Source organism: Rhizophagus irregularis, chromosome 10, assembly GCF_026210795.1.
Source record: "Rhizophagus irregularis chromosome 10, complete sequence".
NCBI lineage: Eukaryota > Fungi > Glomeromycota > Glomeromycetes > Glomerales > Glomeraceae > Rhizophagus > Rhizophagus irregularis.
The window spans coordinates 4,755,760-4,899,938 of record NC_089438.1 but is presented as its reverse complement, the minus strand read 5'-3'; the positions used below and the strand labels follow the sequence as shown (position 1 = coordinate 4,899,938).

General features: G+C 28.2%; 23 protein-coding genes across 23 annotated transcripts; 16 read left to right on the top strand and 7 right to left on the bottom strand.

The window, feature by feature from the left end:
- Positions 1-7,761: 7,761 nt before the first annotated feature.
- Positions 7,762-8,324, top strand: OCT59_002484 (uncharacterized protein; the record flags this gene model as incomplete). The annotated part of the gene is made up of 3 exons (XM_066144539.1): positions 7,762-7,855; positions 8,055-8,134; positions 8,211-8,324. The coding sequence occupies 3 exons, from the start codon at positions 7,762-7,764 to the stop codon at positions 8,322-8,324; spliced, it is 288 nt and encodes a 95-aa protein (XP_065995695.1).
- A 1,848-nt stretch (positions 8,325-10,172) lies between these two features.
- Positions 10,173-10,706, bottom strand: OCT59_002483 (uncharacterized protein). Its single transcript, XM_066144538.1, has one exon. The coding sequence runs from the start codon at positions 10,553-10,555 to the stop codon at positions 10,271-10,273; it is 285 nt and encodes a 94-aa protein (XP_065995694.1). The 5' UTR covers positions 10,556-10,706; the 3' UTR covers positions 10,173-10,270.
- An 8,066-nt stretch (positions 10,707-18,772) lies between these two features.
- On the top strand, positions 18,773-19,791 carry OCT59_002482 (uncharacterized protein; the record flags this gene model as incomplete). The annotated part of the gene is made up of 8 exons (XM_066144537.1): positions 18,773-18,779; positions 18,871-18,882; positions 18,968-19,009; positions 19,082-19,147; positions 19,398-19,427; positions 19,508-19,555; positions 19,622-19,690; positions 19,784-19,791. The coding sequence occupies 8 exons, from the start codon at positions 18,773-18,775 to the stop codon at positions 19,789-19,791; spliced, it is 282 nt and encodes a 93-aa protein (XP_065995693.1).
- A 9,518-nt stretch (positions 19,792-29,309) lies between these two features.
- Positions 29,310-29,709, top strand: OCT59_002481 (uncharacterized protein; the record flags this gene model as incomplete). The annotated part of the gene is made up of 3 exons (XM_066144536.1): positions 29,310-29,378; positions 29,459-29,598; positions 29,688-29,709. 3 exons carry the CDS (start codon positions 29,310-29,312, stop codon positions 29,707-29,709), a joined length of 231 nt encoding a protein of 76 aa, XP_065995692.1.
- A 7,516-nt stretch (positions 29,710-37,225) lies between these two features.
- On the top strand, positions 37,226-37,815 carry OCT59_002480 (uncharacterized protein; the record flags this gene model as incomplete). The annotated part of the gene is made up of 2 exons (XM_066144535.1): positions 37,226-37,474; positions 37,561-37,815. 2 exons carry the CDS (start codon positions 37,226-37,228, stop codon positions 37,813-37,815), a joined length of 504 nt encoding a protein of 167 aa, XP_065995691.1.
- A 2,316-nt stretch (positions 37,816-40,131) lies between these two features.
- Positions 40,132-42,100, top strand: OCT59_002479 (uncharacterized protein). Its single transcript, XM_025319127.2, has 2 exons — positions 40,132-41,258; positions 41,337-42,100. The coding sequence occupies exons 1-2, from the start codon at positions 40,188-40,190 to the stop codon at positions 41,898-41,900; spliced, it is 1,635 nt and encodes a 544-aa protein (XP_025174546.2). The 5' UTR covers positions 40,132-40,187; the 3' UTR covers positions 41,901-42,100.
- A 2,252-nt stretch (positions 42,101-44,352) lies between these two features.
- On the bottom strand, positions 44,353-45,749 carry OCT59_002478 (uncharacterized protein; the record flags this gene model as incomplete). The annotated part of the gene is made up of 5 exons (XM_066144534.1): positions 44,353-44,691; positions 44,813-44,884; positions 45,127-45,201; positions 45,410-45,445; positions 45,567-45,749. The coding sequence occupies 5 exons, from the start codon at positions 45,747-45,749 to the stop codon at positions 44,353-44,355; spliced, it is 705 nt and encodes a 234-aa protein (XP_065995690.1).
- A 12,739-nt stretch (positions 45,750-58,488) lies between these two features.
- On the top strand, positions 58,489-60,859 carry OCT59_002477 (uncharacterized protein; the record flags this gene model as incomplete). The annotated part of the gene is made up of 7 exons (XM_066144533.1): positions 58,489-59,164; positions 59,238-60,012; positions 60,302-60,367; positions 60,432-60,479; positions 60,553-60,621; positions 60,699-60,767; positions 60,852-60,859. The coding sequence occupies exons 1-7, from the start codon at positions 58,574-58,576 to the stop codon at positions 60,857-60,859; spliced, it is 1,626 nt and encodes a 541-aa protein (XP_065995689.1). The 5' UTR covers positions 58,489-58,573.
- A 7,948-nt stretch (positions 60,860-68,807) lies between these two features.
- OCT59_002476 (uncharacterized protein) lies at positions 68,808-71,283 on the top strand (the record flags this gene model as incomplete). The annotated part of the gene is made up of 8 exons (XM_066144532.1): positions 68,808-68,883; positions 68,943-69,142; positions 69,362-69,464; positions 69,546-69,578; positions 69,646-69,987; positions 70,060-70,125; positions 70,313-70,701; positions 70,768-71,283. 8 exons carry the CDS (start codon positions 68,808-68,810, stop codon positions 71,281-71,283), a joined length of 1,725 nt encoding a protein of 574 aa, XP_065995688.1.
- A 5,976-nt stretch (positions 71,284-77,259) lies between these two features.
- On the bottom strand, positions 77,260-77,575 carry OCT59_002475 (uncharacterized protein; the record flags this gene model as incomplete). Its single annotated transcript, XM_066144531.1, has 2 exons — positions 77,260-77,337; positions 77,411-77,575. 2 exons carry the CDS (start codon positions 77,573-77,575, stop codon positions 77,260-77,262), a joined length of 243 nt encoding a protein of 80 aa, XP_065995687.1.
- A 1,706-nt stretch (positions 77,576-79,281) lies between these two features.
- Positions 79,282-80,064, top strand: OCT59_002474 (uncharacterized protein; the record flags this gene model as incomplete). Its single annotated transcript, XM_025311155.2, has 1 exon — positions 79,282-80,064. One exon carries the CDS (start codon positions 79,282-79,284, stop codon positions 80,062-80,064), a length of 783 nt encoding a protein of 260 aa, XP_025174553.2.
- A 62-nt stretch (positions 80,065-80,126) lies between these two features.
- On the top strand, positions 80,127-80,552 carry OCT59_002473 (uncharacterized protein; the record flags this gene model as incomplete). Its single annotated transcript, XM_066144530.1, has 1 exon — positions 80,127-80,552. One exon carries the CDS (start codon positions 80,127-80,129, stop codon positions 80,550-80,552), a length of 426 nt encoding a protein of 141 aa, XP_065995686.1.
- A 98-nt stretch (positions 80,553-80,650) lies between these two features.
- Positions 80,651-81,211, top strand: OCT59_002472 (uncharacterized protein; the record flags this gene model as incomplete). Its single annotated transcript, XM_066144529.1, has 1 exon — positions 80,651-81,211. The coding sequence occupies one exon, from the start codon at positions 80,651-80,653 to the stop codon at positions 81,209-81,211; it is 561 nt and encodes a 186-aa protein (XP_065995685.1).
- Positions 81,212-84,302: 3,091 nt separating this feature from the next.
- Positions 84,303-85,621, top strand: OCT59_002471 (uncharacterized protein; the record flags this gene model as incomplete). The annotated part of the gene is made up of 2 exons (XM_066144528.1): positions 84,303-84,398; positions 84,773-85,621. 2 exons carry the CDS (start codon positions 84,303-84,305, stop codon positions 85,619-85,621), a joined length of 945 nt encoding a protein of 314 aa, XP_065995684.1.
- A 38-nt stretch (positions 85,622-85,659) lies between these two features.
- Positions 85,660-86,103, top strand: OCT59_002470 (uncharacterized protein; the record flags this gene model as incomplete). The annotated part of the gene is made up of 1 exon (XM_066144527.1): positions 85,660-86,103. The coding sequence occupies one exon, from the start codon at positions 85,660-85,662 to the stop codon at positions 86,101-86,103; it is 444 nt and encodes a 147-aa protein (XP_065995683.1).
- Positions 86,104-87,155: 1,052 nt separating this feature from the next.
- On the bottom strand, positions 87,156-87,815 carry OCT59_002469 (uncharacterized protein; the record flags this gene model as incomplete). The annotated part of the gene is made up of 2 exons (XM_066144526.1): positions 87,156-87,437; positions 87,573-87,815. 2 exons carry the CDS (start codon positions 87,813-87,815, stop codon positions 87,156-87,158), a joined length of 525 nt encoding a protein of 174 aa, XP_065995682.1.
- Positions 87,816-93,348: 5,533 nt separating this feature from the next.
- On the bottom strand, positions 93,349-94,067 carry OCT59_002468 (uncharacterized protein; the record flags this gene model as incomplete). The annotated part of the gene is made up of 3 exons (XM_066144525.1): positions 93,349-93,896; positions 93,977-93,986; positions 94,056-94,067. 3 exons carry the CDS (start codon positions 94,065-94,067, stop codon positions 93,349-93,351), a joined length of 570 nt encoding a protein of 189 aa, XP_065995681.1.
- Positions 94,068-94,269: 202 nt separating this feature from the next.
- OCT59_002467 (uncharacterized protein) lies at positions 94,270-94,536 on the bottom strand (the record flags this gene model as incomplete). The annotated part of the gene is made up of 1 exon (XM_066144524.1): positions 94,270-94,536. The coding sequence occupies one exon, from the start codon at positions 94,534-94,536 to the stop codon at positions 94,270-94,272; it is 267 nt and encodes an 88-aa protein (XP_065995680.1).
- A 16,800-nt stretch (positions 94,537-111,336) lies between these two features.
- OCT59_002466 (uncharacterized protein) lies at positions 111,337-112,179 on the top strand (the record flags this gene model as incomplete). Its single annotated transcript, XM_066144523.1, has 7 exons — positions 111,337-111,424; positions 111,517-111,528; positions 111,602-111,646; positions 111,718-111,783; positions 111,845-111,892; positions 111,965-112,024; positions 112,100-112,179. 7 exons carry the CDS (start codon positions 111,337-111,339, stop codon positions 112,177-112,179), a joined length of 399 nt encoding a protein of 132 aa, XP_065995679.1.
- An 8,499-nt stretch (positions 112,180-120,678) lies between these two features.
- Positions 120,679-121,617, top strand: OCT59_002465 (uncharacterized protein; the record flags this gene model as incomplete). Its single annotated transcript, XM_025321556.2, has 8 exons — positions 120,679-120,766; positions 120,857-120,868; positions 120,941-120,988; positions 121,061-121,126; positions 121,188-121,235; positions 121,311-121,379; positions 121,467-121,535; positions 121,610-121,617. 8 exons carry the CDS (start codon positions 120,679-120,681, stop codon positions 121,615-121,617), a joined length of 408 nt encoding a protein of 135 aa, XP_025168597.2.
- A 14,534-nt stretch (positions 121,618-136,151) lies between these two features.
- OCT59_002464 (uncharacterized protein) lies at positions 136,152-137,108 on the top strand (the record flags this gene model as incomplete). Its single annotated transcript, XM_025309571.2, has 1 exon — positions 136,152-137,108. The coding sequence occupies one exon, from the start codon at positions 136,152-136,154 to the stop codon at positions 137,106-137,108; it is 957 nt and encodes a 318-aa protein (XP_025168593.2).
- A 2,308-nt stretch (positions 137,109-139,416) lies between these two features.
- OCT59_002463 (uncharacterized protein) lies at positions 139,417-140,903 on the top strand (the record flags this gene model as incomplete). Its single annotated transcript, XM_066144522.1, has 5 exons — positions 139,417-139,995; positions 140,111-140,120; positions 140,203-140,298; positions 140,361-140,474; positions 140,557-140,903. The coding sequence occupies 5 exons, from the start codon at positions 139,417-139,419 to the stop codon at positions 140,901-140,903; spliced, it is 1,146 nt and encodes a 381-aa protein (XP_065995678.1).
- A 2,156-nt stretch (positions 140,904-143,059) lies between these two features.
- OCT59_002462 (uncharacterized protein) lies at positions 143,060-143,596 on the bottom strand (the record flags this gene model as incomplete). The annotated part of the gene is made up of 1 exon (XM_025332694.2): positions 143,060-143,596. One exon carries the CDS (start codon positions 143,594-143,596, stop codon positions 143,060-143,062), a length of 537 nt encoding a protein of 178 aa, XP_025168591.1.
- Between the last annotated feature and the right edge of the window lie 583 nt (positions 143,597-144,179).

The window sequence follows — 144,179 nt, the reverse complement described above, 5'->3', positions numbered from 1 at the left end:
AAAGAAAAAGCGAGAGTGGCTTACTGACAAAGATAAAGGTCAATTAATAGATTACATGACATCCTTATTCAACAACAGCCATTGCGTGAAAATTTCGCGTTATTTTTATCAGAGGGATCCAACTTTTATATAATGAGTTACTACACAGTATCCGTATAGAGAGTTAACGACCAATTTTAGGACTGGTTTGCGCCTTTTTGGATAATGCTCAATTTTGAATCAACTTATACAAAAATGTTGGACTTAGGAGCGTCAAATTTTATACATCACTTGGAAAGTTCATAAAAATACATCTGAAGTGGTGTTTAGGCATCTTCAACAGTATACAAACAAGATTGACTATAACGATATACCAGCTGCTTTAAAATATTCTCAACATCAAGACTTGCAACATGAAGCAGAAATTATACGATTTTTGAACGGGAGGAATATTCTAAACATCATCTAGCAAAACAAATAATTTTTTTATACTTTCTCTTAATCAACAAATTATTTTATTAAAAAAATTAAAAATAACTAAAACACAAGGAAGGAAAAGAATACAGGACACAGAAAGAGACGGAAGCAGAGGCAGAGGAAGGGGAAGAGGAAGAGGAAGAGGAGAATTAAACTACATCACGCATGATGCCAAGTCAATGATTATTTCACCAGTTTGTAAACGAATTAGAAATCAATTCTGGTCGCATCATGCTCTACAGCTCATTCACCTATTGAGGCGTATCATAATGTAAAGTTTATAAAACATTTTATTGGATACTGATAATGATTCACTTATCCTTGCTGACTGGGGAGCAGCAATCCGTAATCCTCCTGATGACCAGGTATCCTACGAAGGAACAATTTCATTTGCCTCACCGGACATTTTAAATAACAACCTGAACCAGTCTAAAGCAATCGATGATCTTCATTCCTTCGTACGATCAATGTACATTTTACATAATCGATTAAAGTTTCCAAAAATTAATCCTAATGATACTTTCGCATCAAAAGCTCAGGTTATCATTGAATTCTGGGATGACAGCGTGAATATTAAATTGGATGGTCCATTGTGGAAGGAGATGGTAAATGCAACGAACAATGGAAATTATGAAATACTGGAAAAATGTTATATTTTTAAATCATAATTATACATAGCTGATAGATGTAAGATAAAAAATAAAAATAAAAAATAAAATTGCAATTGCAACACGTTAGTATTATTAATGATCATGTGATTACAGTATAGCGATTCAGAAGTTTAACAGTTCCTGTTACCTAGTTATATTTCTAATTAACTATATATTTCTAATTAACTATATTATTATATTTAATAATTAACTAATTATCTAACTAATTACTGCATTTCTTAATAATATAGCAAATATAGAAGTACCCCAACAAAAGGTCAGATTGGAAATAAAAATAGTGTACCTATTCATTTATCATTAGCTTAGAAGGTCATTTTTTTGTCTGAAGCTAAACACATGTCTGGAAAGAATATCTTTTTTTTTGGATATATGGATCATCTTTAGCTTCTTCACACCATCTAGCCCATAATCCACTTTCATAAGTAGAAATATAGCTATATGACTCTATTGTTCGATCCTTGTGTATAAATTGTAGCACCTGACGCACTCTCTCCAAAAGTAGTAGTTCTCTAACTTTTGCTGTGCATACATAGCATGCCTTTATTTATAATGTGCTTTAGTATTTTCATTGATTGGATTTTAGTTTTCCGCTTTGTCTAAGTGGAGATACGTGATTTATACTGCTTCTCTAGGACAGTAGAGGTTTATGCTGGTTTTCCAATTTTTGCATAAATGTATAACTAAGTTATGATTCTTATATCCCCCCACTCCTCCAAACTGCTTCTCAAACCCGTTTAATTGGAATAAAGTACTGGATCTGCCTTGAGTACTGGTGGCTTATAGTACCTATTATCCTCCTTCGTAAGTAATTTCTCAAATATCGGGATGTATTCATGATAGTGGATAAGGCAGTTGGTCAAGCAGATGTGCATAGTGTGTGTTATATTGATTTGAAAAATTCCTGAGAGTGTGGAAATCCAAAAATTCTTGGAAGTACGTAATATTCAAGAAGTTCGGGTATTCCTCAAGTTCCTGACTCAAATTTCCTCTAAGAGTTTGGCCAAAGAAAATGCTAGGAGATTTCCTGGAAAATTTAAGGTGTATTCATAGTAGTAAGAATTTTTCCTGCCCCCACATATTTTTAATATCATGGTGTAGCTGACAAGTGACAACCTGTTTCTCATGCTCCTATCCAGATCTTGCAAAAAGTATCTCTATTATATTTAAGCAGCCATTCAAACAATATCTTTTCTCGTTCACTGATCGATCCCTATCATGCATCCTGTATCAATCCTCGCATGACAATTACTTACAGGACATCAATGAACCCTTTGCTACATTCTATAATAACTACGTTGAGGCTATTGACAATGCAATGACCAAGAATTTTGCATCATGTGCCTTGGGAGCACTACTTAAAGGTAAAGATGAGGATTTATTTTGAAGGACGTCAAAAAAGCGCTGATACTTTGGGCCTCAGAAGGAATGTTCTCTGACACATTAATTTTTTCTGTTATCTATAAGCTTCATGTTATAAAATAATTCTACCATTGTATTTATCTCACTGGCTTCGTTTTTTCAGACAATGAGTTGCGTTTCCGAGTTGTGAGATGTAACTATGGCTCATTTATTAGAGAAACAATATGCCTGATTGAAGCTCACTGTACAGAAAAAATTTGAATTTTGGAATTCCCAGAAGATTTGCCTTCTCGGGATTCTCATTTCATATGAAGCCAGAGAATAAATGTCTTCTCGTTTAAGAATTTTTTGTAAATAGATAATTTTTTCCTGGACACGAACGTAGTGAGTGGACAGGATTGAAGGATTATTTATTAACCTGTTACATCCTACCGGCCTACCGTGTACAAACCATGTTACAATCGTTGTATTATTAATAGCGCATAAGGAATAATGTATCACCCGTGCCTAGAATGCAATTAATGTTCAGTGATGATATTTATTCTGATGCATTACATATGCTCATACCATACATATATAAATTTTTATGCCCAAACTATGGGCGAAAATTTATTAATATTTATTTTTGAGAGCACAACGACAAAAAACTATATTACGGCCAAGAATTGCTACATAGGTTGTGACAAGCTGTCACAACGTTATATGACATGTGGCTGATAAACATTTTCTTATGAAACAAGCTTTGCCAATACATAATCAATATCATCCTGAGACATATCCGGTAGTGTTGATGCCGCGAAAGTCCGAAATTCACTAATTCACTTGATCTTATTAACCCCAATTCACTAAACAAATCATAAATCTTTTGGGGCGACTTACGGAGCTGACTGATTCGGGAATCTGATTCTTAACCTCATCATTAACTAAACCCTCTTTAAATCTATGATTGAAGAGATGAATAGAAGAATATCGTATAGAGAAAAGACAGGGATGGAAATAACGAAGAAACAACTTCTGGGCTGTTTTCATGCTAACATCAGCATCAACGACTTCTTTACACGGATTGAGGAAATCTATTGAGTTGTATTCGTCTTTTCATAAGTGAAAAGAGGACCAAATTGCAATGTTGATTCGCGATAGTTTTCAAAGTCGTATGACTCTGGTCGTTCCCCAAGGAAACGGTCTTAATAAGAAAAAAATTTGATCAAAGCTTGTATAATACAATAAATTAAACGCTATTACGACATATAAACATTTTTTATTATTCCGATACGCATCACATATCCACACCACCCGCATAACATACAGTATATTGTTAAAAACACAGGCTGAACAATAAATTTTTTCATTGAAATAAAAACAGGTATTTTCATTCCCACCAGCAAATTTTAAGTCTAAAACAATATAGAAAATAAGTAAATTGACAAATAAAATATCTATCCTAACGAGACTCTAATTTAATCAAAAAATATTAAAAAATCAAGATAAATTAGTTTTATGTTTTACTATCTTCTATGATTTTGGTTATCAGTTCTGGTCGTTTCCTTCTTCCTGTACTTTATGAACTCTCTCAAATGCACTGGTATTAACTCTACTATTGTGATGTTCAATGCCCTTTGGATCATTTATTCCAATTCATGTGTAAATTATTTAATATCATGTATTTATGCAAATTTTTTTAACGTATATATCTATTTGTGTAAATTTTACACAACTTTCTTCAGATACAAATTTTTTAAAATATTTTAACCTGTATTTTGATGCGCAGCTTATTTAAAATCATGTATTACGTGAATTTTTTAAAGTGTATAATACTGAAGCTACCTATTTATATAAATTTTACACAACTTTTTTAAATATAAATTTATTCAAAATATTTTAAGCTACATTTTCATGCGTAGAATATGCAAAATCATGTATTTTATGCAAATTTCTAAAGCGTATATTGTCCACTTTGTATAGAATTTATGAAACTTTTTAAGATACAAAATCAATGAAATATTTTTTTAAATTGTTTTTATGTGTAGATTACTTAAATCATATATTTAAGAAGTTATTTCAAGATATTAACTTTGAAATTACCTATTCATGAAAATTTTATGACACTTTTTAAGATACGCCTTATTAAATAACCATAAGTTATGCAAAATTGTATATTAATAGATTTTTACAAAGTATAAATTTCCATGGTTTACATATTTTCATATAACCTCCTGATGCTATAAAAATTATTAAAAATAATGAGTATAATTAAATCTCTTTACTAACGTTAATCTATTTATTACACCACTAAAAGATTTGTTGATCGATTTAAATATAAAAAAGGAAAGTCCGAATGTAAATCAATAAAAAATATATTACATAATTAAAAAATAATTAGCAAATCAGTACTAAATATAGAGGATCAGCCATCCGCTGGGCAAGACGCGACCATATAGTATTTTTCTTTTTTGTAAAAATTGTGGGATAGTGATTTTAAACTATCTTTAATAATAAAAGAAATAACTAAAACAATTGTAATTTATTATTATTATTGTATGGTTTTTTTTTAAAAATCTAAAATTTTTTTTCGTCATAAATTTAAGCTAAAATGATCATCAATTATTATACCATGAGATGTTTTATCAATATACAATTACTTTGCATAATCTTTATTAACTAAATTAAGCAATTAAAAAAAGTATATTATTCTCAAAATTCCAAACTAAAAAAAAAAATAGTATGAGTTCTTTTTTTAAAAAAATTTGTAATCCGATGCTTATTAATATTATAGAAAAATGATCAGCATAATCATGTATTTTATACGATTAAATATAAATCCTTTGCTATACTGACCATAAGATCAGATTAATTTTTCACTAAAAGAAAATGAATAAAAATAAATATTATTAAAAAATTTATGATATTTAAAAAATAAATGATTTTTTTATAGTCTTGTATAATTATCAATATTTGTTATAAATAATTAAAAGTACAATAGGATAGACTTTTTTTTTATTAAATATAAGCATAATTAGCATAATTATAATTGTATGAGATCTTTATTTTTAATTAGAATCATACTAAAATGATCAACATTAGTTATGAAAGATTTTTTCAATAATTTAAATTAAACAATTAAAAAAGAACACAATAAATAATTATTTCTTAAGAATTTTTTTAAAATTAATAATGAATAATTATCTAAGATTTTCTTCATTAAATAAAATAAAAGGTATAATTATAATTAATTCGAGATCTTTTTTTTTTGTTAGAAGTCACATGATCAACATACACAAATAATTATCAGTTTTTTATTAAATACAATTGCCCAAGACCTTTTTTTCGTACTAAAACGATCAACATACAATTTACGATTTTAAAATAATCTAAATCTATCTAATTAAAAAAATTTTGTCAAATTTAGATTACCCTGTATAAATAATTTGAATTGCGTAACATTGAAAAGTGAAGTCCTATCTATTTTAATATTTATCCATGTCATAATTAAGGAAATTTCTATGGTAAACAATCTTTAAACTAATGCATTTCCAGTTAATTAAATTTTAACGATTTTTTTTTTATTCTGATGGATTAATACTAACAAAATATACAGTAATTTTTCTTATTAATTGTATTTTATTTGCGGTCATTTCCGATATCTTAGTATCTTAGTTCACCACGACTAACCATTTCTAAAATATTATTTCAGTTTTTACCGTAATAACCGAAACTACCTTTTTTAGTCTTTTTTTTTATTAATTATTTTATTTCTCTTTTTTATTATTATTCTTTCTTTCAGTTAACCAAAATTTTTTCTTATTCCTTTTTTTTTATTTTTATTGGATTCTTTTAGAGGATTTTTTTTTAATCAAAATTTTGGAATTTTTTTTAACTCAAAAAATATTGTTTTATTTCTTTTTGATTGGTTTAAGACTATAATCAGATTAGAACTATGTTATAAAGCTTTTTCGATGTAATTAAATCTATAACAAATTTTTTGATAAATCTATATAACTAAAAAATTTGTGGATTAGCCATGCCATATAATTAAAACCCGTGACATGCCTCTGGTCAAGAACTATTCGATCCATGTGAACTAAGTTAATGAAATTTTACCTGAACTTTTTTTTTTGATTATTAATTTTTTTTTTGTCCGATTTTTTTTTTAAAAAAAGAAAACGCTTTTTAAATTTTCATTTTTTTTCACACTGAAAATTTTTTTTTTTATTAAATAATCAATCCTATTGTTTCGATCTTTTAAGAACTGATTTTTTTTATATTATTTTTTTTCAATTTTTTTTAGACCGTATTGTTATTTTATTTTATTTTTTTTTTGAACCAAATTATTGTCCTTTTTTTCAGAATTTTTTTCGGTACTTATTTTTTTTCGAATTCCTTTTTTTAAACCAATTTTTTTATTTAATTTTTTTTTCCTTTTCTTTCAATTTTTTATTATTATTAAATAAAGAAATAAAATATTATATTAAATATATTTACAAAATTATTATTTTTTTTAAAAAAATCAATATGACATGTAGGAAAATTGACCGACGTTGATAGAAAGATGATTAAGATTTTTTCAATTAAATTAAACGCTGGATAAATAGTTTTGATTTTCAAATTCATAAAAATTAAAAAAAATTGAAATTTTTACAAATATTTTATAATTAATTAATTGAAGAAATTGTTAATTTAATAATAGATTATTATAACCAAATCCATATCCGAAATTCTCTAAATATTGAAGTTTTTTCGAAAATACTTCTAAAAATCAATCAATTTTATTGATAATTATTTTTTTACAATTCCTTAATTAATCTGAATTTCATTCTACACTCAAATGTCAAATCATGCATTATTATAAATATAATTTATATCATTAATTCATATATTTTGTTATTTTTTGTTAACTAATTATTACCATATTAATAAACAAAAAACTACTATAACCATCTTTAATTTACTTAGTATTACATTATAATACTAAATTTTTTTATTTAAACAAACTTATTGGTCCCAGTGCGAAGCAACAGGTGACTGCTAGTCATTAAAAAAAAAATACAATATAATGATGATAAATAATTAAATTATATATTAAACAAAAATTTTCTGATTTAATATATATATCTAAACCATTTCATTTCATACCGCTTTAGAATTTTTTTTTTTAAGAAAGAAAAAAAAATATGCCATCAGCAGTATCTGTATTATGTCAAGTCAAATCCATGATAAACTATATGATTTCACCAAAACATTCATTTTATAAATACAAAATTTGACATTTCTTAATACAATGTATAATATTATTCATAACAATAAATGTTCAGTTACAACTCCTGCTTCTAATTTCAAGTTATTATCTCACATTAAACAGTTTAGAACGCCCCGTCAGGGACTAAGGCAACTTGTTTAATTATTAAAATTAGTTGAAAATTCAAGTATATTTAACGCTATTTTTTTATACAAGATGAATTACCGTGTCTTTTTTGTGATCAGCCTTTACCTAATTTTCTACCAAAAAAATTACTTGAATATTTGAAGACATTACGGAGAAAAGGTATAAATAATCTTAGTTTCGTGAATTAGCATTATCCATTTATAATGAACTTGGACATCGGAAAGCAAGTACACCTATGATATTAATGGGACGAAGCGATGAATTGAGGGTAAATTTTAATTAATAATAGTTTCTTTTGTTTACCTATTGGTTTATCAGCTTCTTATATTTTACTAATTTTATAGCCTGGATATTACGGTCCAAAAGATGAAATAGCCATTGCAGCAATTTTAACAAAATTTTTTTTAAAAACAAATGCTTTAACATTTGAAAAAAGCAAGCCCCTAAAAGACAGTTGATTATTTGCATGAAGTACTAGGTTCCGGAAGCAATTATACGGTTAATAATAATTCAGGATTATAATGGAAAATTGTCATTAAAAGAAGCAAGAGATATTATGAAAAACAGTTCAGATTTTGGCGCATACATGTATAATGACTAAATATTCTTAATAAAAAAATTTTTTATTAGAAAATTATATAGTGTGTCAAGTAAAAAGTAAAAAAAATTTCTTTATACACTAAAAATTCAATTTAATAAAGCACCAAAAATTACAAAAATTACTTTGAAAAATACATATCGCGAAATTTGAGTTGAGATAAATGTTACGCTAAAATAATTGATTTCTGTCCAATCAAAATTCTGGTGGACGATAAGGATGCTCGAATTTTACATATATTTACTATAATATGGGACCGACGTTTGGTGTGATTATAAAAGGGGTATTTTATTATATAAAAAAATCTGGACTAAAAAAATGTGTGCCTTAAGGAGGGAGTTCTCATATAGGAGGTGCCTATAAAGGGGAGTTGGACTGTACTAAAAAAATTCTAACATAAACGGCTTGACTAAATTTACAAGCAATTTTCCCAAACATTCTTTTTTGCAATTAATACTGACAATGACGATTTAAAATGTTGAACAGATACCATTATAACAATGGCCAAAACTATGACAATCTACATCACTAGTGCAATTACAAAACCAGTGTGGATAAAATGTTTTCAAACATTTACTATTTCTTTCAGTATTGCAATTATCGTCACTATGACACCCAAAAATACATGTTCTATATTTTGCCCATTGCCTAGGATTATTTGAACAAACATATCCCGGATATTTCGAACAATCGGAATCAAGTTGACAGGAGGCACTATAAAATGGGTCTTTGCACTTGCATTGAGATGCCACGTAATCGAAATTAAGCGTAAGGAGAACAATAAAAATAATAATCAAAAAGAAATGATTCATTTTGTCAAAAAAATGTCAACAAATTCGCTTATTAAGAACAACTTGATGTTTATTTATAATGATTGAGAGTAGTAGTATAAGCTGGTCGTATGATTATATCCTAACATACGATCCATCTGAATCTATGAAAGCATTTTCCCATGGGTATTATAAATGGCTTATGAAATAACAAAAATTATGAATATTTAAGCAACTCGGCCCATATTCCCACAAAAGTGACGTTCTGAATCGGCTAAATTAGAAAGTCATAAGTTTTTCCGTGTGAAATTTGAGAGAGTAGTAGTATAAGCTGGTCGTATGATTAGATAGATCCTAACATACGATCCATCGATTAATATTACTTTCCTAATGCGCAATAGTTTATTTCTGAATCTATGAAAGAATTTTCCCATGGGTATTATAAATGGCTTATGAAATAACAAAAACTATGAATATTTAAGCAACTCGGCCACAAAAGTGACGTTCTGAATTGGCTAAATTAGAAAGTCTTAAGTTTTTTCGTGTGAAATTTGAGAAATGGTTTTATTCATGTGAAATTTACCTATCATTGTGACGAAATAAATCACGTGATTTCTTAAAGGAAACGTGATTATTAAAATTTTTATAATTGTTCCGCCACAATGCATGTAGGCATGTGCGACAGAATAAACTGTATAGGTGATATTCTGCAAATCATCTTGACCGTTTGTGGGCAAATCTTACCACACCACCCCTCGGATGCGCAAAAATTACCTTCTTGACCCGGTCAAAATATGCATGACAAAAATATTTTTTTCTTGACCTGAAATATGATAAAAAATTATGTGATAAGTAGCACAGTATTAGTGATAATTAATAGACATTTCCGAAACAATTTTTATTTTAAAAATTTTTTTTTATTTTTTTTTATTTTTGTTGTATATTGGAAAAAACCTATTTAACAGACTTTATTAATTTTATTAAACATTTAAAGGCTCTACTATTCTTTAAACATAATAGTAAAGTCTACTTTCTTCTAACTTGAGAAATTCAAAGTACTGGACGCAGTTATACTGCTATTATGAGATGTGGCAAATGAGCTAGAATTAAAAAGGTATGCAGGTGAAAGAGAATATGGGTTTTGATCAGGTGGACAATTGTTTGACGGTACCGTAGAATTTGAATAGTACGGTACGGTACTAGGAAATGAAATTGGTAAATTTGTAGGAGATAATATATAAGAAGAATCAATGGAGGTTTGTATTGATTGTAAAACGGATGGTAAAGGATGAATATAGTCATTTCGTGAATAAGATTGCATGATTGTTGATTGAGTGTCTTGAAGGGGTAATGTAGTTAAAGGTTCATATGGATTTTTGATATTTTTAACGTTTTCCTAAATTAAGTTTCATTAGAAAGAACCGTATTTGTAATTAATTACTTTAATAAATTTATAATACCTTTGCATCCCGAATATTTTTTCTAATTCTTTTTGTGCTTCTTGCTATATTAATAAACTACTAGAAATGAAACGTTAGAAACGTTTTTTTAAACTCAAACAAATAAGAAAAGTCCCTCTTCCTTATTTACCTTTAAAAGTCTGGCATGTACAAAAATCCCAGCATCCCTGGAAAAAAAAATAAAAATGAAACGTCAGAAAAGTTTCTTTAAAGTCAAACAAATAAAAAAAACCCTTCTCTTCCTGATTTACCTTTAAAGTCCGTATATACAAAAAATCTGGAAACCCTAGAAAAAAAAATAAAAAATGAAACGTTAGAAACGTTTCTTTAAAGTCAAACAAATAAAAAAAACCCACCTCCTTCTAATTTACCTTTAAAGTCCGGTATGTACAAGAAATCCAGAAACCTTAGAAAAAAAAAATAAGAAATAAACCGTCAGAAATATTTCTTTGAAACCAAATAAGAAAAAAAATATACTCACTATTCCAGTCCGTCGAAACCTAAAAAAAGAATAAAAAAAAAAGATTGTCTTGTGCCTTAATAAAATTTGTTTTTAAAATTTAATTGGTATTGTACCACATAGATTTTGGTAGTACATGTACTTTTCTACGACTTACGCTTTGGACAAATTAATTACAATCAGCCCTCGATATAACGAAGTAGGCGTCCAGGCTGATCGGGCCTTCATTATGAGAAAATTCGTTAATGCTATAACGAATTATTCGGTATAGAGGAAAAATTTGGTATAATGCAGTAAAAATGTAAAATAGAGGAAAATCAAAACATTTGTAGAACGGCATAAAAGTGGTAAAATTGCTTATTTGAGAAAAATTCCATAAAACCAGCATCAAACTGCCCTTTATATTAAAATTAATTTATAAGTTTTTCTTCTTTCAACGTTATACTGCATTTATTAGTAAATTCGGTGTAACAAATTTTTTTCATATGATAAAATGCGTATATTCATTATATTGTGAAATTCGTTATATTAAAATTCTCTATAGAAAGGCGGACTGTATTTATTTTAAAGTGTTTTAATATTTATATTTATATTTATTTGCTTGATTTAACATTTAAATTTATTTATTTAATCTAATATTAAATATATAATGTTTATAGTTTTTATCGATATGTTAAATAAATTATCACTTTCAAAAGTTGTGAATTATACTAATGAATAGTGATCAAAATAAGTTAATAATTAAATTCAAGATATATATTGTGAATGGAAGATCGGTACTTTATAAAATGTAATAAATTAAAATGATCGTATAGGCGCATGCGACAAAAATAAACACGTATTTGGTTCCCATTGTGGAGCAGTGTTTCCAGTATCATGCGATGCTTGCAGTGTTCATTTTTTACGGATTTAGATTTCATTTGCACTGTGATTGTGTAGCAGTTTTTCCAGTACCATGCGATGCTTACAGTGTTTATTTGTTTATAGATTTAGAAATCATCATATTGATTTCATTCATCGTTGAGGTATTCAGTTCGATTCTTAGTGTAAGTAAAAAAATAAATAAATAAAATGTAATTAATAGTGAGGTATTCAGTTCGACTCTTAGTGTAAGTAAAAAAAATATTAAAATTTAAAATGTAGAAAATATCAGAAAAATACACAAGTAAAGAAAAATTAGGAAAAAAATCAAGAGGAAAATTTTACTGTTTTAAAAGGTAATTACATTATTTTTTACTATTAAAAAAAAATCATTTTTAAAAATACACTATTTTATAACAATTTAAAAATTTCTCTAAATTTTTCATACTCATATATCGTCGTGAGTGGTGTAGATTTGCGTAGTTTTTTTCACATCGTGTATTATTTGTAGACCTACGCTTATTTTATCCTTCTGATGAGGATAATATCAGTATAATATCTTTAATTATTAAATATTAAATTTTTGTTAATATTAGTTTTATACTTATTGTTATTTTTTCTGATATTTTATTAAATATACAGTGTATAAAATACTCATGTAAGTAAATATAGTAGGTAGATAATAATTAAGAAAAATGTATTCTTTTATTTAAAATTTATTTATGATTTATGTCTTGCTTTTGAATTTTTTTTGAGGAAAATTTATAATTTTTTATTGTATGAAGCGATTGAAATACTAACGCAATCATATCGCTATAAGTTCCACAAATTAAACTAGGTGAATTACAATATAGAACGACTTCTTACAGCAAATTGTCGTACAGTATCTTTAACGTAACATTTTCGATCAAATTGTTCAATAATTTGAAAACATAAACGAGAAGAGTGCCGTTTGCTGAAACCTATCGATTTTGAAAAATATGGTAGAAACATTTTTAAAATATGATCACCATATTGCATACGTATTTCTGTTATAACTCGATAACAGCAATATGTTAAGCATATGTCAAAAATACAAAATAAAAATATGTCTAGAATATGTTAAACATCAATCAAAAATATAATGAAAATATGTAATAGGAATGTTTTTATTATATATCAAAAATATGTTGGAAATATAATAAATCAATTTATTAAAATAATCAAAAATTTATTTACATATATACAATATATAGCGCAAATGTTTCTCTCATCTATCAAAAAATTTAAAATACTATATAATTCTTAATAATATTATTATCATATCAATACCACATTATAATAAAATATAACATCGATTTATGCATTCCTACAATTGTGTATGAAAAATAAATATGGAATGTGATCAACAAATCACCGTAGTAATTCTTTAGATTTCTGTAAAATAAAAATAAAATAAAATATTATTAATAAAAAAAATTGCTAAATAAATTAAGTTTCTAAAATCAAAACTTACTATCCAATCCACCAAAGAACCAGAAATCCGTTTCCTATAAAAAAGAGAGGAAAAGTATATTAATATTTCCTTTAAAAAATTTAATTTTGAAATAATTTAATTTCAAAATTTCAAAACTCATCATCCAATCCATTCATAAATCGGAAATTCATCCTATAAATAAAAGAAAAAAAATGTTAATCAAAATTTTTTATCGTTTTAAAATTTTTTTCCCAAAAACTTACCTTCAACCTACTAATTTCACACAACCTGAACAACACAAAAACCAGTTATCATACTGAAAATCCTGATAATTAAGTCAAAGGAAAACTACAAAATAAAAGAAGATATTACTGTAATTAAACATCTTTTCACAAGGGTTCTGAAGACAGGAGTCCTAAAAAAGAAATAAAAAAGGTTAATAAAAACTTTTTTTAATTAATTTTCAATAATATTTTTTCGATACTCACTTGGGAATCTGGTGTCCACATCAGAGTTGATTTTCCTACAAAAATTAAACATGAATAAATTTAAAAAAACTACTTTTTGAGCTCCAGATTCTTTTTTAGAAACTTATCTGGGATTTGGTTTCTAATTCAGAGCCGATTTCCTACAAAAATGAAAAAAAAAGTTAAAAAACTTTTTTTTTAAAGTTTCAAATTTCTGTCTTTCAAAACTTACCTATCCTACACGTCCAGACTTGACTAAAAATATGAAAAACCAAGGCTGATTTCTCACTGAGATCCTATGTGTCCAGGCTGTCTAAAAAAAGAAAAAAAAAAGAAATTAATTATCATTTTTAGACGAAATAAAGAAATTTTAAAAAAAAGTAATATACTCACCAAAATCCCATGAAAAGTCGCCTAAAAGAGAAAAGAAACAAAATGTTAATAATTATTATATTAAAGAGATAGGCCAAAAACATTCCTTCTTACCAAAATCCTTGTCAAAGAATATCTAATTTACATCCGTCTAAAAAAAAAGAAAAAAGTAGGGGAAAGGGAAGTACGAGAGAAAAATAAGGAGAAAATGAAAAGGGGGAAAGGGGGATTATAAAAGAGAGAGAAGGGGGGAGAATGAGAAAGGAAAGTTTACCGAAAAAAAGTTTATGCTGAAAAAAAGTTTAAACTTTTTTTTTAAACTTTAGACTTTTTTTAAAGTTTAAAAAAAATGATATTGTTGTTAATATTAAATCACGTGATATGCGTAATACTTAATTCAAATATAAAATATGGACCATTTTCTGATAAAAGATTTATTTGATATTTTTTTTTTAGTAGTAAAATGTAATACTTTATTAAAAAAAATAAAGTAAAACTGGAATTAGAAAATAATCCTTTTTTAATAGAAAAAATAACATGATAATATAACAATAATACATGGGAGTACAAAACTAAAAACAATAGAAGTGCGCGTCATCAGGAAATTTTTACAGGTGATATATAGCGATATATATCACTTTATCGATATAAAATACTGATAATTAACGAAATATGATAATTAACGAAATATGATAATTAACATTATTTATTTTTCAGATTATTGTCAATAAATATTACTAATGTTAAATATCTTATAGAATTCATCGATAAATATATATTTTTCCAGTTATTTATCAATGATAATCATAATACTTAATTATCGATTTATTTAGTACGATAAAATGTGATAATTATCGATAAAGTGATAATTATCGATATTTATACCTTAAAAAAATTAATCAATCATGTATAAATTTGCGTTATGTAACATAATATTATAATTTAAAAGTTACGAAGCTATTTAACAATCACGTGTATCATATCATGTGACACAACTTTTCGTTGATTATTTTTTTAAACCTTTTTTTTTAAAGTTTAATTAAACATTACTTTCGCCCTTTCCCATTCACATCCTTCTACTCTTCTTTTTCCTTCCCCCTCTCATCTGTCTTTCTTTCACACTTTCCCTTTTACCACTTCACCCTTTTTATGCTTTCCTTTTCTTTTTTTTTCATTTTCACATTTCGTTTCATTTCATTTTTTCCGTTTTTTTCATTGGCAGTTTGATCATTTTACCGTTAAAACTTAAGCTTTTTTTAGTTTAAGCTTAAATTTTTTTTCGTAAAATTTCCCTTTTTCCTTTTCTTTTTATTTTTTTTCCCTTTCTCTTTCTTTCATTTTTTCCCTTTCCCCCTTTTTTCGTTTTTTTCCCTTCCCTTTCTTTCCTTTTTTTCCCATATCCTTCTCTTTTTCGTCTTCCTTTCTCTTTGCTCTTTCTCTCTTTCTCCCTTTCCTTTTTTCTAGGTGTTCTTCGGTCTCTTTAGATGTGACATTCTGCCTTAGACTCGCCATTTTGGTATAAAGACTTGATTTTTTTTTTATTTTAATTTTTTTTATTAATTTTAACGAACTTTACTAATAGTTCTTTTTTTTTATTTTGTAGGTGGTCAGTTCTTTGGATTTTGAGGGGAGGGTATTAATATTTTTTTAAAAAAAATAACGAAACGATCATTAATGTTTTGTTATTTTCTTTTTTTTTATTTAAAGAAAATACCATATTTTACTTATGAACTTTCATTAAAAACATATCTACATCAAAATATTGAAAAACTCTATGGTAAAATCCTCCAAAGTTTTTTTTTCTGGTCTAAAATTTTTTACCAGTGATAGAGTTCTTAGTACTATACTTTTATTAGCGATGCAAACATTTGGATTTATTAGTATAAATAGACTTGAGGTTAGAGGTCATAAGCTATCCCACCAGCTGGCAAAGTGTATGAAATTTCTTTTAATTCATAAAGAAAGCCTTGCTAAAGTCATCTTTAGTGTAGGTCTAGTAATACATTGCCTTAATTGAAGCGAGGCTACGAAGTTTATAATTCCTAAATGTATAAAAGTCACAAATTTTGTTATTATACATTTTTGCTATATATCAAAAATTAAAAAAATTGGTGCATTAACATTCTTTTTGCTTCTATATCGTTGAGTTGAAGTGAAAGGATAAAAAGGATAAAATCTATAGTTAATTTTTTTTTATTAAAAATAAAAAAATAGTTGTATTATTTAAATTAAAAAAAATTAAGGTTTCATACTGCCTTCATATAGCCAATATAAAGTAGTGATGTAGTAACTGGACAGTCGGGAAGAAAAAAATGCCATTTGCGATCGACCTTATAGTCACATGATAGTCACATGGAAGCAGTTATTCATATAACAACAATATATTCAAAATATATTATTCATATATCAACAATATATTCAAAATATATTATTCGTATATCAACATACAACAGTATTCAAAATATGTTATTCATATATCAGCAGCATATTTGAAATATATTAACAACATATTCAAAATATTCACTATATCATTAGTTTAAGTACATGCTTTAACATACTTTGAAAATATTGTAAAATTATTTTATTCATATTACAAAAATATTTACTACACTATATTAGTTTAAATTTAAATTTCAACATATATTAAAATATTATAACATTATTTTATTAATATTACAAACATATTGCATATATTAAAATATATAGAACATATATATACCATCTGTTAGTAATATGTAGTGATTATGTCTGACATATTTTGTGAAAACCAGAGGTTTCTGTAAAGTGATTCTTTTAAATTTAAGTAACTGGACCTTTGAAATGCATTTTCTTTGTATTTGCGTTCCACAAGGCTAACAAACATATTATTGGATGGTCATTGTAGTACATTTTAGTCTTTGTGTAATGGTTTATATGATTTAACTTTATTAAGTTAGAAATACGGAGTTTAAAGGTTACAAACTCATTTATATGTTTCAATAAATACGGAATTTAAAGGAGTTAAATGTTTCAAACTCATTTTGTATATTTCATTATGTCTTATGTCAATAATCAATCAGTTAATGCCGCAATAAATAAAACATACGCTTTAACAAATTATAAAATTCACAACGATATGCATAAACAACATAAATTTCAAAAACAAATAATTCTTGATGATAAATCACTTAAAGAAAATGAAAAATCTGAAGCAATAAGAATGTTAACTAAAACTTATGACAAGGGAAAGATTGTTTATAATGAAGGAACAAAAAGAATCTGTGAAAATTGTAATCAAGAATGTTTAGCTACATTATTTTGTGAACATTGTGTTCAAAATTATTTAAAAGAAAAATTTTCAAATTGGACGTCTGGAAATAATGATATTGATAAGTTAATACAAGAATGTCAAATGAAAATAATTGCGCCAGATAGTATAGCAGAATGGATTCCATACAATAATTTGCAAAATATTAAATATTTTACAAAAGGTGGATTTTCAGAAATTTATACAGCAGAGTGGATTGATGGGGCATATAGTGAATGGGATTCTAAAAAAAAAAAATTAAAAAGATTTGGAGAAACTGGAATAGTACAAACAGTAATACTTAAAAATTTAGAAAATGTTGAAAGTGCAAATCAAAGTTGGTTTGAAGAGGTTCGTAATTTAATAGATTTAATAAGTTAATTATTTAAATATTTTTTAAATTTTTAAACATAATTTTTATAGGCTAAATCACATTTAACTATAAGCAATAAATGGGCAGATATTGTCCAATGTTTTGGTTTAACACAAAATCCATCAAATGGAAATTATATGCTAGTAATGAATAAAATGGATATAGATTTAAGAAAATATTTAGAACAAAATCATAATCAACTTGCATGGAAAGAAAAAATTCAAATTGTTATTTTTATAATTTTAGCACTTTCTAGAATTCATAGAGAGAATGCAATTCATAGAGATTTGCATTCTGGAAATATATTATATAAAAAGGATGAAAGATTTTATATTAGTGACCTTGGATTTTGTGGACCTGCAGATAAGCCATTAAAAAGTATATATGGAAATCTTCCTTATATAGCACCCGAGGTTATTATTGGAAAAGAGCAGACTTTTAAATCTGATATTTATAGTATTGCAATGCTTATGTGGGAAATTTCATCTGGACAACCACCATTCATTAATTATGAACATGATTATTATCTTGCAATGAATATTGTTAATGGCATAAGACCTAAAATTGTACCAGGTACTCCTTTAGAATATAAAAATTTAATGAAACAATGTTGGGATGCTGACCCATTAAAAAGACCTGATATTGATACACTTTTGACAAAATTAAGTGAAATTAATTTGATTCATGAATCAAGTGAATTATTAACCCAATTAGAAAAATTGGACATAAGTAACTTAAAAAATTACACTAGTAGTAGCAGTAAAATACATCAATTTGAGAATCTTTCTGAACCAAGAAATGCAATGGAAGGTACTATTTATTATTATATTATTTATTAATTAATTATTTTAATGTACATTATTTATAATTAATAGTATTAAATATAAATAAATAACAATAGAGGAACAAGAAGGTACTATAATTTAGACAAGTTTTTATTTTGAATTTATTTATTTATTTATAAGGATTAATGATAAATTAATTTTGATTCTTTTTAGCATTTCACAGTAAACTATATGACTTTAATATTCCTGATAATAGTAAGTATTATAAGATTTTATTAAATATACCAATGATATAATATTTACTGTAATTGATCAATTTTTCTTTAGTTAATGATTTTGATAAACCAAATAATCAAGAAAGTAGTACTTTGAACATTGCTAATATTTTTCAAGGTATTTAATTTATTTTCTCACTATGAAAAATACTTAAAATGTACTTAAAATATAAAAATTTTTAAAATATACTTAAAATTGCAATTTTAAATATAATTTAAATGTGAATTTTTTAATGTAAAAAATTTATATTTAAAGTATACTTAAAATTGCAATTAAGTGTATTTTAAAATTTTTATATTTTTAAGTAAATTTTTTTCATAGGGTCTATAGTAAATAAATACTTAATTAAACTTAATTTACTTATTAGTTAAAAATGAAGAAACATTTAAAAAGAATGGTAAGTAAATAATTGAATATTTTAATTTAAACTGTATAATATTAAGCATAATTTTTTAAATGTTCAAAATGATTATAAAGAAGAAATAATGCAAAAGCAAATCAAGAGAGACCATGTTAATTTTGATGGTATGTATAACTATTTAAATTTTTTAGTAAAATCTATGTTTATATTAAATTTTAATGTATTTATAGATGAAAATGAAATACACAATGATCCAAATCTTCATCCAGAAGAACAAGATGAATTGGAACTTCCAGATAGTAAAATTTTTTTTTTAATAATGTTAAAAATTTTATCTGCCTTTTGACCTTAAATTAATAATTTTTATTGTTACAATTATTTTTTTTTTTTAGATATTTAGTAAATCATCAAGTTATTTAAACACTAAGATTAGAGTAGTAATATGAAATATATTTTAATATTCTTAGTTTGTAATTTAAATAACTTTAACTTATAATAAATTATTATTGATATAGTACAATATGGGACAAATTGGCGTCTGATCAGATGCTAATAAGCTTCCTTATTAGTGAGCTCTAATAAGATGGCAGTTGGAAGGGCCAGAAATTTATGGCAATCAAAAGTCCACCATACTTTACAGCAGGTAGTAGCTTTATACTGTAGATGTGACATCCGCATAATGCGCATAATGTAATTCTGGCCAAAATTGTAATTTCAGTAAAAATGATGGCTTAATTTCGGCTAGCAATAGTAATCAGCATTATGCGCATTATAAACTGGAATTTTTAAAATCTTCCCATTTCTAGCCGCAGGCTACCCTTGTGCTGATGGTTTCAATCTGTTGATTACAGAGTTGATCCGCCGCTTCTTATAGCAGGTACCATAGTAGACAATGGGTACCGCCATAGTAAACAACGGGTATCTGCCAAAGTAAACGGCAGGTACCTGCTACTTATTGAGGTAATATTGACCTATATGGAAAAATTATAATTAATTTTGGCCAAATCTTTTAAAATTTTTCCATATTTGTCAATGAAAACTCAGATAAAAATGCACCAAAATTTAATTATTAGGGGACTTGTTTTTCCATAACAGGCATTAGTGAATACCTGCTGCTGTAATTAATAGCGGGTACTTGCCGTTTCTTATAACGGGTACCTTCATAACATATAATGTATACAGTGTCAGCTTACGTATTAAACGCGATAGGTTACCCTGAAATTGCATGCTAAACCGACAGAACGGAGGTAACCTGCCGTAAAAATAATGTGTACACGATACAGTCGATACATTCATTATACCTAGGCAACTCACCAGAAAATTTAAAATCAAAACTTCCAATTGATTATAGTGATTTAACGTGCATACGCTGTATGATGGCTTTCCATAGAAATTATATCATTTAATTTCAAGCTTAAGAAGTTTAAACCCCTCCGTTATTATTTATGTTAGAAAATATATAATTTTGAATACTTTATTAATTACTAAAATGGAATGTTGTTACAGGAAATTACATCATCTTTGGCCCATCAACATGCAGACTATTAAGATAATCAGATGCAATATCAGCATTAAATAGAAGCTAAATTATGTTATTAATATTCAATACTATAAAGTATTTTTATGAATTTCTATATAATGAATATTGAGTGACGGATGAGTATCACTATTATCTCAACTGATATTTTTTTTTGATTTTAATAAAAAAAAAAAAGATTTTTTTTATTACTGAAATATAAATCTTTTTTAAAGATAATATCTTATTCAAATCCTAAGATTTGCAATTTTAGTACCTTTTTGATGATTATTATCAATTTTCCTTGAATTATTGAGACATAATTCTAATAAGGTTTCTAATGATCATAAGTATTTACTAGATGTAGCTGAATTTTCAAATGATGGAATTGCGTTTGAACTTGGAAACTTGCTGAGCGATAGCTAACTTTCCTTAGATAAAGTAATTTTTCAAGATCGAATATATTTATTATACCTTCAGTATCCACAAGACAAGCACTGCAGATGATATTTTTTTTGTTAGACCCTAGGACATACTATAAGTCGATATTTTATTAAAACAATACTTAGTTTTATTTAAAGCATTGTGCAATACTGCCTAACTAAAAAAAATAGATAAATGATAATGAAAATAACTATATATGACGTCAACTGAATTATATGTAAATCGGTATGTCAGGTTTTAACAATTTCTTTAATCAATCAACTTACTAGAACATTATTTTATAGAAGGAAAGGAAATAAGTATAATGTTTTTACTCGACAACAAAAATAATACAATAAATTATGATTATGGAATCCAATTTTAATAATATAATACATTTTTAAATTTGTTAATTCAGCCTATGATCAACTCGGGCGTATTACTTTGTAATAAATATTTAAAAATAACGACCAAAACGGGCTTTATATTTGATCGGATCTGTATATATCGGAAAATGAATGCATAACAGACAGTATATCATATCCTATGAGTGCTATCCATATAAAACATATACCGTATTTTGCGGTAAGTGAGCACCCCCCGAAAATAAGCACCCCTGGCTAGAATTATGAGGATCTTGGCCGGCATCAAGTGCAAAAAAGGGTGCTTATATACTGCAAAATACGGTACATTTTTTTATTCGTTATTATTTATCACGCACTGATTTACGATTAAAGTAAATTTATAAATTATGTAGTTGTCCAAATATAAATTATAAAAAACAGAGCAAATCCAATGATAATAATAAAACATCCTTTATGAAAACAGTACAAATAAGTTCATTAAATAATTTTGTTTAATTAACAGAATCAGCAATCTGCAAAGAAGGTAGAGGAGAGGATCTAAAAGTAAGACTAACAACCAAATGGATCGGATTCTATTGGATAAAATCTATCTTATAGCTTTTCTTACTGGTTTCACGAAAAGAATAAAAAATTTTCGCATAATATATAAATTATTATTAAATAACCTATTATTGGGCAATAAAGATTTATATTGTTTGTAGCCTAGGTTTCGGATTGGTGCCACATCAACACTAATAAATTCGGTAGAATATATAACAGAAACAAAATCAATTCAACCACGCTTAAATTAGGACCCGATAATGCCGTTAGATCCCTCTTTTTTTTAGGTGGCATTATGTAATTCTGGCCATTAAGAGTCGCGTAGGATCTCTTGTTACTTATTTACAGAATATATTAATTATTTTTTACTTTTTGTTACACGAATACATATAAGGCAAAGTAAGTCCGAGACGAACATTAAAAAAAAAATTTTTTATCAAATAATAACCATAACTTGTTAAAATTCAATAAATATGATTTTTGATAATAATGATTTAATATTTTAATGAAATTTTTTCTTTCAAAATTTTTTGCAGAAATTGGAAATACTAAATTATTAAATATTTTAAAAAAATATTTATTAAATTGATTAATATTGACTTTTTATAAATATTTCTAAGGCATACCACTTTCTAATATAAACATACATCAAAAATTACTATGAAGGTGAGAAAGGGGTTTTGTTTACTCCTATTTTATGTTTAATAATGCAAAATTAGGTTTTTATTCAACTCATTGATGAATTTTAATATAAAATGCTGTGTCATACAAATGTATCCTTTTGAAGTTAGTTCCTTAACAACGCTCTATCCGCAGAATCACGTTTTTTGATCATCGTCGGTTAAATCAACACCAATTATCTAATTCACATGTCCATCATCGGTAACAAAATAATCCGTTATTTAGGATTTACCCCCTTAAAGAATTTTATTATTTGAATGATCGAACGTCCCTTTTTTGATTTAAGTTCCGATTTTTCTACTATCATTGTAAGTACCAAATAAAATTAATAAATGAAAGCAATTCAAGAAGAAAATAAAACTGCATTATATTTAGATGATTTAATTCTGAATTTTTGATTTATAAATAATTTTACATTAACCATCATGATAAAATAATTATAGAGCCCCGAAATATATGAATAGAGGCCAGTAGACCGAGTATAGTATCTAATATTTTGACCGGAATTATTCACAAAAGGCGAGATCTACATAATTATTTTGCCCATTCTACCATTCTACGCAGACGCAGTTATGTATATTTCGGATCCTGTGATTATTCGATCCCGATGCAATGCAAGAACCCTCAGTATGTTTATAATACTAACTATATTTACCGGTTTTCGTGTTTCCGCTATCAGCCTATTGTAGGTTAAAAAACCGGCTTACTTAAACCTATTTAAGCGAAACTCGGTTAAATTCTATCCATAATACTTGTGAACGGAAAAATTTTTTCTTATTATTGATTAAAAAATGGATATAAATATCACTTTTTCAAGTTCAAAAAAAAAAATTAAAAAATTTTTCATTTTATACATTACCAAGCAAAAGAAAATAATATTAAAATATGATTTCGAAATTATTCGAAAATATCGATTACCTCTCATTGATAGGTGTCGCATTAATAATTTATGTGACATATTATTATTATAAATATTTTAATCGTATCAATCCTTTACCTGGTCCTCTTCCATTCCCATTATTTGGAAATTTACCTCAATTATATATTTGTCATGGTGGAAATCTTAAAAAATTTTTCGAATCTAGTCATAAGAAATATGGTGATTTATTCGAGTTCAATTTTGATTTACGAACTATAGCTCTAAATCGAGTAGAACATATTGAAAAACTTTTATTAGCTTCATCAAAAAATCCATATATTAAGACGATTTCTAGTAATAATACTGAAGGATTTCATGAATTAGGAATAATGGGAAAAGGACTATTTTTAAATCAAGATTATAAATCATGGAGATATAACCGTCATTTTTTTACACAAGCTATTTTATCACCAAAATTTTCTAATGAAGCTGTTCATTTAGCAAATAAACTCTTTAATGAATTGGAGAGTTACTGGGATAAATTATATCTTAAAGAAGGAGTTATCAAAGAAAATAGGAAAAAAATGGATATTTCTCCATGGTTTAATCAATTTACAAATGATATGATTATCACATTATTAACTGGTGAAAGATCTTATACAATGGCTGGATATTTTAATGAACTTAGTGATGATGAAAAAGCTGAACGCCCATCTGCATTAGTTGATGAGACCGTAAAATTTGTTCATGCAATTCGTAAACATCTTATGGGTTTATTAATATTTCAATTCGTCTCTCCTTTTTTAAGACATTATTTTCCATATTTTAAGAATAAATCAGATGATTTTATTCGAAACATGAAATTTATGAATCAAAGAATAGATGCAATTATCAAAAGACGTAGACAAGAAATTGAAAATACTCCATTAGATAAACCTTTACAAAACGACATGTTGACATCGATAATTACTGCAAATACACCTCGCGATATTAATTATAATAAAATTGGTGATAAAGAAGTTATGAGGCCTATGACTGATCCCGAACTTCGTGGTATTATATTCGATGGAATAGTTGCTGGAACTGATTCAGTGAGTGAATTTAATACTTTCAATATACAATTAATTTTTTGATCATGAATATTATTTTAATGTATTATTTTTTTCTTCAATAGACCGCGAATACTATTTCATTCATTATCTATTATCTTGCACATTATCCAGATGTTAAAAAGAAAATGTTGAACGAAATTGATAGAATTTTTCAAGATGATAAAACGCGTCCAATTACTGAAAATGATATCCATAATTTAAAGTACTGTGAAGCGATTGTAAAAGAGGTATCTCGCATTTTCTCAGTCGTGAATTCACTTCCAAGATGTCTTGAAAACCCTGATGAAATAGGAGGTTATCAATGGCAAGCTGAAACAATAATCAGAATTAATATTGATGCTATTCACCACAATGAAGAATATTGGGAAGAGCCTGATAAATTTAATCCTGATAGATGGATGGTTGAAGAGTTTGAACCAAAGAAAAATTCATTTATTATGTTTGGAGGAGGATTAAGAGTCTGTCCAGGAAGAAAGTTAGCAATGATTAAATTGGTTGGCTTAATGGCTTTATTATTTAGAAAATATGAAATTGATTTGGTAGATAAGGAAGCTCCTTTAAAAACTGAATCTGGTATTTTAACTGCTTGTACTGAATTATTAGTTGAAATTAAATTAAGAAATTAATATTTTCGTGAGTATTTAAAGGATATGCAATATTTTTAATCATGTTAAGTATTTTAAATAAAAAATCTTTTTAACGCGTATGAATTGTGGTCGTCAAAATAGCTGTGTTATTGGCATAATAAAATTGATTACCAAAATCGTTTTAGAATCATAACTTAAGAAGTGAAATAATTGCGACTCTCGACTCAAAAGTCGATTCTCATTTTGCCATTTTCTAACCTATTTATTGAAATTTTAAAAAAATTATAATTTTTACATTTGAATTTTTTTTTTTATCCGGATTCCTTCTCTTTTTTAAAATGATTACTAAAAGTAATCATAAGTTTGATTATATTACTTTTCACAGTGAAAAGAAAGTTAAAAAGCAAGATATTAAAAGTTAAATAAATTTACATAATATAAAAATTAAAAATTAGTAAAAAAAATATATATATATTTGACCTTTTCTATTTAAAATCACTTATCTCAATAAATTGCATCAATAAATTCGTTTGAAATCATTATTTATTTATTTCTGGTATTTTGATAAAATATTTTTCTGAAATATTATATAAACCTAAAAATATACTAATAATTATAAATTTCGAAACATACTGTAAATGAAATATTACAAAAAATTTATCTCGATCGATCGCATGTCCTTTTCCATGTATATTTTTTTTAAAAAAAAAGTTATATATAAACCTTTATAAAATTTTTAAGCCAAGGCACGACACTCAATTTTAAAATTAATACAAATAATTACAAACTAAAATAGATAAACTGGTTCCAATATCTATCATAGAGACAGATGATCCCAACCTAGTCCTAAAAAGGTTTATATTTTTACACCATTAAAAGTTTCGTTGATCGATTTTGAATACGAAAATGGGAGAGTAAATTAAAGACAATGGAAAATGGATTACACAATTAGTAAATCAATGCCAAACATGAAGGATTAGCATCCTAAAAGGTCGAAGACAAAATTTTACGTGTATGTTATACGTGCTCGCCGAACAGGAGGCCATTCATATATATAGAATTTTGCAAAAATTGTGAAAAGTGATTTTAAGCTACAGTAACTTTAAAAAGTTATCGCCGTTTTCAAATTAGTGCGACCCCCCGCGTGTCACCCCCTAAGGAAATCGATTTCCAAAAATTTGCGAAAACCCGGAATTTTCCTGAATAACTACGTAGGAAAGGGTCAATAAAAAAGTGTTTACGTTACACAAAGTTTTATCACTCACTTATAAGCAAAATATTTGAATAATTGAAAATTTCCTCCAGAAATCACTAGCAATCGGACCTTTTCTACAAAGTTATTCAGAAAAATTCCGGGTTTTCCACATTTGCGAAAACCGATTTCCTTAGGGGGGGTGACATGCAGGGGGTCGCACTAATTTGAAAACAGCGATAATTAAAAAAGGCTTTTAGCATATAAGAAAAACAATTGAAAATTTTATTATGTATTTTTTTTTTAATTAATATTAAAAGATTATCTAAGATTGAATACTTTTTGTAACCATTAAACTTGCATAAATTTTATTTTAATTTTTATATTAATAAGACATACAGTACTTTACATATTTTTATGTTTATGATTTGAGTTTCGCAAAACGTAGACTCGTTATCTGTTATTATAATAATGATTTTTGGTATTATAAATTAATGGGAAAAAATACAGTAAAAAAAAATTTCGGTAAAGCATAAAAACTCCGGAAATTAACCGGAGCATGTGAAACTCCTTCGGTCTTTCCCATTTTAAGAAAGAACCATGAATTGTTAAAAGGCATTTTTATGATATTCTAGAAATTCTGCAGCGTCACGACCGGAAAAATCTCGGAATTATAAAATTTTACCGGATTTAGAAAATCCGGGTAAATTATAATAGATTTTCCACGCTGCTTAAGAACTCAATTATAACGCAAAGGGACAAATCCGCACATAAAATAAAGTTCGAATAAGATTTTTAGCATAAAAAAAGTGTGTTCTAGGACCTTGTACTACATTATATACATTACCAAGTGTTTTTTTTGAAATTCCTTTTGTGTTTCCTGACATGATCGACATCATTTTGAAATGGCAAAATGGCAATAATTGTCAAAATACCAATCTTCTGATCATCTGTAGAACCATTTTCTTGATTTTTTTGACTAACGCATCAATTATCGTATCTTAATAATTTCACATGTTCATTACATATGAAAGCATCGGTAACAAAAATAGTTATTACTAACCCGTTATTTAGGATCTATCCCTTTAAGAAATTTTATTATCTGAATAATAGAACGTTCCTTTTTTTGATTTGTATTCCGATTTTTTCTATTTTATCAGGTTATGATCATGATCCTTTATTATATATATATATATGAAAAAGTCTTTTTACCGATGTATCATAGTTACATCATTGCGTCTACAAATATATAATAGTTGTGCAGATTAAATACCAAATAAAGTTAATACTGCATTATATTTGTAATAACTTAATTCTGAATTTTTTGACATAAATAATAATTTATTAATTATTGAATGAAATAAATGAATATGATCCTCATTGTACGTACACCATACTAGCTATATTTACGCACCATACCATATATACAACAACATATTTAGTTAGCGATGAATTTGAAGTTTAATTTTCGTCCATTATCAGTCTTTAGTAGGTTAATAAACTGGTTGACTCTCATTTAAGCCTACTAATTAAGCGAGGGAGCGGAAATTGGATATAAATATGATTCACATTATCAATGATTGTAAAAAAAATTTGAATTTTTTTTCTTTATATGCTACCAAGCAAAAGAAAATAATAGTAAATATGATTTCGAAATTATTCGAAAATATTGATTACCTTTCATTGATAGTTGTCGCATTAATAACTTATGTGACATATTATTATTATAAGTACTTTAATCGTATAAATCCTTTGCCTAGTCCTTTTCCATTCCCATTATTTGGAAATTTACCTCAATTATATATTTGGCATGGTGGACATTTTAAAAAGTTTTTAGAATCTAATCATAAGAAATATGGTGATTTATTTGAGTTCAATCTTAACACACGAACTATAACTCTAGGTCGAGTAGATCATATTGAAAAACTTTTATTAGCTTCATCAAAAAATCCATATATTAAGACAATTTCTGATAATGATACTAAAGGATTTCATGAATTAGAAATGATGGGAAAAGGACTATTTTTTAATCAAGATTATAAATCATGGAGATATAACCGTCATTTTTTTACACAAGCTATTTTATCACCAAAATTTTCTAATGAAGCTGTTCATTTAGCAAATAAACTTTTTAATGAATTGGAGAGTTATTGGGATAAATTATATCTTAAGGAAGGGGTTACTAAAGAAAATAGAAAAAAAATTAATATTTCTCCATGGTTTAATCAATTTACAAATGATATGGTCATCGCATTATTAACTGGTGAAAGATCTTATACAATGGCTGGGTGTTTCAATGAACTTAGTGATAATGAAAAGGCTGAACGTCCATCTGCATTAGTAGATGAAACCGTAAAATTTGTTCATGCATTACGTAAACATCTTATAGGTATAATAATGTTTCAAATAGTCTCTCCTTTTTTAAGACATTATTTTCCATATTTTAAGAATAAATCAGATGATTATATTCAAAACATGAAATTTGTAAATCAAAGAATAGATGCAATTATCAAAAGACGTAGACAAGAAATTGAAAATACACCATTAGATAAACCTTTACAAAACGACATGTTGACATCGATAATTACTGCAAATACACCTCGTGATATTAATTATACCAATAAAATTGATAATAAAGAAGTTATGAGACCTATGACTGATCCTGAAATTCGTGGGATTATATCTGATGGAATAATTGCTGGAACTGATTCCGTGAGTGAATTTAGTACTTTCAATATATAATTAATTTTTGATAATTAATATTATTTAACGCTTTATTCTTTTTTCAACAGACTGCGAATACTATTTCATTCATTGTCTATTACCTTGCACACTATCCAGATGTTAAAAAGAAAATGTTGAACGAAATTGATAGAATTTTTCAAGATGATAAAACTCGTCCAATTACCGAAAATGATATTCATAATTTAAAGTATTGTGAAGCGATTATAAAAGAAGTATCTCGCATTTTCTCAATCGTAAATTCACTTCCAAGATGTCTTGAAACCCCTAATGAAATAGGAGGTTATCAATGGCCAACTGAAACAATGATTAGAATTAATATTGATGCTATTCATCATAATGAAGAATATTGGGAAGAACCAAATAAATTTAATCCTGATAGATGGATGGTTGAAGGGTTTGAACCAAAGAAAAATTCATTTATTATGTTTGGAGGAGGATTAAGAGTCTGTCCGGGAAGAAAGTTAGCAATGATTGAATTAGTTTGTTTAATGGCTTTATTATTTAGAAAATATGAAATTGATTTAATAGATAAGGAAGCTCCTTTGAAAACTGAATCTGGTGTTATAACTGTTTGTGCTGAATTGTTTGTTGAAATTAAATTAAGAAATTAATATTTTCGTAAGTATTTCGCAAGATTTAATAATTACTATGTAAATTGTTAAATTAGTACTTTAAATAAAAAAAATCTTTTTATGTATGAATTTGACATTTATCAATTTTTTTTTTTTGATTTTGTAAGACCTGAGTAATTTGGACTCAGGGTACCCAAATTCTTATAACGTTTTACCGATAGCAAAAAAAATTTTTAGCTCGATTTTCCGCTAAAATTGTAATCTAGGTTTATGGTGCATAAAATCGATTATGAAATCGCATAATTTAAGAAATGAAATAATCGCGATTGACCAATTCTAAAATAGGATTCCATTTTCTGGCCTAATGAAAAAAAAATATTATATTAATATCTGAATTTTTTTTTTATTTCCGGATTCCGGGTCAATTATTAATATGTATTTAAAGATTATTAAAAGTGATCATGAGTTTGATTATGTCATTTTTCATAGTGAAAAAGAATATTAAAAAGCAAGATATTAATGTTAAAAACTAATGTTAAAGCAAAATAAATTTACATGATATAAAAAGACTTTGTATTAAAATTATCCAATAAATTGCGTCAATAAATTTGTTTGAATTTACTAATTAAAATAATTTATTGAGAATGTCAAAATGTCACCAGTGGTGATTATCACCGCTGGTGATTTTCACTAGTCCGATTTTATAAATTTAAAAGATTAAATATTAACTACACATATTAAACAGTTATTCTATATGTAAATTTACAAGAAGGAGAGATTTGTCTAAGGTCAAAAAGGCTGTTTTCAGATAATTTTCGCGAAAAATGCAAATTTTGATTTTTTTTTTCACTTTATTAAAAGTTTTTTTTTTTGATAAAAATTTCAAAATTTTGTCATGGTTAATATCAAATTAACATATTTTTTTTGACAACATTATAATGATAGAAAACAAGTCCTCCATTTTCCCTATTTTATTTATTTGTACCTTGTAACGCAAAGGTTATTATTTTTAAGTATAAAATAAAAAATAAAGTAATAGTTGTTTATTTTTATATACGTACACCATGAAGTACCCATAAAAAAATTTTAATGAAAATTTTTTTTAACAAATGAATTTAAGACATGTAATGTAAAAAAAAAAATTTAATTAATTCCGAAAAAAGGTAATGAATAAGCCCCTATGACTAATTTAAAAAAATCTTAGCCACAGTAAAATCGTTTATTAAGGAAATATTAAGGAAATAAATTGGCGAAAAAAATCATAATTTAATAATACTAATAAATAAATAATTTAAATTAATTAAATAAAAATAATAAATATAAAAATATAAAAAAATAAAAATAATAATACTGAATGAAACAAAAAATTTTGTGAAGAATACTAATAAATAAAATTGTTAAGAAAAAATAAAAAAATTTTTTTTTTCTTTACGAAAAATGAAATTTATTACGTGTCTATGTGTCAAACGATTACGTGTTCAAAAAGTAATTTATTTAACATATTTAATAATCGATAAGCCTGCAATGACTAATTTTAGCAAACAAAGTATAATTGTTCATTACCTTCTTAGGAAATATTGAGGCTTAATGATATGGAAAGCCGTCCTTGACAAAAGGTTGATATCCAGACATCATGTTGGATAATGTCTAGACATCATGTTTGATATATGTAGAATAATGTTTGTACATCATTCAACATGATGCTCAAGCATCAACCTATGGCACGCCGGACTGGACAGATGTTTAAACGTAAAAGCTAAATCATTTGACGTTTAAGGTTAACTGCGAAATTCAAATGATTTGCTGTACCGACAAACTGTTTGACTTTATAGTTAAATTCTTTGCCAATACTGTCAAACAGTTTGGCGATATGAAAATAATTTTCCATATTTGGTTAAAATTCAAATGGTGCAATTTAAGTAATAATTTTCTTTTTAAAAGTCTCGTGAAATCCTATTTCCTTTATAGGAAATTTGTTTATAGATTTGCAAATACTTTGGAATTAATGGCAAATGCTTTGGGAATTAATGACAAATGCTTTGGAATTAATGACAAATGGTTTATATTTAACGCCAAATGCTTTGTACTCCAAAGTCAAATGATATGGTGTTAACGTCAAATGATTTAGCTTTTACGTTAAACATCTGTCCAGCCTGGCGTGCCATATCAACCGACATGATGTCTTAGACATCATGTTACCAAATATAGTAAATTTTATTTTGTGTAACTCATAAATATACTATATTTGGTAATTTGATCAGCATGATGTCTAGACATCATGTCGGTTGATGTCTTTCACATCATGTTAAATATATGGAAAGCCATCCTTGACAAAAGGTTGATGTCCAAACATCATGAAATATAATGTTTAGACATCATGATGGTATGTCTAGACATCATGTTTGATATATGTAGGATGATGTTTGTACATTATTTAACATGATGTGAAAGACATCAACCGACATGATGTCTAGATATCATGCTGATCAAATTACCAAATATAGGGGTCGTCTAAAGCGGGGGCAAATCACATGATATGATTTCGGGATTAGCCGGAAGTTTCCCATGATTTCTCAAAAATAACAAACGATTATTGGTTTAATTGGTATCAACATTACAACATCGCGCATTTTACTCATTTTCTAAGTAAAAAAAACTTTTCACTTTATTATGTCTTTTCCATTAACTGTTACTCCTGTGTTTTCAGCTCCCGCTCCTTTAATTATAACGTCAACATCAAATCTCACACCAAACGAAAAGCAGGATCTTCTTTTTGATGTAGACCGTACTTTAGAAATCCCAATGGAGGTTTTTAATGATGAGTGGTGGCCGTTAGTTTCAAATATTTGGATGAAATGGGACTCGTATGAATATGTAAATGGTGATATTTGGAAAACTTTCGCCTGTCGTTTTATGAAGCACCACGAATCAAGTACCTGAGAAAAAGAAAATGTTCCAAACGAAAAACGCCGAATAACCAAGACATGACCACCTGACGTATGTTCTGCGATGATTAAAGTTTTATGGATAGCTTCTTCAGAGGTAGTTCAAGTAGAGCGATATAAAAACTCCCCCAACCATACACATTCTTTATCAGAAGTCGATAGGCTGAAATGGCCAAAAGTCATTAGAAGTTTAGTTGAAATAGAAGCGGCCAAAAATTATCCTCCTCCAGCTATCACATCTGCCGTCAAAGAATACGTGACGTTAGAATTAGATCTTGGTGAATATGCGCGCGAGCTGAAGCGCAAAGAAGTAATGAACATTAAATACAAAATTCGTGGGCCTACGGAAACCCGTTTTATTGGGAATTCGAACTTAAAATCAGACATTTTGGAATCTGTTTCTTTTTTAACAGAACAGGGGTATCTTGTTGAAAATTTCTGCGTCTCCCAACGATCTACTAAAGGTACCGTGTTTGCGCACCCAGAGCAACTAAAGAAACTTGAACGCCATAGATGGTTGACACTTATAGATTCAACACATAAGACCAACCGGTACGACTGGCGTCTATTTACTCTTTACGTTCGTGACACTTTCGGATGTTGGAATGTAGGCACCCATTTTTTCGTAAGCAATGAGGATGCAGATACAGTTGCAGAAGCTTTAACAATAATCCGCAATAAGTATTGTCATTGGTCCCCCGTTACATACTTGCGGATCATAGTAACATCGAAGCTAAGAGCATTAAAAAGACATTTCTTGGCATAGATGCTGGTGAACAAGAGTGCCAAGTCCTCCTTTGTATTGTTCATGTCATGAGAACGTGGATGCAAAAAATTAATGAAAAAAAAACTCGAGACACCATGATCGTGGCGATGCATAAAAGAACAAAGATTGGATGTGAAAATCTTGTTCAGGATGCTATTAATCATTGTTCCGTTCCTTATATACAAAATTACATTAAAAGAAATTATACGAAAAATACGGAGAAATGGGGCTTATGGGCTCGTCAACATTCCCCCCTGCTTTTACAGGTCACATCAACGAATTTGTTAGAATCTTTCCATAGCGAATTAAAGAAAATAACGTCTTCATTACACGGTTTGATTGGTACATGACGATTTTTCTTTGTTATTTCACCTGCATGCCAACTCAAACTTTTTATATTTTAGGTGCCGTTCACAACATTGTCAATATCGATTACAAAAAAAGATCTGAAGCCGAAATTGCATCCTTTGATTTTCGTATCAAGAAAATATCCGTGTATGGTGTTGACGATGATATTCTCGAAGAAATCAAAAAATTCCCCTTTCCGTTTCAACAATTAATCATTAAAGAGGCCTGTGCTGTGATGAATAGACTTGAAAAAGGAAAAGGTGTTCCAGGTCTGGCTTCTCTCGATTGTCACTGCTTGTTTCACCATCAATATTTATTACCGTGTAAACACATTTTTCACGAACACATGTACGGCAATAAGTTGTTAACTTCTGACGTATGGCAAATGTTTCGTGAAATTTTTGAAGAAAGCAGATTTGAAGTGTATAAAAGTCGAGAGTCGTTTATAGAATATATTCAAACGGAGTAACAGAAAAGAGCTGAAGATCAAAGAATTGCTGTGGGTGAATTAACCGAAAGAATGCATGACAGGTATTGGCGTGTTGAAGAGACAGGTGATGCCGAGAGGACGCAATCTTTCATTTCTATGTTAGAAGCTACTGTGAATCCGATTATCTCGCATTTTGATGATAATTCAAACGAAAAAACGTAGAATTATATATTAACATTTAGTATTCGGGTTATATTAAAATTGTATAGGCTTAGCCTCGATTAAAATTATTTTGAATTTTAATATGTAAATATTAAAAAAAAATTACATTTTAAATTTTTAAATTTAAATAAAACAATAAATATGGGCGGGTTTTATTAATTTTTTTTTTTGTTTATGAAACCTTATCTGTTATAATTTTATAATTTTTTTTACTGATTTACTGATTTATTGATATTTTTAATATTTTTTACTTCGTTAGTACGTATCTTTTTGTTCAATAATCGTTTGTTATTTTCCGAGAAATCACGTGATACTTCCGGCTAATCCCGAAATCGTATCACGTGATTTGCCCCGCTTTAGACGACCCCCAAATATAGTATATTTATGAGTTACACAAAATAAAATTTACTATATTTAGTAACATGATGTCTAAGACATCATGTCGGTTGATGCTTGAGCATCATGTTGAATGATGTACAAACATTATTCTACATATATCAAACATGATGTCTAGACATTATCCAACATGATGTCTGGATATCAACCTTTTGTCAAGGACAGCTTTCCATATAAATAATGTACAAACATCATCCTACATATATCAAACATGATGTCTAGACATACCATCATGATGTCTAAATATTATATTTCATGATGTTTGGACATTAACCTTTTGTCAAGGACGGCTTTCCATATAATGAGTTGCATGATCAAGATAGATTTTAAGATCATTAAAAAAAAAATTTTTTTTTTCGATCTACATATACGTTTAAGGAATAATTTGATTGAAATCTTAATTAATCATAAAATAATAAAATAAATAATTATGTTAAAATGAATGAAAAAAAATTTTTTCTTCCCACATGAAGTGAAACAAAAATTATTTTTTCGAAACTTAAATTACACTATGGAGCCTCCGGCTTTTTGTTTAATGATAAACTTTTTCCCATATGAAGTGAAATAAAAAATATTTTTCGAAAGTTAAATTAAATATACATTATTGAGCCTCCGGGTTTTTGATTAATATTGAGTATTCCCTATAAAAAAATCGGGATACGTTTTTTATAAAGTTTTTATACGATTTTTTTTCCTTAGAAATAACGTATCATAATAGGATACGGAAAAATGCACAATTCCGTATCACTAAAAACATGGTTTGGATACGGAATTTGCACGGAATTCATATGGAATTTACATGATTTGATCACTGATTTTATCACGAAATTTATACGATTTGGTCACTGAATTTACTATTTGTATTACAGTTTACTATAATATATTTATATAAATCTAATTTTACTTTATTAAATTAAATAAAAAATAAAAAATAAACAAAATACAAATACATTATGAAAATTCCCTCCTTATTAAAACCACCTATTGCAACCAAAATTACCTATAAGTTCAGGTTCATTTGGAGTCAAACAACCTAAAAAAAACAAAAAAAAGAAACATAAGAACGTCTAACTTAATTGGAAACAAAAACCCCCTTCATATAGTATCTGCAATCGTAATCGTCCAAGTCACCAAAGGTCAGCATTCCTACAAAAAAAGAAAGAGAACTCCAGAATGTCTGACCTATATAAATGAAAAGAATTATGAAGCATCTGATGAAAAAGAAACCAAAACAACAAAATAAATCCAAAACTGACCTACAAGAAAAGAAGACTCTGAAGCAACAAAACTGAAACAACCTACAAAGAGAAAAGAATCTGAACCCAACTTACAAAAAAAAAAAAAGAAAATTTGAACTGACCTAAAAAAAGAAAAAAATCCTAAACAATCCTACAAAAGGAAAGGACTCCCAAACTGATCTACAAAAAAGAAAAAAGAAACTGAATCTTCTCACAAAAAAAAATCTGCTGGCCTATGAAATAAATAAAAAAGAAAGAAAGGGAAATAAAGAATAAAATCAAAAAAAATTTTTTTTTTTAAAGGAGAGTGATGAAAAAAAATTTTTAAAGTGAGGTACGAAAAAAAAAATTTTTTTTTAAAAGGGGGGTGACGAAAGAAGAAGAAAAATTTAGAAAAAATAACAAAAATAAGGCAAGAGAAAAGAGAAGGAAGGGAAAGACAGAAAGGAAGATCGGAAGATCAAACTCATCAAAGTAAGGGTTTATATAAAAAACAAAAAACGTATCATAACAAAACAATAAACAATCACGTGATCTCGTGTTATGATACGAGATTTTTGTAAAATTATTTTCTAAAAATATTAAGTTTAAAAATTCCGTATACATTCCGTATGATTAATTTTTTCCGTATACATTAGTTTTTTTAAAAAATGTTCAAAAATGAATTGCTTATTAAATATACGGAATTTGTATACGGAAACTATAGAAACGTACATAAAATGTATACAAAACGTATCCTTTCCGTATACATATTTCTTATAGGGATTGGGTATTAAAGAATTTGGAAGTTGGCTGTGGAAATAGTGAAAGAATTAAAATATATATATGTATGGGATGAGTACGTTTGTGAGATAAAAAAAAAATATACTCTTTAATTACTCTTAAACAAAAAAGAATATGCCCGCAAAAATCTCTACAATGTGTTACATTCATGAATTCACTGAACGCCTTACTCAGGAGTTTACAGTAAAGGAAATTACGGCCGTTGCAAGATTGAATGATGATGATCCGACAAAGATTGTATATTTGAGAGTAAAGGCCTTCATTCCGGTAGATCAAAATATTCCATGTCAGATCAAAGATTTTAATAAAGGCCAAGTGATTTTCTTAAAAGGAAAGTTCATTGCTTGCGCCAGTTGGTATAGTGTATGTATTGGTTTGCGCGTGTACTTTTGAAGTTAATAAAAATTAGTTAAATTTTTTTTTTATTATAAATCATAAACATATCAAAGGTTAATGCAACGTCTGTTAAGTTGATAGATAATATGGGATTCGATGATATGCCTGCGATCGGGTTTAATTTCATGATTATGGGACTAACCACCAAGACGATAAGAAATGTTAATAATCAATCGATTATTGAATTCTATGTAGAGGAAAACTTGGGTGATCGGGAACTGAGAGAATTTTGGGTTGAGGTTCGTCATAATGCGAACCTCAGATATCTTGCGAATAACTGCTTTGATTATGGGTACGTTAACCTATGAGATGCCGGTGTTAGACGAAACTAGTGGGGAAAAGACATCTCCGGGAAAGCACATATTAACATACTTTTCATTATTCTATACTTTTTATCTCCCATTATTTTCTATTACATCTTTTCATTTTCCATTATCTCTTTTCTCTCCTGTTTAATTCCCATCATTTCTTTTTGTCTCTCATCGTTCCTTTTCGTCTCCCATCACTCCTCTTCATCTTCCCATCACTTCTTTTCGTTTCCCATCATGCCTCTTTATCTTCTCATCACTCCTTTTCGTATCCCATCACTGGGGTGAGAATCACTTAATTAACAATAGAAGTATAAACAAATTAGTTATAGATATTACATAAATGTGAGAGAGCAAAGAAATAACTCGATGCTAGAACTCGCATTAAATGGCCTAGGATCCGCATACTCCCTTTCTCTTTGATAGCATCATATATTTCTCTATCTACCTTTAATCATTTTCTTATTATATCTGAAAAAATAATAAAAAAATTTTACAAATTGTATGCATAAGTGAATAAAAAACCAAGATTGTTACATCACCCAGAATGTCCATAATGAAACTGGTTCAATGACAACACACTAAGACAGACATATCGAGGTAGATGTGTCATTCTTAGGTTTTACATGCCTCGAACACTACTTTTTTTTCGAACTTGCATATTGATTCAGCAACGAGACTAAAGCATATCTTTTGAAATTTGATATATAACCATCTCAAGCACAATACACAAAAGCAGACATATCGAGGTAGACATGTCATCTTCAGGTTTTATATGTGTCAAGACGCTACAAATCCGAATGTTGAGCTATATTATTTTGGTGAAAAAAGACTTTGAAAGCCACGGATTATTACGATGGGAATTTTCTTGCGAAAGGAAAGGTGTAGGTAAACACAAAGGTTGTTAAACGTAAAACATAACCATATTATTTATTATTTGTTATGTTCAGACTCTAGGGCATTTTTGGAAAGAGCGTTCTGAAAAAGGGGAGTATTTTTTTTTTTTTTTTTTAGAGAAAACTGATGGTATATATATATGTTGAGAGTATATATATACTTGTAAAAGTAAAAAATCGCGACTCATGACTTGTGAGTAAAAAATGATTATATCTCATGCATGTGATTCTGCAATTGATGATGTGCGGAGCTTGTATATTGCGCCTATCAATATGTTAAAGGCTAATGTTAAAGCTAAATAAATTTACACAATATAAAAAGACTTTATGTTAAAAATTGCTCAATTTACTAATTAAATAATTTATTTATTTCCGGTATTTTGATAAAATTTCTGAAATATTATAAATTTCAAAACATATATGAAATATTACAATAAATTTATCTCGATTGCATATTCTTTGTTTCATATTTTTTTAAAATTTTAAAAAGGTTTTTATATATATTTTTAAGCTAAGATACTTTAATATACAGTATATATAATTTTTTTTGCTAAGATTGCGTTTCAATTTTATTGGTAATACGAATAATTACAAACTAAAAATAAAAACTTGCTCCCCTAGAAAACTAGACAGACGAGCAGTCACGAGCTCAACCTTGCCTAAAAAGGTTGATTTTTTTACGCCACTATATATTTTAGAGAGATTCTGACCGGAGTAAAAATCAATTTTAACGCAAAGGGACAAACCCACAGATACGTATCATATAACAGTTTGAATAAGATTTTTAGCATAATATTAAAAAGTGTGTTCAAGAACCTTGTATTAATATACATTACAATTATTTGTTTCTTCAGTTATTGTGTTTTCCTACATGATCGACAATTGCCAAGTGCAATCTTCCATAATCTACGGAACACCCTTTTCTTGAAAATCGTCGGGTTAAATCAAAAGATTTGATTTTTTTGACTAACGCATCAATTAATATTTCGCACGTTCATTATATATGAAACTAATGAAAGCATCGGTAACTTTAAATAGTTTTTACTGATCCGTTATTTAGGATTTAAAGAATTTTATAATTGAACGTTCCTTTTTTTGATTTGCGTTCCGATTTTTCTGTTATGAATTATGATCGTCCCTTTGTTATATAAGAGAAAGTCTTTTTTATTGATGTATCATAGTTACATCATTGCGTCAACAAATATATAATAATTGTGCCGATTAAATACCAAACAAAGTTAATATTTCATTATTTGGAATAATTTAATTCTGGAATTTGATAAATAAATTTATTAGGAATATGACCCTCTACAATACTAGCTATATTTACTGCACCATACCATATATACAACGACATATTTAGTTAGCGATGAAACATTTTAAAACCACTAATTAAGCGAGGCTTCTTCAAGTGTAAAAAAATTTTTTGAATTTTTTCTTTTTATACTACAAAGCAAAAGAAAATAATAGTAAAATATGATTTCGAAATTATTTGAAAATACTATTGATTACCTTTCGTTAATAGTTGTCGTATTAATAATTTATGTGACATATTATTATTATAAGTACTTTAATCGTATAAATCCTTTACCTGGTCCTTTTCCATTCCCATTCTTTGAAAATTTACCTCAATTATATTTTCGACATGGTGGAAATCTTAAAAAATTTTTCGAATCTAATCATAAGAAATATGGTGATTTATTCGAGTTCAATTTTAATACACGAACTATAGCTCTAGGTCGAATAGAACATATTGAAAAACTTTTATTAGCTTCATCAAAAAATCCATTTATTAAGACAATTTCTTATAATGATAGTAAAGGATTTCATGAATTAGAATTGATGGGAAAAGGACTATTTTTAAATCAAGATTATAAATCATGGAAATATAACCGTCATTTTTTTACACAAGTTATTTTATCACCAAAATTTTCTAATGAAGCTGTTCATTTAGCAAATAAACTTTTTAATGAATTGGAGAGTTATTGGAATAAATTATATCTTAAAGAAGGAGTTATCAATGAAAATAGAAATAAAATGGATGTTTCTACATGGTTTAATCAATTTACAAATGATATGATTATCACATTATTAACTGGTGAAAGATCTTATACAATGGCTGGATATTTTAATGAAGTTAGTGATGATGAAAAGGCTGAACGTCCGTCTGCATTAGTTGATGAGACTGTAACATTTGTTCGTGCAATTCGTGAACATCTTTTGGGTATATTAGTGTTTCAATTCGTCTCTCCTTTTTTAAGACATTATTTTCCATATTTTAAGAATAAATCAGATTATTATATTCAAAACATGAAATTTATGAATCAAAGAATGGATGCAATTATCAAAAGACGTAGAGAAGAAATTGAAAATACTCCATTAGATAAACCTTTACAAAACGACATGTTGACATCGATAATTACTGCAAATACACCTCGTGATATCAATTATACTAATAAAATTGATGATAAAGAAGTTTTGAGACCTATGACTGATCCTGAAATTCGTGGTATTATATTTGATGGAATAATTGCTGGAACTGATACTGTGAGTATATTTTTAAGTATTTGACAAAATTTTTGGTTTTGAATATTATTATAACCGTTTTATTCTTTCCTTCAATAGACTGCGAATACTATTTCATTCATTATCTATTATCTTGCACGTTATCCAGATGTTAAAAAGAAAATGTTGAACGAAATTGATAGAACTTTTCAAGATGATAAAACTCGTCCAATTACTGAAAATGATATCCATAATTTAAAGTATTGTGAAGCGATTGTAAAAGAAGTATCTCGCATTTTCACAATCGTAAATACACTTCAAAGATGTCTTGATAACAATAATGAAATAGGAGGTTATCAATGGCCAGCTGAAACAATGTTTAGAATTAATATTGATGCTATTCATCATAATGAAGAATATTGGGAAGAACCAAATAAATTTAATCCTGATAGATGGATGGTTGAAGGTTTTGAACCAAAGAAAAATTCATTTATTATGTTTGGAGGAGGATTAAGAGTCTGTCCGGGAAGGAAGTTGGCAATGATTGAATTATTTTGTTTAATGGCATTATTATTTAGAAAATATGAAATTGATTTAATAGATAAGGAAGCTCCTTTAAAAACTGAATCTGGTGTTTTAACTGTTTGTACTGAATTATTTGTTGAAATTAAATTAAGAAATTAATATTTTCGTAAGGATACGCAATATTTAATAATTACCGTATATTGCGGTGTAAGCCCCCCGAAAATAAGCACCCTGGCCAGAATTATGGCGATTTTGGCCAGAATTATTAGGATCTTGGCCGGAATTAAGTGCATAAATGGTGCTTATATACGGTATGTAAATTGTTATAGTACTTTAAATAAAAACTTTTTATATATGTATAAATTTGACATTTGTTAAAATTTTTTGTTGATCTGATTAGTTTGGGCTCTGAATCTCAAATTCTTATAACGTTTTGCTGATAGCAAAAAATTTTTTTAGGTTCGATTTTCCGCTAAAATTGTAATCGTCAAAATTGCTGATCACAAGTAATTTGCATAAAATCGCTTTACTAATAAAATTATCGCGGTTAATGATTCTGATTCTAAAATCGATTCTCATTTAGGAATTGATTCCATTTTCTAGCCTAATGAAAATTTTTATCAATTATATTAATATTTGAATTTTTTTTTATATGAATAAAGAAAAGTTAAATAAATTTATACGATATAAAAAGACTTTGTATTAAAAATTACTTAGTATCCAAATAAATTGCATCGTTTGAATTTATTATTTATTTATTTCCGGTATTTTGATAAAATTTCTTTCATATTTTTTTAAAAATCTTAAAAAAGTTTTTTTAGGCCACACAAATTCGAATTTTCGGTTCACTTCACCCGGCCGGGTCACTTTTTCAAATTTCAATAGAAAAAAGTTTATATATAAAAAGTTTATCACGTGATCAGGACGTAATTTTATTGGCGGGTAAGTTTATTATGCGGCTGAGAACTTCTAGAGCGAAAATAAATTCCTCCCTTTTAAAAGTCAACCAATCAAATGTCACGATTTTATATATAAACTTTTTTTACTAATAAACAATAAACCCCGGGTCCCCGGGTCGATTTTAAATTTCAATGTTACGTGAACCGAAAAATTGAATTTGTGTGGCCTTATATATATATTTTTTAATTAAGGTTATGTATACAGTATTTATATAATTTTTTTTTGCTAAGATTGCGTTTCAATTTTATTGAAGTAATAAACATACAATTAATTACAAACTAAAAAATATAAACTTGACTCCCTAGACAGACAAACCCAATCTTGCCTAAAATAAGATTTGTTGATCAATTTGAATACGAGTCTAAATTAAAGACAATGAAAAAACATGATTAAAATGGAGACAAAATTTACATGTACGTATACATACTTTTCATAAAAAATAAAAATGCTGTACGCCTCGATACTTGATCTGAAGACCCACCCCTGCCACTCGCCGAACAGGAGTTCATATAGAATTATTTGCTTTGTGAGAAGTAATTTTAAGCTAACTTAATTTAAAAAAAAATTAAAAAATAAAAAAAGGTTACTTTTAGAATATGAGAAATTGAAAACTTTTTATTATTTATGTATTTTTTTTTTATTAATAAAAATTATCTAAAGTTTTTTCATTGGAAGTTATAATCATAGATCGTATGTTTTGTACGATCAAATTTAATTTCTTCGCCAAAAAAAAATAAAAAAAATTTGATTATGTTTAGGGAGTATATGATCTCGATTTATTTTTGCTAAAGAAAGCATTATCTAAATGATGGATTTTCATTGACGCCAAATAAAAAGGGCTAGATAGAGTATTACATGATTCAAGTATTAGTGATTGTGTAGAAAATGCATTTTTGAAGATATATTTCTTTTGTTGGAGAAATTGATTCTGAGATGGCAACAATTACATATTTGGAACCAACAAAGGAAAATAAATTTTAGAATACGTCATATGTCTAGATTCCCGTGATGATCTACCATTTGATGAAGCAAAATTCCGTCAAGCAAATTTTTTATTCATTTTCACATACAAAAATTACCACGTGATTATTTTGCGCTAAACCAACCAAATTAAGCAAAGTGAAATAATTATTTTAATATTTCATTTTGTTTCAATTTAACTAAACTAAAAAAGAAACAAACTTCCTTTAAAATTAGTAATCTGCAAACATTAAAATGAACTACCTAAATTAAGTAAAATTAAAATTATATTTTTTTTATTCCAATTTAACTAAACTAAAAAAATCTTATTTAAAAAATATTAGTCATAATACGATCAGCACAACAAAATTTAATTTCGATCTCTCGGCCGCCAATTGGCTTTCGTTGTTGTAATGGAGGGAGAGTTAATTCATCTTTGGTCTCAGCCTTGAAGCAAGAGCAATCCAATGATCTTCATCAAATCTTTAGACTTAACCTCATAACCCCATCTGCCCATCCATTATAATATATTTTTCTTTGCTCTAAGTTGATAATTGTTGTGAAGTTTTATTATCGAGATGTGCATGTTAATTCCATAGTGGCTATGGTTCATAGAGAAATAAAACTAGTCTTAAACTAAATGATGGATAATGACGTGCATACCTTTATATAATTTCACCAAGTCAATATTTCAATCAGTTATGTTTTTGTTAAAGGCATTTCCTACAACTTCGAGAAATCCAACTTGATATTTCTTTCCATCTATTATCATGTTGATCATGCCGTCATGTTTCATTCCGAGTTTTGACCGCTCATTAATATCCCCCTTAGTATCATTCCTTTGCACTTTTTGTATTTCGTTCTCAATTTCTCCAGTTTCAAGCCACATAGAACGTTCAGTCATTTCAAATGCCCCTGCAAGCAAAAGATTTACAATTTCTAAGCGATAGCGAAGTTCAGAGGCATCTTTAGCACTTCTGTAACGTAGAAATTGTCGAGTCCTTATATGAAAAAATAAATTATAGCATAGCTATACAACAGTACAGAAAAAAACTTGTTATGAAAAACCTACAAATCAATGAACATCAAATTAATTCATCATCACGCTTGAGAATGACTATCAAAATGGCCTATTATTTTACGGTACATACTGTAACTACAAGTTGTTTTGTTTTGGATACATTCCATCTTTCTTCGATTGTTTTTTGGAGATTAGCTTCAATCTAATTAATTGTTATAAGTCTGCAATTTATTTAATCCAAAACTATATTACCTTTCCCCATTCATTCTCCAATGTTCTTATTGTATTGTAAAAGTTCTTTTGTGTACGGAAATTGTCTATCGAAGAGGGAAACAACCCTATATGTAGTAGCTAAAAGATTCTCCAAATTTTCATTGATTCAATGATTCATTCTTGAAAACCATTAATTATAAGTCTATATTTGATACTAATAATATAAATTACCTCAGATACAAAATCTTTAAGTGAATTTAGAATGTTATTGGATAATGCCCTCAATTTCGCTGTTTCCTTTGTTACCTTCGTTATTGATATCCAAGTCATTAAAAATTTCTGCATCATCATTATTAGACTGAACCCGCGCCTTATCTGTTTTGATTTTTGCCGGTTCGTCCCTAAGCCAATGAAAATATAAACAATATACTATCCATGAAGGTAAAATCAATAAATACAGTATAAACTCAGCGAAAAATATTAGGCCATTTCATGAATCAATAAAATAACTTACCTCATTCTGACTTTTAGCTTTAAGTCTTTCATCTAACTGACTATGAAAGTAAACATGTGCTTGAAGTTTTGTTTTTTTTTACTTTTTTCTATTATTCGAAGATGTTTGCTTTGTAAGTACTGCACCAGTTCCTTAAACTTAAATAAAAAAAATTTACATCAGCTTTTCGGCTTCGTTTCTTATCCTCATAGCCCTCCCAGTCGTCCCTATATTCATTATCCTTCCATTTCCTTTTTAAATCCAATAATTTTTTTGAATGTGGATCGACTTGTAATGCTTCATTTAGTTGTAAAATATAATCATTACAGCCAGATAATTTTTGGCAGTGATGGTATCGCATAAAGAAGTTTGTCGGTCGAGGACTCTCATCATCTATTAAGAATTTTTTTGCTCTTCACGAACCTTGTGTGATCTCATTTTTGTAACGCGTCCTTATTGTAATGTAACTATTGTAAAATTGTGTAAGTTGTGTAAGTTGTAACGCGTTTTTCATTGTAAACGTGCTTCTTAAAAAAGATATTAGTATGATCTGATTTTGCTGATTTTGATTGTACCACAAATCAAACAAATTAACGATAATCTTTTTTCCATTAAAACATAGCTAGTTTACTCGGCAGAAAAAACTGCTTGTAGAGGTTCCCTTGCTAGGTATTAGGCTGAGGTCGGGAAAAGAGTTAGCTTATTCACCTGGATAATAGGGACGTTACTACTATACTAATGACTGAGGTCGACCAGATGGATACGTTCAACGCTGGCTATTCTTATGTTCTGTTCAGACTGTACTCATAATAAAAGGTCCTAAATGTACATGCCTTCACAGGAAGTATTTGCTGTTTGCTATCTTAGTTCCTAATTATTTAAGATTTTAACGAAGTATCATTTGTCTCACTCTTGCAATCAAAATTATTTAGTAAACCTAATTTGTGAAACTTTATTAATATTTCAGAACGTTAGTGAAGCTACAAAGTGAAGATTAGTAGACAGAAAAGCGAATGAAATGTATGATGCTATCAAAGAGGGAGGGAGTACACGGATCCTATGCCATTTAATGCGAGTCCCAGCATCAATTTGTTTCTTTGGGCTTTTCTGGACTATTGCTATTAAATTATTTCGCTAATATATACAGTATGCCTATCTACTTTGCTAACTATAAGATTCAAAAAATCAAATTTTTTTTTAATTTGTTATTTAAAGAGTATAGTTTGATTATAAAATTTCATAATAATTTCTTCATTGATAGTTTGCATGTGATTTCAATAATTTAAATTTGTATAGTTATTTATTATTTATAACGTAATTATTATCTTTTGTTATTTCTAATTTAAAATATGTCCTCACATGGAACTATTTGGAGCTCCTGTTATGACTAAGTTAACTTGTTGTTAATACGACACATTTAAAATAACAAAAGTTTTCGTCCATCATAACGAGCTTTATTTTGATGTTTGCATTGTATCTGTATACATCAAAAAAATCCTATGAGTACGAATTTTAACAGAGATAGAAAGTTATATGATCATTTAAATAAAAAAAAATAGGGCGGTTCCGTGTATCTTTTATGAAATCAGTATAAATGTGCTCGTTAAATCGTTAAATAATTAACAAAATAAATAGGACGATTATAACCTGCAAATTAATTTTTTATGAGTAGAATCGAAGAATAAGCTGACAACCAAATGGGTCAAAATCCATTAAGTGAAATTTATCTTATAGCATTTCTTACTGTTTACAATTTTTAAGAATAAAATGATTAAAAATATGCAAAAAATGGGAGTTTCTTAACATTAATATAAAAGTACAATAATTTAATTAATTTATGCGACTAGCCAATCGTAACGCGGGTCCAGCTACAGTATATTAAAGTTTCATTTGTGACAATGATCAAATAGCCAAATATCAACATTAAAATTAATTACAGCTATAAAAAATTTCTCATCCTTATTTTTACCAATTCCTTTAAAAATTGATAAAATTATATATATTTTGGAAAAAACAAAATTAGAATTCTAAGTAACTTATAGAAATTATATTCGTACAATTGATTCAAATCCAATCATATCGGCGGATTGTATTAACGTATATAAGGCGCAGTAAAAACCGGGTCGAACATTAAAAAAAAAAAATTTTATCAAATCATAACTTAATAATACTTGTTTTAAGCTAAAATTCAATAAATATGATTTTTGGTAATAATGATTTAATATTTGTAATGAGATTTTTCCTTCTGCAATAACTTTAAAATATTTTTGCAGAAATTCGTATAACGACGCTCACGATCATTTTAAGAATAATAAGTTCCTATATATTGTACAATTAAATAATTAAAGGTTAATTAAATATTTTAAAAATATGAAAAATATATATCAATATATTTTATTGACTCTTTGAACATATAAATACTGTACTTATAATCATTAAAACTTGCATAAATTTTTATTTTAATTTTTATTTTATTAAGACATATTCACTTTCTAATAATACACATTAAAAATTACTATGGTGGTGAGAAATGGATTTTTTACGCCTATTTTATTATTATGTTTAATAATTTGAGTTTCGCTCGTTATTGATGTAATTTTGAGTAAACGTATTTTGACTATTTTCTAAAAACAACGGGGGAAAAACAAAATTTCGGAATTTTTTTAACCGGATCATATGAACAGAATTGAAACTCTTTAGGTCTTTCCCATTTTAAGTAAAGAAAATTATGAATTATATGTAAGATACCAACTGAGTCACGACCGGAAAAATTCGGAATTATAAAATTTTTTACCGGATTTAGTAAAATCCGGATAAATTTTGAAATTCTTCCTTACATGATCGACATTTTGTTGACAAATGCCAATCTTCCGATCATCTGCAGAATCTCTTTTTGAAAATCGTCGGCTAAATCAAAAGCTTATTTGATTTATTTTGACTAACACATCAATTATCGTATACTTATCGTTACGAAAATATCGGAAACTTTTATTATTTTTACTAATCCGTTATTTATTATTTATCTTTTAAAGAATTTTATTATCTGAATAGTCGAACATTTTTTTGTTTGATTTGCGTTCTGAATTTTACATTAATAATCCCGATGCAATACAATGACAATAAATGATTGTATGTATACAATACTAGCTATGTTTACTGCTTCACATCAACATATTTAGTTAGTTCTTTAGGTACAATAAGCTTTTGAGCTTTGTTTTCATGTTCCACTATAAGTCTTTTGTAGGTTAACAAACCAGATCGTAATATTGAATTAACCGGGTCCTGATCATTTTAAACCTGATTAAGCGAAAACTCGGTTAAATTCCATCTATTATACTTGGGGAACGGAAAAATGTGTTTCTTTAATTATTTATTGATAAAAAAATTGGATATAAATATCGCTTTTTCAAGTCCAAGAAAAATTAAAATTTTTTTCTTTTATACATTACCAAACAAAAGAAAATAATTTTAAAATATGATTTCGAAATTATTCGAAAATATTGATTACCTTTCATTGATAATTGTTGCATTAATAATTTATGTGACATATTATTATTATAAATACTCTAATCGCATCAATCCTTTACCTGGTCCATTTCCATTTCCATTATTTGGGAATTTACCTCAATTATATATTTGGCATGGTGGAAATCTTAAAAATTTTTTCGAATCTAATCATAAGAAATATGGTGATTTATTCGAGTTCAATTTTTATACACGAGCTATAGCTCTAAATCGAGTAGAACATGTTGAAAAACTTTTTTTAGCTTCATCAAAAAATCCATATATTAAGACATTTTCTGATAATGATAGTAAAGGATTTCATGAGTTAGGAATAATGGGAAAAGGACTATTTTTAACTCAAGATTATAAATCATGGAGATATTACCGTCATTTTTTTACACAAGCTATTTTATCACCAAAATTTTCTAATGAAGCTTTTTATTGGACAAATAAACTTTTTAATGAAATGGAGAGTTATTGGGATAAATTATATCTTAAAGAAGGAGTTATCAATGAAAATAGAAAAAAAATGGATATTTCTCCATGGTTTAATCAATTTACAAATGATATGATTATTACATTATTAACTGGTGAAAGGTCTTATACAATGGCCGGATATTTTAATGAACTTAGTGATGATGAAAAAGCTGAACGTCCGTCTGCATTAGTTGATGAGACCGTAAAATTTGTTCATGCAATTCGTAAACATTTTATGGGTATATTAATGTTTCAATTCGTCTCTCCTTTTTTAAGACATTATTTTCCATATTTTAAGAATAAATCAGATGATATTATTCAAAACATCGAATTTATAAATCAAAGAATGGATGCAATTATCAAAAGACGTAGACAAGAAATTGAAAATACTCCATTGGATAAACCTTTACCAAACGACATGTTGACATCGATAATTACTGCAAATACACCTCGTGATATTAATTATAATAAAATTAATGATAAAGAAGTTATGAGACCTATGACTGATCCCGAGCTTCGTGGTATCATATTTGATGGAATAATTGCTGGAACTGATTCAGTGAGTGAATTTTAAGTCTTTAAATATATAATTAATTTTTTTTGACTATGAATATTATTTTAAAGTTTTATTCTTTTCTTCAATAGACTGCGAATACTATTTCATTCATCATCTATTACCTTGCACATTATCCAGATGTTAAAAAGAAAATGTTGAAAGAAATTGATAGAAATTTTCAAGATGATAAAACTCGCCCAATTACTGAAAATGATATTCATAATTTAAAGTATTGTGAAGCGATTGTAAAAGAAGTATCTCGCATTTTCTCAGTCGTAAATTCACTTCCAAGATGTCTTGGAAAACCTGATGAAATAGGAGGTTACCAATGGCCAGCCGAAACAATGTTTAGAATTAATATTGATGCTATTCATCACAATGAAGAATATTGGGAAGAACCTGATAAATTTAATCCTGATAGATGGGTGGTTGAAGGGTTTGAATCAAAGAAAAATTCATTTATTATGTTTGGAGGCGGATTAAGAATCTGTCCGGGAAGAAAGTTAGCAATGTTTGAATTAGTTGGTTTAATGGCTTTATTATTTAGAAAATATGAAATCGATTTGGTAGATAAGGAAGCTCCTTTAAAAACTGAATCTAGTGCTATAACAGCTTGTACTGAATTATTAGTTGAAGTTAAATTAAGAAAATAATATTTTCGTAAGTATTTAAAGGATATGCAATATTTTTCAATTATATTTATTAAGTATTTTCGTAAGTTATATGCAATATTTCTATTATATTAAGCTTTTTTTTTTCGTAAGTATTTAAAGAATATACATCATGCAATATTTCTATTTTATTAAAGGATATGTATTATTTTCAATTATATTATGCAGTATTTTTAAATAAAAAAAAATCTTTTTAACTCGTACATATATATGATTTTGATAACATTTGTCAAAAAATAATATATTTTCTTTTTGATTTTGTAAGACCTGATTCATGTGATTTATAGTATCATTGAGTTTTTAAAAGATGAGCCCCTTATGTTGTGCGAAGAGGTTTGAATATAAAAAGTGCCATGTAAAGAATTAGTAAAGATATTTGATGATATAGAGCGGGCACAGATTTATATATTAGAAGAGGGTGAAAATTATTAATGTTTGTGTTATTGAATTAAAGAATCAAGGAATGTGGTGCTAATAACGGATCAGAGGTTCTTATGGACTAAGAAAAACTTTATCTTCCATCATCATGATTTAATTATTTTATCTTCTGCTGATTCAATACTAGTTCTTCGCATAGTATGGTAAAAGAAAAAATATATGTAGTATAGTACGTAATTTTCAAAAATTTTTTTTTTTTTGTATTTGCTCATTTAATTCAGAAAACACGAAATTGTGAATGAAAATGTAAATCCTTTTTGGTATTAAATAGGCACGAATTTAGTTAAAACTTAAAAAAAAGTATCTCCACACGAAAACATAAAAACAGTCACATGATAATTGGCCAATCAAAATACGTTATTTATTATATATAACGCGCCATGTTTTCATTATTTTTTTTGTTAAATTTTCAGTAGACATAATAACCGAAGCAAATAAAAGTTTACATTATCGCTTAATTGAAATGCTAATCATTAATTGTTTTGTATGTATTTATTTAAATATTTCAACATAAAAAAAAATGAAATTTAAATAATTAAAAAAAAAACTAATGGTTATTACTGTTGTGCCCCAAATCTCAATATGCCCCAAATTGGCGATAATCATCGATGATTACTATATGTGAAAAGTAATGCTTTGAAAATTCTTAAGGTATTATAAAGATGGGCCGATAATTTAGGCCGATCATTGATTTGGGGCAATCGTCAACTTGGGGCACAACATTACCATATTGAAAATCTTGGGTTTGATAAAACGCATTAACGTTTAAACAACACAAGTATAAAATCGGTAAGAGTTGACCTAACAAAAAAAAGAAGACTCTGAAGCAACAAAACTGAAACAACCTACAAAAAGAAAAGAATCTGAACTCAACTTACAAAAAAAAAGAAAATTTGAGCTGACCTAAAAAAAGAAAAAAATCCTAACCATACTACAAAAAGAAAAGGACTCTCAAACTGATCTACAAAAAAGAAAAAGAAATTCTCAAAAAAAAATCTGCTGGACTATGAAAAAAAGGGATAATATAAATAAAAAAGAAAGGGAAGTGAGTAGAGAATAAAAGAATAAATCAAAAAAATATTTTTCTTTAAAAAGAGGGGTGAAGAAGTTAGGAAAGTTAAAAAAATTTTTTTTAAAAAAAGGGAGAACGTTTTTTTATAAAGAGGAAATAGAAAGAAGAAATTTTTTTAAAAAAAGGAAAGGGTAGTGAGTGGGGAATAAAAGAATAAAGTCAAAAAAAAAATTTTTTTTAAAGGAGTGATGAAAAAAATATTTTTTTTAAAGGAGAGTGACGGAAAAAAATTCTTTTTAAAGGAGGTGACGAAGAAAGAAAATTTTTTAAAGTAAAAAAAACAAAATAACAAAAGACAAAAAATAACAAAAATAACAAAAATAAGACGAGAGAAAGGAAAGACATCAAAGTAAGGGTTTATTTATTTATTTATTTATTTTAAGGTAAGCCAGGAGAGTACATTGATAATTTGGTAGTCTTAACAAACTAGAAAACTATAAAAATACACAATGCAGCATCGTCGCCCAATAAATCAAGCCCTGACTAGAATTAAAAGAAAAACTACTTTATAACCCAACCGAAATAAAGTAGGAGAAACAATTAAAAAGAAAACTAATTAACCCGTATTTTTCTTTCAGCAATAGCTGCCACCTGTAAATACTGTCATAGGTGGAATGGTTCACACTATTTGAAATTGTTAGTAAAAAAGAAGGAACTAAACTATATATATATAGTATGTAGAATAAAAGAACCCAAATAGACATATCATGTCTTAAAAATAAAAAAAAGATCAATATTAGCGGGTAAAAAACAATTTTTTTTAGGAGAACATATAGAGTCACCAACATTATCATGCATAATGAACGAGTTTAGAACGTCTTTTTTTTGGACGAAGTTCCAAGCGTTTAGTATCATCGGAAGTCTCTCCCATATCATCGGGTACAAGTTCTACATTGGAGTCTCACCAAATCGGGCGGAAAGATTTCTTGGGACGATATACCGTCTTAAAATTAGCCGGGAATTTGCAAAGTAAGGGTTTATTTTTTTTTATTTTTATTTTTAAAATATAGACTCGACTGGGGTCGAACGCTAAATAGGAATAAACATGGTCTAAAAGATCAATGAATTCTAAGCTAGTGTTATACCCAACCTCTCGGGAGAAGCCCGAAGGGGTCGTCTTGCCCATTATTCAACCAAACAAACAGGCATAACCGGAGTTCAGACAAAACCAGTAAAAAAAGAACAAAAAAAAAGAAAATGGAACCTAAACCTAAGGGAGAGGAACGTTACAAAAGGGTTAGTTCAAATATATCACTGGAATCCGTATTTTTCTTTTGTCATAATGACACCACACGTAAATACTGTCAGGTGTGGAATGATGCATTTTTAAAGGTCCGGTGTTGTTGAACTCAATCAAGTGAGTTAATCATATGATGGCGTAGGTGGAAATTCCACGACGGAAGGTCCTTCGCTAGCCGAAAAGTAAGTAATGTCGCTCATGGTTGTGTGCGAGTCATTATCCGGAGGAGGTGTACGCCGGAAAAAGAGGTTCGGATCATTAAAAATATGTTGATCAGTCTTTTTGATGTGGTAAGAAACGTTAGGAGGTGGTTGTATAGAATTCATCGTGACGTATTTGTCATGATGTTGACGGTATAACTCAACCGCTTTGGAATAACCATAATCATATTGAGGGATCGAACTGACATTATAGCGTCGTCTAATATTGTAGTCGAACAAGTTGATATTATACGTATCGTAATAATATGTTCGCTGGTCTCCAATGAAACCGGCAGGTAAAGGAGGTAATTGTTTCTTGAGACGGTTACGTTTTTTAGTACGACGGATCCAATTCTTGATCCTTTGGCGTGTGCGTAGTAGGGCATAGTGCATATGACCATTAGGTGAATTTTTGAATATGTCAGAACGTTGTATAGGTGAAGGTCCTTTGTAACGGTGTGGGAGATGATGAATGGTTTTAAAAACCATTTGTCCAGGGGAGTTTGGAAGTAAATGAGGTGTGATAGTCCGATTGGAGCGATTTTGTTTAAGTGTAGACATAGTAAGTCTATTCCATCGTGCCTGCTGTTGAGGTGAACGAACCGCATCAAAACGTAACGTGCGGTATTGTTTGTAATATGGTCGAACCATTTTATTATGAACGCTAGGTAAAGTTAATTCATCTGAGCGATATCGTTTAAATTGAACGATGTAGCTAATGCCGAGGCGATTAGAGTGAATTGCTTTGTGATGTCTTTTATTCTTGTTATGCCGGTTTACCGTAAGTCCAAACTGTTCAGCATAGAATCTAGGTTCTACTGGATGACGAGTTGTAGTGTGTGAAACTTGTCGGATGTGTTTGAGATGAGTTCCACAACGCCATCGATTATTTGATTGTACGAAGGCGGGAGGGTGGAAACATAGTGAACCCGTATATTCACCAGGTTCGAAATGTAATGTGCCGCAAGGGAAATAAAAACCCAAATAGATCACGTGATGGCCGCAGCTGAACCGGATAAATGTTTTAGTTTTCCTTTCATTATTATCGGTCGATTCTAGTCGATTGCGTAATGCAAGGAGTTTTTCTTTTAGTAAATGGCGTAAACGGCTGAAATATTTGTTCACAGCATCCTTGTGAAATTGTCGATTTAGAGAAAAAACGAACGTGAGGTAGATTCCTAAAATGTAATTTAAATTTGGTTTATTAGATGTAGATCGAAATGTGTGACGATGATTTTTTGATAATTCAATATCATTGGTGTAAATCAGGTATTTGTTAATTTCCGTAAGAGGAAGATCGGCTTTTTCAGACAACCGAAGAAGGTAATATCGTCCTTTCTTAGTATTGTACAGGGTTCCACTGCCACGAGTATCACATGACAGGTAAGGCGAAAGCTTGGAAATTCTCATGGAAACGTCAAAGATTTTTTTTTGAGGTTTGTAAAGACGTAAAATAGCCTGCGAAATAGGCGGAGGGGTAGTAGAGTCGGGTGGAGAGTCCATAGGCCGAGCTTGAGAGGACTTTGTGAGTTTATGTCAGATGAAAAGTGGTACTTCATAAAAAGACCGGGAAAAAAAATTTGTTCCAACTTTTTATCACGCAGAACGACAGGGCAAGGAAAATGGACAAGTGACTCGAGAGAAGTAAATAAAAAAGTAATAATAAACTATATGTGAAGGTGTTGAGAGGTAGGAAAACTCTAACGAAACTAAACGGAGGCAAACGTTTTTGTAAAATTTAAAAAAATAAACGTACGACGTTGTCATAAATTTTGTTCCGAATATTGTGGAAAAGAGTTTTTTTTCTCAGTAAGGGTTTATATAAAAACAAAAAACGTATCATAACAGAATAATAACAATCACGTGATCACGTGTTATGATACGGAATGATTGTAAATTATCCTAAAAATATTAAGTTTAAAAATTCCGTATACATTCCGCATGATTAATTTTTTCCGTATACATTTCGTATACATTAGTTTTTTAAAAAAATGTTCAAAAATGAATTGCTTATTAAATATATGGAATTTGTATATGGAATCTATAGAAACGTACATAAAATGTATACAAAACGTATCTTTTTCGTACACAGATTTCTTATAGGGATAGATAGTCACTGTTTATTTTTTTATAGTAATACGCACCTGTTACACCATTTAAAAAATCAATTTAGAATAGTGTGAATCATTCCATACCCTAACAGTATTTAGTATTTACGTATGGTGGCCTTCTGGTCGAAAGAATTATTTTATTCTTCCTAGCCTTAGTCTTTTTTTAATCCTCCTTTGTTCGTTTTAATTGGCCTAGCGATTTATTTTCCTAGTGTTAGCTCATTTCTTTACGAAGGGTGAACTCCTTATGGGTGTATAGTTTTAACTTACTCTAGTTAATCTTGTTTTACAGTATTGTATTTTATTCCTCTAGGGTTAGTCATTGTGTCATCTTTCTTAAATAAAGTAAAATAAAATAAATAAATATAAATTAATAACTTTATTTACTATTTTTCACTATATAAAATGATTCTTCAAAATATTTAGATAATCATAATAAATACTTTTATTTTCATTTTCGACCTAATTTTGCATATAATGCTGGCCAAAACCATCATAGTGTCAGTCAAGGACTATAATTATGGCCATAGACTTTTTTTTCATTGTATACATGATTTCTTTCATTTTTTTTTCTATACTACTAGTACATTAATCATCTGGATTCCGGACCAAACTAGTTCGTACATTTTTTCGTACATTTAATTAAATTATTGTTTTACGCAATAATCCTTTTAATTATAAAACTTAAAGACTGAAGGTGTATATCATTAAGAAATATTTAGATGAGTATAAATAAAAATAAAAATTTGATCGTGAATACACATTACACAAATATACTAATATGATCGTCAGAAATTTCTGGAATAAATAATACTAATTTTTTTATTTTATAAAATTTAAAATTATTGGATAAACCTGTTTTGCTTATTTATTGGTGAAAGGCAATTTCAATATATACGATATACGAATAGTTTCTGAGAAAATTAAAAATTAGGGTTTGTTCATCCCATAATACTCGTGGTACCTGATTCCTTTAATAGTTTTTTTTAAAAAAATTTAAATTTTAATATTGTGAATTGTAAACATTTTAATAGAAATAAGGGTAATATTACATTATATAACTTTATTGAACTTAAATATTTTAAAATGCCACATTTCAGAAAAAAAGATTCTCATTCTAGCTTTTTTAAAAAAAAAGATGACGATGATAATTATAAAGATATGGCCAAGAAATTATTATTAAATAGGAAAGAATAAAGTAGATCGAATGGAACCTCAAGTTAAAATTTATTGTATTGGTGAAAAATAGAATAAAAGAAAAATATATTAATAGCATAAATAAAAAAATCTGTTGAATTGAATTTTGACATCTTTAAAATAATTTATTTACAAAATTTTTTCTCTTAATACAATTATATCGCTTAGAGAAGGACCTCAAAATATAAGTCAGGTTCAGACAAAATAATTTTATTATTAGTTGTATGCATTTTTTTGGTGATAATTTCAGTCAGTATCTAAAAAAGGTAATAAAATTTCCGCCCGCATCACCTAAAAGGAAAGATTTACATGATTTTTATTTTTGATACTACTTAAGCTACAAATTTAATATTTTTTGTAACGTATCAAATTTAACTGAACGTCTGAACAAATTTTTGGATATCTAGATAGGAAGTCTCATTTGGATAAATAAATAGGTTGATAAAAAATATCTTGTTGGACTCAAAAAAATATTTTTTAACCATTTAAAATCGCAATAATATATCGTAAAAAAGATATACTCGTTGTTAAAATTATCACTTAGTTTGATATTTAATAAAACATAAGGCTCATTCTCAAAATGAAATCAAATCATAAGGAAATCCACTATAAAAATGCTGGATCTTAATTAAATATAAAAACAATTAACGCCTGTCACACAATCTAGGATTTACAGGTACAATTATAGACAAATAAAAAGAATGGATGATTACTTTTTTAATATAAATCTAGTTACAGTAATACAAACACAATGAAAAATTTTAAATTACAAAAAAAAATTCTTTCCCCTCGATCGCTTAACCAAAATTTTATGGTCAAAAAAAAAAAAAAAATGACAAAAGTCATATGAAAATATTACAAATTTTATTATTTCAAGTCTTTCTTTATCAAAACTAAAGTTTTATCATTTCATTTTTTTCATTATATGTTATATATGTATATCTTTTGAATTTTTTTTTTTGGAATTAGAGAAATATTGACCAAAGATGATTTACGCAAATAGTTGAAATATACGATAAAAAGTTCAAGCTTCTATTTCGATAAAAGTTAACAAGAATGTTGAATGTCAGTATGATAGTACTCTATTCAACTTTTTATGGAGTAAAGAAGACGGTTAGATGACTTGATGAAGAAGATGGCTGCGGGTGGTGAAGTAAGGATGATACTCACATGATGACCATGTGTTGATGATTGATTAAATAGATAGCGGAACCACCTGCAGATCAAGGATGATAAGAACGGGAAAATAATTTAATTTTAAAATATTCTAAAAATTCTATTATCAAGTGGGAAAATTTTTATTTGTAACTGCAGTACAAGGATGGTAATACTTATAAATTTTTGAAATTATAAAACAAAAAGCATTGGGAATTTTAAATTAGTATGTGGCATATGCAGCAATACTTTATTATTAGTCTTTTACGTCTATGTAGTTGAGAAGTGTGGTATTAGTATAGCTTCTTGATGATTTTCATTAAAGAGAAAAATGATTTTAAATTATCTAATTAGTAATTTTTTTTTTCTTTTGTACAACATGTACGTTTGATTTGCGTAAGTTTAGGTAGTACAATGATGTTTGCTTTATGTAACATTCATTTTGGTTATACATTACTATTTTAATCCTGTATAACTTCGGAGTTAAAACGCCGGTTTCATCCTTTTCTTTTTTTTAATAAATATATTTATAAAAGAATTAAAAACCTTATAACGTATTTCATTATGTCATTGGGTGAAAATAAATTAATTAATAATGCAATTAATAGATCATATGCATTAATAGATTACAATATTTATGATGATATACACAAAAGAAATGAATTCCAAAAACAAACAATTCTTGATGATAAATCACTTACGGAAAATGAAAAATCTGAAGCAATAAAATTACTAACTAAAAATTATGATCTTAATAAACTTCTTTTTAATTCAGGAACAAAAAGAATTTGTGAAAATTGTAACCAAAAATGTTTAGCTACAACATATTGTGACATTTGTGTTCGAAATTATTTAAAAGCAAATTTTTCAAATTGGACATCTGGAAATGATATTATTGATAATTTAATACAAGAATGTCAAATGAAAACAATTGTCCCTTATCTAATACCAGAATGGATTCCATATAATAATCTACAAAATATTGAATACCTAACAAAAGGTGGATTTTCAGAAATTTATATAGCAGGCTGGATTGATGGGTGTTTTATTGAATGGGATTCTAAAGAACAACAATTAAAAAGATTTGGAATACATGATGTAGTACTTAAAAGATTAGAAAATGTTGAAAATGCAAACCAAAGTTGGATTGAAGAGGTTTGTAATTTAAATACTAAAAAAGTTAACAAATAAATTTTTGTTTAAAATTTTTTAATGGTTTATTTTATAGGCTAAATCACATTTAAATATAAGCAATAAATGGAATCAAATTGTCCAATGTTATGGATTAACACAAGATCCATCAAATGGAAATTATATGCTTGTAATGAATAAACTGGATACAGATTTAAGAAAATATTTACAACAAAATCATAATCAACTTACATGGAAAGAAAGAATTCAAATTATTACTGATATAACTGCTGCGCTTAGTAGAATTCATGAAGAAAATGCAATTCATAGAGATTTGCATTCTGGAAATATATTATTTAGTAAGGGTAGATTTGATATAAGTGATCTTGGATTTTGTGGACCTGCAGATAAACCATTAAATAGCATATATGGAAATCTTCCTTATATAGCACCTGAGGTTATTATTGGAAGAGAACAGACTTTTAAATCTGATATTTATAGTATTGCAATGCTTATGTGGGAAATTTCATCTGGACAACCACCATTTAATAATTATGAACATGATTATGATCTTGCAATGAATATTGTTAATGGTATAAGACCTAAAATTGTACCAGGAACTCCTTTAGAATATAAAAATTTAATGAAACAATGTTGGAATGCTGATCCCTCAAAAAGACCTGATATAAATGCACTTTGGAAAACAATAGCTGAAATTAATTTATTATATCAAAGTAAATCAAATGAATCATTAACTCAATCAGAAGAAAATAATAATTTTGAAATGGAAAATCATACCAGCAGTGGCAAGCTATTTACAAGTAAACTTCATCAATTTGATAATCTTCCTGAACCAAGAAATGCAACAGAAGGTATTTATTGATTTATTATTAACCTTTTTGTTAATTGCTTAAAGAGTGTATTAATATATTTAATTAATAGTGTTTATTTTTTTTATTTAAATAATAATAGAAGAACAAAAAGGTATAAATTAGATAAAATATTAATCTATACAAATTAATGATGATATGGTTATTTTTTTTTATAGCATTTCATAGTAACAAATCATATGATTTTCATATCCCTAATAATAGTAAGTGCAATTACATTTAAATATTATGTAACGAGCCATTATTTATAGATTTATTTTGCTTTTTTTAGTTGATGATTTTAATAAATCAAATAGTAAGAAAAATAGTACTTCAAAAACAAGTACCATATTTAAAGGTAATTATATATTTTATTTTGAAATAATCAAATGAATGAATAACTTATATTGATGATTATTTAGTTAGCAGCAAAAAGTTATCCAATATATTTAAAAGAAGCTCAAAAAATGGCAAGTAAAATAATTTAAAGTATGTTAATTTTATTATTAATTTTATTAATGTTAAATGTGATTTATTATTTAGATGATTATAAGGTTGAAATCGTTGAATCAATGCGAAAGCGAATAAAGAAACTTCATATTGATGATAATGGTATGATAAAACAATTATTTAAATTCTTGAAATAATTATTTTATTTGATTTTTTAATTTTTAATTTACATTTGATAGATGAAGATGAAGCACATAACAATCCAAATCTTCATTCAGAAGAACAAGATGAATTGGAACTTCCTGACGGTAAGAATTATTTTTTAAAATGTTTAAAATTTGCCTTTTAAATTACCGAATTTAACGTAAAATTTTTTTTTTTCATTATTTTAGGTATTTAGATACAGAAGAATTATATAAATTAGATAAAATTATTACACTTGATTTTTTTTTCTTATCGTAAATTATTTAAACACTATGACTTGATGAGATTTTCTTCAAGATTCTTAGTTTGTAATTTAAATAATTTATTTTTTTTTTATTTTTATTTATTTTTTATCTTCATATTATTTATACTATTATTATATTACTAAAATATCATCATATGTAAACTTAACAGTTACTAACGCGTTTTTATTAAATAAATTTTAAAGTATATCATTACTAAATTTAAATTTTGTAATGTTTCATGTATGGTAAATATGATTAATACAAAGAAATATATATAAATATAGCACATAAATAATACATTAGAATAACGGCGATCGTTAATATGAATGAATTGTTGCAAACTGGCCGATATTACCAGAATTATCATAATTCCGATAATTCTGGATTCAAACCACATGTTTACTATACCCGCATCTTCACGCTCTCACCAACCAACATATATTTATTCTACATTTAAAAGTAAAAGAGTTTAAAATTAAATTAAATTCTATTTATAATTTTTTTTACAAATAATTATTTTATAATAAATATTCACTACCTCTTGTAAAATTTATAAAATTACTCTTTTATTCTTATTTTTTAACGGTTTAATAAATGAAAATAAGTACAACGTATGATAATGTATATCATAATAACTAGAGTCATACCCTAGGGCCGGTGACCGGCCCTTACTAAGAGTAGGATATATACCATAAATTTTAACACTTATTTGCAGAAACAATAATATTGGTAATAAATACAGTATATAATTTAATTTTTATTTGAAATAAATAAATAATTTATTTTATTTTTTTTTTCATCTAAAAAAATTTAATTTACTGTTTTTTTGCATTTTGATTTAATAATCTTGTAATTGGCTTGAATTTTTAATTTATAAAAAACATTTAACAATTTTTTTTAAAAATTTTTTTCGTTTCTACTTTCTAACCAAAATAAAATAATTCAATAAAATTTATTTCACATGATTAAAACTTAATATTGTAGGATATTTCAAATCAAATTTGGACGATTCTATGTCCACATATTATGTTTTTAATAAATCAATTCATGTAATATATAATTTTTTTTATAAATCAATTCATGGAATATATATTTTAATAAGAAAATTCATATAATTTTTCTTTAATAATTAAATTCATATAATGTTTTTAATAATTAAGTTTGTATTATATTTTTAATATAATTTTTTACTAATAAATATTTTTTTAATAAATAAATTTAATAAATTCGGATATATAATTTTTCTTAATAAATCAATTCATGTAATATATATTTTAATAAGTAAATTCATATAACTTTTTTTTGATAATTAAATTCATATAATGTTTTTTAATAATTACTAAATTTGTATCATATATTGCTTTTTAAATAAATAAACTCGTATAATGTTTTTTAATAAATAATTTTTTTTTTAATATATAATGCTTTTGTTCTTTAATAAATAAATTTATATAATGTTTTTTTTTAATAAATAAATTTATATAATGTTTTTTTTTAAAATAAATTTGTATAATATTTTTTTAATAAATAAATTTAATAAATTCGGGTAGAAAAAATGTTAATTTACACGGGGTGTTCATACATGTGTCACGTGACTTTATTAAAAAGTTATGTAAAAAAAAATTTTTAATAAAAAAGAAATATGCAATATGTGTATTTTTGTCTGTTCTGCAAGTTTACTTAAAACGTCAAAGTTGATTTTGAATGTCAATTTTGATTTATTTAACAAATTCTTAATTTTTTTCCTGTTTTCGTTAAATTTAATTCTGGCCAACATTTAATGATCAGCATAGAAAATTTACTTTTTTGGAAATCCGTGTTTGAACACCCCGTGTACAAATAGAAATTGCCATTCGGGTATATGTATTTTTTTTAACAAAATAAAATTCGGATATATTAATAAAATTTGGATATATATATATATATTTTAATAAAATTCAAATATATTTATTTTTAATTCGGATATATATATTTGGGTAACATTATTTGGCGACCTGTCGCCATGGCGACTCTATCACATGACTTAATAAAATTTTAATTGGCTGATTCATTTTTGATCAGTTAATTTTTAAAGAATATTTTATTTACAGTAAAATTTTATTTGTTAAATACAATATTAATTGCCGATCCACGAATGAATCGGACCTAGTGATCGGCAAAATCAAATCTCCACTTCCAAAAAAAGTAAAGTCGGTCAATTTTTAGCCAAACCAATTAAATTTTTTTTTTAAAAAAAACTTAGAGATTAAATCTATTTTGTAAAAATATAAATTTAAGTATTTCAAAACTCAAAATTTTGCAAATTGCTTTTAAATATCATCAATTAGCGAAATTTTAGTAAAAATTATTTATCATTTTTTTTTCTAATAAAAGTACTAGCAAGAAGTCTCAAAATTCACACATATATACTTTGGACATATATTAATAGAATATTAAAAAAAAATGATATAATAAATGTAAAAATATTTCCTATTTTAAGGTTAACTAACAATAATCCATTTTCCCATTTTTAATGCCTATATGAAACTTTTATAAATCAATCTTTAGGAATTTAAAAATGGTAATTTTATCTTAAAATATTAGTTCTAAACATATTTAAAGCATTTATTTTCAAATTATTAAGTGAAAAAAATTTTCGGTTTTGTGTCGATGGTTACACAAATTACGATTTGAAGAAATTTAAAGTTTATTGGTGAAAGTTTGACTTTTTTAAGAGTTATTTTTGATACTTTAATAAAATAAAGCAAATGTCAAAGTTTTTTCATTAAAAATTTCAATTTATTCGATTAAAAATTGGTGGATATTCCTATATTGGAAATGCAGATTTAAGGGGTGGTCCGATTGGTACATGGATTACGAATTAAAACTATAAAATTATACACTTAGTGGATTATATTTTATTGATTAGAGAAATAAAAACTAACAATAATGGTAAATACTAGTGATAAAAAAAAAAAGAAAAATTACAATGATAAAATGAAAAAAATGCTAATAAATAAGCAAAAAAAGGAAATAGAAGATATAACGTTAATAATTATGAAAGAAAAAAGGAAACAAAAAGAAATGACGTGGGATGAAAAGAAAAGAAATGAAAAAAAGTGTAAAAAGGATAATAATGACAAAAGAAAGTGTAATAAGATGATAAGGATGAAAGGGAAGTGAAAGGGAAATGTAAAAGAAGTGAAAAGGGTGTTAGAAGATGAAAAGAAAGTGAGAAAGATGATAGTGAACGAAAATGAAGTGAGAAAGAAGTAAAAAGGATGATAGGAGATGAAAAGGAAGTGAGAAAGATGATAATGAACGAAAATGAAGTGAGAAAGAAGTAAAAAGGATGATAGGAGATGAAAAGGAAGTGAGAAAGATGATAGTGAACGAAAATGAAGTGAGAAGGAAGTAAAAGGGTGTTAGAAGATGAAAAGAAAGTGAAAAAGATAATAGTGAACGAAAATGAAGTGAGAAGGAAGTAAAAAGGATGATAGGAGATGAAAAGGAAGTGAGAAAGAATGAAGTGAGAAGGAAGTAAAAGGGTGATAGGAGATGAAAAGGAAGTGAGAAAGATGATGGTGATCGAAAATGAAGTAGGAAGGGAGTAAAAAAGGATGATAGAAGACGAAAAAGAAGTGAGAAAGATGATGGTGAACAAAAATGAAGTGAAAAGAAAGTAAAAAGGATGATAGGAGATAAAAAAGAAGTAAGAAAGATGATGGTAAACAAACGGGAAGTGAGAAGGAAGTGTAAAGGGTGATAGGAAAAGAAAAGAAAGCGAAAATAATAATGAAAAATAAAAGAAATAAAAGGATGATGGAGAATAAAAAAGAAGTAAAAAGGAGAAAGAAATAAAATAATAAAGGGTAAAAAAGAAGTGAAAAGAACGATAGAAAGACGAAAAAAAGTGAAGAAAAAATAATCAAAAACACCACCCATAAAAAAAGGAACAAAGAAATGACTGGTTAGTATTATTTCAAATAAAATGAAAAAGTAATAAAAACAGAAAGATATAAAAAGTAATAAAGAAAGACATACATTAAATAAAAAGAAGCCATCCCATTATCTAAAGAAAAAAATAAAGTTAGCGTTAATAATAAAGTAAAGAGTCATTAAATACAATAAAATAACGAAAAAAAACAAAAAAAATTGCCTTAAAAAAAAGTCATTTTCAAGCCGAAATAGCACTGCAATAAAAAAAAAGGAAAAAAAAATTATCGTTATCTAATAAACAAATAAACATTTATCAGATGACACGATGATCATGTTTGTGTAGCCAATAAAAAATATAAATTTATTACATAATCAGGGTTACCGGGTCGCCAATTACATTTTCCCTATTTTTTTTTTATATATATATATTTTGACCTTCAATTCCTATTATAATCACAAAAATTAGCCTCCTGAACAATGTATACGAATAATAAATATTTCCGTGATGTTAATATATAGTTAACTCTTAGATATTTGGCCAGTCAATTCATAATTCCTTGATGTCAATATATGGTTATCTCTTGGATTTTGATCATGCTGCAGATCATGATCAATTTTTTTTTTTTATATAAACAACCATTGTTCGTAATATTGAACTCAATATCAACTCAATATCAATATCAATATCAATATCAATATCAATATCAATATCAATTCAATTTCAATTCAATTTCAATTCAATATCAATATCAATATCAATATCAATATCAATAATATAAAAAACGTACCCTATACTTAGCGCATAAGAGCTAACCAAATTAGTAAAATTTTCCTTCCTTTCCAGGATAGTACAATTAGCAGAACAACCAATCACAAGGAATATCACTATTAAAATGAAGATCACCTGATATCATTAACTATATAGCGTGATCTGTATATGGTGTCAAATATCGTTTTTATAGTTGAAACTTTCTCTTTCATCGTTGAAACATCTTTTTTAGTGTCGATGTTTTTCGTATTTCAGGATATATTTAGTTTGCTATTTCTTCATTATTTAAATATTTAGCCTTGTTGCACTATTTACATAATAAGTAGAATACGTCAGCAGTTATTCCCAAAATAGGTGAGGATATCAAGCGCCAACTATAAATGGATATATGTTATTTTTAGTTCCGAGGGATCCTTATCTTCCGTTATCCCGTTTTGTTATACAACTCGGAATCTCACTAAAACGGAAAAAATATATGTCTTGTGCGCAGAAATAACTATCTGGTTCTAACCAAATCCCTATTTGATCCACAATAACAATTCACAAATAAGTAAGATGTTGCCGTGAAAGTCAGGGGCACAGTTGCACATGTAACTGTTACACATGTAGATGCGGCTATATATTTCTTCCATGATCGACAGAAAAATTATCCTTCGAATATTATTCCAAAGACTCTAAACTTCTTCGACTATGAGATACGTTAGTTTATCTAGCTTGAAACAATAGTAATTCAGTGTTTGTTCGGAAATAGTCATTTGTTGTTTGAATTTCTTGGATCTATTACAACTTGATCAGCATGTTATATTTGAGATAAACGAAGATGTAGAATTGGTTTTCAATATTGCAGTTATAATACAAAAAAGGTTAATACTAGTATTTCGCACTTGTTACAGTTCAAACAAATTAGTAGAATTGGATGAAATTACAAACAACATTTATAATTTCCACGATATATATAACATTCGACCCTTGCAGTATACTATATTTTGTTGGAAACTTATTTACTCTTGCACATATTCATGATTGTTAGAACATAGTACAGATTATCTCGAAACCGGTGCTGATATGGAAAAGGTAATACCCCCGTATGATTTAGCATATTACAGTTGTATAATTTCTTAATGGTAAAGACGAATAATTGTTTAGTAAATGTATTCGATAAAAAAATAGGGACAATTATTAATTCGATAACTTAGTAAATGACAAGCGGATATGGTTTTTTTAGTGAACGAAACACGGCATACGTATTTCTTTAAGGAAAAAATTTTTAAGATGTTTGGGGAAATACTGGTGAGATATTATAATGATATTATAATGATATTATAATAGTAGAGATACTGATAACAAAATGTGTTCTTCGTTTTATATTTCCCATTACGTCAAACCTGTCTCATATATTTGGATGTGATATGTGAAACTAATAGTAAATTAAAAAGAACGGCAAATGTGGTATTTAAAAAATACGAATCTGTCTATTAACCAAAAATGACCTGCTGGTATGTAAATAAGATCAACAGAGCTAATAATAGAAAATACAAATGTTTCTATTAACGAAAAAAGATCTGCTAACGAAAAAAGATGATAATAAAAAATACCAATCTTCTATTGAATAAAAAAGACCTGCTAATTTTTAAATTAGAAGAGTTGGTATTAAAAAAAATAGCAAAAGTTGGTATTTAAAAAATACCAATCTGTCTATATCGGCGCGCCATATTTTTAAAAATTTATTTGGCACTAATAGATAGAGATTTGATAATTAAAATCGATAGTATGGCAGTATACTATCATATACAAATCATTGATAAATCATTTTTAATAAATAAAATGTCAATTGATGCTACTGCACCACAATAAATAGGTTCGATTCGATAATCGATTAAATCGACTCTGATTCGATTTTCGATTGATTCGATTTTTGTAGAATCGATTCCAATCCCTACATCTGATGCGCAGAAAATCCGCTATAGAATTAGTTCCTAGAGAAATCCTTTACATCCAGATTTATGTTGTTATCGAGGATCTTAAAAAAAAATAAAACAACATTACGCAGTAGTTTAAAGATCCGATTTTGGTCAACAAAGTTAGTTCAATGAATCTCAGCTGAAGTTAATTCGACCAATGAATCTGAAAATTCATCTTTAAGCTTTTCCGATTCTTCTGGTTCTTCTGGTAAGATAAATTCTTGATAATCAATGCTTTATGGGGTAGGGGTCTAGGGGGTTTGAATAACATTTTTTTGATTGCAGGATCGAGCCAAAAATTCGCAAATATCATTTCTGTAATCCGAGAACAGTTTTTGGGCATCTTTGATAGGATTAAGGGTGCAAATAATTACTCTTTAGATCAGATGTATGCTGTTGTATCGGTTGATATTCTTAGATTTGAGATGGGAGTAATTGGAAAAGATACGATAAAGGGTTTTACCGTGTGAAAATCATATTAAAAGTGAAAACTTTAGAAAAAATAGATGCTTAGAAAGACAACGCTAAGTAGCGGGGAAGGAACTGTCGTTCACGCTTAGCAAGAGGTTTAGAGCCGGCAGGCATTTATGCTTTATTTCTCTCTTGAAACCCTGCTTTATCATTTATTTTGCTTAGCTGGCCGGCCCTTTCTCATGAAAATAATAATAAGTGTTTTTCGATTGATTTTTGAACTCGAGTGTATGCTACGTTTTTAATGTGTAATATGTATGTTTTGTGTGTGTGCAAATTCATCCGTGTGGCGTGCATCGTTAATGTGCGTCGGTAAATAATAAAGCCCATTTTCAGGTGCGGCAGCTTATTTCGTTTTTCGTGTTAATAATGGGTTGGACTGAAAAAACCTACTATCGGACTTTAAGGTGGCAGGGATTTACTGAACAGATAAACAGGTAGCTTAATTTTCTACTTCAGGCGCGTATAAGCTTATTTTCGGTGATAGGGAGTTACTAAACAGATAAACAGATAGCTTAATTCCTACTATCGGACTTTCAGGCGCGTATAAGCTTACAGATAGCTTAATTCCTACTATCGGACTTTCATGCGCGTATAAGCTTACAGATAGCTTAATTCCTATTATCGGACTTTCATGCGCGTATAAGCTTATTTTTGGTGATAGGGATTTACTAAACAGATAAACAGATAGCTTAATAACTAAAATAAATATAAATAGCTCCATTGCTTCTTCATTTTATTTTCCAAAAAAAAAGAGAAAATTTCAAATCTACTAACAACATGAGTGCGGACAGTAATTCTATAGAATTAGCGAAATCACGATTATCAACCGAAAAGTACTACCCTGGCCAAGAAGGTAAGTTTTGTAAATAGTATTTCATAACCTCCTACTTCTTGCTAACTTTCAATTTTTAGCCCTTATATCCTATCTAAGGAAGAAAAGCGATAAAGCTTCATATCGTGGGTTCTTGGACCTACATTATGATGACATTGTTTCATCATCATCATCTTCTTCAATGAGTTGTAATGAACTTGATAGGTACTGGGCTTTACATTTTCTTGAAGTCTCTGAGGAACTTTTGGATCAAAATGCATTTGGAGCATTAAAGGAAAAGGTGCATTCTTGCAAAGGAAGGATAACTCCTAGTTCACTTTCATATTAAAAAGTCTGACTCAGGAGAATTACCGGGTTTGTTTGCTTGGTATCCAACCAAGTCTTCAATTCGGGCACCCTAACTTTGTTGTTAGTAAAGGTCTGTTGATTCTGGAGGAGGAATCAACTATGTACCTTCCTTTATAAAAAGTATGCACTAAAATTACTGTCTCCACAACAGGTAAAGTTGGAACGTACCGAACGATGGTCGAAAACATATTGGGGGAATGTCGTTGAAGACATTAGAAAACGAGATAAAGAAAATCGGGTACTCGCACACACTGGTAAGTCATATTTTACCTGTATTTCTGTATTTTATTTGTTAATAAATACAATATGTTTACTTGTACTTTAATAACAATTAGAGCCCAATAGAAAACGGAAGGCCACAGAAGAGCGTAAGATTAAAATGATTTTTTATAGTATGACAATATCAGCATTCTTACTAATCTTTATCATCATCAGCTCCGGCAGTCATAACGATTTGGTGTCTCATTAATGAAGACCCTCTTGAGGCAGCCTTTCCTGTAGACATTTTAGATAGCAAGACCATTGGACATCTTAAAGATGCCATTAGAAATAAAATTAATGCCCCCGACACTGTAAAAGCAAAAAACCTCGAAATATGGAAAGTTAATGTTCCATTTGAGGAAGCTGAGGGAAATGTTATCACACTTGATAACATTGAAGTTAAGAGGAAATTGATAATTCCTGCAACAAAAATTTGCAGTGGCTTTGATAACATTGCCGAGACTAATATTAATTTTATTATAAAATTGCCTGCTGCTACCAAACCTGCTACCACCGGTAAGTACTATTAGTTATAGAATAAACAGTACAATGAACGAGATAAAATACAGTATAACAAATTTAAAATAGAAGATTACGTTTCGCCAAAGTTGGAATCTAACGATGTTGTCTCCAAGCGCCAAAGGTTGCTTCAAGGTTAGTTTATATGAAATGTTCATTTCCGTTTGTATCTCTCATAATTTATTATTTACACATATTACAGAGAAAGACGAAAATATTAAAGAGATATGTGAGATGTCTTGCCCATAAACTTCCGCGTGCCCAGGAAACTGGGTAAAGTGTAATAAAAACCCGTTAAAAATATATAATCTACGACCTCCAGAATGTAGTGGGCCACCGGTATCCCTTTTCCATCCTGTATTCGGTCAGTTTCTCATCGATTATCGCAACCATAGCTTAAGTATTCCGGCTGAGCGATATATGCAGGTTCAAGATTTTTGCAACCGAGCGGGACAAATCTATAAAAATGAAGGTTTCCGACAAAAAGCACTCCGACCATTCTTTACATCATTATTTGATGGGATCCAACCAATATCTATTGTTACTAATAATGGTTCCATCGATGACGATGTGCTACTAACTGATAATGTAGTGCTCGGAGAGAAAGCTGTCCCAATTTTATGGGAGTACAAAAACGAAATCGGTGCAGGAGGGAAAGATCCCTCAATCCAAGGAGGGTGCGGATATGCAAAATATTGGGCTCAATCACAGGTGCGTTTCTTTTTGTAACACATTAATAATGCCATACATTTATTCATGTCTAATTTTCACGAACAGACCATTAAGATTCGCAATAGTTCTTGTTGCCCATCTATTATTCTTGCCATTGCGGGGCCTTGGATTTGCGTTCTTGGGGCTGTATATCTCGAAAAGCCCGTAGTTGAACCACTTACCGATTTCATTCTAATGTTGGATCATCCCGAAGATGATGGAAAAAGGATAGATGAGCTTACAATTTTTTTCGAATCTTTACGCCTTGCTTTTAGAACATTGAATAACTATTACAAAAACTTGAGAGAGTTAGATGAAACCGATGCTGAAAAAATCCAAAGGTTTTTTCCTTACCGTAATCAATACCAAGTTGACGGGGATGAGATCAAGTTTACATATCTTTATAAACTTGCCGAAGAACCGACGAACTTGACATGGAAAGCGGAAACTGTTAATAGAAAAATTGTCATTGTCAAGTTCACAAAGAAATCGAATCATGGCCTGGATGAAAATACTCTTCTTTATGCTGACGATGAATCTTTCAAAGGTTGGCGGATGGTTATTTCGGAGTTTAAGGCATGAAACGGAAAGTGTTGAGAAGGATTACGGTATTGACATTGCATCCACACAATATTACTTCCTACGATAACATGATTGTTATATTAGTTTCTGTTACAAGGCGTTAAATCTCGAAAACGATCGGATTCTCAAAAACTTATTTCGCACGAAGCTTGCATTCTGGCCAACTCCCTATTAGTAAATATCCTCCTTTTAGCATCGGTAACAACAATAATCGTATCTTATAGCCCAATCCATTAGCCTTTTCTTACGACTTCCGGGAAGCTCATATTCTGGACAAACAAGAAGCAATACGAACGAAATAAATTCACGTCATGTTGCTTCATTTGCACTAATGATGTGAATGCAGGTCTTATTTTTTATGATATAGATTAACATTTCATCTAACATTTGATCAATATTTTACGCCAATCAGGAATTTAAAATATTATGGTCTCTATCGATCCTGGTGATGGTGTCGTTCTTGTTGTAAAACAATCGTACATGGAATCGATTAGAACTTCCCTGATGCTTGTAATGCAAAACTAATGGAGTGATGTAGATGCACTGGCTTATTTATTGTTACCCTTAGAAAATAACTAGCTTCTATGATGGCGCATTATCCTGGCTGGGCGTTGGACTTTTTGTCGTTTGTATCCCAGCAACATATAACTCTTTAATCATTTGCGTCATCCTCTTTATGTTCCCAAAACATAACAATGATGACGTATTGTTCCCTTTGAAGGAATATTATTCAGTTATTTACCTTGTTGTAGCGTTGTTTTGCCGTTAAATTCTTGGTCATAAATGATGTACAATGTACAATACGCTACTCGTGAGGACTACTCGCCTTAACATTCCTCTACTAAACATTTCCACATCAATAGGCACATATCTCTATGATTGTTATTCATGGACATTATTCTTTCTTTTTTCCGCATCCTCCCACCTTTGTCCTTTTAAAGTAATGCGATTTTTTTTAAAAAATGGAAGACTACTTGGATTCCACTGTAAGATCCAACGTTGTTCCTGAGAAATACTTCCATACACCCGGTTTTGTCCCTTCGTCTCACTGCTCATCTATTGGCTAACAAACTACTTTGCAGAAACCTTGAATTTTTGAAAGGTATTGTTACCACCGATTTGTGTAGTTCGGGAGGGCAGTAACAGAAATATATACGGGTTAATTTATAGAATTTGACTAACAATAGGCAGTAATCGGCAATAAATCGTGAGGAAATGGGTAGGGTTTATCAACAATTAGCAATAGATTTATAAACAATGTATATTTATTGAATGTATAACAATCGGAAATAAAATTGACAATAAAAACAATAACGAAATGTATAAAATTGGAGTGATCGGCGGGTTCTTTATTAACAATTACAAAAGAATTTCCTAATATTACTGCCTCTGCCGGCGCTCTGTAATATTCCCAAGGTTCTATCTAAGTGTTAATAATCGAAAAATCACTTCTCCGAAACCTCAGCGGAATTTCTTCCCTTAAATATTATTCAAAATTTAGGACGATTAGTGCTTTGGCCAACTCGCCCGTTATTCAAATCGTCCAAAGTACAACTCGTTTTCCGGTCAAATCGTCCATTGTACGAATCGCCCATCACAGCCATAATTGATTCCCACCAAGCCATACGCCACATTTCCTATAAACTATATATATAAATTGTATAAATAAACTATATAAATAAAATAAACTATACTATATAAATAAACTATATCAAATAAAAATAAAATAAACTAAATATAAATAAATAAATAAATAAATAAAATATACTATAAAAAAATAAATCATATAAGAATAACTATATAAAAAATTCCCGTGACAGTATCGTTACATTATTACTAAAACATACGTAAGATAAATTTAGGGTAACGTGACGATCCTTTTTTTTTAACGAATTGTTCTGACGTTAATCCAGTATCACAACGAGATTTCACATGACATTTTGGCTGCATCAAAACGATTCTTTTTATAATATTGTTAATTCATTGAAAATATACATAGAAAAAGCGTATTATAGGTATTGTCACAGTATTTTAAAAATATCAAAAAAATATCTTAAAAAACTTATTGTAAATATTAATATTCTCGTTTAATATTTATGTATTAATTAATAACTAATGTTTTTTAAATATGTACCTTAATATAATTAATATAATTAACATTAAAATAAATTTCGGAGAAGCCTCTATTTATAGTATATCATGTGATATCCAGTTTGATCTTTAATATAAACTCATTTTCACTCGCTTTTTTTCTTTCTTTAAAATAAACTTTTTTTAACTTTTTTAACTTCCCTCTCACTCTCTTTTTTCTTTTTAATAATAATAAACTTTTTTAACTCTTTTAACTCCCTTTTCAATCGCTTTTTTCTTTTTAAAAATAAACTTTCATTAACTTTTTTTAAACCTCTTTCACTCGTTCAAAAAAATATTTTTTTTTAACTCACTTTTCCTTTCTGTTATTCCTATTTCCCTTCCTTTCCTTCTTTCATATTTTGTTTGAAAAAAGAGTTGAAAAGTACCCACAAAAAAAAATTAAATTCTATAATGAAATATTATAAAATTTTGATTTTTTTTCCTTTAGGCGGCTCCTGGACGTAAGTTTTCAAAAAAAAATTTTTTTCTTAAATTTATTTTAACGAAATATTACTAACAATTCTTTTTTTTTTTTCTTTTTTAGATTGTTCCTCAGGTCTCTTTTGGCATGCAAGATTTCATTCTCAGTAGGTTTTTTTTTCTCTATTTTAATTTATTTATTCTAACGAAACATGAAATATTTTAAATTTATCTTTTTTTTCATTTTTTTAGATGGGCTTGGATGCACGAAAGAGGAAATTGGAACTATATTTTTTCGAATTTAATTCTTTTAATGAAATATTTCATTTTTTAGACAACTGAAGGATCACTTTGAATATAAATTTCGGTAAATAAAACAAAGATTTTTTTCAACGAACTCTACAAAATTTCGATTTTCCTTTTCTAGGAAACTTTTCGGTGTGAGATGAGATTTTGATGGAAAGAGTTTTTTAAATGATTTTTTTATGGAATATTTTGCTACCTCTGTTTTTTTAGGATATTGACTATGAGGTACCTTTCTAAGCTTAGGAATATTGTTGAGCATCGTGAAGTTGATTTAGGCCAAACTAACTTGTTAATTAGATAAAGACATCGTTCAAAGATCAAGACCAAGTATCTTTCGATAAATCAATGGATGATGATTGGACTCTGGACACGTGAGATTCTGGTTGAAATAATTGATTTTTTTTATTATATATACTAGGTCCCAGCTTATTTTAGTGTTTAGACGAACAATTACTGAGATATCAGATATGTATTAATTTCATAAAGATCATAGAAATTTCAAACTTTTTTTTTGTAAGTTTGGATGGTTTGGAAAAGAAAAAGTTTCATCATGAAACTTTACTTTTTTATTTATTTATTTTTTTTTAAAAAAAAAACATTTTGTTATGTTCCTCTAATTTCTTTTTGCAGATTCAGTTGACTACTGGATGATGAATTTTTAATTAATTTTTTTTTTTTGGACTTCAGAAGGTATTTCAATGAAAAATTTTTTATAATTTTTTTTTATTTGGCAGGTTAACTTTTATTTACTTTTTTTTTTAGGAAATCAATTCTAACGTGGACTCATTTAAAAAAAACACTTTTATATTATCGTTATATTTTTATTTTCGTAGGAATGCAGCTACATCAAGTAAGTATCGAAATAAAATTGAAACTTTTATTAAAAAAAATGTAAGAACTTCAGTTCCAAGTTCTCTGAAAACAAAATTCAAAACATTTATTTAAAAAACGGTTTCAGCATTTTTGTATTAACTTTTTTTATCTTTTTGTAGGAACCTCAGCTCCGATGGTGATACCAAGTTCGCCATCATGATATCATGTGATAATAGAATATTAATAACCGCCGCAGTTCAATTTGCTAGTATAACTGATCTTTTTTCACTTTTTTCACCTGTCCTTTTACTTCCCTTTTACTTCCTCGTCCTTTCTCTTCCTTTTGTTCTTTTATTCGTCCATCTTCCACCATTTCCTTTCATGTGTGTATGTACTTTTAATTTATATTATTTGGATATTTTGGTGCTCTTCCGTAATATGAATTAATTGTAAGTCATAATATCTCAAAAATGATGGTAGTGTGGGTATATATTGGATTTTCTTTTTCAACAAACTTTAAGAGAAATATTAGTTAATTAAGACAGCTCTTCAGCTCTTTGGACGCAGGATTTTGTTTTATTTTATTTTTTATCTATCTTTCAAAGAACAGTTACTTCTTTCTCTTTTTTTTAGACGATTGACTCTCAAAACATGTGGGAAATTCGGTAGGAATGGCAAAATTTTTAAAATTTTTTCTTTTAATGAAACTTTTAATAAACTGTTTCATTTTCTTATTTTTTAGACGTCAGATCTTTCTTTGGATGAGTAAGTTATCAATCCCTTTTTTGGGTCATATATCGAACTGCCTGTTTCTTTTTTTTTAAATGGAACGCGTGGAATTCTGGTAAGATTTATTTTTATTTTCTTTTTTTTTTATTTTAATAACTAATTTTAATGGTTGTCTTTTCTTTGTAGATGGTTTGGTTATTCAGATATTGAATGCATGGAAACTTGATGAGGAGAATTAAATTTTGATGTTAAAAATTCGAAAACTTTAAACAAAAAAAATGTTATTACCAATTTTTTGGACCATAAGTGATGAAGTCTGGTAAGATTATCTAAGGTATTGAAAAGCTTTTCTTTGGCACTATTTTTGTAGGAAACCATCTCTGACTTGGTACTCTCTGTGAGTTTTAGAAAGATATTTAAAACTTTTTGTTTCTAATGCTTTTTTTTTTTTAGAATCCAGCCCAGTTTCTAAATAATAATTCAAAATTTTACAATACGTTTTATCCTTATTTTATATAGATCTCGGGCCTATATTTTAGTTGATGGTAAATTTAGAAATTTTTTTTTTTTTTTGTAAATTTAGTTTTTGAAATAATTTTTTAATACTTTTTATCGGACAGGTTCCCTACCATCAGAATTTCCCTTTTTAAAGTTGATATGACGAATTTATAATAATTTATAGATAGATTCAGATGTGTAAAATTTTATCCAATTGTATTATCAATTATTTTTTAGGTATGACGATTAGAACAATTTATAGGCGGATAGAATAGTTTTACACTAAACTTTTGAGTAGAATTAAGTACAATGGTATAATTTGTAATATAATATAAATATTTAATAAATTATAAATTTTCAGTAAAAAATTGTTAATATATCGTTTTGATATTTATGCGACATTGTAAATATACTGTATTAAATCCTAATGTGATATCTTCAGGATTCGTATAATAATGTAATAATAACATTGTAACGATAACTGTGATGCGCCATTATTTTTACCGTTACTTAATGGTAACTGTCTCATGTAGGAATATAAACGATTACAATATTGGTGTTTTAACGATATCTTATCAATATCATATTGACATCGGAAAAAATTTTATAGTTTCTGCAAAGTACTCGGTAAGGTCTTTTGGCGCTCGTGTTCATGGCATTCAACGGTCAGTTATTGACCCAGGCCAGAGCATTGATACTTATGTCGATTCTCTTAGGGGAAAAATGGGTCTGGGTAAGGCTAAAACTCTACGACGCTTTTTCGACAAGCACTTTCTGACTTAACTTTGTATAAAGACATAACAACCAGCGAGATAAGTTAATCTAAATTTCCTCGTGTGATCATTCGAGTTGAGTCCCTGCACCGCATTCTTATTCTTTCTAAGAACAAGCCTATTGATTTTCTTATCATCGATGAAGTCGAGTCTACCCTCGTCCAACTAATTTAGTAGTGACTTCAGTTCTGCGTTTGCTACATTCAGATGGATGCTTCAGATGGCAAGACATGGTCTGCATGGACGCCAATTTAGGTGTGCGCACCTTCAATACTTTACAACGTATGCGAGGGGGCCTATACATTTATACTGGAATTGCTTCTCGCGTGCACCCAGTGAGAAATTCTTTACTACTGCCCTTAACGACTGGATAGATTCTCTTCTAAAAGCCGTCAACAATGTCCAGAATGTAGTTGTTCCTATGAACTGTCTTAAAGACGCAAAGGTGTAAGTACCTTGGTAAGAAGATAGAATTGTACAGCAGCGAGACCCTCCCCTCGAAGAAAAAGAAGAAGAAACACTTTAGTGACGTTCTCTCCTACTGGAAGGAACTCGATATCCTTATCTACATTCCCACTATCTCTGTTAGAGGTTAGTTTCGAATTTGACCACTTTGACATCGTTTTCGCCTGTTTTAGTGACAATTCATGCGATGATGTTAGTAAGGGTCCCTCAAGGAAACATTTTGTTTGTTTCAGGCTGATGAATGAATGTCACTCCCTCCTCGTTACTACTTACATGACAAGCGCGCTGGACTTGGTCAGACAGATCTTACAATGATGAAGAAACGAAAATACACCTACTTACGATAGTCTATTTGTATCGGAAACATAAACACTCGTCTGAACATCATTCCATGGTAGTGTTATGGTTTATCAAATATTTAGTCGATTACGACGACTTCAAAAAACGGAATGTTGATCTTTGCCTGAATAATCTTGAAGATATTTAAGGAGATATTAATTAATAACATATTCCGATTTCTTTGAAATAAGTAAATACACATTTCCCGTACACAGATGGATCAACAAAGACCCCCTTGACTGTTAAGAATCTTCTCTTGAAACAAGTCAATGGTTATCTTGAGTTATAATTTCGTAAGACAATCCTGCTGCGCAATACTGTTATTTTTCTCCCTCTTCATTTTTTGTAATCAAACTAATACAGATAATAAATCAAGTTTTTAAAAATGAATGAACTACCCTAAGAACAAAGATTTAGTATAAAAAATAGACTAACCCGTATTACTCACAGCAGAACTAATTTTGATCATTAAAATCACGTAACTCTGATTGTTTCCCAAGGAAACTGTTTTTCGAAAAAAATCGCAGTCCATGCTAGTTTAGCTCAAATTACTATGTTCTTTATAGCATATACAGTATATGGAAATCTTTGTTATCGATAACAGTTGAACAGGTGTAAATTATGCTTTATCGTTGGATCTTCGGAGTGAAGTAGTCAAGACATATACAAAAAATAACTTAGGGAACGAAGAAAATTTAGAGATGCACAGTACTTTTATGGTACTACACTTCGTTATATGACAGAATAATTTTATTTTTTTCCACCCGTGATAACGTAAAGCTGGCACGAAACTTGATCTACTGTTCTGAATAATTCCTGTAACAGGTAACACGCCTATCTCTGCACTCGATTTTTGTTATTAATCTTGTCGATTTCTGTCTTTACCTTATAACATTATCGATCATAGGAATCAGCCCGAAGGGCACATGATTTTGTCGTTAGTTATCTACCAAGGCAAAATTAGTTACAACCCAGTCTCAAAAGTCATGTGAGAGACCGTGGCTCAGTTCACAATCTAATTACGTGTTACTACGCCACATAACCGCAGAATCTTTTGTGTCACATGTCATGTGACGCTCTACACAGATGTTCAGAGTGTCACATGATATTTCTGCGGTAAATTAACAAGTAATCCGCATATTGACCGAGTTATTTTGGTATACTACATAGGCATTTTATCTTAATACCGAAGATAAGCATTAATTTTGGTAATCATTTCTGTCTCTCTAACCCAGTAAATTAATAATCGTTTATGAAAAGTTAGGTGCGATGGCATGTAAAAAAGGAATCTATTATACTACTATGTGGGACATTCCACATACTTGTTGTCATAATATCTTCGGACTTAAACTAGAGTTAAGAAATTTCCTAGCGGTTACAATTTCGTATGGCAGTCTACTCTATCAACATATACATGTACGACCTCATAGGGTGATTGTTTGAACGAAATATTGGCTCCTTAACACTAGTGTATGACAGATATACCATAATTGAATTATGGCACATATATTATTTACTCGCTATGATCATTACCCTTTTCTGTTTAATTGAAGGAAACCTTCCTGCTGACAATTATGCCTTTCCGATAGACATTAGCCAGGAGCTGTCGGTTGGCGTACTTAAACAAAAAATCAGAGAAAGTAAACCAAACGATCTCGCTAATATCGATTTTAATAATATTACATTATGGCAAGTAGACCTTCCGGATGACAATGATGATGTGATTCATGAATTCCGTAGTCACAAAAGCACTAAAAAAATGAGAGCAACACGAAAAATAGGATTCTATTGGCCTGAAACACCATCTGAACAAGTCATCCATGTTATAATAGAACTCCCACGGGTTCCATCTCATACTTCTATTGATGATGAACTTACAACGAATTTCAGAAGACTTAATATTGCAATGGGTAAAGAACTAACTACTGAAGATACTTCGTATGAGGGAGCTGATGCGTTTGCCTTTATTTCCGAAGAACGGCTTGGATTTATAGATCAAGCTTTGACGAGAGGACGTGTCGTTCTTTTACGTAGCCCGCCATCTTCTGGGAAAACTACACTAGCATATATACTGAAAAAGTATCGGCAAAATCTTAACCCTGAAGAGGAAGTAATTGCTATTTCTATGCTTTTGTTGGAACGTCCTGAAGTATCCTTATCAGATCCCGATTTGTTTGATCAGTACTGGATCCAACAAACTGGGAAATCTTGGAGAGAATGTATTAGCAGCATTAAACCAATTACTATTTTAATAGACGAGGCCCAAATGATATACCATATGCAAAATTCTTCTGGAATACCATAAAAGCGATAATGAATTCCTCTCGTGCATCCAACAATGCCCCAGTTCGTATTTTACTTTTAAGTATGTATGGTATGCCAAAACCTTTGGACGGTATTTCTACCCCCATAACATTTTCAGTAACACTAGGTTTGGACCATTTGCGTCTAAGCCGAGCTGAGTATTCAGTGCTTCTAGAAAAATTTATCACCGCAACACAACGTGAGATGCATTTCGAAATAGAGGGAAACATAAAAAATGTAATGTACAATATGTCTAGAGGTCACGCTGGGATTATGAGGGGGACTTTGAACCGAGTGAAAGAACAATATCGGAATGGAGTGCAAACTACTCCTGAGTTATTAAAATATTTCATATCAGCTGATTTCCGAAATTTCTTAACAAGTACACGATCATTCATTTGGCTGCGTGATTGGAATCCATCAAACAAAGAAAGTCGTTTCCTGCGTAATGCACTAAATAGGTGTGATAAAACTCAACGTTTTACGTAGACATGGACATTCCGAACGCTTCTCCCATCGTTAATAAATATATTCATTCCGGTCTTATCGTCCAAACTAAAAACAGGTTTCAATTTACCGCTCCGCTGATGCGAAGTGTACTAGGCATTTATCTGTATAGTGTTCCTTACGACAAACGTTACCACTTATTGGATGACGGTTCTTTCGAAGAATTCTTATTACGTAGCCTAGAAAGGATGAGGTCTTCCGTTTTAAAGAGTTCTTTAAGCAAAGCTTCTGACAAATTTGACTCTCGTTTAGTCGAGCAGATGTGGCAAAATGAATGGTATAGGTCCGCTAACACAGTATTACCTGATGATGTAACAATTAGTTCAAACGTCGGAGGCTTGTATGGAACTAATGCGTACCTAGATTTCTATGTAAATGGAGAATTGCAGTGGGGGGTAGAAATTCTGAGAGAGGGAACTGACATGTCAGAACATGCGGCTCGTTTTGGACCGAATGGTAGGTATAACACAATTCCTTTTAATGAGATAGCCGTTATTGATTTTCGGTATATAACAAAAAAACTGATAAACCCACTAAAGCATTTTTGGCACGTATTTTACACAGATGACTACACCAAGTTTATCGTGATGAGATTAGGGAAGCCCGACGAACATTTAGTTCTTCGTGGCGATTTAGATTAGTCCGAGAAGCAGTGTAAATTCGGATCCTTAATCGGCGTGTCCTACTTAGAGAGTACGAAGTAGATATTATCCTTCATTTGGAGAAAACTTTGAAGATTTTGGTATATCTTTGTCTATTATTCATCTAAGGCGATAGAATTTTTTTATGGTTAAAGAATGGATATGAAAAAACAAGAAAGTCCCAGTAAGGATGTTTTATTGACATAAAATATTTGTTGTCGATAACTATCAATTATACGTTGCGAATAAGGCATGATTGAACGAAAAGGTGGTCATTGTATACAAAAAATCTTTAGTCTATTATAACCTTCAAAAAAGTGCTCTTCGAGCGGTCTTTGACTGATTTCCGAGGAACAAGACTGTGAACTAAGTCCCCATTTTTTGTTTAGAACACAATCAAATCAGTATAACTGTGCTACTGCAGAATATATTTTCACTACCAGTCACGTGACACTCTACACAAATGTTCAGTATGTCAACATGATATTTCTGCGGTAACAATAATGGAAATTGACATTAATCAATACATATTTACTGTTATCTTGTATTAATGCAGAAGATAAGTATATTTTTTTTGTAGGCACTGTTACCTCTACACTCTTCCACAGCAGCCGGAAATTGAATATATACTGTTATGATGCCACTTTGACAATGATGTATAAAAGTATTCTTAGAAGAATAGCACCCTGTTTGTCAATATCCCGTTATCCACTAATATCTTGTTCCGCAGTCAATATTCCATATCCCTGCACATGACACCCTGAACAATTGGAGTAGGGGATCCTTAACGTGTACCCCGGGTATACGATATTATCCTGTTCCCCTTTTGTCTTAAATATGATTGGCTCAATAATCATAGCCACAAACCTTGTGCAACTTTGTCTTAGAAAATATTTTGTTTCGTGAAAAAAAAACAAGAGTGAAAAAATTTAATTTCACATACAGCAAGAAAGAAAAAATTTGTTTAACACTTAATATGTTATATTTCAGTCTTTTCAGTTTATAATTTTATTTATTTTATTTGTTCTTTATTAAATTTTACTAATAAACAAACAAATGTTCATGTACACGGTAAATTTCATTACAAAAAGCGTTGGTTAACTCTATAAATACTAACTCTAACATAATATATGAATACTTTTATATCCATTAAACAACTTTTTTTATTCAACAAAAATTAGTTTATTTAACCAAAGTGTTTAAATTACGTGACAAAGTATCTGCATATATAAAATATTACAAAAAAATAAGTAGTTTACGAATATTCAAACTAACTTTGATGAAAATTAATATTTGAATAGTCTCATACCTGCAGAATAACTTTACTTAACCTTTAAGAACGTGTTCGCTTTGAATAAGCTGTTGTAGTTATATTATAAAGTTAAAGAAATAAACGCGGCACTAATTTTTATAGCAAAAACTCTTATAAAACTCCAGTACTAAAATAGCTTAATAAAAATTAATAATTACATTACTTCATACCTTTATACATCTCAAAAATTTTACTTAGAAAGAGGATAAAAGGAAAAAGGAAGAAAGAAGAAAGAAAATGTGTATAGTTTATTTGATCATCGAAGCATAAACAAATAAATCAGTGTGTGACGTAAGAGGGGAAACAGGATAAGTAGCGTATACCTCCTGGAACACGTTAAGATTTCCCATTGGAGTATATATTATTGAGCACATGACATAGGACCCTTAGGTATCGATGTCACGTGTCCAATCTCAAGGTATTTATCAATAAAAGTGTCTCATTCCTCCAACAATTATGTATTACAGAGTCCTACCTGAATAAATTATTGCCGATCTGTCATCACGAGTACTGGAAAAGTTTTTGTTAATTCTTCTTTTAAACACCCATTCTCTATCGATTTATGTAATAACATTCAGCAAAACAGTTGTATTATTTATCTTAGTGGCGTACTAAGTATTTATCCACAGAGTATTCCATCAAAGTTACGAAATTAAGTAATCGTATTTACCACATTGATTATCATAATTTGCTACTAGCGTCGTTATTGATTCCTATCTATTATTGTTATTTTCATGTATTTGATTATATTACTTGTGACATTCAACATTAACACATTATGACAAAATTTGGTACGATTGATAAAGTTTCTTAGTGGTTTCACAAAAAATGAGATGTTTCTATGGTAAGTAACTAATAACAAGATTCGATGAAACCAGTTCGCATAATTCGATTACTGTTTATTTGTAACGGAAGGTAATAAGGTACACTTGTGGAGATTGGTAATCAATAAAATTAATCGACGAACTGGTTCACATAGGTTTTATCAAAATTGTGAATAAAATTCACGATTTTAATCACGTGACTTTCACAGAAATTTCGGCTACCTATAGTGACATATAAACGAATGGAATAATGGAGTCCGAATTACTAATAGCCTGATAACAATTATTAGTACATAAATATCTTTAATCCTGTCTTTAACACAAATGAAGTACTAGAATAAGGTTACGTTGATAACAAACAATTTTCTTACATTCCGAAGAGATTTCTTTAGGTACGTATATTTATTATTTCAGACATTTTCTTTTGCCATACTAGCCGTTTCAATACTGTTGTGGATTCCTGTCCATCGTTATCTTTACCAATTATTCTTTACTGTTCTTTCCCTCTTTGTTCACAAAAAAATTGTAATAACATTAGGAACATAGGTTTCTACTTCGTACCCAAAGGGTGGGGCAACTGGCACATTATTGGAGAATTAATGACATGGTAGAAGGTATTATATATTACTGCAATTATAGGAGTCTTGCTAGGAGCACATTACAAACTAGTTAATAATAATTTAACAAACGTTTTTTGTTACTTTTATGGTAATTATTACGTGTTATATGATATTTCCGCATACATAATTAGTAAAGAAATGGAATACGAATATCAATGGGACACATTGATTAACTTCTATCCAGTGAGACCCTGACACTATAAATAGAGAGATGTTAATTTCACAGGTAGAATACACGCATTTTCTTTTTTTCCTTCTCTCTGTCATCGCAATTTTTTCACCCTTTTGAAGTAATGCGATTTTTTAGGATAATACTTTTCGATCACAAAAGCTACATGGATATCCCTAAGAACAGTACAGCTAATAGTTACATTCCCATTTCAATGGAGCAGCATAAACCGTCTCCCAATGCTCCCAGCAATTCTAGGCAAGTACTTTTGTCTACACGTGTCTGAGGCATCCAAGACAAAGTATCGATCCTAAACATACTGTTGACACGTCTGTCAGTTATTTTATTCCAGAAGAGAATAAAAATATCTACTCTCAGGACTCTATGCGAAATTATGAGCTTGTCCACACTTTGCTGATCAGGGGTCACATGGGCCTAGGCAAAACTAAGACTCTTTGACGTTATCTTGACAACTATTTCCCATGCAACACTGGAAAAAATCCCGTTATTCGATTTGTCACTTTTAGACAAACCTTTACCCAGTCTCTCTAACAATTGTTCCCCGATTTTACTTCGTACAAAGACATTTCCACCTGTGAGATCAATCAGACCAAGTTCTCTTGTGTTATTGTACAGGTTGAGTCTCTACACCAGATTTCTATTCCTTCCAATTACGAGCCTATTGATTTGCTTGTTATTGATGAAGTCGAGTCTACTCTCGCTCAGTTCAGTAGTGGACTCCATAAACACTTCAGTTCAGCGTTTGCTGCTTTTAGGTGGATGCTACAAACAGCACGGCATGTGATCTGTATGGATGCCAACCTGGACCTTCACACTCACAACACCTTACAGCTGATGAGAGGTAAGCCTATGCATCTGCACTGGAACCAGTTTTCTCTCGCACGAGACGACCAGTTCTTTTTTACTACTATTTTCGGTGACTGGATAGGATCTATTTTGAAGGCCCTCAGCAGTGGGCAAAAAATAGTTATTCCCATGAATTGTCTTAAGGATGCCAAGGCTATCGAAGAATTACTACGCAGTCGGTTCTCTGGTAAAAAAATAGAGCTATATAGCAATGAGACCCTCCCTTCGAAAAAGAAAGAACACTTTGGTGACATCCACACCTACTGGAGCGAACTTGATGTCCTTATTTATACTCCCACTGTCTCTGCTGATATTAGTTTTGAATCCGTACACTTCGATGCTATTTTCGCCTGTTTCACCGACAATTCCTGCGACGTTGAGACTTGTCGTCAGATGTTAGCACGGGTTCGTAACCTTAGTACTCGTGAACACTTTATTTGTTTTAGGCTGGTAAATACGTGTCATTCTCTGCCTGTCACCACCGATGCGATTTCTCAGCAGTTGCATGATAAACGCACTGGACTGTATCAGACCGTTTCTGATGTGGCATTACAGTTTGAGCATACCGTGAATGGGGGATTCATTTCTACAAGTCTGATTATTTCCATCTATGGCTAGAGAACGAGCGTGTTAAGAACTTGTCAAAAAATGATTTCATGTATAGATTCGTGGACCTTGTTGCTTATACTGGGGCTAGAGTAAATGTGTTGCCCACACATGATCCTGATGATGTCAAAGCCCACCAAACCTCTTTCCGGATGATTAAGACTGACCTGGAAAATGCCCATTGTGAGGCTGTGGCCTCGTCTCCAAAAATAACTGATGTCCATGCCTTCGACATCTATGAACGGCTTGAAAATGAAGAGGACGTGACTGTTCAGGAAAAGAATTCCTTCAAAAAATTCAACTTACTTAACTTCTATGACTTCGGAGAAGAAATTTCTCCAGAGTTCGTCAAAAACTATTCCAAACCAGCTGTCAAACAAGTTTTTACTAACCTGGAGAATATAACCCGTGGAAAAACAGTAGACGAGGCACTCCTAAAAATGCGAGATCATGAGCTTAAGAGGTACACAGATATACTGGGGATGGAATGGTGATGCTTCTTCCTCAGATACCGTTAGCAATGCTAAGGAAGGACATGACCTGGTGAATGAGCGAAAAACATATGCATACCAGTCCCATTGTCTTGCTATTGGACTCCTACGTAGGTGCGGTTTTCAATGTATATGAGACAAAAATAGTATCCAAGATGACCTGCTGGAAAAGAATATACGTGAGTCGCTGCCCGCCATTAAGAAACACATGGACAAGTTCTTGTACGAGTTTGAGGTAAGAAAGGTAAATGTGGATTCCCTTAGTAGAGAAAAAGACAGGGGACTATTCATCAAGAGGAGTCTGACTTTCATAAACTCTATCCTACGCAAGATGTATGGGATTCAGATAAGGAAGTCGAGAAGGAAGGGGATAACCTCCAGTTACACTATCACTTAGAACTCTATCGGCAAACTATTTGCATTCTCGGAAAGAGATAATCCCGTCTATGAATGGGAATCTGATATCCTTATTATTTCCTGTGGTCTAGAAAAGATCCCACTGCGTCAGAACTAGAGGGTACTAAGTAGACTAATACTTTATGATGCGTCTTTTCTTCAACGTCTCCAGATGACCACAGTAATACATAATAATATAGCTCGTGGTACTTGTTTGCGTCTCCGACTGAAAGTAAATTCTGTCCTAAGATAACGCTCATTGAGCAAAGCTATCAACAGTCTGTTATGCTAGTGTCACTAGTCGAAATAAGGCAAATCGGCTAAAAATCAGATATCCGATTTTAGGTCAAATTATGGCTGAAATATGTCCGATTTTTACAAAAAAATATATTCCGATTGTTATCCGATTGACTGCCAATCAGATGTACTTCGGAACTTAAATCGGACATAAATCAGAACTAAATCATACTAAATTCGTACAGTCAATCAGATGTACTTCGGAACTTAAATTGGACATAAATCAGAACTAAATCATACTAAATTCAGAAAATTATTATATATAGAAAATTCGATTTAAATTTATTATCGTTATATATTAATTATCAGAAATAATACATGAAAAAAAAAAATTTAAAATAAATGTAATCGATAGTCCCGCTTCATTCAGCTAAATCATCACCGGCTGCACTTTTTTGACTATCGATTAACACCTCTTCCGTTTCTTCACCATAGTCTTCATCTTCGTCAAAACCACTTCTACTATCGATTTCCGTATCATATATAAAATCCTCTTGCTCGACATATGACCATTGTGGAGCATCTTCAGGGTGCATTCGGTCAAAGTGTTGAACTTCATCATCATACTGGCAAGGTCGTTGTAATTTTGCCATTTGAATATCTGCCGAATGTGAGTCGATGACGTTTTGAAGTAAATTTTTTAGCTAAAAAAGACAATATAAATATAATAAATACAAAATAAAGAAAGGAACGAGAGTGATAAATCGAAGTATAAATATCAAAGAATAAATATCGAAGTATAATAAATATCGAAGTATAATAAATATCGAAGTATAAACCTCTTGTGATCGCCAAGAATAATCATAGACGCATACGATCGTCTTATCTGGATTCTCTTCATCTGACTCACTGATTTCTGGCGAGTGGTAAGATCGATTTGCCAACATTTTTAATAATTGGCGTTTTTCATAACCAATTATTCTTTTGTCACTTTTCCTATAAAGATCCTTTGCAGCCTTAATTCGACGCAATTTTTTCTTAAATGATAAATATATAAGAAAATTAGCATAAATCATTAACATGATGATAAAGGAAAAAATTCGACAATTTTACATTTTGTACGCGACTGTTGTTGTGAACTCTGCGACTGTCCTCGTCACTTTTTCCACTTTTTTTCAGTTGTGTTTGTGATCTTCGCGACTTATGGAGGACGCTCAACCTAAAGATGGTCATCGGTCCTAGAAGACCGCGGTCCTACGGTCCTACACCATAAAAAGACGGACCGGTCCGTCTTAGTTAAGGTTGCTTGCCGAAACTAGAGGGTTTCGGCAGAATGGCGTACGCGAAACTGCTGAAACTAGTTTCGCGAAATCATCAAGAAATGCCGAAACTGCGAAACCTATCAAAATCGCGAAACTGCCGTAACTTGCCGAAACTGTTTCGGCATTTCGGCAATACTTTCTATATGATTTAATTAGAGTTTCGGCATTTAAACAATTTATAAGAATAAAGATTAAAGACAATATGATTTTTTGTATGTAAATATTTATTTTATAATATTTAATATTAAACTAATAAAATACACGATTAAAAATATAATAAAAATTAAAATTTAATAATATCTTTATCTTCTATGTGGGGACCTGCTTCTACCTCTTCTTCTATCTCTACTTCTGTCCCGTCTTCTATCTCTACTTCTATCTCGTCTTCTATCTCTACTTCTTGATCTACTTCTTGATCGAGACCTAGATCGCGACCTTCTTCTTTCCCTTCGCAATCTATATTCATATCGACGTCGATCATGCGCAGCATGCTGCCGTCGATACTCTCATCTAAACAGATCTAAAATCCAATAAAAATATTAATGAATTGAATGAATTGCCTAAATAAAATTAATTTAAAATAATAATTAATAATAATTACCGGTTTGTAACCAGAATTCATCGTTCATATCAGCAAAACACGCTCTATCGAAACTATTTGGGCTTATAATAGGAATGTCGTCATCATTATTATTTATTATCCTACTGAGGTTTTCATAACCTCGTTTGAGGGCATTCCATTTTGTTTGGCATTGCCTGGGTGTCGCTGCAAATCCCGTTGCAACGAACACCCTATTTGCTATTATTGTCCATGCATTTACATGATGACGGTTTGCAATTCTTTTGAATTGCTGATGTAAGTTTTTCCGCTTCGCGATTAATTGCCTAGCTGCATTAATCGTCCATTGGAATACTGGTGGTGGCGGTGGGACAAAAGGTACTAATGCTGCCATTTTTTATTTTTATGATTTTTTCGTAACTTGAAATTTGAAAATTAAATACAATTTGAAAATTAAAATACAATTTGGTTTTGAATTGCGAAAAAAAAATTCAAATTTCATAATATTTATAATAATTTTAAAATTCGTTATAATGTTTAAAACATGAACTGATGAACATAATAACATTCTACATAATTAAAGTATTTGTAACAAAATAAACACAGTTTTGATTCTAATGTAATAAATTTAATTAACGCAGTTCTAAATTTTTTTTTGTAACGCAGTTCTTAAAATTTATTGATCTAATGTAATAAATTTAATTAACGAAGTCCTTAAAACTTATTGATTCTAATATAATATGCTTATCCTTATTCCTTAATTAAATTGCACTATTTTTAAAATATAATATGCTTATCCTTATTCCTTAATTAAATTGCACTATTTTTAAAATATAATATGCTTATCCTTATTCCTTAATTAAATTGCAATGTTTTAAAATATAATATAAAATTACAATTGCCTGCATTGCCTGCATAATTATATGTTAACTGGACTTTGATCGCGAATATTTTGCCCTGCATAATTACATCATTTATTTCCTAAATAGTATCATTATTTAAATTACATGATATTAGAATTAATTCTCATTGGATTAACTATTGTAATTATTTCTCATTATTATTATTCCTCATTATCATCATAATTATCGTCATTATTATCACCGTCATCCATACCTAATACATCATCTATATCATAATCATAGTCACCTTCTCCGGGTCTCTTGTTATTACCACTATCATCAACTTCATCATCTTCCGCATTATTTTCATCTGAATCATCCAATATATCTCTTGGAATATCGCCGATTTCACTAGTAATTGAATCATGCGATAAATTAACAAATTGATCAATCCATAGACTTTCGATTACTACACGGCAATTGTCTTCGGGTATTGTTTCGCCGCTTGTAGTTAATCTCTGAGTAGAAGCTTGCTCCTCATTATATTCCTCATCGTCATCTTCTGCAAAAGCTTCTGCAATACGTATATTGATCTCATCATCACTAAGACGAGTATTCTTTTTTTGATCAATTCCATAAAATCCAAGTTCAGTTTTTGAATTGGATTTCCAATACAAAATTAATTTGCACATGGATTCTAGTTTATCCACATTAAGATTTAAGCGACGTTTATGAAATAGCCATCCTAAAGTCGAAAATCCACGTTCGCAAGTTGCTGAGTTAGGACATATTGCAAATAGATAACTTGCAATTCTTGGCAGGACATCTGGTTCTGGTTCGGTATTAATATATTTCCACCAATTCACGGGATTATCTTTAGCAAAACCGATATCTAGGTCAAATGGCTCTTGCTCATTAATATATTTCTGTATTTGATCACATAAAGTTTCAGCTTCGTAACGGTCGAAACCTAAATTTTTCCCGATTGAAGCTGCACATTTGATAATTCTCATGAGGGCGCATTTTTTAAGTGGCGTGTTTCTAAATCTGGGATCCATAAAAAAACAAGTAATATACTTATCATCATCGAATTCATCAAATCTTTCATTTATTACTTTGATACAATGACTTCGGAATGCAGGATTTAATGATTTGGGTAACTTTTTTAATGTAGCTGCAAGTCTTGCCAAGCTCAGGAAACAATCTGCAAGTGTAGCTCTTCTCGATTCTAATGAAAGTACCGCTTTTCTTAGAGGATCCAGAACAAATCCAAGAACTCGTAAATTTGAAAAAAAAATTCTCGATTGAATAATCAGTTTTATTTTATCATTTGTTAGCACTTTATCGTGATCGCTGGCCATTTCTTCTAGTGCTGATTCCAAATTTATTACTGAATTTACGGATTCACTAGCAGTAGTCCAGCGTGTCTTGCAATATAATTTTAATCCTCCTCCACTAATTCCTTTTTCTTTAATTATTTGAGCAAGTTTTGCATTAGCCTGATGAGAACTTCTAAAAAAGGTTGTCAAAATATTAACACGTTTTAATAAACGTTCCCCAAACTTCTCCTTGACGATGTCGCATGCAATTAAATTGATAGAATGTGCAACGCATCGCACATTCTCAATCTTTGGATGATTCTCATGTATAATTTTTCGTGCATTACGAACATTGGCCGCATTATCGGAAACTACAACACATATTCGATCTTCTCCAATACCTTCTATAACCTTTTCAATTACCGTAACTAGATATTCTGCAGTGTGCGAATTTTCAGACAAATCAGAAAGTTGATAAAGATATTCTTTACGCGACGGAGTCATTACAATGAAGTTCCAAATTGAACGATGTGTACCAGACGTCCAACCATCAAAGGCTAAATTATAAATTAATATTATATAGTAAGTAAGATTAAATAAAAATGACGTATGATAGCCTATTTAATTTAACAAACCTAACGTTAAATTCGTTTCCTTTTCAAGCTCAGAATTAACTTTGAAGTTCACTTGAGCTAATTCACGTTCAAGTAGTTGATTTACTAATACTTCCCTTGTTGGTGTATTGTACCCGGCATTAAGCTCTTTTATAAAATTGATGAAAAAGGGATGTTCCACTACTCTAAACGCAATTCCGCACGCAATAAAAAATTTAACTAATGCACGATTAATTCGTGTACATCTTTGTTCGTTAAGCTCTGTTGAATCATGGTAATCATCCATGTTACTTTGACCTTCAGAGTATTTTCTTTTTTTGGATGACTTGGACTTATCTTGCCGTTCCATTACTTTAGTCATATACCTTCTAACAACTGCTGCTGGCGCATCTGGACAATGGTTTGAAAGATGCTCTTCGAGCTTTGAAACTTCACCGCGTGACCATGTATTCTTACAGTACTTGCAGGAGGCGGCAAATTTGCCAGAACCAACAGCTTCTCCTTTATTAATATCTTCCCAAATGCTATTAGGTGGCCGACCTCCTCTATTTTTCATTTTAATGGTTGAATCTTCTATGTGATCAGTCATTTGAAACAGTTTATTATTAATATTATTATTAAGAAAACGGAAGAAAGTAAAAGAAACTTTAGTTCAGTGTTAAAGGAGATGACGGAATTGGGTTTATTAAATGCATGTTACGCATTTTCCTTTAATAAATATAAGCCCCTTAAAAAAAAACTGTAAAAACGTGTAATATCATAATATTAATATGGGAGTTAGAAATGAAAATTCTAACACTAGATAAAGCTTAAAAGAACTAAGACGACGGTAAAATATTGAAGTTTAATCTTTTATCTGTAGATTATTTGATCATCTAAATTATATTATTAATTGGTGTAACTTGGCGTAACTATATGCAAATCTTATGATCAACTATGCCGAAACTACGGAGAAACCTATTATAGAGGTTTCGGCATGTTTCGGCAGTTTCGCAATTTTGACAGGTTTCGCAGTTTCGGCGTTTCGGCGTTTCGGCACTATATAAGAGGTTTCACCTTTCAGCATTAGGCCAAACAGGTTTCGGCAAGCAACCTTATTTAGTGTAGGACCGCGGTCTTTCGGTCCTGTATCACATATAATAAGACCGTCGGTCTTTTTAAAGACCGCAGTCTTTTTAAGACCGATCGGTCTTTTTTCTTTTTTTTGCAAATAAAAAAAGATTTTCTTCCCCAACTTTATTAGGAATAGCCTTGTTTTATAAATGAACACTAATTGGGATGATTTTTAATATAAATTTTTTTTTTTACAAATCACCTGAATATTATCACAACGTCATGCAAAATTTAAAGCTTTAAGAAAAAATACTTCAAAACGCAATATCTCGCTATCCAGTGATTATAAAAGGATAATTTTACCACCATTCGAATCGTCTCGCTGCGGCGCGTCGAATGGTATCAAAATCATGATTTTAGAATCGATAAAAAAAAATTATGTTGGCAAAACTATTTGATAATAAATTCAATAATTACCGACTATCTATTGATCCTAGAAACATGATTTAGTCACCATTCGACGCGTCTCGCTAAGACGATTCGAATGGTGGTGGTTTCATCCTTTTATGATCACTAGATGACGAGATATTCCGCTTAAACGCTTTTTTTGGAGTTTCGGAGTTTCAGCGTTTTGACAAGCAACTCTACAAGTGGGAAGAGTGATTGTCATTATTTATTGGTTTGAAATAGCCGGTCTTTATATTATTTTATGAAGACATTTGTCAGATTAATAGGTTTATTCAATATAAAAATCATTTATTATATGAAGACCGGTATGAGGACTGGTCGGTCCTCAGGACTGGTCCTACTGCGCCACAAAAAAATGCAAGACCGCGGTCCGGTCCTACAAGTCCTGGGACCGACCGGTCCAGGACCGAGTAGGACCGGTAGGACCGATGACCATCTTTAGCTCAACCAGTTTGTCAATTGTGCTACTGAAGGTTTATAATTTAGAAACATCACCCTTCGAAGTTCAGGAATTAATCTACTGCGAATTTCAACATTTTTTGGACTATTAAACGTTTTGTTATCATCCAAATTGTCATTAGGTTTAATAGTTTTGAGGATCATTTTCATTTCAATCTTTAAATCAGAACAATTAGTATAAAAGTATAAAGACTGTACAATTCTGCCTAAAATTACAAAATTATAAACCCTCGCCTCCTTTTCACGTTGTTCTTCTTGTTCTTCTTTTGGTTGATTTTCGGTGTAGTGTACCGTCTTCTTTACTTTTTTTGACCCATCTGATTTGAACCGTTTTGCTAACCGTTCTTCTGGAACATCAATAACATCAAGGCTTTCAGATGATGATTGTATCTGGTATTGTTCGAGTTTCGTTTTTAATTCGTTAACTTCTTCTTTCAAGTTGTCATTTTCAGAACCGAATTTTGCGTTAACACCAGCAAGAAATTCGTTATCTTCTCGTAAGCGAGCTATTTCAGTGGCAACGACAGCTGTATGTTTGGTTAATTCATTATTTCGTCATTCTAACTGTAAACACTTCGCATGCAAATCGGATACTTCTTGAGATAACCTCTGATTCTCTGTATAAAAATGTAAAATCAATAAAAAAAAATACTAAATCTAACTGACGATATATACACGATACAGACCTGTTGATGCATTATCATCATCGCGGGTAGGTTCATTAGTTTGATATCTGACCGGAAGCCAAAGATTTTTATATCTCTCTTTTACACCTTGGACTCGTTCATGACTTGGCGCAGCAGATGGTGGTTAAGTATTGGACGAATCCGGAAGCCGAAGATTTTTATATCTTTCTTTTACACTTTGAGCTCGTTTATGACTTGGCGCAGCAGATGGTTGTTAAGTATTGGATGAATTTTTATTGATGTTAGTAGTTTGAGCTCGCTCATGAATTGGGGTGGCAGTCCCTTCAACAGCTTGTTGGATATTGGACGAACTTTTATTGATGTTAGTAGTTTGAGCTCGCTCATGAATTGGCGTGGCAGTCCCTTTAACAGCTTGTTGGATATTGGACGAACTTTTATTGATGTTAGTAATCGTTTTATTTTGATTATCACTAGCCAAACCTTTTTCAGTATTTTTATTTTTTCTATTTTTTTGGATCATTATTTTTTTTGGTTGCGAATTTTGGCTCATTATTTTCTTATTTTTTTTTGGTTGCGAAGAGTATTAGACGTTAAAACTCTAAAAAGAAAAGGTTGGTGAGAAAAAATGAAGTTTTATTTAAAAAATCAAACTTTAAGAAACTTTCGCCATCATACTGATCGAATAGTTTATTTTATTATTAATATTATTAATCAAACGATTTGAACGCAAATCGACATCATGTAATATTTATAATTTAAGTGATAGTTGATGATTTTAATAAATTTAATATAATTTAAGTATTATATCGACAATTAAACTCTAAAAAGATTAAACTCTAAAAAGAAAAAGGTTGGTGAGAAAAAATGAAGTTGTTTAAAAAATTAAACTTTAAGAAACTTTCGCCATCATACTGATCGATCGAATAGTCTATTTTATTATCAATATTATTAATCGAATGATTTATATTTATAATTTAAGTGTAGATTGATAATTTTAATAAATTTAGTATTACATCGACGCAGTTGATGATTTTAATAAAATTTATTCTAATTTAAGTATTTTAAACGAATTATATTGATATTATTGATATATTATTAACAATTAACTTTATTTCAAAAAACGTTCACAAAAATGACGAGAAAAAGATCATTATCAAGTATACTCAATGAAGAATCAGATTCTAGACCTCATGCCATACCTTCATCACGTATACAAAGAACCAGATCAGTGTCAAATATAATTGACGAAGAATCTTCAAATCAATCTTATCCTACATCATCACATATTGGATGGTTAGTTGCATGTAATTGTTCTGAATGTAATGGACGATTAGTAGATCCTCGTACGAAAACTATCCATGAAATTAACCAAGATTCAGAGGATAATGATTCAGAAAGAACAGAAGTACATCTAACTGATGAAGCTGAATTGCCTAGTGACGAACCATACAAAAGTGCCTCAATATCAGATGAACCACGAATGAGAGAATCGGAAGCTGAATTGCCTAGTAGACAACGATCAAGAAAATATGTTCAACTGGTTATAATTGCTGAATTAGGAGATATAGTAGATGATAAATCTTCTGAATCTTCTGAATATACTACAGAGGAAGATGCAAATATCGATGATAGAAATGAATCATCCGATAATGAACCATCAATGATGACGAATACCACGAAATTTTTGAAGATTATTCATATCCACCTTTCAAACCATTTCAAGATTCTGATACTGAACAATCAATAAATAATCAGTTCTTATGGATATTATTATGGATCATGAGCTTCTGAACCAGGTTTAACTTACCAGAAACAGCTACAGAATCATTGATAAAATTCTTGAAGCTTGCTCTAACAGAAATTGGTAGTCCTGATTTTGACACATTTCCTCACACTTTATATCTAGTAAGAAAAGCCCTTAATCTTGAAGACTGGTTTCATAGTTTTGTGGCGTATTCCAAATGCCACAAATTATACAACAAACAGGAAATAAAAAGTTTTCTCCAAAATGAGCAACCTGCCATCATGAAGTGTTACCATGTCGAATTTTCTAATTTGACAACTCGAAGATTAAGGTTGTGCCAAACACCTTTGGCACAGAAAACAACATTGTTAAATAACCAAATTTCAATCAAACCTGAATTATTATTTCCGTTTGTGAGTATTAAGCAGCAATTGGAAGCAAATGTATCATCAACCTAACTTTGAAAATTCTCTAAGGCATTGGATAAATCGTCCAACTTTCGATAATATCCTAACTGATATATACGATGGTGAAGTTTGGAAAACTTTTAAAGAAACGACAGATGAAAGTTCGAATAATTTTTTCCAATCTGATGTTGCTGATTCACACCTCGGATTGATTTTGAATTTGGATTGGTTTCAACCCTTCGACGGTACAATTCACAGCACCGGAGTAATATACGCTGCAATCGGTAACCTTCTGAGGGATGTCAGATTCAAGCGCAATAATATCTTGATTCTTGGCTTATTATCCGGCCCAGATGAAGTAAGTTTACATAAGATTAATCACTATCTGGCACCAATCATTGATGAGTTGAAGTCACTTTGGGAAGGAGTGACATTAAATCAAACGTATAAATGTCAAGAAGGGAAAAGAATTTGCGCAGCTCTGATTCTTGTTTCATGTGACATACCGGCTGCAAGAAAAATTTGCGGACATATTTCCGCTTTAGTGTCGTGTCATAGATGCGAAAAGAAGGCGAATTATGAAAATCGGCAGCATAATTTCGCTGGGATAAATGAAATGGACGAATGGTTTACTTGCCGTGATTCGGCTCAACATCATCAAGATGCTATAGGATGGAGACGCTGTAATTCGGACGCAGCAAGAAAGCGATTTGTAAAGCAAACTGGAGTTAGATGGTCCGAATTATTGCGTTTACCATATTTCGATCCAATTCGGTTCATTACAATCGACCCGATACACTGCTTGTTTCTAGCATCGCAAAATGGATTGTAAGAAGACTTTGGATCAAAAATGGCGTATTAACAACACATATTTTGAAAACAGTTCAGAAAAAAATGGATGAATTTAAAGTTCCAGCTGACATGGGTCGAATCCCGGGAAAAGTTGATTGTGGAGATGGGTTTTCAAATTTTACTGCGGATCAATGGCGAATATTTTTTACAATATATGCAACGGTCTCTCTCTGGGAACATCTTTCTGAGAATGACTGGAAGATTCTCATGAATTTTGTGAGAATTTGTTCAATTTCAGTAAGTCGAATTGTAGAAGTCGATTTCATGAGAGAGGCGCATCAGAGGCTAATTAACCTAGTGAAGTTGATAGAAGAAAATTACGGTCATGATAAAATCACACTGAATTTACATTTATCACTTCACTTATGTGAATGCTCACTCGACTATGGACCTTTATATACATTCTGGTGTTTTTCCTTTGAGCGCATGAATGGCATGCTAGGTATAATATTTTAAATATTCTTGTTACTTTCTAAAATAATGCATTTTTATCAACTTTTGTTTAAAATAAATTTAGGCTCTTTTCCAAATAGCAGAAGGAAAATTGAACCAGAAATTATGCGCCGCCTGATGTTTGATAATCAAATCAGTAATATCATTAATTCCGGCGTGGAATCAAAGGGCCTAGATTTGATTAGTAATAGACCATCTGTTGGCTCTCTATCAGAAGCCGACCAATTTTCTGCTGATGAAATAAGGCGATTTTGGTTGACTTCAAGAAACATTCATGAATCGACCACCACAGGAAAAGAAGCATTTCTGGGCAAAATGCTCAGACCAGTATTTAACGATATTGTAATGTCAAGTGATATGCTTGACTTAATAGTTGAATACTACATGGCGAGCTACGAAATGATGGAATTTCGGAAACCATTTGGAGAGGGTGCAGAAGATTCGATAATAGTTCAAGTTAAAATGAATCAATTTGGAAGGTGCCGAATTGGTTCTGAAAATTTCGGCTCTTCGATATCATCACGTCATGTAAAAAGCTCATTTATTTTGGCAAAATTTATGACAGAAAGTGGTAATATCGATTGCTATCCTGGACAAGTCCAATACTTTTTTACACATGCCGTTAATTTGCCGGATGGGTTATCTGAACATAATCTAGCATTTATTCGCTGGTATAAACCTGCAGAATCATCAAATATTCGGTATCATTTCAGAGTTAGAGATGACGAAATATGCAATGTTGAATTATGGGGTACCGAGTTTTACCCAGAATCCCGCGACTGTATTATTCCAGTTCATCATATTCTTGGCCGATTTATACCAACGAAATACTGAATTTCAGGTAGGAGAAGTTCAAACGTCTATTTAGCGGTAAATCCAGTCAATATAAAATTTCATATTCGCTGAAATTAGTATCTTTTCGAACTTTATTTTGATGAAATGACATATAATTTCAAATAATACAAATATCGGAATTTATTAAATTTCAAAATAATACAAATTTCAAATAATACAAATATCGGAATTTATTAAATTTCAAAATAATACAAATTTCATCAAATAATACAAATATCGGAATTTATTAAATTTCAAAATAATACAAATTTCAAATAATACAAATATCGAAATTTATTAAATGTTAAAACAATACAATACAAATATCGGAATTATTAAATGTCAAATTTACATATAATATAATTATCGGAATGTAGAAATATTATAATGCGCAAACATCGGAATTTGAAACAAATATCGGAATTTTGCACCGCAAATCAGCTATGCCGAATGTCAGCCGATTATCGATCATATCTGAAATTTATCCAAAATTTGGCTGAAATTTGGCCGATTTGCCTTACTTCCAATTTGCCTTATTTCGACTAGTGATGGACTTCATAAATGCCTTAGATTCTTTAAAATTGTAAGCAAAAACATCTAAATTGTGGCTGGAATGCTCATTAAAAAAGGTAGTAACGAAAATCAAAGGGCCTGGGTTGTTTTTTATTGGTCTGGAAAGGTTAACACTCCATTTACAATTTGTATGACATGATTTTGATGGTTTTTTACTATGTGAAATTGAGTGTTCCTTCACAATAACAAACAATTGTTTGTTTTCTTCGTTCAAATTCTACCTTTTCTTATCTTCCTTTACGAACAAAAACCTTGTTGATCAGTCCATTGTTTATATGTTGAAAAGCTGCCTTCCAAGTATGAAATGATAATCCAACATTTAACGTTAAAGCTGAACCACTCATATTATAAGAATAAAAGTCTTCATCTTCGTCATCACTATCATCTGGTATATTTCCAGTAAAATCATTGGTAAAAAATTGAAAAAGAATCCGAATCACTGGTAGGGAAAGTAAAGAATAGTATTTGATGAAAGAAGGGAAAAGAGAGTGAGGAACGAAGGAGAGAGTATGTGGGTCTGTGGGAATAAAAATAGTTTAATTATTGATCAAAATAGTCTAAAAGGTTGTACAAAATTTTTTACTGCGTTATCAAAAAACTATGCATGGGACATCAGATCGTGTATCCATTAAAATAAATTAAATATATTTTTGTCATGCACATAAAAAAAACTGCGCATGGACGCATTATAAGCATGGTGCGTAAAATACAAATTCTCAATAACCTTCTTTTCTTGAAAACGTTTATTCACGAAAAGTAAAAAAAAAATGGTTTAATTTAATGTATCATAAATAACGAGATAAATTTAATAAAAATCATCTAATTCAATTTTTTTTAGAAAAGATTTCTTTATGTATTTAATATAAAAACAACAAAATAACCAAAATGGAATAAATAATTTTTCGCAAAATGCCCATTCCATAAAATGGATTCGGCGAAATAGAATTCGGCAAAATGTCGATTTCGGCAATCGGCAGCTAAAAGTTCCCGATTATCATGGCTTATGTCAAGTGATCAACATCAGATCAATCGGCAATACATATGAAAAATATCTTTTAATTGGTTCTTTTTAAAAATATTATAATCTGATCTTTCTGTTTTGTATTCTTTTTATTATTTTATATTTTAATAATAATAAGTTCTATTATTACTGCTGATGCTACTATTATTTAATTCATCATCTAATACATAAAAGAAAGTTTCTTCAATGTATAAATACCAATAAATTTAACACGTTAAAAAGATAAAATTACTCTTTTTAATACTAGATTATTGCTACATACGCTGTCGCATAATGTCTTTTTTTTTTGTTTATAATGTTTTCGATCCCGATGCACTGCAACGATATGACCCTCATTGGTTCTCATTTGTTCAATATTAACTATATTTATTCACTATACCATACATACAAGGTAATGCGACCCTATAAAATGAAATGTGAAATTTGTTTAATATTTGTGCTCATGTGTAATAAATTTCTATAAAAGCACCATTTTGTTTAATTTTTGTTTTTTTGTAATAAGACATAAATTGGGCGTGAACACAAATATAAAACGAATCAAATTTCATTGTTATAGGGCGATGAGTTTAGTCCTTTTTCGAACTCCATTACTAGTCTGTTGTAGGTTAGCAATCCGACTGAATGAAGTAAGTAGATCGGGATCGGCCGAAACTTAATTAAAGTGAAAATTCGGTTAAATTCCAAGAAACAAATTTATCAGGAACGGAAAAAAATTTTGATATAAATATCACTTTCACGAGTCTTGGTTATGAATTATTTTTTTTAAAAATATTTCTTTTATTTATTATCAATTAAGAAAATTCATTTAATTATATTAACAACATGATCTCGAAATTATTCGAAAATTTTGATTACCTTTCATTGATAGGTATCGCATTGATAATTTATGTGATACATTATTATTATGAATATTTTACTCGTATTAATCCTTTACCTGGCCCTATTCCATTCCCATTATTTGGAAATTTACCTCAATTATATATTTGGCATGGTGGAAATCTTAAAAAATTTTTTGAATCTAATCATAAGAAATATGGTGATTTATTCGAGTTCAATTTTGATACACGAGCTATAAATCTAAATCGAATAGAACATATTGAAAAACTTTTATTAGCTTCATCAAAGAATCCATTTATTAAGATACTACCTGATAAAAATACTGGAGGATTTCATGAATTAGGATTGATGGGAAAAGGAGTATTATTAAACCAAGATTATAAAACATGGAGATATAATCGACATTTTTTTACGCAAGCTATTTTATCACCAAAATTTGCCAATGAAGCTTCTCATTTGATAAATAAACTTTTTAATGAATTGGAGAGTTATTGGGATAAATTATATCTTAGAGAAGGGATTATCGGAGAAAATGGAAATAAAATGGATATTTCTCTATGGTTTAATCAATTTACAAATGATATGATTATCGCATTATTAACTGGTGAAAGATCTTATACAATGGCTGGATATTTTAATGAGCTTAGTGATGATGAAAAAGCTGAACGTCCATCTGCATTAGTTGATGAGACAGTAAAATTTGTTCATGCAATTCGCAAACATATTTTAGGTGTAGTAATGTTTCAATTCGTATCTCCTTTTTTAAGGCATTATTTTCCATATTTTAAGAATAAATCAGATGATTATATTCAAAATATCAAATTTTTAAGTCAAAGAATGGATGCAATTATCAAAAGACGTAGACAAGAAATTGAAAATACTCCATTAGATGAACCTTTACCAAATGACCTTTTGACGTCAATTATTATTGCAAATACATCTCGTGATATTAATTATAATAAAATTGATGATAAAGAAGTTATGAGACCTATGACTGATCCTGAAATTCGTAGTATTATATTTGATGGAATAATTGCTGGAACTGATACTGTGGGTATATTGTTATTTAGTACTTTTGTCAATTTTTAATAAAATTTTTTGTTTTTGAATATTATTTTAACATTTTATTAATTTCCTTCAATAGACTGCGAATACTATTTCATTCATTGTCTATTACCTTGCACATTATCCAGATGTTAAAAAGAAAATGTTGAACGAAATTGATAGAGTCTTTCAAGATGATAAAACTCGTCCAATTACTGAAAATGATGCTCATAACTTGAAGTATTGTGAAGCGATTGTAAAAGAAGTATCTCGCATTTTCTCAGTCGCATATGTAATTCCAAGATGCCTTGAAAAACCAGAAGAAATAGGAGGTTATCAATGGCCAGCTGAAACAATGTTTAGAATTAGTATTGATGCTATCCAACAAAATGAAGAATATTGGGAAGAAGCAAAAAAATTTAATCCTGATAGATGGATGGTTGAAGGGTTTGAACCAAAGAAAAATTCATTTATTATGTTTGGTGGCGGATTAAGAGTCTGTCCAGGAAGAAAGTTAGCAATACTTGAATTAGTTTGTTTAATGGCTTTATTATTTAGAAAATATGAAATTGATTTAATAGATAAGGAAGCTCCTTTAAAAACTCAATCTGATGTTATAACTGTTTGTACTGAATTATTAGTTAAAATTAAATTAAGAAATTAATAATTTCGTAAGTATTCAAAGGATACAATATTTTTCAATTATATTTATTAAGTATTTTATAATTAAAGGATATTGCAATATTTTTTTTATTTGTTATATTAAGTATTTTTAAATAAAAAATTTTTTTAACACGTACATATTTGATGACATTTGTCAAAAATATAGTATATCAGATATATATATATATATATTATTTTGATTTTGTAAGACCTGATTTAGTATCATCAGTTTTTTAAAAGGTGAGCCTCTTATGTTGCCAAAGAGATTTGAATATGAAAGCATCATGTGAAAAATAAAGAATTTGTTGATATAGAAGGTGAAAATTATTAATGTTTGTGTTATTGAGAATCAAGAAGTGTGGGAAAATGTTGTGCTAACAACGGATGAGATTCTTATGGAGTAAGAGTAAGAAAGATTAGAGTTATCTTCATCTTCCATAAAACGCATTAGAGTTCAAAAAACAACACAAGTATAGTGGTGATACATCTTAAAAATGTACAAAGAAATGCAACATGGCTCTAAAGAAGTAATATTAATTTAGAGATAGATAGACGCCGATGGTTAGTTTCCGGCAGATATGCAATTATCAGATATTCGTGAAAGATACTGAAACGGAATTAGAATTAATGAAGTAATATGACGAGTATAGTTAGAAGCACGCCAAGTGGACATGAATGTTTCATCCTCACCAAGTATTTTGACTGAGAAGGTAAGAAACGATTTAATAAATAAGAAACTAACGAAAGAAGAATATAGAATATACAAGGACAAATGAGGATGCATGACGAGAATTCCAAATACATTGGAAAAAAAAAGAATGTTCGTAATAAATGCGCAAGAATTGGACAAAAAAATAAATTATATAGATAGAGAAGTAGTGACATAATTTTGCAGATTAGAAATTACTTAGCAAATTTTTAAAAAGGACTCGGAAATATTCGGTTAAGCTCAAAATAAGATAAAATTATATCATCATTCTCGGAACAGTACTACAAAATTAACGTATAATTTTTATTTTATTTCAAGCTTTACCGAATATTTCCGAGTGTCCCGACCTTTTTGAAGTTAGCTGTAACCGACAGGTATATTATATCGACAATCAAATTACCGACAAAGTATTAGTTATTTATTATGTTATCTATAAACAAATGGGGTATTGTAATTTATACGTTATATTTTTATAAATATCTAACCCTATAAAAAAATTTTTCAGAAAAATGATCATGTGTTTGGGTTTCTTCGGAATAAAAACTAAAAAAATGATCATTTATTGGAGTTTTTCCCGAATTTTTTATAGGGTAATAAATAAACGCGTATATCTATTATTAAAAAATGAAAAAATAATAAACAAAATGGAGTATCATCCGAACACGAAGAAAAGAGATAAGAAAAACTGAATATTGTTATTGACCACGTGGCGAAATAATACAATTTCCTTTTATACTATACAAGATAAGTACAGTATTTTGCATTATGTTATATACAATAAATAGTATTTCGTATTGTGAAATATTAAATACTGAAAAAAATTAGTTAATATTGACTTAACTTAGGGAATTAATTAATATTTATATTTATACATCTGATATCAAAATTTATTGAATTTTGTACGTGAAGCAATTGTCTATGTTTTAGATTGCTCATCAAGATTTTCGAGAAAAAAAAAATTAATCGGTAATCTGATCGTCGGTATAATGTACTGTGTATCTGATTGTCGACGTGTCGGTCGTGTCGCCCAAATGATTGTCATTTCTTTAATAAAAATTGACTCTCTATATTAAAAAATCTGAAAATCAGTTTTCTATATCAGAAAATTGTTTTATTATTATTATTATTTTTTTTAAATAAAAACCAAAATCGATTTTTATTGAATGAATATACAGTATTTTCTAATTTAAAAATTAAAAAACGCGTTTATCATATTTATTTATTTATTTATTTATTTTTGGCAAAAAAAAAAACGAAAATCAGTTATTTTTATTAAAAAAAAAATACATATTTTTTACTGTAATATATTATTATAAAAAATGCATATTTGCTGAATTTCGGATTTGATGATAATCACATAAGCTGAATCAGCTGATCATTGATAAGGAGTAGATATTAATTAATTACGTATTCTTCTTTTTTTATTACAGTATTATAAGCTAAAAATGAAAATTCAAACGAATGTATTTATTGATTAAAAAAACTTTTTGTATTATTAATTACTATTATTTGATAATAAAATTTATACTTTGTTCATTTTTGTATCACCAGAGGTTATATGTTAGTAGTCGTGTATGACTTGTTTTATATAAGTATTTTATTATTAATTAAAAAATACATATATTTTAAATTTGTTAAAATTAATTACTTCAGACATTCCAAATCTCCTAGATATCCAGCAGATATCCGGATTTTATCGGGATAATCCGGACAAATTATCCGTTTATCCGGATTGAACAAATAAATTCAAAATCGGATCTCCGGATTAACGGATCCGGACTCTAAATTATACAAATATTACATATTAGCAAATAAATAATCCATATACAAAAACATATAAAACTACTAATAATACTCTTGGCTTGTTTTTATCGTCTACAGTTAAATAATACAAAATATAATTATTAGTGTATTAAGCTTAAAAAAATTTTTTATAGATAAATATATGATATATAACCTTTAAAATATTAATTATTGTCTTTAATACGACAAAAGTCACTTTTTTATTGGTATTTACAGTGTCATTTTATAGTTATTAAGACTTCAAGTTCAGTATATACAGTAATGTATAAAGAGACACAAAAAAAAATTTAAAATGTTTTATTTTCGTACGTGAGAAAAATTGTGATCCGCAAATGATCATCAGATCAACTGGCATACATATGAAAACATCAAGTTTTACGTTATTTTTATTATTCTTTTTATCTAATATATCTAGTCGACGATCTTTTTGTTCTGCATTCTCTATTACTACTACTATTATTATTAAATTCATCTTTTAATACATAAGATAAAGTTTCTTTATCAATGTATATATACCAAACGTCAAAGATAAAACTACTGTTTTTAATACTAGATTATTGCTACATACGCTACATATAATGTATTTTTTGCTTATAATGTTTTCCCGATGCAGTGCACCGACATATGACCATCATTTGTGGGGGCATTATATTAATTCACTATACCGTGATACGAATAATAGTACGATGAATTTTTGTCCTCTTTCGAGTTCCATACTAGTCTATTGTAGGTTTAGCGAGCTATAATAATTTTCGCCCCTGGATCCGATGTGGAATCAGCTCGGATTCCATGTAATGACGGTAGAAGTCATGAGTCTGGTTGATTACAAATGATTACAAATCAAAAAATTTCAGATGTTGATCAATCGGACCCGGTTCACCAGCCAGAATCAATGGAAACTAGGGGCGAAAATTAGTATAGCCGGTTTAGCGATCTGGCAAATCGGGATCGTCTGAAACTTAATTAGGTTAAACTCTATGAACAAGTTTACCCGGAACGGAAAAAAAAATTTTTTTTTGGTTAAAAAAATATAATATAAATATATCCCTTTCACAAGTCTTGGCTATGCCAAGAAAATTAATAAATATTTTCTTTTATTTATTATCAATCAAGAAAATTCATTTAATTTATAAATAATATGATTTCGAAATTATTCGAAAATTTTGATTTCCTTTCATTAATAAGTATCACATTGATAATTTATGTGACACAATATTATTATAAATATTTTACTCGTATCAATCCTTTACCCGGTCCTTTTCCATTCCCATTTTTTGGAAATTTACCTCAATTATATATTTGGCATAATGGAAATCTTAAAAAATTTTTCGAAACTAGTCATAAGAAATATGGTGATTTATTCGAGTTTAATTTTGATACACGAAATATAGCTCTAAATCGAATAGAATATATTGAAAAACTTTTATTAGCTTCATCAAAAAATCCATATATTAAAAAATTTTCTTATAAGGATAGTAAAGGATTTCATGAATTAGGATTGATGGGAAAGGGAATATTATTAAATCAAGATCTTAAACCATGGAGATATAATCGTCATTTTTTTTCACAAGCTATTTTATCACCAAAATTTGCTAATGAAGCTCTTCATTTGATAAATAAACTTTTTAATGAATTGGAAGGTTATTGGGATAAATTATATCTTAAAGAAGGAGGAGTTATATTAAAGGAAAATAAAAAGAACATGGATATTTCTACATGGTTTAATCAGTTTACAAATGATATGATTATCGCATTATTAACTGGTGAAAGATCTTATACTATGGCTGGATATTTTAATGAAGTTAGTGATGATGAAAAAGCTGAACGTCCATCTGCATTAGTTGATGAGACTGTAAAATTTGTTCGTGCGATTCGTAAACATTTTATGGGTTTAATAATGTTTCAATTCGTATCTCCCTTTTTAAGACATTATTTTCCATATTTTAAGAATAAGTCGGATGATTTTATTCGAAACATCAAATTTATAAATCAAAGAATGGATGCAATTATCAAAAGACGTAGAGAAGAAATTGAAAATACTCCATTGGATCAACCTTTACCAAGTGACCTTTTGACATCGATAATCACTGCGAATACACCACGTGATATTAATTATAATAAAATTGATGATAAAGAAGTTATGAGACCTATGAATGATCATGAAATTCGTGTTATTATTTTCGATGGAATAATTGCTGGAACTGATACTGTGAGTATATTTTTTAATTATTTGACAAAATTTTTGGGTTTGAATATTTTTTTTAACGTTTTATTCTTTCCTTCATTCTTTCCTTCAATAGACTGCGAATACTATTTCGTTCATTGTCTATTATCTTGCTCATCATCCAGATGTTAAAAGAAAAATGTTGACCGAAATTGATAGAATCTTTCAAGATGACAAAACGCGTCCAATTACTGAAAATGATGTTCATAATTTAAAATATTGTGAAGCAATTGTAAAAGAAGTATCTCGCATATTCTCAGTCGTACATGTATTTTCAAGATGTCTTGAAAAACCTGATGAAATAGGAGGTTATCAATGGCCAGCTGAAACAATGATTAAAATTAGTGTTGATGCTATTCATCATAATGAAGAATATTGGGATGAACCTGAGAAATTTAATCCTGATAGATGGATGGTTGAAGGTTTTGAACCAAGGAAGAATTCTTTTATTTCGTTTGGTGGAGGACTAAGAGTTTGTCCAGGAAGAAAGTTAGCAATACTTGAATTAGTTTGTTTAACGGCTTTATTATTTAGAAAATATGATATTGATTTAATAGATAAGAAATCTCCTTTAAGAACTGAATCTGGTGTTATAACCGCTTGCAATGAATTATTAGTTGAAATTAAATTAAGAAATTAACATTTTTAGTTTAAGTATTTTAAAATAATATGCAATATTTAATAATTTTTGTAAATTGAATTTTTTCAATCATATTAAGAAAAAAATAAATAAAAAAAATCTTAATAATTCGGTATCCAAAATCAAAAAAAAAAAAAATGACAAATGTAAAGATTTTATGACATTATACTGATAGCAAACATATTTTTCATTCATAGATAAATTTACATTATAGCTTAATATTTAAAATAAAAATTTATAAAACAATATTAAATAATAGAAGAAATTCTTGGAGGATATAATCCTTTGATTTGGAGGGATTCGATCATAGATCGAGGTGAAAATGGGAAAATAAAGGATAGTTTTATATTTTCTTTTAATAATAAGGATAACTTTAGGAATTTAATCTTAAGTCATGTAGTAAATGTACCAAATGTACCAATAAGTCCAAGAAACGAGTAAAAAAACTAAAAAAAATTCCTCGTCTACCGAATTCATTTATTTTATACCGTAAAGCAAAACATTGGCGCCGGTAAAATTTATTCATTTCGGTCACATGTTCCGATGCAAAAAAATCAATTTAGATCTTTTCGGAAAATTTCCAAAAATTTTTGTGCACTGGTCCTGTTAATAAGTCCTGTTAAACAATATTATATATATAATAATGAATGATTAATAATTAATTAGTAAAATACTATATAAAAATCTTTTCTAAAATTTAAAGAAAAAAAAATAACTAATCTTTGACAAATGTTTAAAATAATGTATTTTTATATTATATTATTTTTTTTTCAATTAAATATGAATCCGTATGTTGGTAATTTTTTCTGTCATCATTATTTGTATGATTTAGATCATGTATCATCATAAAAATTTAGTATATCGTGTTCATAAAATTAATTGTAATTTACTGTAGATATTAACAAATTAAAAAAAAAATTTATATATTCATAATTTTTAATGATTTTTTAAATAAAGAAAAAAAAAATAAATAAAATATAAGCTGTTTTCATCCAAAAATCATTTCTTAACAAAATAAATCATATTCAATAATTATGCCTGTAAAACGCTTTTATTTTAACATTTTCATCGTAACGTCACGATTGTCATATGATACTTCGATCACATGACTGTTATGCGTAGTTAAATTGGTTAATTGTACATATAAAAAATCCAATTAAAGTGTACGTATTTCCTGTCACACTTAATATATCACAAGTATAATAAACTAGAAAAAAAAATCTTCCTTTCGATCGAGAACTCGATCAAAAAATTTATGGTTAAAACATGACAAATAAGTTACCGAATAGTTACAAATTTTATTGATTTTGAGTCTCATTAAAACCAACTTTTGACATTCTTTTCATTCCTAGGTTATGTATATTTTTTGAATTTTTTTTTGGAAAATAAAGAAATATCGACCAAAGATGCTTTACACGAAAAGTTGAAATATTTTGAAAAAACGACAAGCTCTATTTTTTTAAAAAAAAGTTCAATAAGAGCCGAGTGTTAAATGTCAGTATGATAGTGCTCTATTCAACTTTTATGGAGTAAAGAAGACGGTCATATGACCTTAAAGTTTTTGATGAAGAGAAATTTTCAACCTTTGAAGATGGCTGCGGTGGCGAAGTAAAGGTGATACAAGTAATGATGATTGATTGAATAGATAGTGGAACGACTCCATCTTGCAGATCCTTAGATTAAGAATGATAAGAACGGAATAATAATATATTCCAAAAAACTCTATTGTCAAGTGGGAAGATTTTTATTTGTAACTGCGGTACTTTCTGGAAGGATGATAATACTTATTGGGAATTTATATTAGTATGTGAATAATGTGATGTATGCAGTGCTTTATTATTATCTTTTGCGTCTATGTAGTTAAGAAGTGTAGCATTCTTGATGATTTTCATTTAAGAAATTTTTTTATTTTTTAAAAAAAGATTTTAAACTATCAAATCAGTAATTTGTATAACGACAACTTTTTTTTTCTTTCTTACGTTGATTTGCGTGCATATCATAAATTTAGGTAGTACAATGTTGCTTTTTGTAACATTCATTTTGGTTACACATTACTATTCTTATATGTATAAATTCGGGAATTAAATTCCGGTTGCATCCTTTCTTTTTTTTTACTTAAAAAATCAATAAATATATTTATAAAAGATTTTAAAGCTTTATAACATATTTCATAATGTCTTATAATCCAAAAGTTAATAATGCACTTAATAGATCATATGCATTATTAGATAACACTCTTAATTGTGATACATTTTATGAACTTAGAAAACAAATACTTCTTGATGATGAATCACTTACGGAAAATGAAAAATCTGAAGCAATAAAAATAATTACTAAAACTTATGATCTTAACAAAGTTACTTTTAATCAAGGAACAAGAAGAATTTGTGAAAATTGTAACCAAGAATGTTTAGCTACGACATATTGTGAATATTGTGTTCGAAATTATTTAAAAGCAAAATTTTCAAATTGGACATCTGAAAATGTTATTATTGATAATTTAATACAAGAATGTCAAATGAAGACAATTAAACCAAGCCTAATACCAGAATGGATTCCATATAATAATCTACAAAATATTAAATATCTGACAAAAGGTGGATTTTCAGAAATTTATACAGCAGTCTGGATCAATGGATCATATGATGAATGGGATTCTGAAGGGCAACAATTAAAAAGACTTGAAAATTGTTATGTAATACTTAAAGAATTAGAAAATGTTGAAAATGCAAATCAAAATTGGCTTGAAGAGGTTTGTAATCTAAATATTAAAATAGTTGACAAATTAATTTTTTGCTAAAAATTTTATAATGGTTTATTTTATAGGCTAAATCACATTTAAATATAAGCAATAAATGGAATGGTATTGTCCAATGTTATGGATTAACACAAGATCCATCAAATGGAAATTATATGCTTGTGATGAATAAATATGATATAGATTTAAGAAAATATTTACAACAAAATCATAATCAACTTACATGGAAAGAAAGAATTCAAATTATTACTAATATAACTCTTGCACTTCGAAGAATTCATGATGAAAATGCAATTCATAGAGATTTGCATTCTGGAAACATACTGTATAATTTTGGTGAAGTATTCCGTATTAGTGATCTTGGATTTTGTGGACCTGCAGATAAACCATTAAAAAGTATATATGGAAATCTTCCTTATATAGCACCTGAGGTTATTATTGGAAAAGAACAGACTTTTAAATCTGATATTTATAGTATTGCAATGCTTATGTGGGAAATTTCATCTGGACAACCACCATTTATTGATTGTGAACATGATTATGATCTTGCTATGAATATTGTTAATGGAATAAGACCTAGGATTATACTAGGAACTCCTTTAGAATATAAAAATTTAATGAAACAATGTTGGGATGCTGATCCATTAAAAAGACCTGATAGTTTTATACTTAGTAAAAAAATGAGTGAAATTAATTTATTTTATCAAAGTAAATCAAATGAATCATTAACTCAACCAGAAGAAAATAATAATTTTGAAATGGAAAATTATACCAGCAGTGGCAAGCTATTTACAAGTAAACTTCATCAATTTGATAATCTTCCTGAACCAAGAAATGCAACAGAAGGTATTTATTGCTTTTTGTTAATTGCTTAAATAGTTTATTAATATAATTAATTAATAATGTTTATTTTTTTTTTAATTTAAATATTATAATAGAAGAACAAGAAGGTATAAATTAAACAAATTCTTATATAATTTTAATTTATAAAAATTAATGATAACATGGTTAATTTTTTTATAGCATTTTATAGTAACAAATCATATAATTTTCATATTCCTAATAATGGTAAGTACAATTACATTTAGTTAAATATTATATAATGAAGCGTTATTTATTGACTTATTTTGCTTTTTTAGTTGATGATTTTGATAAATTAAGTAGTAAGAAAAATAGTACTTCAAAAATAAGTAGCTTATTTAAAGGTAATTAAATAGTATATTTTATTTTGAAATGAACGAATAACTTATATTTAAGATTATTTAGTTAGCAGCAAAAAGTTATCCAATATATTTAAAAGAAGCTCAAAAAATGGCAAGTAAAATAATTTAAAATATATTAATTTTATTATGATATTAAACATGATTTATTACTATCATTTACTAGATGATTATAAGATTGAGTCAATGCGAAAGCGAATAAAGAAACTTCATATTAGCGATAATGGTATGATTAAACAATTATTTAAATTATTAAAATAATTATTTTTTTGATTTTTTAATTTTAATTTATATTTGATAGACGAAGATGATACGTACAACAATCCGAATCTTCATTCAGAAGAACAAGATGAATTGGAACTTCCTAAGAATTTATTTTAAATGTTGAATTTTATTAACTTAAATTGTTACAATTTAATATTATAGATGCTTAGGTACAAATGTTGTATAAATTAAACGACACTTATACTGTACATCTTATTTTTTTTTATCATGAATTATGATTATTAAGTATTTTTTTATTTTATTTTATTTTTTTATTATATATTATAAAATATCAGTGTGTAGTATAAATACGTTTTCGTTAAATAAATCAAATATATTTTATGAATTAAATTTTTAAATCATTTCATGTCCATACAAGCAACGTTTATATTTAAAGTGATTAACATTTAATAGTTATATAAAAAATTACGGTAGTCAGATGAATTGTCGCAAAATTTTTGGCCAGAATAATCAGGATTGTCATAATTCTGGGAGCAATCAGATGACTAATCACATGATGCTTATACATTATTGAAATGCTTCGTAACGACGTAACGTCCAACAGCTAAAAGATTTTGAAATTAAATTAAATTACATAATTTACTTCATTATTTAATTAGTTATAATTTTTTTTAAAAAAAAACATTTAATTTATAATAAAAATAATATTTTTCTATCTCGTATAAAACATTCATGAAACCCTATTTTTTCTTTTTAAAGGGTTAAAAAATAAAAAAAAAATACATTGCGTGTTAAGTTTAAGTATATTTAATGAACTTTATTTTAGTACAAAAAAAGAAATAAATAAATAAAAAATAAAAATATTACAATTAGAAGGAACAGATAAATAAATAATTTAGATGTAAAAAAAAAGCTTAATAAAGTTTAATTTATTGTATAATCAAGGAATTCCAAATAAATCACCTATTTGGAATCTCTAAATTCGACTATTTAATTATTTCTCGAATCTACTGAATATAATTTTATGGTCTTACAAGTATCAAATTTAAAAAAGAAGCTTAAGACGAACATTCTTTTTAAATCTGGTGATGTATTATAAAAAGTTTCTATGTAATGTTAAATAGTTTAGAAATAGTTACTAATTTTAATAAAGTTAGACATTAATTTCATTGCAAATATAAATTCGTCAAGGTGAAACTACGCAGAAATTTGGATAGAACGAACATTACACTAGTAAGTAAATGATTTGTAGGTTTCACTTAAATCAAGTATTATACATATAAAAAGTTTTGAATTTGAATCATTATACCTTGAATACAGTAAAAGTCTGTACGATTCAAATATGCAAAGAACTTTGTTGATCATTAAAAATTGATTACGACATTATTATTGGCATAGTATAACTTTCAAAGAACGCGAGTTTAAATTAAGTTTAATATATTTGTTAAAAGTATCACAGTAAAAGGAAAAAAGACTTGAGGCGATTTATTCACTTTAATAAAATGTAATGTGCAAAATATTTCTGAAATGATTTAAGAAAAATACTTGGGTTTATTACATATATATATAGTATATGTAGTACTTTATGATTTGGAATTAGATTTAACGCTACCTTATTTTAATTATTCGATTCATAACGATTATCTCAATGATAATGATTAGTTCCTTTAAAAATTCTTTTATTAATTGATTATTTTTTTAAAAAGCTAAATATATATTATCAATGATTCGAAATAATAAAGGCTTAAAAATAATACTGTATAGCAAACTCAATTTTTTAACATCGTCGTGTAAGTTATTAAAATCCGCAGTATAAATAAAATCCGTCCTTTTACAACATTGATATTTACAATGTATTTTAATAATTTCTTTTGCCTTATTTGTAAAAAAATTTCTGATTTCTTTAAATTCTATTTTTTACATTATAACCTTTAAAGACTGCTCGTCAAATTACATTTTATAAATAACTTATACTATTGTATCATGAAATCCATTTTAATATTTTAATACAGTATATTCCTGTAAATATTTAACTTTAAGTATCTACGTTAATATGGCGAGAGATCTTAATATCACATGATCAGAAAACAATCATCTTGTTACGTATACTACGATGTGAGTTATTTTAATTAATTTTTGAAATAATACAATTAAATCATAAAGGTACCACTAAATGGAATGAGGTTAGTTAAATATCATTTGTGGAAGATATTATTTCATAATTTTATAATTCGCTAAAATAGTAATACAGTAAGTATATCAGATGATATTGCGTCATTTAAGCTATTGCCTCAGTAAAAATTGTCAAAACTCGGCAGGAAGACTATTTTTGGGAACATATTTATAAATTATTAGATTATATAATATAAAGTAATTACAAATAGTAAAAATTTAAAAAATCAACAGATTATATGGTAAATGTTATAAGTGGTTGATTGTCATATATATACAATTCATATCGTATTATTGAAATGTTCAATGGCGTCACCATAGCAATGTTACTATTTGGATCATTATTACGTTGGTACGTTGGTACGAATTGTATGTGACAATCTCGTACCTGTAACCAAATACTAAACAAATACTATACATCTACTGTATATTTATTTCTATAATCCTTATATATTAAATTTTTAGGCAGTACTTTGTTTTTCACATAATTAATTTAGATAAATAGAATTAGTAGTGGTAGCCCGTTGATCCTGTTAGAGTACGTATAACAAGTCCAATATTTTGATACAGGCGTATCGTACAATTAATTTTATGTCATAGGAATCATGGGACAATCTAAAAGTGACAGTTACACCGATTTATTTTTATGTAGATTTCGATGTTAAAGATACTGGCTCAGCTATTTCTTTTTCTTTTTCAAATTTTATAAATAAACTTTTAAAGTTTTATAATATATTTTCACTTTCATTATATGTAAAAGTTTGTACTATAATTAATAAATCTTATGTATTAATCATAAAATTCACAATGATATATACAAACAATATTATATGAATTTAGAAAACAATTGATTCTTGATGACGATTCTTTTTACAGAAAATGAAAAATCTGAAATAATAACTAAATCTTATGATTAAGCAAAGATTGTTTAATAATAATAAAGAATTTATGAAAATTGTGACTAAGACAAATATTGTGAACGTTGTGTTTGAAATTATTTAAAAGCAAAATTTTCAAATTTGTCATCTGGAAATAATAATATTGATAATTTAATATAGATTGTTAATAAAAAAATATCATTATAAAATTGTAGAATGAATTCCATTTAATAATTTACAAAAATATTAAATATTTAACAAAAGGTAGAATTTATACAGCAGTGTAGTTTGGATTAAGAAAATTTTATTGAATGGGATTCTAAAAGCAAAAATTTTAAAAACTTGATCAGAAAGTAATACATATAAGGTTAGAAAATGTTGAAAGTGCAAGTCAAAATTGGTTTGAAGAAGTTTGTAATTTAAAATGTTTCAGTTAGCCAATAACATTATTAATCTTTTAAATACAATTTATTGTGGGTAAAATACACTTAAATATAAGCAGTAGATGCAATGATATCCAATCTTATGGTTTAACACAAGATTCATCAAATGAAAATTATATGATTGTTAGTTAAAAAAAAAAAGGATCGCAATATCGACAATGCAATTTAATTGGCAACTCGTAATGTCGAACAGAATCACGTTTCTTGAAAACCTTTGGCTAAATTAAATTTTATTCTTCGACTGTTTTGTTTTCTTAACACAAACATACTAAGTGCATCAATTTATTTCGCATTTTGATATTTCACGTCTATTTAATACATATGAATACATTAATTTAAAAATAGTTTAACTATTAATCGTTATTTGTTATTCCTTTTAAAGAGTTTAATTATCCGAATGAATTTTCTATAATCAACGATTTTTTTTCCTTTTGCATTCTTTTAATTTTTTTTTTTTAATAATAATTTTTACTATTACTACTACTACAGCTGTTACTATTATTGTTAAATTCATCTTTTAATACATAAGAGAAATTTTCTTTATCGACATATTTTAATTACATTATTACGTTAATACTCAACTCACATATATTAAATTGTTGTTCACTATAACATATTTTCAACGGCATGTTAGTGATAGGATTTTGTCCTTTTCTTTGTTTTCGATTTCATTACTAGTCTATTGTAAGTTAGCAATCTGGCTAAATTAATCGTTAAAACCTAATTAAGCAAAAACTCGGTTAAATTTCAAGAACAAATTTATCCAAAACGGAAAAAATTTTTTTTGGTTACCATATGATAAAAAAAGAATTTGATATAAATATATCACTTTATCAAGTCTTGGTTATATCAAGAAAATGAATTAATTTTTTAAATATTTTTTTTTTTTATTTATTATCAGCAAGAAAATTCATTTAATTATATTATAATATGATCTCGGAATTGTTCATCACCTTTCATTGATAGGTATCGTATTGATAATTTATGTGATACATTATTATTATAAATATTTTAATCGTATCAATCCTTTACCTGATTCTTTTCCATTCCCATTCTGGAAATTTACCTCAACTATATAAATATTGCATGGTGAAAATCTCATAAAATTTTTCGAATCTAATCATAAAAAATATGATGATTTATTTGAGTTCTATTTAGATACACACTTTATAGCTCTAAATCGAATAGAATATATTGAAAAACTTTTATTAGCCTCATCAAAAAATCTATATATTTAGGAAATTTTCTGATAAAAATTGTAGAGGATTTCATGAATTAGGGGAATATTATTAAATCTTGAAGATATAATCGACATCTTTTTTTTTTACACAATTTACACAAGCTATTTTAATCACCAAAATTTGTCAATGAAGCTCCTCGTTTGGTAAATAAACTTTTTAATGAAATTCGTGATATTTCTATATGGTTTAATCAATTACAAATGATATGATTATCCGAATTATTAACTGGTGAAAGATCTTATATTATAGCTGGATATTTTAACGAACTTACTAGTGAGAACGAAAAAAATGAACGTCAATCTGCACTAGTTGCTAAGACTGTAAAATTTGTTCGTGTAATTCGTAAATATTTTTTGGATTTATTAATGTTTCAATTCGTATCTTCATTTTAAAGACATTATTTTCCATATTTTAAGAATAAATCGGATATGATTTTATTCAAAGCGTCAAATTTATAAATCAAAGAATGAATACAATTATCAAAAAGATGTATGTAGTAGACAATACTCTATTAGATAAACCTTTACCAAATGACCTTTTGACATCGATGATCACTGCAAATATATCACGTGGTATAAATTATAATAAAATTGATGATAAAGAAGTTATGAGACCTATGACTGATCTTGAAATACGTGTTATTATTTTCAATGGAATAATTGCTGGAAATGATACTGTGAGTATATTTTTGGTACTGTACTTTTGTTAAATATTTGAAATATTTGACAAAATTTTTGGGTTGTATATTATTTTAAAATTTTATTTTTTTCTTCAATAGACTGATACTATTTCATTCATTGTCTATTATCTTGCAAATTATCCAGATGTTAAAAAGAAAATTTTGAACGAAATCGATAGAATCTTCAAGATGACAAGACACGTCCAGTTACCGAAAATGATTTTCATAATTTAATGTATCGTGAAGCGATTGTAAAAGAAGTATCTCGCATTTCCTCAGTCGTAAATTAAGATCATGATGAAATAGGGGGGTATCAATGTGAAACAATTATTAGTTGATGGTATTCATAATAATGAAGAATATTGGGAAAGAACCAAATAAATTTTATTCTGATAAATGGATGATTGAAGGTTAAGAAAAATTCATTTATTTCGTTTGGTGGAAGTCTAAGAGTTTGTCCAGGAAGAAAGTTGGTAATGATTGAATTAATTTGTTTAATGACTTTATTATTTATAAAATATGAAATTGATTTAATAGATAATAAAGCTCCTTTAAAAACTGAATTAGGTATTATAGCTGCCTGTACTGAATTATTAATTAAAATTAAATTAAGAAATTTAAAACATTTTTATGAGTATTTAAAAGAATGAATAATATTTAATAATAACGTAAATTGAATTTTTCAATCATATTTAAAAGTAAAATAAAGAAAAAATCTTTTATTACATATGTGAAATTGACATTTGTTAAATTTTTTTTTATTTTGATACTGATTAATTTGAACTCTGGATACCAAATTCTTATGACGTTATACTGTTAGCAAACATATTTTTCATTAATAATTATTACAAGAGTAATAAAAGATTTCAAACTATAAAAAAAAACTCTTCCTTTCGATCGAGACTTAACCAAACATTTTATGGTCAAAAAAAATGACAATAAGTTATATGAAAAAATTGAAGAATTTACAAATTTTATTAATTTTTGAGTCTATCCTTATTAAAATCAACTTTTGTTATCCTTTTATTATAGATTATGTATATTTTTTGAATTTTTTTTTTATTTTTGGAAAATAAAGAAATATCGACCAAACCGGCCAACGATGTTTCAACAAAAAGTTGAAATATTTTGGAAAATGATAAAGAAGTTCAAGCCTTTTTTTTTTTGATAAAAAGTTCAATAAGGGTGTTTTTATTTAACTTTTATGGAGTAAATAAGATGTTATATGACCTTAAAGTTTTTGATGAAGAAAAATTTTCAACCTGCTGCGGGTGGCGAAGTAAAAATGATAGTCACATGGTAACCATAAATAAAGAAAGTGTGATTAAATAGATAGTGGAACAAGAAGTCACCTTGCAGATCCTTAGATAAGTACGGAAAAATAATTTAATATTCCAAAAAAAAAATTTTTATTGTCAAGTGAAAGATTTTATTTGTAGCTGCGGGACTTTTTCTGGAAGGTTTGTAATATTTAAAGTTTTTTAAATTATAAAACAAATCACTGGGATTATATTACTAGTATGTGGCGTATGCAGTGCTTAATATTAGCCTTTTACGTCTACGTAATTGAGAAGTGTGACATTAGCATAGTTTCTTGATGATTTTTATTAAATAAAAAAAAAAAATTTAACCTATCAAATTAGTAATTTATATAATGACGACTTCTTTTTTTCTTTCTTTTTTATGTAACGTTGATTTGCATGCATATCACAAATTTAGGTAGTACAATGTTGTTTATGTAACATTCATTTTGGTTATACATTACTATTTTAATCTGTATAACTTCGGAGTTAAAACGCCGGTTTCAACCTTTTCTTTTTTTTTTTATTTTAAAAAATTAATAAGCATATTTTTATAAAAGAATTTAAAGCCTTATAAAATATTCATTATGTCATATGGTGAAAATAAATCAATTAATAATGCACTTAATAGGTCATATGCATTATTAGATAACACTCTTAATAGTGATACATTTTATGAACTTAGAAAACAAATACTTCTTGATGATGAATCACTTACGGAAAATGAAAAATCTGAAGCAATAAGAATAATAACTAAAATTTATGATTATGCCAAACTTCTTTTTAATGAAGGAACAAAAAGAATTTGTGAAAATTGTAGCCAAGAATGTTTAGCCATAACATATTGTGAATATTGTGTTCGAAATTATTTAAAAGCAAATTTTTCAAATTGGACATCTGGGAATGTTATTATTGATAATTTAATACAAGAATGTCAAATGAAGACAATTAATCCAGACTTAATACCAGAATGGATTCCATATAATAATCTACAAAATATTGAATATCTAACAAAAGGTGGATTTTCAGAAATTTATACAGCAGCCTGGATTAATGGAGCATATTATGAATGGGATTCTGAAGGGCAAAAATTAAAAAGACTTAGAGAAACTGGTTTAGTACAAGCAGTAATACTTAAAAAATTAGAAAATGTTGAAAATGCAAATCAAAATTGGATTGAAGAGGTTTGTAATCTAAATATTAAAATAGTTGCAAATTAATTTTTTGTTTAAAATTTTATAATGGTTTATTTTATAGGCTAAATCACATTTAAATATAAGCAATAAATGGGGCGAGATTGTCCAATGTTATGGATTAACACAAGATCCATCAAATGGAGATTATATGCTTGTAATGAATAAGATGAATATAGATTTAAGAAAATATTTACAACAAAATCATAATCAACTTACATGGAAAGAAAGAATTCAAATTGTTACTTATATAACTCTTGCACTTCAAAGAATTCATGAAGAAAATGCAATTCATAGAGATTTGCATTCTGGAAATATATTATTTAAAAATAGATTTAGTATTAGTGATCTTGGATTTTGCGGACCTGCAGATAAACCATTAAAAAGTATATATGGAAATCTTCCTTATATAGCACCTGAGGTTATTATTGGAAAAGAACAAACTTTTAAATCTGATATTTATAGTATTGCAATACTTATGTGGGAAATTTCATCTGGACAACCACCATTTATTGATTGTGAACATGATTATGATCTTGCTATGAATATTGTTAATGGCATAAGACCAAAAATTGTACCAGGAACTCCTTTAGAATATAAAAATTTAATGAAACAATGTTGGGATGCTGATCCATCAAAAAGACCTGATATTAATACACTTGATAATAAGATGAGAGAAATTAATTTATTTTATCAAAGTAAATCAAATGAATCATTAACTCAACCAGAAGAAAATAATAATTTTGAAATGGAAAATTATACTAACAGTAGCAAACTATTTACAAGTAAACTTCATCAATTTGATAATCTTCCTAAACCAAGAAATGCAACAGAAGGTATTTATTGCTTTTTGTTAATTGCTTAAATAGTGTATTAATATATTTAATTAATAATGTTTATTTTTTTTAATTTAAATATTATAATAGAAGAACAAGAAGGTATAAATTAAATAAATTCTTATATAATTTTAATTTATAAAATTAATGATAACATGGTTAATTTTTTTATAGCATTTCACAGTAATAAATCATATAATAATTTTCATATTCCTAATAATAGTAAGTGCAATTACATTTACTTTAAATTTTATATAATGAAACGTTGTTATTGACTTATTTTGCTTTTTTTAGTTGATGATTTTGATAAATTAAGTAGTAAGAAAAATAGTACTTCAAAAATGAGTAGATTATTCAAAGGTAATTAAATAATATATTTTATTTTGAAATGAACGAATAACTTATATTTAATATTATTTAGTTAGCAGCAAAAGGTTATCCAATATATTTAAAAGAAGCTCAAAAAATGGCAAGTAAAGTAATTAAAAGTACGTTAATTATAATATAATTTTATTAATATTAAATATGATACAATTTTTTTTAGATACTCAAAATGATTATAAGATTGGAGCAATGCAACAGCAAACAATGAATCATCATATTAAAGATAATGGTACATAAACAATTCTTATAATAATTACTTTATATTATTATTTTTTTTCATTGATTTTTTAATTTTAATACATTATATATTTGGTAGATGAAGATGAAGCACATAACAATCCAAATCTTCATTCAGAAGAGCAAGATGAATTGGAACTTCCTGAAGGTAAGAATTTGTTTTTAAATATTAAATTTTATTAACAATTACATAATTTAACAATATTTTTTTTTTTATAATAGATATTTAGATACACATTATATAAAATAAACAATATTATTACGTCTGATTTTTTTTCTTATCATAAATTACTTAAACGTTATCGTTAAAGAAATCTAAATTATAATTAAAATCATTCAAAAATGAAGTCTATCCCCCGAATATAAACAATTCGAAGTAACTAAAATCATCCAAAGAGGTACTGGTGAAGGATTTCATATGGAATAATTTTGAGATCTAGTACGAGGGATATAACTTTGATGAGTTATTTTTTTTTCAAGATTCTTGGTTGTAATCTGTTTATTATTTTTTTTTATATTATTATATTATGACATGTTTTTATAAAATAAATTAAATAAATTACATATTTTTAACATATAAATTTTTATAAACATTTTACGCACATACGCACGGCAATAAAAATTAAAAAATGGTGAAAAAAGTTTGAAAGTTTGAAAAAAGTTTATTAATCCAAGTTTTCTACATTGAACTATAATAATGTGACATAGTTATGATTATATAACATGTTTATATTGTACAATATATAGCGTGGGTGTGTAAAACTGCGTTAAGAAAAAATAAAAAAAATGCTTACGTTCTAACTAATGAAATATTGTCCCGATTTTTTATCTACTGTATTACTAACGAAATTTTAAGTAAATCTGTATCTTTATTGACAATTTATTTTTTTTTCGTTCTCCAGTTTTTAAAAAACTGGATTTTTTTCTTTTTCTTAAAAATAAAAATTTTTTTTGTTCTCTTCAGTTTTGTTTAAACTCGGATTTTTTTAAAAAAAATTTTTTCTTTCTTCCGGTTCTTTTAAAACTGGGGTTTTTTTTAATAATATTTTTTTTTTTCCTTTCGCGGTTTTCTAAACCGGATTTTTTAATTAATTAATTTATTTTTTTCGTTTTTCTTTTATCCTTTTTTCTTTTTGTTCTTTTCCCCTTTAGGTTTGGATCAGTGATCGGTGAGCTTACATTTTATTTATAATTTTTTTTATTTTTTTTTCTACCTTTTTTGCCTGGATCGGTTGATCAGATCGAAATAAAATAATTTGTGATTTTATTCAGTTAGAATAACCAAATATTATTTTATAAAAATAAAATAAAATATCTAGACAAAAAAAAATAAAATAATTTTTTATTTAATCTATAATTAATAAAATTTTTGTATTATTAAAAGATTTTTTTTGCTACTATTTTTTTTTTATTGTTTGTTTTTTATTGTAGTAAATTTTTAATTATATAAAATAGGGCGTATGAATTAATCCTGTTGCAACGCAACAGGCTACAGCTAGTATATTCCTATAAAATATTACAAGAGAGATCGTAATATCACATGATCAGAAAACAATCATCTCGTTACGCTAACTATCGCTATTACGATGTGAATTATTTTAATATTAATAAAATAATACAATTAAATCATAAAACTACCGCTAAATGGAATGACCATAGTTAAATATTAGAATATTATTTCATAATTTTATGATTCGTTCGTAAAATAGTAATACAGTAAGTATATCAAATATTGCGCCGATGCTTAAATAATTACGAATAATAAAAAATAGAGTACATCGCAATGTTGTTATACAACTCATACCGATGTAACAACGTACTATTAATATGTTAACACTTGTTGCCATCGCTGGCGCAACCATAGCATGTTGCTCTCATACCCGTAACCAAATACTAAATAAATACTAAACATCCGTGTTGTACTACTGCCTTGTACCCATAATCCCTATAATAAATTTTTTAGGTAGTACTTTGTTTTTCATTTTTGTTACACATAATTAATTCAATAAATAGAACTAGTGGTAGCCCGTTGATCCGTTGGAGTACGGAAAATTATTATGATAAATCAATATTTGATATCATACAATTAATTTGATGTCAGGACAATTTAAAAGTGTATATCAGCTCAGACATTACTTTTCTTTTCAAATTTATAAATAAACTTTTAAAGCTTTATAATATATTATCGCTTTCATTAATCAAAAGTTTATGTATTACTATATCACAAAATTCATAATGATACACAAACAATATGATGAAAAATTTTAGATTATTTACAATAAAGGAAACAAAAAGAATTTGTGAAAATTGGAACCAAGAACGATTTTTTGTTATTTTACATTAATTTTTTTTTTCTTTTCAATAATTTCTACTATTACTACTACTACTGCTATTACTTCTATTATTCAGTTATTAAATTCATCTTTTAATACACATGAGAAAGTTCTTTTGTCAACATATCATAATTAACATTATTATGTCAATATTCAACTCACATATAAATAGTTATTTACAATAACATATATTAAACGGCATATTTAGTTATTTAGATACGAATAATACGATAGGGTTTTGTCCTTTCCCATTACTAGTCTATTATAGGTTAGCAATCTGGCTAAATTAAGTAGATCGTGATCGTCTGATACCTAATTAGGTTAATTCCAAGTACAAATTTGTTCGGAACGGAAAAAAAAAATTTTTTTTTGGTTACTATATGATAAAAAAATTTCATATAAATATCAAGTCTTGGTTATATCAAGAAAATAAATTAATTTTTTAAATATTTTTTTTTTTATTTATTATCAAACAAGAAAATTCATTTAATTATCATATTAACAATATGATCTCGAAATTGTTCGAAAATTTTGATTACCTTTCATTGATAGGTATCACATTAATAATTTATGTGACACATTATTATTATAAATATTTTTATCGTATCAATCCTTTACCTGGCCCTATTCCATTCCCATTATTTGGAAATTTACCTCAATTATATATTTGGCATGGTGGAAATCTTAAAAAATTTTTTGGATCTAACCATAAAAAATATGGTGATTTATTTGAGTTCTATTTTAATGGACGCTTTATAACTTTAAATAAAATAGAATATATCGAAAAACTTTTATTGGCTTCATCAAAAAATCCATATATTAAGAAATTTTCTGATAAAAATTGTAGAGGATTTCATGAATTAGGGATAATGGATAAGGGAATATTATTAAATCAAGATTATAAATCATGGAGATATAATCGTAATTTTTTTTCACAAGCTATTTTATCACCAAAATTTGTCAGCGAAGCTCCTCATTTGATAAATAAACTTTTTAATGAATTGGAAGGTTATTGGGATAAATTATATATTAAAGAAGAGGTTATCAATGAGAATAGAAATAAAATGGATGTTTCTACATGGTTTAATCTATTTACAAATGATGTGATTATCACATTATTAACTGGTGAAAGATCTTATACTATGGCTGGATATTTTAATGAACTTAGTGATGATGAAAAAGCTGAACGTCCATCTGCATTAATTGATGAGACTGTAAAATTTGTTCATGCGATTCGTAAACATTTTTTGGGTTTATTAATATTTCAATTCGTCCCTCCTTTTTTAAGACATTATTTTCCATATTTTAAGAATAAATCTGATGATATTCTTCAAAACATCGAATTTATAAATCAAAGAATGGATGCAATCATCAAAAGACGTAGAGAAGAAATTGAAAATACTCCATTAGATAAACCTTTATCAAACGACCTTTTGACATCGATAATCACTGCAAATACACCTCGTGATATTAATTATAATAAAATTGATGATAAAGAAGTTACGAGACCCATGACCGATTCTGAAATTCGTGTTATTATTTTCGATGGAATAATTGCTGGAACTGATACTGTGAGTATTTTGTAAATATTTAACAAAATTTTTGATGAATATTATTTTAACGTCTTATTTTTTCCTTCATTCTTTCCTTCAATAGACTGCGAATACTATTTCATTCATTGTCTATTATCTTGCACATCATCCAGATGTTAAAAGAAAAATGTTGAACGAAATTGATAGAATCTTTCAAGATGATAAAACGCGTCTAATTACCGAAAATGATATTCATAATTTAAAATATTGTGAAGCGATTGTAAAAGAAGTATCTCGTATTTTTTCAGTTGCAAATTCATTTTCAAGATGTCTTGAAAAACCTGATGAAATAGGAGGTTATCAATGGCCAGCTGATACAATCATTAGAATTAATATTGATGCTATTCATAATAATGAAGAATATTGGGATGAACCTGAGAAATTTAATCCTGATAGATGGATGGTTGAAGGTTTTGAACCAAAGAAAAATTCTTTTATTATGTTTGGAGGAGGATTAAGAGTTTGTCCAGGAAGAAAATTGGCAATGATTGAATTAGTTTGTTTGATGGTTTTATTATTTAGAAAATATGATATTGATTTAATAGATAAGAAAGCTCCTTTAAAAACTGAATCAAGTATTATAACTGCATGTACTGAATTATTGGTTGAAATTAAATTAAGAAATTAGTAACATTCCCGTCAGTAGTATTTAAAATGCTATAATTTATTATTAAATTGAATTTATAATTATATTAGTACTTAAAATTTATAACGAAAAAAAATCTTTTTATCATATGTATGAATTTTGATATTTATTAAAAATTTTTTTTGATTTTGATTTTGATTTGAAAGTTGATATTTAATAAAAGTAAAACTAAAAATTAAATATTCTACGGAAATATATCGATTTAATTCAGATATTATGTTTTATGTATTTGCTATTACGTGAATCAAAATGATATTTTTGCGCTATTGTTAGTTTGTCCCATTTCAATTACTGCTAGTTCTGCTAAAAACAAATAATTTTAAAAAATTTTTAATATCGGATTCGTCAGGATCCTGAAATATACTGTACAAAAGTTCTGAGTTTACGTAGAGTGGAATAATACTGGTCAAAACTTTATTACCATTTTTATTAATTCCAGCCCTGAAAAAGTGTATACAATGGACTACTACTGGATCTGGCCTCAGTCTATATATTATATTTCGGGTCCTGATTCGTTAATCTTTATTATTATAATTTTTTTTTTAATAAAACATAAATAAACTAAGTAATTTTTGATACATCAATAAGTCTATGACTTTTAACATTGTATTTATAGTACAATAATACATAAAATTATTTTCCGAAAAAAAAAATTTAAATATCCAATCAAAAATTAGCCAATCAAAAACCAACCGATCGATTTGAGGTCTGGGTAATGAATAGATTCATATTTTATTATGATAATATTAATTACAAAGTAATAAATTCACATTTATAATGATATTATTGATTATAAAGTAATAAATTATATTTTTGATATTATTATATGTTATAACTATAATTGCATAAATGATAATAATTGTAAAATATTATCAAAATCTACTCTTGATAGCAAAGTATACTAACAAATTAAACAATATACATTAATAAAATATAGTAATAAATAGTACTAAAATTTTTTTTTTTTTTGAAATGTAGACCGAGACGGGAGTTAAAACGAGTTTATGGATCGAGTCCTTAACGAAGGAGCAACAAACACCACCCGTACACGTATGAACGCAACTTCCTCCTAAGAAGAAATCGCCTCGCCTGTTATTGAAAAAAAAAACAACACTAGGTATGGTCAACACTGTCTAAGATCGAACGTAAAGAGAAAAAAGAAGAAAAAAAATTATATACATGGAAAGAATTTGCTAAAGTAAAATTTATATAAGAGTTGTAATGAAGAAAAGAGGCCCATCCACCAGAATGCAAATAATTCGAGGTAATCAAGACCAACCACAGAGGATCGGAGAACCGAGTGATGCGTCGGGAGTACCGTCCGGAATGATAAAAAAAGGATGTTGTCGAGAAGAAAATCCGGATGACTGGGCGCGTCAGTGACACGGACACGGCTCGCATTCCTGCGGTAGAGGTGGTTTGTTGGAAGAATTAAGTTTAAGTTTTTTAGGACGCTTTCGTTTATCTTTTCTTGATATGTTTCTTGCTCGTTCCCAAGCATGAAGCTTGTCATTATTTGGAATCCAAATTTCTTTAATAAAGTAATTGAGAAATGAGGACATTAATTCAAAAATAATTTTCCGAATAATGGTCATACCATAGAGTTCTTGCAGAATTAGTTGATTAATTCAAAAGATACATCGTGTGTATTGCTAGTGATGGTAGTGAATAACAATAAGTGATTGATGCAGTGATGCTATATTTAAGAAATTTGATCGAATTCGGGTCCGGGAGGTAAGAAGCCATCGAATTATAAAGAATCGTTTTTAAATAGGACAAATGCGTTTGCAGTGATATTCGTAACGGAGAACAAAGACCTAGATGGCCATTAGTGTCTAAATGTTGACGACAAATCGTAAATAGTACTGAAAGTCTAAAATATAAATATAATAACAGATAACGTAAAAAATTCGTTAGAGTCACGTGACATGTGATTATCTCGTGATACAAGCGCGAAAAAAAAAAAATTGATAGATGTCAAATTCATTCATAGTATCGTGATAAAAGATTTTTTTATTTTACTTAATATGATTTAAAAATTCAATAAATACTGCGTATCCTTTAAATATCTACGAATATGTTATTTATTTATTTTCTTAATTTAATTTCAACTAATAATTCGGTACAGGTAGTTATAATACTTGATTCAGTTTTTAAAGGAGCTTTCTTATCTATTAAATCTATATCATACTTTCTAAATAATAAAGCCATTAAACAAACTAATTCAATCATTGCCAACTTTCTTCCTGGACAGACTCTTAATCCTCCTCCAAACATAATAAATGAATTTTTCTTTGGTTCAAAACTTTCAACCATCCATCTATCAGGATTAAATTTATCAGGTTCATCCCAATATTCTTCGTTATGATGAATAGCATCAATATTAATTCTAATCATTGTTTCGGCTGGCCATTGATAACCTCCTATTTCGTCAGGTTTTCCAAGACATCTTGGAAATGAATTTACGACAGAGAAAATACGAGATACTTCTTTTATAACCGCTTCGCAATATTTTAAATTATGAACATCATTTTCGGTAATTGGACGCGTTTTATCACCTTGAAAGATTCCATCAATTTCGTCCAACATTTTCTTTTTAACATCTGGATAATGTGCCAAATGATAGATAATGAATGAAATAGTATTCGCAGTCTATTCAAGGAAAGAATAAAACGTTAAAATAATATTCAAAATCAAAAAATCAAAAAATTTTTTTTTTAAATATTTGACAAAAGTACAAAAAATATACTCACAGTATCAGTTCCAGCAATTATTCCATCAAATATAATACCACGAATTTCAAGATCAGTCATAGGTCTCATAACTTCTTTATCATCAATTTTATTATAATTAATATCACGAGGTGTGTTTGCAGTGATTATCGATGTCAAAAGGTCGTTTTGTAAAGGTTTATCTAATGGAGTATTTTCAATTTCTTCTCTACGTCTTTTGATAATTGAATCCATTCTTTGATTTATAAATTTGATGTTTTGAATAAAATCATCAGATTTATTCTTAAAATATGGAAAATAATGTCTTAGAAAAGGAGATACGAATTGAAACATTAATAAACCCAAAAAATGTTTACGAATTGCATGAACAAATTTTACAGTCTTATCAATTAATGCAGATGGACGTTCAGCTTTTTCATTCTCACTAAGTTCATTAAAATACCCAGCCATAGTATAAGATCTTTCACCAGTTAATAATGCGATAATCATATCATTTGTAAATTGATTAAACCATGTAGAAACATCCATTTTATTTCTATTCTCATTAATAACTCCTTCTTTAATATATAATTTATCCCAATAACTCTCCAATTCATTAAAAAGTTTATTTATCAAAAGAGGAGCTTCATTGACAAATTTTGGTGATAAAATAGCTTGTGTAAAAAAATGACGATTATATCTCCATGATTTAAAATCTTGATTTAATAATATTCCCTTTCCCATTATCCCTAATTCATGATATCCTTTACTATCATTATCAGAAATTTTTCTAATATATGGATTTTTTGATGAAGCCAATAAAAGTTTTTCAATATATTCTAATCTATTTAAAGCTATAATTCGTGTATCAAAATGTAATTCAAATAAATCACCATATTTTTTATGATTAGATTCGAAAAAATTTTTAAGATTTCCATTATGCCAAATATATAATTGAGGTAAATTTCCAAAGTATGGGAATGGAAAAGGACCAGGTAAAGGATTGATACGAGTAAAATATTTATAATAATAATGTGTCACATAAATTATTAATGTGATACCTATTAATGTAAGGTAATCAAAATTTTCGAACAATTTAGAGATCATTTTATTATACTTTATAATAATAAATAAAGGAAAAATTTTAAATTTTTAAAAAAATAATAATATTTTCTTGATATAACCAAGACTTGTGAAAGTGATGTATTTATATTAAATTTTACCATATGCATGGTAAAAAAAAAAAAAAATTTTTTTTTCCGTTCCGATAAATTGATAAATTGATTAACCGAGTTTTCGCTTGATTCATTGAATTTCAGATCACGGTCCGCCAAGATTGTTAACTTATAATAGACTAGTAATATATAAGGAATTTAACTAATATCCGTTGTATATACGGTATGGTGAATAAAATATAGTTAATACGATACTCATGCAAATGGGATTATGTCATACCGCATCATCGAGATCGTAAGCAAAAAAAAATACATAATGCGCAGTTTTATTTCTTTTTGATACTTTAATTTGGGAAACAATGCAATTATGATATGTCGGTAAAGAAACTTTCTCTTATATATTAAAGGATGAATTTTAATAGTAATAATAGTAGTAGCGAAAAGTCGTAATAATAGAACTCATTAGATCGCCGATTATAGAAATTCATTCAGATAATAAAATTCTTTAAAAGGAATAATGAATACGGATTACCCATTTTAGGTTAATTTTTTCATTATATTAATAGACATGTGGAATATTAAAATGTTGAAAAATTTAACCAATGATTTTTAAAAACGTGATTCGTCATTTATTACAGTTAGACAAGATCAGGGTTGCTGCGTTATCGATATTGCGATCTTTTTTTTTTTTTAACAAATTATTTAGTTTCAAAAGGATACACATTTTTATTGAAAATTTCGAATTACGTATATTTTCCGTTCGATACTTCATTTACAGCTGTATATATAATCATTATTATAATGAACTTTTTTTTGACTGTTTCTATTAAGTTTACTTGGAATTTCAAAGAAGGTATTCAATTTCGTTTTCCTAAAATATTTACTTTTAGAAATTTTATGAGATTGGCAAAAATAAGGGGTATAGCTCTTGGGCTGTATTATAATGGTTATGATAGGTTAATCGCATAAAATACGGTAATTTTATATTTTAAAAAGTTTTTTACTTCAAATCACTGGGGGTGATCATCACCGTTGGCCAGAATTATCAATTTTTACCGGCACTATTTTTTTAATGCTGGTCGATCGTCATAATTTCAGTCACCGGTGATCATCACCCCCGGTGATAGTTAGAAAAATTCTTTTAAAAAATGTTGATTTTTTTTTCTTTCATTTTATTATCATATTTTCTAATCGTTTTATTTTCAGTTTGAAACATTAAGAAATACTATAAGTCAGATTTGTTTGATTGTTAACCTTATTCTTGGTCTCATAAAAAATTAATTTGCCGATTATATTCAATATATTTATTCTGTTAAACAAAATTATTTTAACTAACACATTATCTACAATAAATTGGATCCGCTTATTTTTCTTATATAAGTTTTATTTTATCTATATGTGGGTTTTGAACTAAAAGAAAAATTCATTTATTTTTATCAAATATCAACTTTGAAGGAAGGAATGAATTATTTTGGTAAATCAAATGGTAAAAGTTGTAAGAAATAATTGTAGAATTACTCAATACTCAGAAATAATTCGAACAACTACTTACTTAACACTGCCTCTATTAACACTTCAGTATTATTCACCAAGAATCAAAGTTGCCGGACGTTAGTAATAATTACGGTCAAAATTATGAATGTGATTAAAATCACACTATCACGGCATGTCATAAATTTAGTGCAGTAAAAACTGAATAATCAAATTCTGGCCAAAATTAGACAAGCAAAAATTAAAAATCTAATCCCAGCTATTTTGTTAAGCGTGTACGGGTCCTATTGACCGAAAATATTTTTTTTTAAAAAATCATTATATTATATATTTAAAAAAAAAAAAGTTTAGGACATAGTTTAATACTAGGTAACGGGGACCGTTGGAGCGTTCGAAACGTCGATGAATTATTTAAGTATTACAATTTTTAAAATAGTAACATAGTAAGTAGTACGGTAATAGTTACACTTTTAAACTATTTTATAATAAATAAATTATTTAATTATTGTTATTGTTGCTATGACAAACGGACATTGCATGTCTCGAGTCTAACTTATAGTCCTACGTTACGCTTACGCTTCGGACAAACTAAATATATAATTAACATAAAAAAAAAATTCCGGGATATAACCTGATTAACCTCGTGATTATAATCTATCCCGTGATTATAAGCATCTGGACGTTTCACGACGTACGATTTTTCCGCGTAACACAATCGAAAAAAAAAGTTGATAAATATAAAGAATTTTTTTTTATTTTACTTTATAATATGATTGAAAAAGTTTAATTTGATTTTACTAAATAAATATCTAAGAAATCTAAGAAATTTTCTAATTTCTTAATTTAATTTCAACTAATAATTCAGAACAAGCTGTTATAATACTTGATTCAGTTTTTAAAGGAGCTTTCTTATCTATTACATCAATATCATATTTTCTATATATTAAAGCTATTAAACCAGCTAATTCAAGCATTGCCAACTTTCTTCCTGGACATAGTCTTAATCCTCCTCCAAACATAACAAATGCTTTTTTCTTTGGTTCAAACCCTTCAACCATCCATCTATCGGGATTAAATTTATTTGGTTCATCCCAATAGTCTTCATTAAGATTCATAGCATCAATATTAATTCTTAACATTGTATCAGCTGGCCATTGATAACCTGCTATTTCATCAGGTTTTTCAAGACATCTTGGAAATGAATTTACGACTGGGAAAATACGAGATACTTCTTTTATAACCGCTTCACAATATTTTAAATTATTAATATCCTTTCTGGTAATTGGACGTTTTTTGTCACCTTGAAAGTTTCTATCAATTTCGTCCAACATTTTCTTTTTAACATCTGGATAAAGTGAAAGATAATAGATAATGTATGAAACAGTATTCGCAGTCTATTGAAAGAAAGAATAAAGCGTTAAATAATATTAATAATCAAAATTAATTATATATTGAAAGTACTAAAAAATATACTCACAGTATCAGTTCCACCAACTATTCCATCAAATAAAATACCACGAATTTCAAGATCAGTCATAGGTCTATTAGCTTCTTTATCAACAATTTTATTATAATTAACATCACGAGGTGTATTTGCAACAATTACTGAAGTCAAAAAGTCACTTGGTAAAGGTTTATCTAATGGAGTATCTTCAATTTCTTGTTTACGTTTTTTAATAATTTCATCCATTCTTTGATTTAAAAATTTGAGATTTTGAAGAATATCATCAGATTTTTTCTTAAAATATGGAAAATAATGTCTTAAAAAAGGAGATACGAATTGAAACATTAATAAACCCAAAAAATGTTTATGAATTGCATTAACAAATTTTACTGTCTCATCAATTAATGCAGATGGTCTTTCAGCTTTTTCATCATCACTGAGTTCATTAAAATATCCTGCCATTGTATAAAATCTTTCACCAGTTAATAAAGCGAAAATCATATCATTTGTAAATAAATTGAACCATACAGAAATATCCAATTTATTTCTATTCTCTTTTATAGCATTTTCTTTAAGATATAATCTATCCCAATAACTCTCCAATTCATTAAAAAGTTCATTTACCAAATTAGGAGCTTCATTGACAAATCTTGGTGATAAAATAGCTTGTGTAAAAAAATTACGATTAAAACTCCATGATTTATAATCTTGATTTAATAATATTCCTTTTCCTAACGCTCCTAATTCATGAAATCCTTGACCATTTTCATTAGAAATTTTCTTAATAAATGGATTTTTTGCTGAAGCTAATATAAGTTTTTGAATTTGTTCTATTCGATTTAGTCCTATAAAGCGTACTTCAAAATAGAACTCAAATAAATCACCATATTTTTTTTGATTAGTTTCGAAAAATTTTTTGAGACTTCCACCATTCGAAATATATAATTGAGGTAAATTTCCAAAGTATGGAAATGGAAAAGGACCAGGTAAAGGATTGATACGAGTAAAATATCTATAATAATAATATGTCACATAAGTTATTAATGCGATACCTATCAATGAAAGGTAATTAAAATTTTCGAATAATTTTGAGATCATATTATTATTATACTTTATAATAAATGAAGGGAAAATTTTAAAAGATTAATAAATTAAATTTATTTTCTTGATATAACCATAGACTTTTGAAAGTGATGTATTTATATTAAATTTTTACCATATGAATGATTGATTTTTTTTCCGTTCCGGATAAATTTGTTCTTAGAAATAACCGAGCTTTCGCTTAATTATTAAATTATTATTTTATTAAAAATGTAATCTAGTATTAAAGCAGTTTTATTTCTTTTTAACATGCCTTAATTTGCTATATGAGTTGAATGTTAACGTAAAATACTTAAAAAAAAATTTTAAAATACACTTAAAATTGCAATTAAAATATAATTTAAGTATAATTTAAAATTTTAAGTATATTCTAATTCTATATAAGTACATTTTTTTGGTACACATTTTTTTAAATTGGGAATAATGTAATTATAATGTCTGTAAAGGAACTTTTTCGGCAATTAAATTTATTCAATTTTAGCAATTGCGATTTTTATTTAAATTCTCTCTAATAAGCGAGGTAAATTTTAAGTAATGACACTCTGTAAAAAAAAGTCGATCCATTTTTTATATTCCATCTTTTTTTTCGTAAAAGGCTCATATTTCCGAAATTTTCCGTGAATGGGTCCGTGAAAGGCTCATTCGAATCGTGATTACATCATTAAAATTTTTTATAGAGGCAAAATAAATATTAAATGTTTAATAATTCAAGAATTGGTAGATCTTTATATATTAATTAATATTAAGTAGTAGTAATAATAGATTTCATTATCATTAAAAAAAATTTAACATTATTAGAACGTAAAAGAACAAAGGATCGTCGATTATAAAAAATTCAATGTTTCAAAAGGAAAAGATTAGCAGTAAAATTATGATGTTTTGATTAACCAATGATTTTCAAAAAATGTGATTGGCTACTTTATAATTAAATTGCGTTGTAGGTGATCCTATTTTTTTTAACTAAATTTGTATTTATTTATTGAAAATTTCGTACTACATATATTTTTCCATTCGATATTTCTATAAATAGCATAAAACACTAAAGACGGTAATTGTTAAAAAAAGGAAAGGTCAAATTTATGAATATAGTAAAATTAGTAAAATATTTATATATGGTATTAAAATCATTCTTAAATGGGATCAGCATTCCAAAGTCTTATGTTACTAATCTAGTCTAGTTTAATCATGTCATGTCTCGACTTGACCCCATCACCCATAGAACAAAGGGTCGAAGGGTGCTTATATCTGATATGGTTTTTTTTATTATGTAATCATTGTTTCATATTATCTAATAATAGTATTTTTTTTTTTCATTGTATAACCTATAGCCCTACACAGCCAATTCAATGGTGTGGCTTATTGGTGGTAGATAGACTATTTAATCTTCTAATATGTAAGCTGCGCATTATTAGTTGGCTATAAATAATTAGTTGACGATAATTTTGTGGTGATACTCATTTTTTGAAAATCATTATAGTTGATAACAAGAAAGAACAATATCCTGATTAAAATACATCATGTTTAGTTTTTTAGATAAATTTTGACGGTTACTATTAAATTTCTTGTGACATTACAGGTGTAATTCATGTAATTCATGTGTCATTACGTAATTTTGCCAACTTGGATAACAATGTAAACTTAATAAGAAAAAAAAATCACAGGTTCACAAAATCCAAAAAACCAATTAAGGACACGGTAATGGTACCGGTCATTATGCCTGAAAAAAAAATTAAATAAATTTTTTTTTACGAAGGTTCATATACATACATATATATGTATTTTGAAAAAAAGGAAAAAAAACTGTCACTTGAAAAATTTTTTAATTAAATAATATAGGAAATTTCAATTAATAAGAAATTATAAATAAGTAATAGATGCACTTCATGCAAGGGGATGGCCAGAAATGACGTAATTTAAATTTTAGGATTTTTGACCCCCTTCATTCATTTTAGGAAATGTAAAATTAAAACATAATTCTGGCTAGAATTATATTAACTACAAGTGTCTAAAAATGGAGGGTGTGTAACATCATCATGGTCTTAACCCCCTCCCCCTTAGGAAATGACGTCATTTCTGGCCACCCAACCATTGCAACCATGCAAACACCAAATATATATTATTAAATAGGGAGTAGCTATATCGGTCACAGGGCCCTGATGATGATAATAACATTTACCCCATTTTTTTACTTCTCAATGTTTGATAAAAATATCGTATCTTCAAGGAACTCGTTTTGCCGCCTTAAATATTTTAATTTTTCTCATTAAAATAATGGCTTCTCGTCCCTTGTTTATATTATATTTATCATTGATTTTATTCGTATATCTTCTTATTGTCACCTTTTACTATCTAAATGATACGCTACCAACGCCGTTACCAGTGGAAATAAAACCCACTAACGAAGAAATATTTGCTTTACAGGATAATGTACGAATTCCTTTCCGAACAAAGATGGAATGTGACGGTTATAATGAATTTAGAGAAATCCCTTTTGAACAATTATGGTTTTGGCCATCAGTCCGCATCTTTATTGGTATATGGTCAGTGGCAGACAAGTATGAGATTCGACATCTCATAAGAACATTAAATTTAAAACAGCGACGAAATTTGGCTGGTGATATTGTAGATTTCAAGTTTATTCTTGGAATACCATCTGATAATAATCCTGAGTTGAAATTAAAATTGAAGGCCGAAAATGACACCTATGGTGACCTCGTCATGCTAGATATGGTGGAGAATATGAATAATGGAAAGGGATATTATTATTGGAAGTGGATAGCGGAGCAACTTGACACTACACGATACGATTATGTTTCAAAGGTAGATGATGACTTATTCATCCACTTTCAAAATTTGGCACTTAACCTTCGACCATTGACACGAGGCCATTTGTATTATGGAAACAAGTCGCCTCATAGTTTTTTTATACGTGGCACGATTGAAGTACTATCAGTTGATCTTGCTCACTTGATTGCCTCATTTCCATTTAAGAAAAGAGAATGGAATGGACCTGAAGATGTACAATTGGGAGCCTTTCTGAATAAACATGCAAAATCTCTGAATACAATAGGAGAAAATTGCTTAATTTTTACTGACCCAAGAATTAGAAAAGTTAGACGGAAAATGTGGAGACCATGGGCATCTCCAAATTCGATTGCCATACATTGGCTAAAAGATATTCGCGCATGGAAAGGTGTTATTGATTTATACTTTTCGGATGATAACTAATTTAATAAATCTTTTTTGGATTACATTAAACAATATATATAAGAAGGTAATTTGTTATAGTATGATATAATTATTAGTATAAGGCTAATTTAATTTAACCTAATAGTAAATTTTATATAATTATATAATTTTGCCCAAATTTCCAAAAAAAAAAAAAAATTGTAACAATCAAAAATGTAAGAGACATTATCAAAATGTAAGAAACTTGGTCATTATATTCCATAGTAATGTCCAAATAAATAATATCTATGTAAAGTGAAATAAATAATTACACAAATTTTTTTTTTTAATTAAAAAAAAGTAATTGGCAAAAAATCACGTAAAATATAAATTTTTGGGGAGGGTGATTTAACCCAGATTATTTAACCTAGGTGGCAAGTTAGCAATTATTATTATAGGTGGAAGTGTAAACTTTATAAAGATTAAATCTCTGTATTACTGTCCAACAAATTTATATAATATTGTATAATATATATATATTCAAGAAATAAAATATTTATTCATTAATGTAAACTCATTTTACCTGAAACGATTCAAGTATATATATTTTTGAGCATGAAAAATATGCTTAATATGTATAAACTATTTGGTTATTATAATGAACTTTTTTTTTTCCAATCGTTTATATAGGTTTACTTATTTTTTGCCAATATCTTATAATTTCTAACTTTGGAAACAAAAATTGAATACTTTCTTTGGAATTCTAATTTTTATACATAGCCGTAATAGAGTATTAGGGTAAAGACTCCAAAACAGACAAAGATATCTATCAATGAAAATATTAACCGAAAAGTGAAATCAAAGTAGAAATTAACCGAAAAGTTATGAAATAAAGGTAGAAATTTAAAAACCAAAACAAGATTAGATATGTCAGACACATCAAATATAAAAAATGAACCAAAACTTACCAATTAAATATGCAAATTACATTCACTGGAGATTATTACAGAAAAAAGTTGGGAGGGTAAAAAAGTTAAAAAAGCGTTTTGCGTTAAACTGGCTACGTAATAATGGCATGATCATAATTTATGTAAGTTTCTCTCAGCCCAATGTTTCGCCCAGTTGCTCTTTTGAGTTTTGGCGAGAACGGAGTATATGCCATGACTGCATGATTATCCTATAAAATAGGATAAATAAATTAGAGATTTAAACATAAAACACATTAAACCAATAAACCTCATGTTCCATGACAACATACATGCAACATCTGCAACATCTTTGTTGTATTATAATTATTACCAATTATATAAAATATGTATTAATCATTTCTTTTTGTGGTGATATCTGTTCTACAAATTTATTTTTATAATTTTTATTTTTCAAAAAAAGGAAATTTTTGAAAAATCATTATCTGTAATATTACAACTCTCTGACTTCAAAAGTAGTAATAGATTGCAACCCTATTGCAATACATCAATTACATACTACATCTTTAGGTTTATCAAATTTCACTGTGTATTTTGCATATCTTGTATTGCATCACCTATTAATTCTTTGCTAGACCTGCTGTGCCACAAGAAACTAGCCAATATTTATATCAACAAAGAGGTTAACACCAATCAAATACAAATATGCAAATACAACTGCCATTAAAAAAATTTCTAGGATTTTTTTGAATAATAATAGATCGGTATAGTATAATATATATAAAAAATTTTTTGATATTTTTCAATGACAATAAATCAAAAATTTTTTGGGATTTTTTTTTAATAACAATAGATAATGAATAATAGATATTCTTTAATAACAATAAATCAGTATACTATTTCTTCCTTTTGCCTTCTTTTTTCTTTCTTTTTCAACTTCTTCATTCCTTTCTTTCATCCTTATTTTTCCATTTTGCTTCTCTCCTTCTTTCCTTTTCATCTTTTTTATTCTTTCCTTCAAATAAAAGTCTTGTCCACTAGTGATAGCTTGCCCATTTTTATCATTCAGAAAACATACAGAATAATATAGTATGGAAAAAAATACAAAAATGTTTTAGTTTCGCGCATTAAAATTTATGCATAGAAATTTTTAATGACAAATGACCAAATGACCAAATGATTGATGTCATTTGTCATAATCATACTGACACCCTTAATTGTGGCGCAATTTTATATGATCATGTGAAATTTATTTATACAATTTACAGTAGGATTGCATCGTTCAGAATAGAAACTGTGCTGTATAATCATAAATCATATTTTTGCAAATGATTCAAATAATAAATACCAAATGATTCATGATTATTATGACAAGGGATTAGACAAATCCTTTATAACAAGGTCATTTCTGAATACTGAATATTTATACTGCAAATACAGCCATGATGTTCTTTTCCAGTTTAACTAAATCCTTCAAATGCTTATCTACTGGTGGTAGCATTTCGAATATGCTGAGTAATGGTTACATTGCTCGTTATAATACAAAGGCTAATGTTTTTTTTAACCGGACGCGAGAACTCAGATATTTCAGAAATGCATTTAGTAATGAGCAACCTCGACTTCATGTTATTCTAGGACCTCCTAGTACTGGAAAAACTGCCTTAATCCGTGAGATAACTACTAAAAATGAAAACTTCAGCCCTCTTTTTATTAACTGCCGTAACGGGCAGTTTGACTCTCCAGAGAATGTATATAATTCTCTTTCCATCCAATTCAAAACACTTGCCGATAAACAAATGAAATACCTGGAGAAATTGCCAAATGAGCTGGAGATCAAGGATAAGATTCTTGATTTTGTCAATTTTGTTGCTGAAAAAGGAAAGGAAAAAATTACCTCTGATAGGGTCAGTGAATTGCTTAGTAAGATTGTTGGTACTCTTCGGATTGGAACTTTTGGAATGGTTATAGAATACCACAACCTATTTTGGTTATTGATGAAGCAAACTTGTTTAGCCAACTTGGTAACAGTTCGAAGGAAGGGGCATCCCTTCTCAAATCATTTCTTAACTGGATACAAAAGAAGAAAGACGCTTTCATGCTATTCTTACCTCTTCCGATTCATTTTTTATTAATTAGATTGAAAGTCGTGAGTCATCTTATAATCCTTATAATCATATTTGATAACAATGTAAAGGTTATAATTCTCTAATTTACATTTGTTTCAATAGAATTGCAAATTCCACATGTAACTCCATATGTTGTTGGAGATTTGAGTATAGGAGAAGCTGAAGATTATTTTGAAAAGCATGTTCTTCCTCAACATGGTATGTCCCATCAATTTATATATACAGAATATTCAAATAATGGTAATTTTTTGTCCAAATAGGATGTGAAGAACTCAAAGGCAAATTTGACCATGTCAGAAGGATAACGGGTACACGTATGCTCATCATTAATATGTATGTTAGTGAATACAAAAATAATGGAGGGAAACTTGAATGTACATATCAGATTAATTTTCTTTAAAAGCTGCGAATTTCTATTGACTTAAAAACTTAATGTCATAACTAATTATTTTGCAGATGATGAATTTTCAGTTTTCAGGCAAGAAGATGATAAGTTACGAACTGGTCTTGATCCTTTTGGTTTTCCAGGCGAGCCTATTGACCCACTCTGGGATCGAAATGATTTAATCAAAGTTATGAAAAAAATTGTGGAGGCGGAGAATAAAGGATTTGTCTTAGAACGGGATCTGATTGAAGAAATTGGAATAAGAAAACTTCATTCACTTGTTTATAATAATTTTTTACACCGTCGACAAACCAATATGTTTGCCAATGACATTAACGCACCAAATGAAGTAATTTTGACTGCGATGAATCAGCCGTCATTGCGTGCTATGGAGCGTCTTCTAAAGATTCTTGCATAGTTAGAGAAGGTTTTGTAATTAAACAGTTGGTACGATTTCCAAAAGTCAATAATTATTTTTGTACAAGCTCTATCAACTTTATTTTGAAAACCCTGCTAAAAAGCGAAATAGGAAATTCATTGTCAAAATTTTGGTCCAAGGATCCACAAAATTATGAAATTATGAAATTATATCATGGGATCACGAGTCTACATCTCTTGTCTAGTACTTTGATTTATTATAATGTTTATTATACTTAATTCACCAAATTGAACTTTATTATTATTATTTAGATAGATTTGGAATCAATGTAGTCAATAAAAGACTCGGGTGTAAGCCGTACAGATTTCATTGATATCTTAACTCCAGCTGTAATTATTTCAGATTTTTAATTCCGGTCGAACTATTTATGAAATATTTATTTATTAGAAGTTATCATTTATGTCACATGATTAGGAAGCTAATTTTTTTTTTGCAAGAGAGAAAAGATAAAAGCGACAAAAAATTTAAAAAAGGTATCACTGTGAATATAAATCAAAAATTTATAAATTTTAGTTTTGATTTTATAAAAATAGTTCTCTTATTTCTTTTACATATATGTAACTGGTAATATATTATATTACATAATTTTTTTTTTAATATACAAATGTTAAAAGGGTTAATGCTTCATACTTTATTTAAAAAATTTGTAATTTAAAATTCAAATACATAACAGATAACGATATCGTGGGATAATATGAAATTTATGAGATAAAATATAGAAAACAAAAATGAAAATATTTAAGTATATATAATAATGACGTTAAAAAAAATACTTGAAATGGGTTATTGAAAATTTTAGTAAGATTTTTTAATTGTCTGTTTATGGAATACCAAACGTTTTTAATTTCATTTCTTGAACGCAATCTTTCAAATACTTTTTCCATGTTCGATTATAAATTCTTCCATGGAATTTTATTATTATTATTATTATAGGAGAGATACTATTCCACCCACTCGTAAATATATTCTTTTTCTCTATGCGTAAAAAGTACGTGGATGGTTAAACAGACTAAAACAAAGAAAAAGTTACTTCAAAGATTCTTTCTTTATAAAAAAAGGATTTAAAGTTATAATTATAATAATTTACTTACGTCGCGGATCCAACTTATTGCACGACCAATGTTGGTATTTAAGCATTTAGCCGTGGTCACAAACGAAAAATGCCAATATAGCTCTTTGACCTCATTATAACGGTTAGTCTTCATAAGATACAATAATTCCATATTAAAATGTTATGGTCCTACTTGGGTTAGACGTGATCTACATTGTAGGGTCGATACTGTACGTCTGATAAAAATAATAAAAATAATTCAATTAATGACGATAAATAGTACATAGTACTAATTTTAGCGAAAATGAAAAAATAGTTTATCGAAACCTATTAATTTTTAATATTATGATATCCGTTTAATATAATATAACGGAATTAAGCTGTTTTAACATAAATTTTCCATTAATAAATTTTTATACTTATCATTAATATAATTTACATAAATCTGTAAGGTTCGTGATTATACAGTATATGAGTATATCTTTATAGAAAAATTTACCATTTGTATTTAACACCGCGTAATATTTATCTACTAGAAGTAGAGTTTCGATCCGTAGCGGTTTTATCCGGTTTTTATCCGGATACCGGCTCGGTTAATTTAGGCTGGGACCACCAAAATTAATAAAAATTTATGGAATAATATTATTTTAATTCTGGCCGAAATTATAGTCCACTCAAAGCCGAAATTTGTAACCTTTTTTAATCATAATCCCACGTTAAAATATTTGAGGTTTTATCCGGATCGAAACACTAACTAGAAGTTGGAACGGTTTACCTGAATATATTTGCAAATTATACTACAAACTCTGCAAAGTGTTCAAAAGAAAAAACACCATGAAAAGAATTTCTCCGTAAAATTAATAGGTCAGATATCATACAGTACATTATATTTAATATTTATTTTAATAAAATTAGGATTATAAAATGGATAAATTTATTTATTATTATGTTATTTAAAATTAAAAAAAAAAAATACAAAAATAATTTTACAGAAAAAAACGCCCGCCTTTCAGTTTAATTATTACAACACACAAGATATATTTTTCTTTAAATTTTAAAAAAAATGTAATATTCAGTATATCATTTAAAAAATCCCTGCAAAATCAATGCCTTGACCATTCTTAGTAATCATTACTTTATTAGGAAGACGATTCCTAATTTTATTTCTATAGCAATTACGTTTGGAATTATGAACTTTTTTGGTAAGAATACCATTGCTGTCACAGTCAATACTCACATTATCAAACTTATGCCTAAAAGATTTAGTACCACCGGAACCATCAGGTTGTATATTTAATCCTTCCGTAAAATCAAAGAGGACATTACGGCATTCGTCAACAATTTGAAGTCCATAAGTTGCGCTCGTATCATCGAAGCCCTTGCTGAAAATTCCCACAACCTCGGTACTGCCACATTCATCTTGAGAAAAGATTACAGTACCTACAACTGATGGATTTCGTTTGAAAATATTTGTGTTGAAATCTGCGTTGACTAAAGCGGAATTACATTGATTTCGTTTTTCAAATGTTTTGGGCAATAATTCACTACCATTTGGAAAAGCTAACGCAATGGTAATTAAGAATAAGAGAACTAGAAATGATAATAATGTATAGTATTTCATTTCTTTTTTTTTAAGAGAAAAAGAGTCGTTATTATTATTATCTTAAAGGAGAATCAAATTCGTGAGGAATGGGAAGTGGGAAAAAAATCACCCTTTTTATATTCCTCGCAAGAAAGGAGAATCTATATTAATAAAATATTTCTTCAATTTCTTCTTTATTTGATCTATTTTTAACCAATTACTACTAAAAAAAAAAAATGTAAATATGCATGCATATGAGTGTGACTAAGATCAGTAAATCTTCTAAATATTATTATCGAATTCAATTATTCAACTCGGAATTTTCTTCTTCTGTAATAAGCTAGCTTATCATTTTTTTTTAATTTTAACGAAAATTAAAAATACCACTTTGCGCTACATCAAAAATAGTCTTACAAGAATATTAGAGTAATTCAACTTAATTTGGTTAATCCGAATGGTCTTTTCACAATGATAACAAAAAAAAGGGTATTATAAAAGTTTAAAAACAAACAATAATTACGTCTTATGCAAACTTTGGATAAATTTATTTGATTCCGTCATGATGATACAAAAAATTTAAAAATAGTATAAAAAAAAAAAATATTATTATGGTCGTAATAAA

Bases quoted from the DNA above. Each gene is read 5' to 3' on its own strand.
- OCT59_002483 (XM_066144538.1), bottom strand. From the start codon at position 10,555: ATGCAATCTTATTCACGAAATGACTATATTCATCCTTTACCATCCGTT.
- OCT59_002479 (XM_025319127.2), top strand. From the start codon at position 40,188: ATGATTTCGAAATTATTTGAAAATACTATTGATTACCTTTCGTTAATA. The intron at 41,259-41,336 runs GTGAGTATATTT...TTCCTTCAATAG, and splicing joins TAATTGCTGGAACTGATACT to ACTGCGAATACTATTTCATT.